General features: G+C 28.0%; 13 protein-coding genes across 15 annotated transcripts in view; 8 read left to right on the forward strand and 5 right to left on the reverse strand.

Moving 5' to 3' along the window:
- The first annotated feature begins 13,023 nt into the window (after positions 1–13,023).
- On the forward strand, positions 13,024–15,693 carry LOC123264761 (U11/U12 small nuclear ribonucleoprotein 48 kDa protein-like). The gene is made up of 5 exons (XM_044728216.1): positions 13,024–13,218; positions 13,286–13,454; positions 13,526–13,588; positions 13,885–14,029; positions 14,961–15,693. Exons 1-5 carry the CDS (start codon positions 13,096–13,098, stop codon positions 15,646–15,648), a joined length of 1,188 nt encoding a protein of 395 aa, XP_044584151.1. The 5' UTR covers positions 13,024–13,095; the 3' UTR covers positions 15,649–15,693.
- Positions 15,694–16,107: 414 nt separating this feature from the next.
- On the reverse strand, positions 16,108–17,315 carry LOC123264769 (BRISC and BRCA1-A complex member 1-like). Its single transcript, XM_044728227.1, has one exon. It carries the CDS (start codon positions 17,104–17,106, stop codon positions 16,186–16,188), a length of 921 nt encoding a protein of 306 aa, XP_044584162.1. The 5' UTR covers positions 17,107–17,315; the 3' UTR covers positions 16,108–16,185.
- Positions 17,316–18,951: 1,636 nt separating this feature from the next.
- LOC123266613 (T-cell immunomodulatory protein) lies at positions 18,952–21,712 on the forward strand. Its single transcript, XM_044731306.1, has 2 exons — positions 18,952–20,747; positions 21,371–21,712. The coding sequence occupies exons 1-2, from the start codon at positions 19,236–19,238 to the stop codon at positions 21,632–21,634; spliced, it is 1,776 nt and encodes a 591-aa protein (XP_044587241.1). The 5' UTR covers positions 18,952–19,235; the 3' UTR covers positions 21,635–21,712.
- Positions 21,713–21,748: 36 nt separating this feature from the next.
- On the reverse strand, positions 21,749–24,992 carry LOC123267410 (cyclin-dependent-like kinase 5). Its single transcript, XM_044732418.1, has 6 exons — positions 24,850–24,992; positions 24,533–24,621; positions 24,245–24,438; positions 23,189–23,448; positions 22,896–23,107; positions 21,749–22,124 (listed from the first exon to the last, which is right to left on the reverse strand). Exons 1-6 carry the CDS (start codon positions 24,884–24,886, stop codon positions 22,017–22,019), a joined length of 900 nt encoding a protein of 299 aa, XP_044588353.1. The 5' UTR covers positions 24,887–24,992; the 3' UTR covers positions 21,749–22,016.
- LOC123269412 lies at positions 24,617–31,221 on the forward strand. 2 transcript variants are annotated; one of them, XM_044735473.1, is made up of 6 exons: positions 25,082–25,217; positions 25,289–25,351; positions 26,275–26,337; positions 26,406–26,519; positions 26,612–26,897; positions 31,154–31,221. In XM_044735473.1, exons 1-5 carry the CDS (start codon positions 25,140–25,142, stop codon positions 26,768–26,770), a joined length of 477 nt encoding a protein of 158 aa, XP_044591408.1. In that variant the 5' UTR covers positions 25,082–25,139; the 3' UTR covers positions 26,771–26,897; positions 31,154–31,221. The 2 variants fall into 2 exon arrangements, with proteins under 2 accessions (XP_044592042.1, XP_044591408.1); XM_044736107.1 differs by lacking the exons at positions 25,082–25,217; positions 31,154–31,221 and adding an exon at positions 24,617–24,788 and having other exon boundaries at positions 26,612–26,777.
- LOC123274979 lies at positions 27,030–38,255 on the reverse strand. Its single transcript, XM_044742814.1, has 5 exons — positions 38,015–38,255; positions 35,507–35,597; positions 31,864–32,043; positions 31,548–31,644; positions 27,030–27,650 (listed from the first exon to the last, which is right to left on the reverse strand). The coding sequence occupies exons 1-5, from the start codon at positions 38,087–38,089 to the stop codon at positions 27,455–27,457; spliced, it is 639 nt and encodes a 212-aa protein (XP_044598749.1). The 5' UTR covers positions 38,090–38,255; the 3' UTR covers positions 27,030–27,454.
- A 155-nt stretch (positions 38,256–38,410) lies between these two features.
- Positions 38,411–47,302, forward strand: LOC123268185 (prothoracicotropic hormone-like). Of its 2 annotated transcripts, none has more exons than XM_044734321.1 (3): positions 38,411–38,482; positions 43,357–43,713; positions 46,600–47,302. In XM_044734321.1, the coding sequence occupies exons 1-3, from the start codon at positions 38,480–38,482 to the stop codon at positions 46,762–46,764; spliced, it is 525 nt and encodes a 174-aa protein (XP_044590256.1). In that variant the 5' UTR covers positions 38,411–38,479; the 3' UTR covers positions 46,765–47,302. The 2 variants fall into 2 exon arrangements, with proteins under 2 accessions (XP_044590256.1, XP_044589424.1); XM_044733489.1 differs by lacking the exon at positions 38,411–38,482 and adding an exon at positions 43,157–43,237 and having other exon boundaries at positions 46,600–47,059.
- Positions 47,303–60,949: 13,647 nt separating this feature from the next.
- Positions 60,950–95,394, forward strand: LOC123275511 (DNA ligase 3). Its single transcript, XM_044743673.1, has 18 exons — positions 60,950–61,084; positions 68,023–68,343; positions 69,478–69,759; positions 81,818–82,056; positions 83,135–83,214; positions 83,300–83,377; positions 83,446–83,614; positions 85,569–85,724; positions 86,309–86,440; positions 86,511–86,590; positions 86,681–86,768; positions 87,969–88,046; positions 88,160–88,501; positions 90,055–90,537; positions 90,666–90,782; positions 90,918–91,009; positions 92,299–92,395; positions 94,703–95,394. Exons 2-18 carry the CDS (start codon positions 68,034–68,036, stop codon positions 94,850–94,852), a joined length of 2,973 nt encoding a protein of 990 aa, XP_044599608.1. The 5' UTR covers positions 60,950–61,084; positions 68,023–68,033; the 3' UTR covers positions 94,853–95,394.
- LOC123275518 lies at positions 62,659–66,029 on the reverse strand. Its single transcript, XM_044743684.1, has 4 exons — positions 65,942–66,029; positions 64,928–65,094; positions 64,422–64,659; positions 62,659–62,879 (listed from the first exon to the last, which is right to left on the reverse strand). The coding sequence occupies exons 2-4, from the start codon at positions 65,072–65,074 to the stop codon at positions 62,812–62,814; spliced, it is 453 nt and encodes a 150-aa protein (XP_044599619.1). The 5' UTR covers positions 65,075–65,094; positions 65,942–66,029; the 3' UTR covers positions 62,659–62,811.
- Positions 95,395–95,467: 73 nt separating the features above from the next.
- LOC123275528 (prohormone-1-like) lies at positions 95,468–111,467 on the reverse strand. The gene is made up of 3 exons (XM_044743693.1): positions 111,240–111,467; positions 105,262–105,411; positions 95,468–96,180 (listed from the first exon to the last, which is right to left on the reverse strand). Exons 2-3 carry the CDS (start codon positions 105,364–105,366, stop codon positions 96,019–96,021), a joined length of 267 nt encoding a protein of 88 aa, XP_044599628.1. The 5' UTR covers positions 105,367–105,411; positions 111,240–111,467; the 3' UTR covers positions 95,468–96,018.
- A 15,508-nt stretch (positions 111,468–126,975) lies between these two features.
- Positions 126,976–130,708, forward strand: LOC123269794. Its single transcript, XM_044735642.1, has 3 exons — positions 126,976–127,465; positions 129,309–129,485; positions 130,352–130,708. The coding sequence occupies exons 1-3, from the start codon at positions 127,295–127,297 to the stop codon at positions 130,427–130,429; spliced, it is 426 nt and encodes a 141-aa protein (XP_044591577.1). The 5' UTR covers positions 126,976–127,294; the 3' UTR covers positions 130,430–130,708.
- An 11,399-nt stretch (positions 130,709–142,107) lies between these two features.
- LOC123269728 (40S ribosomal protein S16-like) lies at positions 142,108–143,555 on the forward strand. Its single transcript, XM_044735566.1, has 5 exons — positions 142,108–142,218; positions 142,299–142,340; positions 142,687–142,818; positions 143,005–143,119; positions 143,352–143,555. Exons 1-5 carry the CDS (start codon positions 142,198–142,200, stop codon positions 143,495–143,497), a joined length of 456 nt encoding a protein of 151 aa, XP_044591501.1. The 5' UTR covers positions 142,108–142,197; the 3' UTR covers positions 143,498–143,555.
- A 311-nt stretch (positions 143,556–143,866) lies between these two features.
- LOC123258459 (probable RNA-binding protein 19) overlaps positions 143,867–144,179 on the forward strand; it is a 6,305-nt gene continuing 5,992 nt past the window's right edge. The window contains exons 1-2 of the mRNA XM_044718464.1: positions 143,867–144,075; positions 144,154–144,179. The exon at positions 144,154–144,179 is cut by the window's right edge and continues 179 nt beyond it. Coding sequence (XP_044574399.1) covers positions 144,040–144,075; positions 144,154–144,179 — 62 coding nt within the window. The 5' untranslated portion in view covers positions 143,867–144,039. The remainder of the gene's footprint in view (positions 144,076–144,153) is intronic.

Consider the following 144,179-nt stretch of genomic DNA (forward strand, 5'->3'; position numbering starts at 1 on the left):
TTAACGTATCAATTCATAACAGAAAGTTTATGAGAAAAACAACGATCTGCTTTGCTTTTTTATCATTTGTATCATTTGTAAAAAAAATAAGTTAAGAGCCATGTCCGAAAAATTAATGAGAAACTTTTTGTTAGAGCATTCAATTTTTTAATACACTGATAGAAGAATTTCTTAGTATTTAAGAAATATTTCTTAAATACTAAGAAATATTATAAATACTAAGAAATATTTTTTAAATACTAAGAAATGATTTCTTAAGTACAAAGAAATCTTCTTAATTGCTAAGAAATCCTTCTATCAGTGTACAAAAAATGTATTCAATAATTTTTTCATCTATTAATCCTTAACGAAAAATTTTTATTTGAATCTCTTATAAATTATTAAAATTTAAATAAAAAATCTTCAACTTTAAAAATTAAATTCTGTTAAAAAAATAAAAAAAACAAAAATAATTGATGAAAAATTTCCTGGCAGAGAATTAGATTTTCTATACACGGAAAAAAGTAAACTGTAATATTCACTCAGATTCCGGTTAATTTTTATAGTTTCAAACAGTAAAGCGGACATCGGGGTGGCAAAAATATACACTGTAAAAAATCCGGAGTGAAGTAATTAATCACTCCGCGTAAGGAGTGAATCCGGAGTTTTTATTTGCGGAGTGATTTCAGAGTGATTTCGAATTTTACTCCGAAAAACATCCGCGTTCGGAGTTTTTAAAATAAAGAAAATAAGGATGAATTTTCGTTCTACAAAAAAAATCTCAAAATTTATTCACTATAAGGGTCATTCCACGTCAAATCGACCAATAGTTGGATTCGACCCCTTTCGATTTGGACAAATTTTGGTCAGAAGTTTTCTTTTATCTTATAACGAAGTTTTGCCGAAGGGAAAAAATTAAAAAAATTTTTTTCAAAAGTTATGCAAAATCCAAAATTTCACTATTTTCCATATTTTTTAAACTTATGTTTTAAAAATCTCGAAAACTATTACAATTACAAAAATCGCATTGAGTAAGTTTCAAAGGGGATACTTGGGGCTATTAAAAAAAAAAATTTCCGAAAAAAAATTTTGAAAAATCTCCAATTTGTGAAATTTTGAATTTTTGAAAATTGTCAAAATTGACCGTCGACAATAAATTTTTGGCTCAAATTTTTTTGTGTAGTACCTTGTACCAATCTTAAAAGATCCTGAAATTTTTGGAACTGTTTTTTGTTTTTTCAAAAATATGAATTTTTGAAATTTGTTAAAAAAAAATTTTTTCTTAAATTTTTTTTTTTTAATTTTTATCTTCATTGAGTTTGGCAAATTGCGTAATTTTGATATTCTGAACAGTTGAAATTTCATTTAATGGCATAATGATGAGAAAAAAAACATTAATTGTATTTGTTTATTATTGGTTATTCGAAACCCAAGTAGCCCCAAGTATCCCCTTTGAAAATTACTCAATGCGATTTTTTTAATTGCAATAGTTTTCAAGATTTTTAAAACATAAGTTTAAAAAATATGGAAAATAGTGAAATTTTGGATTTTGCATAACTTTTGAAAAAAATTTTTTTTTCCCCTCCGGGCGTAAAGCGTCAACTTTAGCCCCGCTGCGCTAAACGAAGTTACCGCTTTACGCCTCCGTCGAGGAAAAAAATAGTATACACTCCTCGGGAAGTAAATAAGAAAGCCTCAGATCACATGTTTGTTGACCTCGGCTTCGCCTCGGCCAACAATTACATGTGATCTGAGACATTTCTTACTTTACTTCCCTAGGGGTGTAATGTACTATTTAATTTTTTTCTTTTAGCAGAACTTCGTTATAAGATAAAAGAAAACTTCTGACCAAAATTTGTCCAAATCAAAAGGGGTCGAGTCCAACTATTGGTCGATTTGACGTAGAATGACCCAAATAAAAACATTATAATAATAATTAAAATGAAATACTATTAAAAATAATAAATTAAATTTTTAATAATTAAATATAAAAAGGGTTTATAAAAATATTTTCTTTACAAAAATTTATTTATTTCTAAATTCATTTATTTTGGGAGTGAATGCGGAGTAAATTTTATTATTAATAAAAATTAACTCCTTCTCGGAGTAAATATCACTCCCGCTGGGAGTGAATCAATTAAAAATCATTCACTCTTCATTCACTCCGTAAATTTTTTACAGTGTAAATATTACAGAACTTAATGTAGAAAGTATAAAAGCCACAATTTATAATTCAATATCCAAAATAAGTGATTAGTAGCTGTCACTATAGTAAATAACGACTCTTTCATCTTAAAAAATTACAGTTTCAAACAGTAAAAATTGCCATTTCAATATATAGTTCAGATTATGAGGAGAAGGGGAACTCAGATGAAACAGAAGGGGGTCTCACTCTGGGAGAATTTAACATTTGAAACAGTAAAAATTATACTTTTAAAATATACATTTTACCAGTCCAAGCAAGTCAATAATTACAGTTTGATTTTTAGCGTTGCGTTTAAAATTTACCATTTTACTTTGTAAATATTGACGTTGCTTGTATTAGAAATTTACTAACTTTATTTTATACTTTTTATATAATCATAAGATCATTTTTTAAGTACGAAATGATAAATATCAAAGTCTGAATTGTTAATTATTATACTTTAACTTTTTAGACATTTACATAGCGAATATTACTGTTTGAAATAGTATTTTCTTCCATGTAAAGAGTAAATTGTAACGTCTAAATGATAAATATTATAAAGTGAATAGTAAAATCACGATTTTACTGTTTGAAATAGTAATTTTTAGCAGTTGATCATTACTTATTATATAAATCGACTGTTATTTATTACAGTTTACTTTTTTCCGTGTAAAAATCATCCTACATAATTTCTTGATGATATTAATACCTAAAAAAATTTTAATTTCAAATTTTTACATTAATATAATTTCAAATTTTCGATTCGCAAAGAATAGTTTTTAAATTAATTAAAGATAAATAGAGAAGAATACTTGAAGATAAATACTATGAGATCAAAGCTGTCTTTGGAAAATTAAAAAGATGTATAGAAATGTCAAAAAAGAATGTCTCTTTGTTCGAAAGATATGATATAATGTGTAATACATAATATATGAATAATATATTTATGATAAAAATTCGAGACAAACAAACAGATTAGAATTGGATTAAAGTTGTTTGGCATGTTGATTGGACTCTGAAACTGGCTGGTTATAATATAGAGTCCACCTTCAGAGAACTCGGGGGAGGAGTAGAAGTAGGAGGATGCAGTCGTGGCAAAATAAAGGTAAAGGGATCTTATCGTAGTGGTATCGTAAAGAGAAAACCGACATTACTTGCCCGCGGATGATTTGCCTTGTTAACGACCTCGAAGATCAGAGAGAGGAGAGAGGAGAGTCAACCCAATCTCGACAACGACAAAGAGCCTTTTGCTAAGAACCGTCCGCAAACGCAAGCCCCCAAGGCATCTAGAGCTCTCAGGAGTTGCTGACGTCACGTCGACAAAGGTTTGAGACGTCAATTAATTAGCTGTACTTTCACTACCTCTAGCCGAGAAAATCGAGTTAAGTTTACAAACTTCCCTTCCATCCCTAATCTTTCTTTAAACAAAACAGAAAACCTCACAAATAAAATTATACCACTCACGCATTCCAGTTTGTGTGTGATTGTTTATAATTTCAAGCTTAATGAGTAGAATATATAAAATATCTTTCAGTTCTTAACGAGAAAAAAATCTAAAATAATCATTAAAAAATGGAACAATTAAATTAACTAAATTATTTTCTTTGTGTTTATGACATGACTTTAAAAAACTTATTTAATTCGTCACAGCTTTTCAATGAGGTGTCAAAACTACAATTTGTTACACGTAAACACGAACGAAAGATTTTTTTGAGCTAAAATTAACAATCTCTTCATATAAACACTGGATATTTATTTTGTATAATAATAAAAAAACTGCTTTATTTAGGTAGTGTTTATTTTTGAAGACCTGTTTTGTCATTAAGAATACAAAATTATTTTCTGTTAATTTAATTTTAATTTTTTTTATTTCTTGAAAAACAATTGTATAATTTTTTGGAGTAAATTGAATTTTTTGACACTCTCACGGCATCTGTAACGTGAATGTATGCAAAAAATTTTTTTTAATTATTAATGGTGTTAAATAACGTAAGAAATCATCTTCAATCATCTTATAAATATTTTAGTTAAAAAAAATTTTTTTTTATTTTTTGAAATAATGAAAAATTTTTTTTTCTTCTTTCAAACAGTAAAAAAAAACATTAAAATATTTTTTGACAATTTTAGGAGCTTATAAGAAAAAAGTGTTTTTTACGAATTTTTTTTTGATACCCTTTTTACCCATCCCTCCCCTATATCATTAATCTACGAACAAAAAAAATTTATCTGTGAGTATTAATGAGCGTGGACAAAACCAATAAACAAATATTTTCCATTTGTCAGTTATTATTATTTAAAAACAAGGCAAAACACAGAGAGGCGAGGACGAACATACAGATACAGACAGAGAACACATCCGGTAATTTTGCAAAAAGCTCGGTATCCTGCCCACGGGAAAATAACTCACATGTAGGACACAGTGACTGTTCTGACTGTTCACGAGTGTCTGTGGCGAAATGAACGTTTTAATTCCCCTCCATAAAAGCCAACGACAAATCAAACTACTTTGACATGATTAACTGGCAAGCATAAATATCGGTATCAATGCACGTGCGCACGCAATGACGCGTCATGCCCCGCAACCAGCGACTCGTCTGCTTTTTTTATTCAATGCAGTCATTTTCTTTTTATCCTCCCCTAACTCTTGCCCCTGTTCTTTCGCGGACTCCCGATGCTCTTTTTCACGCCGTGAATTGTCCCAACGGCGGATAAAAGCTCGCGACATGTGATCTAATGAATAACATCCGCCATTGACTAGTATAAGCATGACTCGGTTATACATTTTATTTAAGCCGTGCTTGTCTTCTATCCACTCATATTTTTCATGATATACTTTGATTATCATTCTTTTGCTTTTATAATTTTTTTACTAGCCGCGTCTCACGATTTTACACATGTGATGAATTAGACAGGCAAACATTTAAATATATAATATCCATTGTGGTTGTATAAAATGACCACGTCATTCACGTCGATTGTATGCTAATTTTTCATGCACTTCTCTGTACTCTTACCACCAGGTAGTCAAATCTATTCATGAACTATTTTTTCGGTTTTTTATCAAGATGTTATTGAATAAGATCACGAGGTTCTCATTAATTATATTGTACCCCAGCAGTTAATATTAACAAGTATTTTAAAAATAATAATACTCAGAAGTCACATACCCGACTATAAATTATATTGGGAATACCCAAGGTATACATCTGGGCCCCATTGGGTTTCAATGGAGCATGCCCAATAGGGAAATCCCAATTGAAAATGAAATAAATTATTCTCAATTTCTCTAGTTGGGATTCATATGGGATCTAGATGGGAATACCCAACGTGAAAATAAAAAATTTTTGGCACTTTTTTCCAGTTGGGATTCATGTGAGACCAAAGTGGGAATGCCCAATGTGAAGTTAAAAAATTTTTAGAAGTTTTTTTCTAATTAGGATTTATGTGGAATCTAAATGGGAATACCCAACGTGAAAATAAAAAATTTTTTGCACTTTTCTCTAGTTGGGATTCATGTGGAACCAAAGTGGGAATGCCCAATGTGAAATTAAAAATTTTTTATAAGTTTTTCTCTAGTTGGAATTCATGTGGAATCTAAATGGGAATACCCAACATGAAAATAAAAAATTTTTTGCACATTTTTTCTAGTTGGGATTCATGAAGGGCCAAAGTGGGAATGCCCAATGTAAAATAACAAAATTTTTAGGAGTTTCTTTCTAGTTGGGATTCATATGAGACCAAAGTGGGAATACCTAGTGTAAAAATGAAAAACTATCAGAAAAATTGAAAAAAATTTTTATTATCAATATGTAAAAATTCAATTAAACAATTGTTTTTTAAATTGTTCGTTTTTTTATGTACTTAAAAAAAATTCAAAAACATCGAAAAAAGATAAAATAGAAATTTTATCCAAAAACATGAAAGCCAAAATTTTTTCTAAATTTTAAAGGCAAAAAAGTTATCGAAACCTTTTTTTTTTCTTTCACGACATTTTTTTATCATAAATGCGCCGTAAAAACAAGCTGAATAAAAAAAAATCGAACATGTAATTTTTCGCCTAGTTATGGCCCAATATGAGGTTGACCCTACTTGTAAATAATTACCGAAAATTTAAAAAAAATTTTGCATTTCAAAAAAATTTTAATTTTCTAGAAAAAATTTTTTTGCTAGTATAAGGAGGATTCCAAATCAATCGGATAGTTTTTGGTTTTTTATTTTTGATTCTTTCAATTTTTTTATATTTTTCAGTAAAGTTTTTTTTTTAATGTTTCAATTTTCTATTTAATTTCTACAAAAATTGTATTTTTAAGTCAGTAAAGTGAATAAATAAAAAAAAATAATTTCTTTAATTTTCAGTATAACATAAATAATATCTCAGTAAACCGCTTAAGTTGATGTATACGAAAAAAAAAGTATACTTTTATAGCAAAGTAAAAATGATTTATGCATTTAGACCTTGTATTTTTTAGCAAAAAGTTCGAAATTTTTCGATATTTCTGATGAAATCCACCCATTTTTTTAACTACAAGCAGTCAAGGATCAAACTATCTATGCTTTGAATTATTTTGAATCCTCAAAACTTAAAGTTGTAATGTTGATAGTGCAAATGCCTAATGACAAATAAAAAGTCTCGTTTAATTTATATAGTAGATTTAGTTGTGTACAATTTTTTTTGTATTACGAATTTAATTGTTAAAGAAAACTAAAAAATTTTCAGATGTCTGCTGATTTTTTATTAACATATAATTAAGGATATTTGTATAAATATAATTTTTTTTGAATATTTTTTATGACAAAAATTTTTGAAGAAAATTTTTAAGTTAAATATTGGAAATAGGATAAGGCGGGGCTAGTTGATCATTTTTTGGTTCGACCTTCTATAACTTTAAGACGATGTATCGGATTTAATCAAGTCATATACTGTTAGGTTCGTAATTTAGTCTTCTTCAAAAGGTCTAGCGACACAAAAACGATCCGAGTCCAGATTTTCAAGTTATTCCCGGAAATACGCGAGCGCTCCAAATTGCTCAACGTGCCCCACTAGTGAGGCTACTTGAGCATGGGTATGAGGCTAGTTGTGCAATGGATAAAATAGACGAAATGACTGTATAGAATGATATGAAAACAAAATAAATTTGTAATTAACAAGCAAATATTTAATTTATTATAATTCTACATACGTATAATAGTGATTATAATAATAATTATAAACATAACAATATTAATTATAATTATGTTATATATTTATTAATATAATATCAATATGAGTTATTTTAATTTTTACACATTGTATTAAATCATCACATGTAAGGAACGCGTTATTCGGTTAAGAGACGTTTATTAACAATAATGAGATTATACAGATGACTATGACTCAAGGGTTACAATAATATACGGAACAATAGAATGACGATAACCGAAGTGTACGAATTGGGGATCCTTTCGGAAGTGTCACCATCCTCCCTCGTTGCTGGGGTCCTAGAGTTACCTCAAGGGTGGGGGTAAGTACAAGACCCGCCTGTACTCTCATCCCTCACTATCGGTCCTTGAGACTAGAGGGTGGACCTCCAATGTGGTGGAAGGGGGATGACGTCACTTTCACACATGTACAAATCAATTGATAATTATTAATTTAGTGAAAAAAAATTTCATTTTTCAATATTGAAAATCTAGTAGGGCTGGTTTAACACGCAGTCAGCGCCTTGCTCAACTAGTCCCAATTGAAACAACAAAATAAAAGTTAGGTTATAAAAGAATGATAAGAATTAAAAATAAACAATCATACATAATCGAAAGGGCAAACATTAAGTTATCTTTGAATACTTTCGTGATCACGAAATAGCATTTTTAAGCGAGTGTAGGAGAAAAATTCTAAAGACCTGTTTTTTTTTTGACGCAAAAAAAAAAAACGTTTTGTCAGTTAGTCTAAACATCGGACGGCAGTTGACTTTTGCGCGATGTGTTCTCCTCTCGTAACTCTTTCTTTTCACCATTTACATTTTTGTTGTAAGTTGCTTAGTTTTCGAGATATTTCGATTGCACAACTTGCCCCTACGATCAACTAGCCCCGCCCTACCCTACGAAAAAGTTTTAAGAGGTATTTTTTGTGAGAATTTAAATCCATAAACAAGAAAATGTTTTTGGGAATCAAAAAATTTATTTCAAAAGATTAAGGTTTATTTTTTGATTAAAAATCGAGGATGAAAAAATTATAAGAGATCCTTCGTTTAGGCAATTGGGCTTCTGCAAAAATTATTTTTTACTAATTCGATCTTTTTATCTTTAGGATGAATGTAAGTAATAAAAACAATAAAATTTAATCATTGTATTAAAAAAAAAATTTGTTCATCAGAGGACTGATTTTCTTGACTCAAGAAAATATTCAAAACAAAGAAAATTCTTTTGACTGAAGTGAAGTTTTATTAAGTCGAGCAAATTTTTTTGTCTCAGTAAAATTTCTTCGAGCTCGAAAAAAATTTTCACGGTTCAAGTAAACCTTTCTTTCTGTGAAGTTTAATTCAGAAACGACACAGAAAATTCATTTTCTCATAACAGACAATAATTAAAAAACAACTTATTAATTCATAAAGCAGTGGATGACTACTTGACAAAGAATTTACCGCATGGAGTAGAAGAATCGCGAGTATCAGCGGCGTGGGGATTCCTCGAAAAAGTTTAAGAGTTTACGGTAGGTGAGCGTAAGAAACTAGGTTACTGCAACAGGTGGGCATTAAAGTAAATATACGCACATTACGCGGTTATTTATCGTCTCTGCAACACCGTCTTGACACCTCATTTAGTTGGAATACGTCTGAATTAATTAATCAAAGACACGTCTCTGATCAATACACAGAAAGAAAAATTTCTTGACTGGAGAACAAAATTCTTGGCTCAAGAAAATTTTCGGGTGCCTGAAGGAAGATCAAAGTTGTGTTGGCCGAAGTAAAAATTTTTCTTTCAATTTTATTCTTGGTGGAAGTAATTTTTTCTTAATTCAAATTATCATAAATACTTGATACAATAAATTTTTATAATTGACCAAGATTTTTGGATACTTTAGGGAAGCAGCGCCACCTACTTCAGCTGAGAAAAAAAATTTTTTTTTCGCTCAAGAAAATAATTCGGAAGAAAAATATTTTCTTGGCTCAAGTGAACCTTTTTTTCTGTGTAATCAGAATCAAGATCAATTCTGATGCGACACAACACACTATGTTCTCATCTGCCGAACCGGGAAGTTCTAAATAAAGAGGTACACATAAAATTAATATTTCATTGGTCAATGTGTTGAAAGTAAGTGGAAAATTTTATAATAAGCTGTCATTAACTGATACTTGGAAGTCGTTTTACCGAGCAATAAGCTATAAGTGTGTAAAGTGAGGCAAGCGACGAAACATCCGCACCTGTGTACATCATTAAAACGCATCGTTTAATATTAATATTAATAACGCAGTGTCTTTAACGAGAGACAGTAACACCCTGAGCAACTTGTAAACTCACTTTGTTACGACTTGTTGAAAAGAGTTACGGCTAAATATATAGAGACCTCATAATAAATTTTTATTGCCTCTCAAAAGTAATTTTTATCGTCACTTCACTCTCCCCAGCCTTTTTGTCCGCTGCCCTGCTTTAGCGTTATTATATTTAAATATTTATATTTATATGACACTGAATAAAATTTTATTATTCAATAAACAATAATTTAATTACTTATATTCGAAATAAAGAGATTACTGATGATTTTGTTTTACATTTCACACTGCCCACGTTTTTCCTACTTCATATTTTATATTTTGTATGCGATAAAAATAATTCAACGCAATTTACTTTTATATTTAATTAACTCGTGGACTTTGGTTGACTTTTTTTGTTACAGTGGAAAATTTTTCGTAGAAAATGGAGCCAAAAAATTGTACACGGTCAATATAGTGAAAAATTTTGATAGTAATTATTGTGATTTAAGAGTGTATAATTTTCACTAGAGTTGAAATGACAAATCACTTCTCAAAAAATTTCAACCCTGTTGACAAAATTTTTTTCATCGATAAAATTAATCGACAAATTGGGTATTGATTTTTTGTAATTTGAAAAAATAATATTCCGAGTGCCCCTAGTTATTATATTTCATCCACCGATAAATCACAAGTGTACGAGATTAAAAAAAGGTAGTGAAAATAGCATACCCAGAGTTTGGCGTTTCCCTCATCCTCAACCAGCAAATCAAAAGGGTAAAGTGAGCGGACGTATGTAGGAGTGTAGAGTGCGTAATATGTGGTCCGGGTGAGGAAAGGGGTGAGGGAATAAGAGTATGAAACCCCTTTTGAAGAGCTCGAGCTCTAACGTTCGATAAGCCGGGTACCCTTTCCCCAGCGGATTCGCACAAAGGCCTAATTACCCATAAATTGTCTGATTTACGACGGTCTAGAAATGTAAATATGAAATATGAAAATGAGGATAGCTGTAATAAAAGTGATGTACGAGACTCTGTAGGGTCGTTGGTGGAAGCGTCCATCATGCCTGTTTGTGATGGGGGTGTCTTTGTTTTGCACCCGAAACCCGTTTTCCGTTTCTCTTCTCAAAACTACTCTAAATATACTCCATATGGATATGAACTACTCTACCTACCTACTCTTCTAAATGGCGGTTTGTCATTATTATTAGCGTTTTTATTATCATCATAATATTAAATCATAATTAAAAAAAAAAAGGTAAATGATGTCACTTAATTAATTATTTAAACAGCCTCAAATGACGTTCATTTAAAAACCAAAAAATTATTTTTATTGTTTAATATTTAAAAAAAAAATTTTTTCTATCCACTAAAGAACATTTATTATCATTAAAAATATTTATTCTTTTGTGATATCTAAAAAAATAACAGGATTGTTAATTACCTAAGCGAAATCAATATTATAAAGCAAAACTAGCGTTTGTATTTAAATTACGCGCGCTTTTTAATGTGCCATCGATGTACATCATTTTTCAGATTGCCAATTTTTAAATCAAATCATTTTATTTCTGCCTTAAATATCTGACTCGTAATTTTTGGAAATTAATTTTATAATTAAAAATGCATTATTAAAATTAAAATTTCATATATTATGGTTTCCAGAGGAAAAGTCCGAATCTTTTGAATTGTTACTCGATTAAATGTATTCATTCGGTTCGAAGAAAAATGAAATATAATAAAAACTTTTCAAGAAATAACCAGTCAAATAAATACCATGCAGCCGAAAATAATGATCAAACTAATTGCAGAAAATTAGTATAAAATAAAGAGCAAAATAAAAAAGTTTAGTCGGTATATATAGTATTTTTTTTATATTTTTCTCGTCATTTTATTATATCATTTATCTTGAGTCATATTAATGTCAACCTATAAGGGCTGTTTATAGTATTTTCCAAGATCGAATTTAAAATCTAAAAGCACTACAATGCCAGTAAATTCACGTCCACGCTATAGCATAATCGTAGAATGTTATGTTCCTGCCAGTACAGTACAAGGTATAGATATATATATATAGAAACATATATTTATAAATAGTCGGGCGCATTGAGAACGGACTGAAATCTTGACGGTAAACGGAAGAAAACTAGTAAATCGTACCGAAAGTCAAGCCATTTAAAGCAATAAACGGCAAGCACATTGCTCTAAACCTACTGGCATTTGCCATGATCGTGTTATTTAACGACAACTAGTTTATCCTGATATTAGCTTCTCATAGCGTTCAAACTTGCATATATTTTTACTGTACTTAACACTTTAATTAGTAATTATCGTAAGTTACACCGTGAAAATTTTATGCTGTTACTTTTTATTTACATTATTTCGCTAAGAGAAATATATGCGAACTTTATTTACTTTTAATAAGAAGTATTTTTTCCATGATCAGTAAATTATTAAATAGTCAATAATTTTTTACAAGCTAACTAATTATTTTCTTGTTTATAATTTACTTTTACAATGAAAGACAAATTCTTTTAAGGTTCGCTTCAAAATAGGAAATTGATTTTTGTGATGGTATCAATAGAACTTGACGTGAAGTTGAATTTGTAAAAAATTATAAAAGTTTATATTTCTTCAACTAATTTTAATAGGGTTAAAGTATAAGTGAAATAATTTTATTTATTGTCGTTCACATATGTGAAAAAAAAACACTAACAAAAAAATTTTAAAAAGACAAAATTGCTCTAAAGAAATTAAAAATCGTGAAAATAAAATTATTTATCTTCAAATTTTGAATACTCTTTTTAGTTCTTCAATTATTTTTTCTAATTATAAGCAATAATTTATTCAAAATCAATTTATTTTTTATATTTGTAAGTAATTAGCTTAATTTAATTTCTCTATCAAAAAACAAGGGTAATTATATTTAAATGGTAAAAATATATTCCCAATAAATTCAATTTCAATAAAATCTTATTTCTAATTAAATTGTTTAGCTTTTATTTCAATAACTTATCATACAAAAAGTCAAAGACCTCTAAAAAATTAATTAATCAATAGAAAAACGAAATCAAGTAATAAAAAAATTTAATTTCTTAATTGATAAAAAGTTCTAGGTATAAAACAATTTTTACAATTTTCATTGTTTTTCCGTACTTTATACAAGCTTCTGTATCAAAACTATTCAATTGTCAAAGTGCAAATTCAACCTATCGAAAGCTGGTAGTTCAACCCTAAATTAAAGGGTGCAACTAGAATTCAAAGCGACCAGTCTTCGGTCTCTTTTCATCCACCCCTAATAACATTCCATATTTACTTATTGACATTACCGACAATCGGACAATTACTTTCATGTACCTTCCATAGAGGGCGGCCTTAACTTAAAAATCAAACTCTCCTGATAATAAAACACGAGTTTGTTTTTGTTTACTAATAAATTAGTGTTGATTTCAAATAAAAGCTGCTAATTAGATAAATTTAATTAAATATGGATGGTCTACCTGATCGTAACAAACAATTAGAAGATTTAAAATTATTCGCCGAAGATGTAGACAAAAAATTAAACGAGGTCACATCTTTTTTGGGATGGAGCGTGGACAGTTTAAGCAATGTAAGACTATTTATTAAGAACTATCTTATAAATAATTAATTAATTAATTTATTTATTTATTTTATAGTTTACGCCGCCAATTACTTGTCCTTTCGACAACGCGCATCATCTATCGGAGAAGACGTTAAAAAATCACTTGGAAAAATGTCAATGGAAAGCAGAAGGTTATGCAGAGACAGATTTGCCTTTATCTTGGCCAACTCTACCAGAAAATTCTCCTTTTTGCATACAAATAAGTAATTAATTATTAAAAATTTTTAATTACATTAAAAATGTGTAAAATTATAATTTTACTTAATTTTTTCAGCCGAAAACTTGCAGGATGAAATTCTTAAGTCAGCGAAACTGAATAATCCTTCGTTAGCAGTAGGTCAGCAAAAAATCAATATTTTTATTTAAATTACACCGCAATATATAGTTAAACTATACGTTAATTGTTTTCAGAGTTTTCTATGAATTTTTTAACTTGAACTGGACTCGCAATATCCTTTTTCATATCCTTTTTAAGAAAGTATCTTTTTGATACTTGATAAATCTAGTTTTGTTTGTTAATTAATAACTGAATTGTTGGATCATTAATTATTAATTCATGCATAGTTTGATAGCTAATAATTTTTATTTTTAATTAATTAATTAGTAATTATTATTTCTTAACACTTACAACAGGTGCGGGAGATCGATTAATACCCCGCACTTCTGACAGGATTATCGCTGATTTCACTCCTGATGAACGAAGAGTGCTTTATGAATATTATCTGGCGAATACTGTCCAACCAGACATTGGAGAAGATATTGCTGACCTGAATAAACCGTAAGAATATTTTTTATTTATTATTAGTTTTTAATTATTATTTATTGTCAAATGAAAGTAGCTAACAAAAAATAATTTTGGAGATTAAAAAAAAAAAAGTTTTTTAAAATATAATTATGAAAATTTTTAATCTCGAAATCAGTATACTTAGATAATAATTATTTGATAAAATATTTTAATTTATTTTAAATTCGGTAAACTTCAAAACTATTTTAATTATAATTTCATAAAAGTTTTATATTTTGAATTGGAAAAATATGAATATTTAAATTATATCAGCCCGCAAAAAATTATAATTTAAACATAAAATTATTTTGAATAATCTAATTTGCAAATTTTTTAAGTAATTTATCACTGTTAATGATTTATAAAATTTAATAATCCAAATTATTGTCAATCGTTTACTATTAGTAGTATTTTTTTTTTTTTCAAAAAATTTTTTGATGTAAAATAGAATTATTAAAAATCCAGGAAAGTAATATTATTTTTTTGCGTATCAGGGTCAGATAAAAACAAATAATTTTTCTGTGTCTTCAACCCTAAACTATAAACCGTTGCTAATAAAAAAAAAAAATACTTATTAGAATTATTTGTAAAATATTAAAATATTTTTATTGAAAAAATTATTTGAAATTCAAATAAAAAATTTATAATCTATTTTAAAGAGTCGTAAAACATTAGAAATAAATCAATTATTTTTTTCTAATATTTAGTTTTTTTCCAACTCATTACAACTTATTCTTTATAATTAAAGAAAAATTGTTTCAATGAACTAAAACATGTAAAAATTTTTAATTAAACAAAATTTAAAGTATAACAATACAAATGAATAAAAATCAAAATTTTTTCAATTCAAACAGTATAAATTAAAAATATTTTTAAATGATCTAATTTGAACCATTATAGTATTAATAATAAATTAATTTTACAGGAAAAAAACTGAAGAAAAAAGAATATCGTACTTGGAGCTACTTGCCCATGAAAGAGATTTGAAACGACGTCGAGCTAAACACCGAGGAGTTCATACGAATAAAAAATCCCAGACAGAAATATTAAGAGAAGTTATCAACCAGCAGATGGAAATGCTGACAGAGTACATCGCTGAGAAGAATCACAATGGAGCGGCTGAAGTTAAAGCGAAAGATGTTAAAGTAGAGCGAGTAGACACCGATAAACTTAGGATAAAAGAGAGTCACAGAGAACGGAGACGAGATGATTTTGATAGACATAGATCCCATCGTTCTGACTCCAGCAGGGAAACTTCCAGATATCGGGATGATGGTCGTCACAAGTACTCCAACTCCAGGCGCGACATAAAGACAGACACAGATAATGGAAGAAGTGGATCGCGTCACATAGATTATGACTCTCATTCGAAGTATCACAAGAGAGAGGATAGACATCGACACCGGCACCATTCAGATGAACTTAACCATCCACATAGAAGTGATAAATATTCCAAGCATGAGAAGCGCGAAAGACACAGGTCGCGTGACCGAGATTCGGATCATAAATCTTATAAAAAATATAAATATGATGATGAAAAACATAAAAATTATTATGATGGTGATGATGATGATAAATATAAATATGATGAAAAATCACACAGAAGACATTGATGAAGTTACAAATAAATAAATGCCATTTGTATATATTTAAAATTAGTTATTGATTTATTTTAAATAAATTTATCGATTTTTTGTTTATAATTAATTATAAATGCTTATTATTTGTTAACTCTATTTATATGCTTAATAACTGATAATAATACTTATAACAATAATAATATTGAAATTAGCAGATATCTGATGATTTTTCAATTTTTTTTTTAATCAACAAATTATAAGAAAAAATTGCATTTGTTGTTTTTTATATTTCTGTGCAAATAAACATTTTTTATAATCGTTGATAAAAATCAAAAAAATTTTCTTTTATTTTTAACATCATAATTAGCAAATTTATTTTTTGATAAATTATGTCAAAAATAAGTAAAAAATTTTTTTCCACTGTCAGTTAACCAACGTAAGAAAATAAATGATAAAAAACTGCACAAAATTTCCACAGGTGAAAATTTATACAACTTATTTACAAAAAAAAAAAAAAAAAAAAAAAATCACCAGGTCTTCTATTTTCAACATGATAAATCATAAATTAGCCTAAACATCAGTAGAATTATCTGATAGAGTAATCGTATAATTAGTTGCATTTTGGTTAGGTCTCTGAAGCGAGTGAGCAACTAACATAGCCATAGAACTAAACAATTCAGCGGCTTTGCGTCCAACTTCCAGGATGAAAGAGTTATTCTTGGTATCCAGCCTCTGAAGTTCACCGTAAACTTTCTCGGACTCATTGTCTTCAGTGGGGGACTCGTGAACGTAAAGCGCGTCCAGAAAAACGTAAGGATGGCGAACCAGCAAGTCAAAGTAAGTACTGTCCGATATGCTGGTGACAGTTTGGGACCTGCCGTAGATGAGGATCACGCGGTTGACAAACTTGGGGATGGTCAGGTACTCTTCAAGCTCGAGGTTGTCCATGACCATCTTGAAGCAGGCCGACAAGTCGCAGATATTCTGGTCCTCGTCCAAAGTTTGAGTCTGCATGACACTCCCCAGGCTGTTTATCACCTGCTTGATGTTGTTCGTGAAGCTACAGATCCACTTCGGGACGTCACCGTTCAAGGACATCACCGCGTACTCGTGGCTGCGACTTATCGTCGACTTTGTGTGGACAAACATCTCGACGGCTTTCCTTATCAACGGCAAGGGCAACAATTTTTTGCCCGACTCTAACTCAAAGGGTGTTATCTTGCTCTCCTGGGTGGCATCGATGATGAAAAGAATTTTCTCTGGCACGTTGATAATCAGCATTTTCGTCTCTAGCAGGTACTTTTTTTTCTCGTTCGATACGTCTGCTTTGAGCTTCTCTTCTGAATGATGATCCATTGGACTCATTGGACTCATCGACATGGTGCTTCTCGAGCGATTTTCTAGGGGACTGTCGTTAGAGTTTGTTGAAAATGATTCTAACTTCTGGGCGATAACCGTCACTTCGTCACCAAATTCATTCTTAACTGACATTATATTATTCAATTGTTTATTGATTGATGTGATTATGAAACTGGGAATTTCTTTATTATTTACACTGTTGACTGCTTGCTTTTGTTTTCACTTCCACCTGCTCTCACTGAGGCGAGATTTGAATTTAAAGGTTATGAAAAGGTTCCAGAGGCCGCTTACATTCTGCTTACGGAAAGTAGAGGACCTATACCCTCCATAATTCTACTGATTACGCTTTTTCATTACGGTTGATAAAAATGACACTGAAATCACCAGACATTTGAAAATTTTTTTTATTTTTATAAAAAATAATTATTTTTCAAAAGTTTGCACTTGTAATTTTTTTTTTTTTTCAATTTCTAGATCTGGAATTTTTTTTTTCTAATTATTTAATTGTTATAAAATTTAAAAAAAATAACAGATGTCTGTTAACTTTGGGATCATTAATAAAAATATTATTTTATTACGGATTTGAAATTGAAAAATTTATACTTACTAGGAATAAAATTATTTTTTTCGATCAATACAATGATAACTGGTTATTTGAAATGATATTAAAATCAATGACAATAAAGTTAGCCGACATCTAAAAATTTTTAGAATTTTTTTTATTAAAAAAATTAATCGAAAAAATTTCACTTGTAGAAAGTTTTAAGAATTGTGCATGCAATTTTGTAAAAATATTTTTTTTTGTTTTAATTTAATTGATAAAAAAAAATCTAAAATTGTTTAACGTCGGCTAATATTAATGTCATCTAAAATCAGCAGATATATGAATAATAAAATTTTCAGAATTAGAATAACAGTGACAGTAAAAATTTTAATTTTTATACAAATTGATTAATTTAAAAAAAAAAAAAAATTAAACTTACTAATTAATTAGCTTAAGCTAACGAATAAAAAATGGCTTATGTAATGGTGAACCCGGGGGTATTTCATAAGAATATACGCAGCAGTTTTAATTGATGAAAATTAAGCTATTAAATTGTTATTAACGAAAATATTGACTCCTTGAACATTAAATTCAACATTAAACTATAAATTTTGTAAAAAGTTAAAGAAATAAATGGACTTGTGACTTCATCAACCCGCGCATTTTACCGAAGAGACGAGTGGCGGCTACCGGCTAAGAAGAAACTGCCTAGATTCCGCTCGCGCCGCCATCTTGTTCACCTCGCGCATGAGTGGAGATTAATGACGTAGTTGAGAATTTTCAAAGTTTTTATTTTAACGAATAAAACTTTAAGAATTCATGACTTTTTAAATCTTATAAAATAAAATTTATAATTGAACTGAAGTAAATTTAGTCACTAAATTATTGACATATATCAAGTTGTTGAAAAATAAGAAAATGGTGCTCCGAATTTTCTATTGGTTAAAATTGAAGCGCGCGCACAGTGTACAATTTAAATTATGATACTGAAGTTAGCGAACAGCTGTCAATTTTTTTAATTTTTACAAGTCAATTACAACAAAAAATGCTTTAAAAACTTTCTACTAATAATTTTTTTAATTTTCACAAGTGGAATTTTTTTATTAAATTTTTTATTTATAATAATTTAATTACTCTAAAATTAAAAAAAAATTTTCTAATGTCTTATTTAAATTTTCAGTTGATTGATATATTTAGTAAAATTTATTATATTGATATTAAAATCCTAAATTTGTTTATTTTCTAATAATTTTCCACGACTTTTTAGACCAAGCAAGATGATGTCAGTAAACACTTTCAATTTTTTCGTATTGATTCAATTAATTTTTTTCTTTTCTATTTGAATATTGAAGTCTGTCAAAAATCCACCGGCGGATCAACGACGCGGTAAGTAATTTCCTACTTTCATCCCATGAATTGCTCTACATATTATCATATCAATAGTAAGTACAGCAAGCAAAAAAAGTAATCAGCTGTCATTGACAATAATAAATTTATAAATAGAAAAAACAAAGTATAAATTACTCATAACTCGTAATTTAATCATCTCATATCACTTAAATGTGTGACGTTCCTAAAAACCTAGATGTTGGCTATTTTCAAGCGAGAAACAACAATTACAGCACCTATTCTTAATACTTAAAAATAATTCCACCATGTAAAAGTGTTTTTATCAACCTATTAAATTGAACTTTATCTGTGTAGATTTCACAAAGAAATGGAGGGCAAGAGAATATTATTGCTGCTGATAGCAATATCTTTCGTAAGTACCAGTGACATAACCTCGTCAATATTCGGAAACTTTCTCGAGTTTGTGCCAGCAGCCTTCGGAGATTTCAACTCTGACGAGCTGACAGACGTATTCGTGCTGACAAAAGACTCAAAGACTTTAGAAATCCTGCTGGCGAATGACATTGAGCCAATTCTTCGACCATCAAACTTGACATGTTCCTTCAAGAACAGCATCACCAGCATAGTTCCCGGCGATTACGACGGTGACGTCTTCATGGATGTCCTGGTAACTACTCACGATCCTAGTTCAGACTTCACCCATGTCCACATTATCTGGGGCGGGATTGGAACGATCACTTGCTCCAACGAAACTGAGCCGTTGATCAGCATGCGAGGCCAGCCTTTGGCTATCGACTACAACCAGGACATGATCATTGACCTTTTTGGGACAAACATAGAAGACAAGCGGGTGTTTTGGGTAAATCGTAACAGGACTAAACCCGAAGTCGTTCGGATGGAAAAATTCAACGACCTTCCACTGGTACCAATTAAATCTCCACATTCAAATTCATTTTTAGATTTAAACGATGATTACTTGCCAGACTTGATGATCACCACGGAGGAAGCCTTCGAAATCTGGCACGGGATTCCCGAAGGGTTCAAGTACTCTAAAAGAGTGGAGTGGCCTTTTGGAGTCGTAAGCGCCGGTGGTCATGTTGGTCAGTCTCTGTACCTAGATGTCGAACTGAAAGGTTCGTTGGACTTGGTGGTACCATTGTGCTTCGACTACCAGTGCCGGAACTCGACCATCGCGTTGTACCGCGATGGCTGGCACGACCTGCAGATCAACTTCGCAGATCCAAAAAAAGAACTCTGGGGTTTCGTCCCGCCAGACAAATGGAAGAACGTCATGTACACTGATGCGATAACTCTACACACTGGAGACTTCAACATGGACGGGTACCCCGATCTGCTGGCGACGTTTCAGACCAACAAGGGTAAACAGACCAGAACGTTTCTGTTGGAAAATGTTGAATGCAAAATTTGCGAGGGAGTCAATCGCACTTTTGAAATCCACTGGGACGCGCTTAACCCTTTCAAGAACGAGTCGGTGATGGGAGTGTTCTACGACTTTTATCAAGATGGAATCCTGGATGTTATCTTGGTGGAATATGACAAGGCTACTGAGCAGTACCACACTCGGGCTTTTAAAAACAGCCTGGACTATGATGCAAACTTTGTTAAGGTGATGGTTCTTACAGGACTCACCAATAGTAAATATCCGATTTCTCCTGGGTCTGTCGGGAAGAAGAAGAGGACTTATGGTACTAATTTACCTGGACCGTCGATTGCTTATAAGACTACCACTCAAGAAGGTTATCCTCGGGGAGCTATTGCTGCGCAGTTACCTCAAAGCGCTCACTTTTCTTTGAATTTACCTTATACTACTTTTGGACTTGGTCGTATGCCGAATTATATTGAAAAGTTGACTGTTGGGGTAATTTTTTAAAATTATTGTTATTATTATGATTTATTTATTTTATGTTAATAATGCTAAAAAAGGGTATAAAAATTGTTTTCCTCCAATGATCTTAATAATGTTAGGACTGTAAAAATTTACTAAGTTAATGAAAAATAAATTTTTTTATTACGCTCTTTTGGCTTTAGGAAAAAAATAAATTTAAAAATCAAAAGAGCGTGTATCAAAAAAAAATTTATTTTTTAACTTCCTGATTATGAAATCGAAAATTTTGAAATTCTGGCTATGAGAATTGAAAATTTTCGAACTCTTGGGATACCAAAACGTCGAAATTTAATCAAAGCTTCTTTTTTTTTAATTTAAATAAAGTTAATCAGTTCTCGAATTTTTAATTTTCATAGCCCGAAATTTGAAAATTATGTAATTTTTAAAGCGAAAAGTTAGAAAGTAAAAATTTTTTTTCTCAAAGCCAAAAAGACGTACGTGAAAAAAAATTTTATTTTTTTGATATTTTAGTAAGTTTTTATATTTATGAGGCCATTGAAAATTGCAAGAGAAATTTTTAATACGTCCTTTTGGAATTAGCAACTCGATTTATTTTTAATATTGATGATTAATCTATTGACATTGTTTTGATCTAGGTCGCAGGAAAGTACCGCGAGTGGCAGCAAATAATCCCAAATTCGCAAATAGTGGTAATCCCGAACCCAATAACTGAAGCAAGCAAATGGAAAGTCCAATTATTCGTAACACCTAGTAAATTAATATTGCTAAGTGCCGCAGCACTAACAGGTACTTGCGGTTTGATATCGGCGATAATAATAGCACTCTACTGGAAGGAAAGACGAGAGGACAAAATAGAAAGACTGCAGGAAGCTCACAGATTCCATTTTGATGCTATGTAGAGTGAGATGCTGTTTTTTTTACCTTTAACTGTTGTAATTATTTTATAATTTATAATTTATTATTACTATGATAACTTTAAAATATTATATTGTAAAATAAATAATTATGTTTGATTACGTGGTAAAATCGATAATTTATTGAATAGTTTTGGACAATTGCATACAAAATAAGACTCGCGAATATATTTCATAATTTTACGGACGCACTTGAGCGTAAGTATTTGTTTAGTTGATTAATTCATTAATTTATTTTTATTTTTATTTTTAGTTTTAGTTTTAATATTATTATCATTATTATTAATATAATAAATAATCTTTCCTGGAGTGTATTTTGGTCTTGGTCGCTGTAAGTCGAAGCTGATGGTAACTAAACGATGACCTGCTACTGACATCGGTCATTTTTAATGGCAGGGTTTAAGTCGTTGAAGTAAGGATGTGCCATCGCTTCGTCTGCTGATAATCTCAGCGCTGGATTACATACTAATAATCTCTGTAATTAACAAATTTTATTATTATTAATAGACGTAAAACGACTCAATATTTAATAATGGTAAAAAAAATTTGTCATAAATCAAAAAATTAATTAAAATTTAGGATTTAATTTTTATTATTAAGTAGAAAATTTTCTTAAAAAAATAAATAAGTATCTAAAATAAATAATATTTTTATACAAAAATTTTTTTTATCTATAATATTAAAAGAATAAGAAAAATTTTGTGTACAGGATGGTCATATGATAAAATCGGTTTTTTTAGTGAAATTTAGAGTCATTGCAAAGGTCTTGATTTGAATTTGTGCCTTTTTAAGATTTCATATCATTCTCACCGATAGTCAATATATGATGATAAATATTTAGGCTGCATTCGAAAATTAGAGAGAGAATTATGTATCTAGAGATAGATACATAATTAAGAAATGACCTTGTATCTTGAAAACTATTGACATTTTTAGAGATATAAGTTCACCCCGACATTACACTTATCAAGACCTTTCCTTTGAGTACCCATATCAATTTTTCATATATTTTATATATTTATATAAATATCAGAAATATCATATATATGAAATATACAAAAAATAGCATATGGGTACTCAAATGAAAGCTCTTGATGAGTGTAACATCGGGATGAGCTTATATCTTTAAAAACGTTAATAGTTAAGAAAGTACAGTGCAATTTAAATATAAATAATTGGTTGCTAGTTAAATATAAATAAAATATATCAATATTAACTGCTTATAAAATAATTTTTAAAAAATTACCTGAAGTAAGTCTTTGCCTCTGGTTGGGAGTTTTGGAGTAACTTGGGCTAACCCTTGCGTAAGATGGTACTGGGGGAAAGCTTTATAATCTGGAAGAGTAGTGAGGTCTGGCCACGTTTCCTCAGTAGGTGTACCCAACATTTTGAATATTCTTTTCAGCTGATCGTCGACGTCCGATCCGGGGAACAAGGGTCGTCCTGCGTTCGCTAATTCTATAAATTAATTTAATTAAAGTTATAATGATAAATGACATAGATGTTGACCCAGATTTTGAAAGCAAGTTGGTCAAGTACCAGCGAATATGCATCCCGCGCTCCACATGTCTATTGACGTCGTGTAAAGTTTAGCTCCAAATAATACGTCGGGTGGACGGTACCATAACGTCACAACTTCTGCAGAGTAACACTTAACTGGAATGCCGAATGCCCTTGCCAATCCGAAATCCGCAAGTTTCAGCTCACCATTCTTATTGATGAGCAAATTTTGTGGCTTGAGGTCTCTATGTAATACATTTTTACTATGACAGAATGCTAGTCCACGTAATAATTGATATCTGTGGAAAATAGTTATTAATTAGTGATAGTAATAATTAATTATAACTTAAGTTGGCCTTAAATTAAAAAATTCAACAGCCGATATTTGGAATAATTCTAGAATAAAATGAATTAATGGTCATCAAATTATTTAGTCAAGGTGACTAATTTGTTAGAATAAAATTCCTTATGTAAAAAAAAAAAAAATTATTATGATTTGAAAAATTTAGATTTGTAAAAAAAATCAATCAATTTTTATATAGTAAAAATAACTCTTATATAATAAATTTTTATATAAAAAAAAAATTTATTTATAAAATATCAAAATCTTCAATTTAATTCCTTCGAACATTTTATTTGCATACAAAAAAATATTTTTTTTTTTTTTCAAAAAACAAATGACATTTTAATAATTATACTTATATTTGTAATATTTTATGGATGCATATTATTAATTATCTTTTTAAATTAATTTATATGTAGAATAAAAAAAAAAATACTGTCCGCTCACTTTAATGATATTGAAATTGAGACATCTCATAATTTTTCGAAATTTTTTAACTAATAAATTGTAGTTCAAAAAATCCCATTTTTTGGAGCTCTAAAAAATTTTTAATGAAATTTTTAGAAATTATTTTTTGAACATGGTTTATTTTTCAAAAAATTGTCAAATGTCTATTAAATTCAGTGTCATTTGCTTTGCGATAATTGATTTTTTTTTTTCAATATAAAAATTTTTTTCCACTTCAAAAAATCTAATTAGCTGTTTATTTTTTTTTTTTATAATAATTGAAAAAAAAAAGGTAAAATACTTACAAGAATGATTTGACAACATCTAAATCAATTTCACCATTTAGGCTATCAAAATATTTTTTAAGGTCCTGATCACAATGTTCAAATACTAGAGTTAATTTTTTATCACTGTGAAGTACATCGTAAAGTCGTACTATATTTTTATGTTTAAGCTCTTTGAGCAAACAAATTTCACGTAATGCCGACGACGGTACACCCTGTCAATAAATTACAACAGTAGTAAAAAACGTCAATAAATCATTATAAATAAAGTTATAAATAACAATCTAAAAAATAGTAAACACTAATTACCTCGTCATCATCGTCCAAGCGTACACGTTTCAAGGCAACAATCTCATGAGTCTCCCGGTTTTTAGCTTTGAAAACAGTCCCGTAAGTGCCTGAAACAAATAACTTTATTAATCACAGAAACTAAACAAACAAATAAGCCAATAAAATTGCTGTACATCATACTGATGATACTGAATAACTACCGAGCAAACATCAAGGACACCTGAGGGATCCGGGGTAGTAAACAATAGGAAAAAGGACGACACTTGATGGATTCGTATGCACACTGACAGTATTTGGGTGCCAAAAAGAGTTATTGCTTGTTTAATTGGACTTACCTTCTCCTATTTTCTCAAGTTTTTCATATTTTTGCATATTTCAAAGCGTTCCACGGGTGCGGAACACACGCACAGTGGTTAGCGCTGCTCTGCTGTGGCAGAGGTTAAAACTATAACTCGAAACTCGAATCATCTGACATTGGCTGTACACTGCAACTGCGACTTTTCAAGCAGCGGGAATGCGTCAAAATTTTATAACGTTTTTATTTATAACCTAATTAATTTTTTATTAATCACTTTTTGTGTTTTTTGTAGATTTTTTTTTTAATGCATGATAAATTATAAACGTCATGTATACAAGCTTATTTTTTAACAGTGTCGTACTGATGCTCATTAATTTTGGTATTGCATGTTATTTTGGTCGTAAAGTAAGTTTATGGTACAATTTATGAGTAATTATTATCATTAAGCCTTTTTAATTAATTTATTTTTGTTTCAGTTTTTTCGGGTCATGAAAAATCATTATCAGCTGGTATCTGAAATTGCTGAATTTAATTCAATAGTAAGTTTTAGATTTTTTTTAGCATCAGTTATGTTGATAGAAAATTTTTGATATGTCAAGTTTTATGTGATCAAAATTAAAAAAGAAAATTTTTTTTTAATTTTCACAATTTTTTTAAAATGTTTTTTTAATTACAATTTATTTGTTAAAAAAATCCCAAAAATGATGAGATGTTATTACTTACATTACAATATAATCCGTAAATTAGGTGTAAATTTGCTACTTGCTACTTAATATTAAAAATACATTAGAAATAAACTCTCTTTGTTGCTGTAAGATGGACAGCGGGGTTGTAGGTCTACCTCAGTATACCCCTCCCGTGCGGTGTGTTTTCATGCAGGGATAGGTATACGGTCAGTAGCAAAAAAGTAGTAATTAGGTGTAACTTAGGTGTAAATTAGGAGTAAATTTGCTACTTGCTACTTGTTACTTGCTACTTAATATTAAAAATACATTAGAAATAAACTCTTTTTTTTGTGAAATAAACTCTTTTTAATGTCTGCTAATTTCAGTGTAGTAAAATTCTTTAATTATTACTTTGCTGTAAAAAGTTGATGAAGAATTTTTAATCACATAGTTTTTGAAATTCATAAATGCTTAAAGCTTGAATTTTTAATTAAAAACTTATTTTTAATTAAAAACTTATTTTTAATTAAAAAAAATCTAATAAAATTGATAAAAACTATTCTTATAGACAATCAAACTTTATACTTTCATAAAAAAATTCTTTCATAATTTTATCGCATTATTATTTTACTACAAATTTCAATCTTAAAAAAAATTGATTACTTTTACTCTACGTCAGACAAATTTATAAAAGTCATAAATATAATTTTTTTAAATATCTTTATTGATTTTTAATTTATGTTAAAAAAAAAAATTCTGGTGTAAAATATTCAAATATTATGAAAAATTTTTTTCAGGTACGCGAATCAAGGCTGAATTTAGATTTCACGACAAAAAAAGTATCGGAAGCAATAAGAGAAGTAAAAACCCTTGACTTACTTGTCATAAGTAATTAATAAGATTTTTAATTTAAATTCATTGTTGAAAGATTGAGAATGACATCAACGAGGAGCTGGAACTCACCCACGATCTAACGGAGCTGAATGAAAAAATGTCTGGACTTTTGAAACATTTTTCCGCTGTCGAAGAAAAAGTTATCGAAGTAATTACAATAGATATCCATTGCCAATTGAATGTCATATTTTATCATCGTTAATTATTAATAATTATAATTATAATTACTTATACAAATAGCTGGTGAGAACGAATTACAATATGGAAAGCGTGACGATTTCGACGCCCGTCGACATAAATCACGAAGTGAAGAGAGTGCTGAGGAAAATAAAGAAGCTCGAGATGGGAAAAATCGAGGAGCACAAAAGTCTTGGCAATTTAGACTGCGTGACTGGATAGTTACATTTGAGATAACATTTTTTAATTGACATTTTATTTTTCATCCATTTCTACAATAACTTACAATTAACAATAATAAACATCAGAGATATTAAAACATCACGTAAGACATCAACATAAAATTCATGTAAGCGAGTATTTATATTTTTTTTTTATCTGCAAATAATTTGGCATGCCTACATCAGAACATGAAACAGCGACATTTTTTTATTTTTCATTTCTATTTTAATTTTAAACTTTCTCCAAAAATTCAATTTTATTTTTACATTACACATTTAGTCAGTACAGACAAATATCATTGAAAACTTAAACAATTTTTGAGTTATTTTTTTATAATAAGTTACATACGTATTTTTTTTTTTTTTTTTTTTTTTTTTAATTTAGACTTTTCTTCGCTTAGATATTTTTGAAAATAGATATTCTTAATAATAAACCTTAAAACTATACATTATTATTTATCAATAGATCCAACAATGATATAGTTCAGTCATAAAAATAAATACTTTGAGAATTATTAGACTACAATCGTAGTCAAGTAAAAAATAAATATCAAACTTTTACAATAATAAGTCATAAGTCATAAGCGATTATAACTTTTAAGTTTGTCAGTGATGTAGGTAGAGCGTAGTGAGTAGAAGTGTATATTGATTTAAGTACAGTAGAGTGTTTAGTTCTTTTGAGAGCTTAATGTTGTCTGCCAGAAAAATAAGCGTTTGCGATGCGTCTTTTCACGAAACTGTCCCATCCAGAGCGATCTATTTCATCAAAATTGCGCTTCACAAAGTTGTCAAATCCTGTGCGATCAATCTCGTCGATGTTGCGTTTCAATGTTCCCTCATATATTTCCACCCCGTTAACGGTGTTTGGCCATCCAGATTTTCTGAGTTGATAAAAATAATTATTTTATATCGTGTATAAGTATTGATCTTTTTACATTAAAAAATTTGTTAATTATGTTCCTTAAAATTTAAGTTTTTTTAATGGAAACTGGTTCTAATTTTTTAACTTTTTTTATTAATCTAGCTCGATTTATGAACAATTCAAACCAATAATTTAACAAGAAAATCACTGCAAGAATTAATTCGGTGATAAATATTTCTGTGGAAAATATCCCCTACAAAAGCAACCCCAATAGAAATATCACGAATCATGCAAGATTGATATGATCACATTTCAAGTAAATAATAGACTTGTGATCTTATAATTTCTCAAATATAATAACTCAATAAGAAAATTTTTCATGCAATGACTTGATTTATTCGATACTTAAATTACTCAAAGTGAAGAATTACCGGAAAAGAACAAGTTATTGCTCATCAATATCAAGGCCAATAAAAAAATAATACAGTGGATTCTCGATAACTCAAACCTTGTTAAGTCGAAATCCTCAATAACTCGAAAAAAATTTGTATTCCCTTCCGCTGAACTCTTAATTAAAATTCGCGATATCTCGAATTATTTAGACTCTGTAGCTCGAACTTAGTATTGTTTCCCATCCAGTATCGACAAAGGATATTTGTACTCTATAACTCGAATTTTAATAAGGAAACTCTATAAGTCGAAGTTAGTAAAATATAAGGACGTTTTTCTCCAAACTGTCCAAGCTTATATCAATCAAATCTACATTCCTATAACAATGCTTCTTATATTCTTGTTTGCAATGTATATTTTCTCTCTAAGTTATTTTCTTGCAAGTAAAGTGTTTTCTTAATTTTTTTGGTCTATTTGCAAATTTTGAACATCTTGTTAAGTCGAAAACTCTTTAACTCGAAGTTTTTATCACTTCCCTTGAAGTTTGAGTTATCGAGAGTCCACTGTAATAATATTGTAGGAACAAAGAAGAAATCAAAAAGACCCGGAAAATTTTTGCTTGAATTTTTTCACAGGGATATTATTAACTGATCGTTATTTTTCCGTCAAATTATTCATTTCAAAGCGATTGATCAAAAGAAGAAAAAATTCGTATGATATAAATTTTTTAGACTTCTACTGTAAGCCTATTTGTATAGACTTACACCTTTTTGGAATTAGACCCGGCATTATAATATATAATAGAGAATATCTATCAAAGGTCTCAAAGCAAACTACCAGGTAACATATCATTCGGACGCGATACTGTCAGTTTTCAAATATACAATCATATCACCGTCATATCACATTCACGTATTTCGATATATTTCAACAAAACAGTATATCCGTGTTTTGTGACGGTTCGCAACGTACAAATACACATCCAATATGATGCGGTTCTCTTTGACAGATATCAACATCGTACATGCCCTATTACACCTAACCGTAATACAATAATATTCTCGTAAAATGCGTCATATGCAGCTAACGATACGTCTTTTTTTGGTTCATATTGTATCATATTCACGCGTTATTTAGTTTTCAAACAAATTATTATTTATAATATATCACGTTCATTATAAGCGACATTAAACTCATAAAAAAATCTCTTTGTCCGAGGATTAAAAACGGGTGAAAATACACAACGGAACTTTATAAGAAAAACAGTAATGCTACTTCTTTTACCGTAAGTAGCAATCTTTTTCAAACTTATACCAAACACGCTACCTAATAATTAATATATATATATTCATATAATACACGTATATTATAATACTTTTTTTCCAAGAGCATTAATTAACTTAAATATTAAATCAATAACTTTTTTTTACAGACAATGCCTATAGAATAAAGAAATTAATGTTCAATTATTCAGTAAAATGAAAAATTTTATTTTTAAAAAGAAACTTTTTAAGAACATTCGCATTTATTTCTTCTGTGGATTATAGATATGAGTATTTAACAACAGAAAGAGAATTATCGATAAATCTGGCTTCGATTTACCAACTTTAGCATTTTATAAAACGGTAATAATGAAGATTAATAAAAGAAGTATCGTGCTGTAATCCCCAATAACTTTTTTTCTTTGTTTTAGCGATGTATTTATAGCCGAAACCACTTTTGTCCGCGATAAAATAAAAATAATATCGCAGTAACTTCTACGACGCTTGTTACGACCATCATTATTGTTGTTATCATTACTATTATTATATTAATTATTATTATTGTTTTTATGGCATTAAGTAGCGAAGGCTCCTTAGTATTTTCTCAGTTACCTTGAACACGTGGCAAAGTCAATAGTGTGTCGGTTCATCGATTATGTAGGTACTATAATTAGAAGAAATGTAGCTTATGCCTGATATGTGTCCCCGATGTTACAATTATTAACAATACTAAGTGAGATATTAAGTTTGCATACGATACGAATATTTTTACGATCAACTTATGCCTGCCCACGCGTTATCGCAGTATTTAATAATAAATAAATAAATAAATTAACAGACTCGTGAGTCTATTGATATAATCGAGGAAATGTTGTCGCTATTATCATCACTATGTGTACTCATATCTCTGTTATTTAGCGATTGTCTAGTTGATTATTACGTGCAAGCATACTATTTATTCATGCGTTAAAACAATTATAATTAACGAGCTTTTACTGGAGTAATTGTCAAGCGAAATTATTTATTTTTCAGAGTTTTTACAGCTTTTATTTTAGAGTGGGATAAAAATTTTATTGCAGTCATTTAAGTATTTTATTTGAATAACAAATTGAATTTGCTTGTTAAATTTCATTATTGTCAGAGGTATTTAATTTAAAAAAATCTAATTAATTTCAATTGAACCGTAGATGCATTTTCTTTTTTTTTTTTAGTAATTAGCGTATATTGTGTTGGAAAAAAATTTTAAAGTTAGGCGTTAGATAATTTCAGTATCATAATGAAAAAACGTCACGATTCTCTGATAAAACAATTTACTTTCATTTAATAGAAATTCTTAAATCAAGTTAAATACGCTTAAAACTAAGAGCAATTCCTTAGTCTACACGGAAAAAAGAAAACTCGAAAAATTAAAATATATAATGCAACGTGGCGCTTCGTGATGAAAACTGGAAAAATTACAGTTCCAGATTGTAATTATAACAGGTTTTATAAGAATTGCATTGTAGAATGTAATATTTACATTGAAAGCTCTGAAAATTAAATTAAAAAATTGAATTTAGAAAAATGTTATTTCAAATTGTAATTTTTCTAGTTTTGATTACGACGGGACCGATTTTACATTTTATACTGTAATTATTCCTGTTTTCTTTTTTCCGTGTAAAATGTTTTCTCAAGAATTGAATTAATTTTTTTATCACTGCAAAAAAAAAATTAAAAAAAAAAAAAAAAAAACGTGATTTAGTAGAAGTAGAAATTTGACAACTAGAAATTTTTTAAAGATGAATAATATATTTACATTAGAATCTATGAAATATAAAAAAATTTTATATTTTAAGTTTAAATTATGTCAACTTTATTTTTTATTTTTTAGATGAAGCTGAGAATGAATGTGCCAAGTTGTCATATTTCGGTATTTTTCTATTCATTTCGACACATTTTAATAAAAAATAATCAAGTAATCAAGAAAATTTCTTCGTTTTCGTATCATAAAATTGAAGAATATTAATGAAAATTTTTCGTTATTTTAAAAAACTTTTTGAAGATCATTAATAAAAACCGATATTTCAACTCTACTTAGTTTTCATTTGCTAATAAAAAAACATTCCATAATGAAATTTTCATTAATTATCCAGAAGGTAGCTTTTAAATTATAACAGCCGTAAAATATTTAATAATTCATAAAATCTTAAATATTGAGTAACATTTTTCCTCTTGAAACATTTTTCTTTATATAAAACTTATTTATTTCAGTACTTGGCATTTACCTGCGAAGATCAGAATCTCGTTCAAATACCAAGCGAGAGGGCTGTCTCAGATGACCTGCGTGTGAATCATCTCGAGGGTTCTGAAGTCTGCTGGTACCTGTTCGAAGATCAACAGAGAAAGTTCAGAATATAATTAAGAATCTCAATGTGAGTTAATTATTATTGTTATTTTAAGGAAAATGAAAAATCAGTTATTGATTTTGAAATGCATGTTTATTAAAGCCGCTTAGGGTTAAAATGTTAGATTAAGACTACATAAGTGGTAGATTATGTAGTAAATTATATAATTGGTGGTAGTCAGCCAAGAGGAAATGCTACTCCTGATTTTGTTGCTGGTAAGAGCGAAGAAGATAATTGTTGATTGGATCCAAACTCCGCACACGTTGAGGTACATTTGGTCCATGCAGTGATCGTAGCAAATTGCCTCCTCCGATCTGATCTAAATTGCGCTTTTGAATGGCCGCATCAATTGAATTTCCATTGCTATGCTCCCATTCTGTAAAAATTAGCCGTGTTTAATATTAGTATTACTCCATTATTTTCAATACTTTTCTTTTATAAAGCCAAGCATTTCTATTAGAAAAAATTTTTTTAAGAAATGTTTTAACGTGCATTTGAAATAAACAAAATTTAATCAACTAGCTAAGATCTACTACTAATCTGTAAGGGAAAGTTCAAAAATTTAATTATTAAAAATAAACTAAAAAAATTACATAGATTGTAATTTTTTTAATTTTAAAAATAAAATGAAAAAAGTCTTAATTATTTAAAAGTGACTGTTTTTCAAATTTTTTATAGCGCAAACTCAAATGGAGAATTTCTCTTGAAACAAAAATACTTATAATTTTATAATTAAAGTTTGAGTAATTATAAGTTTTATAAAATTTTAGTTAATTAACTTTTCACATAACAATTTAATACAAGACAAAAGCACCAATTATTGACGCTATGAAACATAATTTAAATTAAAACTTTTTTAAACACATTTAAGACTAATATTATTGAATTTTTTTTCAATGCCACAATTCATTTTAAACTCATAAAATTTAATTATAAATGAAAAAAAATCTCGCAGTATTAATCTGGGCAACTAAATACATTTAAAATAAAAAAAAAATTAAATAAAAATGTTTAGTAGTTATTATTGATCATTTAAAACACATTAAGTGTAATTTTATTAAGTGTTTATGAATTTAAATTGGATGATCTAATAAATAATGAGAGTTTTTATCATTACTATCAGTAGACTGAAAAATCATCAATCAAAAAAATGTATAATAAAAAAAACACTATAGTTAATCTTAAAACGATTTATCAAAAATGAACTCAACAACAAACAGGCATCATTACAAATAATCAAGTAATACGTACCTATTTTTATCTTGATGAAATCATGCTGTAAAAGCTATTAATAATATTAGAATAGAATTAGTTAACAAGTCACAGGGTGAAACGGATAATTAATAACAGTAACTTTTGACCAATACAACACTTAATGTAAATATGAACCCACGAAAACAGGATAATTATTTATAAAAAGACAAATGGTTTATGATAAATGATAAATTTATTATGAATGATTCATGAAGTTTTAATGCTGCATTAATTTAAATACCTCAAAAGTATAAAAGTTATTAAAGTTATAGTCACAATAGGTGCAGTTGTAGGTAAATGCAGCTGAAAATCATAATTAGCCTTGTACCGGAGAATTCACGGGGGATGAAATTCAAAAAAAGTAATAACTTCGAGTTAACCGCTAGACTGGTATTTACGGCGTGTTTAACCACGGAACGAGGACAGTGAAAATTATTATTGAAAATGTTAACAAGAGATAACATCTTGGCTTTCTGGAAAGGCGCGATGACTAGTCCTCAGAGATCTATATAATGTTTTTATGTTGTCATTATGTTTTTCATAATATCACGCAATTGCGGCTGTATATTTTCATAATCGCTACTATTTATCGTTTTTTCAATAACTTTTACATTGTATTTGACCAACTGCCCTTTTATTTGAAAGTTTTCACAAAAGCTAAATACCTCCTTTGATTTCTAGCGAAAATATCAAAGAGTGTTATTAATTTTTTTTTTTTTTTTTTTTTTTTTTACAGCAAAATTTCTCCCGTAAATGAACAAACATGTGCAACATCTTACTGGTTTATGTACACAATGTTCAGTTGGGCATGCGAGGGCGCAACTAACATTATAGGTCAGTCACGCGACGGACTCACGGCTCTCACGGAAATGATGCACTACATAAACACTCTAAGTACATATATATATGATGCGAAGTTCAGGGAGGATTTTGCTCTCTTTATATCTACATCCTCAGCTTTCCGGAAAAGCATCTTCACCGGATGGAGAGACTGTAAGTACAGTAAATCCGGCAAACAAAGTGAAATAAGCTGAGATGTCTTAAGCTCGGGTTATTCTTCAAGGGTTACACGTACAATATGTTTATGTACTGTTAACGATATGTTCAATTTTATATGATGGAAAATTTTATTTGATTAAAAATTTATCTTTACACAGGAAGAAAATTTCTTGAATATAAAATAAATTTTCTTGGCTTAAGAATATATTTAAGAAGGAAAAATTTATCTTGAATGAAATAAAACTTTTATGTATCAAGTAAACTTTTATTTCTGTGTAGATTTATATAAAAAGAGTTTGAAAATTCACTTAGTTAAAAAAAAAAAAATGGACATTAAAATATAAACATTTTTTGAAACCACATTTTAATTCTTTATGTGATAATTAGTTGCTAAGATATTGATGTTCAAGTATTTTATTACGTTACCATTGAAATGCATTAAACATTTTTTTCAAATTTGATGAAACAGGTTGAATTTTAAAGACATTTTTTTATGTTTATCCCTAGAACTTGTTAAAATGATACTTAATGGTCTTTGACAATTTCTGAAGTGAAAAGAAACTAATCTGTCATATAGGTGGACTTAATTTGTTGCCGCTGGGATTCGAACCCGCACCCGGCGTTTTCAATCTCATACCTTGTCATCTATAATTGATTCTTTATTAGTAACAAATATTATTTGGAATTTGTGTAATATTTTAGAATTTTACAAAAAATTTTTTAAATTAATATTTTATTTTAATTCATGACAAGTATTTGAAAAATTAAGACGTAGAAGTATCAAAATTTTATTATTTTTACTGAAACAATTAATTAAGTGCAAAGTAAAAAATTTAAAAAAATGCGCGGGAAGAATTATATAAATTTAAATGAAAATTGAAAACTAAGTTTTTATCAGTATATTTTACTAAGCAAATTAAATTCAGTCTTGCGAAAATTTTAAATTTATTTTACATTATATTTATATTTTTGGTGCCAATTTATCTTAAACCCGACGTCGAAGTCGAAAGTGAAGACAATAGTGGGCTAAAATGAATAATTCATATTATGTTATTGAGAAATATGGTAAAATAAAATTACCCTGGTTTTTGTGACAAGAGGTTTTGATTCTTAAGAATTTGGATTGCCATTATGTTCTTTTGTTCGTCTGTTTTAGATAAAATGAAAGTATTATGTTAAGCGAAGGCAATGAGAAAGACTTCAGAGAATTAAAGTAGAAAGGGAGTAAAATGTCGAAGGACGAAGTTACGACGAAAGCTTTCAAAGTGTCAGCTGTTGGATTTTCGTAAATTAACAGGGAAATATTGAATTTCTGAACTGAAAGAATGAGGAGACAAGTGCAGCTGGGATTCAGATTGTGTTATCGGTATGTTCGTCCATTTATTCCACAAGAAAGCCTGACAGATTGCCCTTTAGGTAAGCATCGCTCCCATTATTTGAAAGCTTAATCCGATATAAACATCAATCGAACTTTTTTATTCTGTCTCTCACAGAAGCTAAGCTCGATCTTCAGTATTTACACCGTTTGCTACCCGTTTTGTTAATATAAGCGGTTATTATTTTCTCTAATACAATAATTAACTCACCCAGTGCGGCGTAAGACCTTGCCAATGCCTCTGCGAGTTCCGGCGACGCATACATTCCCTCGTTTAATCCCATTGTCTCGTCATGAAGCTGCTGATAAAATGATAATTAAATTTTAATGTTATTTAGGTTGAAAATTTTTAGAGCGTTGGTACTAAATTTATACTGTGGCATTTTATAATTAGAGACATTAATACGGTTCACTTAAAATAATTATGAATTGAAAAAAAAATTTTTTTTGTGAAGTAATCGAGATTTTTTTTGCTAAGTTAAAAATCAAAATTCTAGGCAAAATATTGAAGATACAAACAAATTATAAGAGACATTTTTTTGGGAGAAATTAAATTCCCTACAAAAAACGTTTCCATCAATTTTATCGTATCTCTCATCGTTCACACAGAATTTTGATGAACGCTTTCAGATAAGAAATATTCAGAATTTTTGCGAACTGATAGAAAAAATGTATTCTTAAAAAAAAAAAAAAAAAATTAATTTTGAACGAACAAAATTATTTTTATAAAAATTGGTTGTCTTGCTTCAATAATTAATTTTGTTCTTGGATTAAAAATTATTGATTTAAAGGTACACTGAAAAAAAATGAACTTCACTGATAGAAGGATTTATTTGTATTAAAAAATATTTGTTAATAGTTAACAAATCATTTATTAGAGACCACTTTTTAGTCTTTAACAAATATTTCTTAGTATTTAAAATGATTTGTTTGTATTTAATAAATCTGATATTCATTTATTAAATATTAATAAATCTTTTTAAATACTAAGAAATATTTGTTAAGGACTAAAAAGTGGTCTCTAATAAATGATTTGTTAAATATTAACAAATATTTTTAACTATAAACAAATCCTTCTATTAGTGTTGATTCGAGAGAAAAATTCTTGAACTTAGAAAATAATTTTGAAGAGGGTAATTTTTTTTTAATCAAGACGAAAAATTCTTGAATCAAGTAAAATTTTCTTAAATCAAGAAATATTTATTAGTTCAAGAATTTTTCTACTCAAATCAAAAAGATTAAGTTCTTCAAAATTATATACTTGATTCAAGAACATTTTTTTTCTGTGTATGTTATCTTCAAATAATGTTCAATATTTAGAAAGAAGAATTTAATTTTAAAGAAAACATTTTTCTTAAATCAAGTAATTTATTTTTTAGTGTCCGTGTAATTATTTTTTTTTCTTCTTTATTATTGAACTAAGACTGTGTAAATACAATGAAGTTCGCTGGGCATGAATGTCAATAATTTATCGTTGTAACTTGGTGCGATAATGTTCGAACTTGTTGCAGGAAAGTTTGTGTTTACTTTTAAATTACAAAATGTGGATAAATAAATAGAAAATATATAAGACTTGGCGGGTGTATGATTGCGGAGCGCAGAAATTCACGCTGTAAACTTGATCCTCTGTTACATATCAGTATGCATGGGAAAAGTTGTGTCCGTGCGGGTAAACTTGACGTGAAACACACGACATGGAAGTTAATATTTAATGTGCATATATCTAACGCGTTATTAAATTTTCAAGGATGTCAGGACAAGGTAATTTATTGCAACATTTTCACCTTTCGGTACTACCCTCGATATTACTTTTATAGACCACACTATTTACTAATTAACTTCTCCCTGTGAGCATAATAACCATGAATACGTTACTTAATAGATAATACTTAATGAAGAAAAAATATAATAAACATTTAATAACAAAGTTAAGATTTTTAATGCAAGCAACAAGTTGAGACGCCTACACTGTAATCTTAACTATAAACTTATTAAATTTTTCTAGAAGTTATTAAAAAAATTTAATTAAGATTCAATTTTTAATGAAATTTTATTTGCTTTTAAGTGGGATAATTTATTATTTACTAGATTCAATTTTGAAATTTTTTAATTTATAATTATTTGATAAAATTCTACAAGATTTAATTTTTGGTAGTCGAAAATTAAGGAATTGTTGGGTAAAATTTATTTTCTCATTAAAAGAGAAAAATAAAATTTTAAAAATATTTAACTTTTTATCTTTTTCATAAAAAAAAATAATTCTATAATTTTTTATTTAAAGTGAAATTAAAAAGTAATTTGAATTTTTGTGAAATGAAAATTGGAAAAATGTTTTTAGTAAAATGTACAATAATTAAATTTTTATAACGTTTCAATGAAAAAAATGAAAAATAGAGTGAAAATTAAAAAAAATTGAATTTAAAAATCAATAACAATTTTCATTTGAATTTTCATAAGTTAAAAGAAGAAAATGTAAATTATTAAGTTCAAATTTTAAAAAATTATACCTGAAAAAATTTTTTTAATTTTTAAGAATACTTTTCCAAAAAATTTTTTTTAAAATATTGAAATTAGTTTTTAGCCCAAAAATTGTTAATAAAATATTAAATTTATAATAAAATATTAAAATTTAAAAATAATGAGTTTGTTGGAAAAAAAACATTCATAAAATAAAAATGATTTTTGAAACAATAAAAAATTAGATAAAATAAAAACTTACTTGAATCGGTACGGCAAAAATGCAGGTGACTGCAGCAAGAATAAACGCTGATCCGATAAATCGTGAGTTGACCATCTTCGAGATCGGAAACGAGAACTTGGGGGTGTACTTTTCTCGAGCGAGCTTGAACTTCACCTTTTAAATCGGTTAGGAGAGCGGGTGGTAGATCGAGAAACGCGTGAGAAATACAATGACTAGGGTGCGTGCTACCGTGAAATATATAGAGAGCTGAGAGCTTTCCGCGGCTTCAAGGGGGAGCGTGAAACAACCAATTGCGCGCGCACAGGTTAACTCGGTAAAAAACCTCATAAGATATACTTGTGTTTATTATCTACATCGTACCGAGCAGAGAAGCCAAAAGAAGAGAGAATACGCATTGTAGCCACGCGAGAACTTTGCACCTGACTTTTTTCCCGACATTTCAACCATTAAGCTCCGAGAGTTACATTTTACTTTATTTGTTTTATGGTAATCGCAAATCTTGCTCGGTTTTTTATTGGATATTCAAATTAATTCACAGATCGGTTGCGTTTTTTTTTAAGCTGAGTTATTTCGTCTCTAATAGCTTTACATCATTAATATTATTTATAATTTTATTACTTCTTATTACAAGTTATTTTAATTGGTAATTTCTGGTAATAAAATAGCTATTAATATTTTATAGATATACTTTGATAACTTTCCGCTAAGAAAATCGGGAAGTTATTCATCGAGTTTTTGTCAGATCTCGACGTTTTAAGGTCATAGGAAACTTCCCTGACTACCCCCGCGATGTTGTCACTATGTCTGTGCGTGTGTGTGTGTGTGAGTGTGTGTGTGTGACTATGTGACTCGCTTATAACTTTTGAACGACTAAACCGATCGGAATCTACTAAACGGCGTTCTAAAGAGTTCCCTCAAACTTAGATTTCCTGTGAATTTGAACCGATTCGGATCGATAGATTTTGAGAAATTTTGAAAAATCTCAAAAAAAAATAAGAAAAAAATCATTTTTGAAAGTGGTTTTTTTGGAATAACTTTTAAACGGCTTTATCGATCAACTTCAAAAACTAATCCGCCTTTAAGGGTAGACCCATTAAGCTTGAAAAACCACGTCGATCGCCACCAAGCTGATCGAAATCGGTTGATTCGTTCGAGAGATATCGTGAACGAAAGAAAACCGAAAAAAGTATTTTTTCGGGATTACTCCGAAATTTTTGGTTTGATCAATTAAAACCTGAAAATAACTTATGATAAAACTGCGTCGAATGCCGCCAACCGCGTGAAAATTGGTTGATACATTCAAAAGTAATTGCGGTTTGAAAATTCCAAAAATAGTGTTCTATGAAACTTCTATCAGACTTTTGAGCTGGGAGAGCTCAAATGCATAGAAATATTATTTCTTTGAACTCAGCGAGCTCAAAATATCACATAAATTATATTTTGAGCTCAAAAATCTCAAAAATGTCATAAGTACAATTTTAAGCGCCCAGGAATGAAATTAGCGGGAAGTTGCAGGGATGGCCTTTCGGGTGAACCGTTTTTCTAATTTTTTTATTTTAGAGTATGAATTAATAGTTTTATTACCTAACTTACCAAAGTTGTAATGAAAAATTATTTAATATCTAATGCTTGTTTGATACAATTAGAAGGAGATAATTTTGCACCAACAAAGTTATTTTAGAAAAAATCGTTTGTTTTGCTTTAATAATTTTTTCTGTTCTTGGTTTTCAAATTCTTGGATTAAGATTTTCAATTTTCATATTTTTAATCGATAATTATTGACATTTGATTCAAAAATAAATTTATTTCCAATTAATACAATCAAATTCTTTAAACAATAAAAATTGTTTTAAAACTAAAAATTTTAGTTTTTTTTTCTAACTTTATATTTTTGGTTCAAGTGTTATTTTCTTCCTTCAAAATATGATCAGCTTAACCCAAAAAAAATAAAACCTGCACTAGAAAACAAGAATACTATTATCGAGAAAAATTTATTGACAAAACATAAATTTTGGATAATTATCAAGACTATTTTTCCCTGTTTGAAAAATTTATCTAATTGCTTAAAATGATATTTATTTAATTCAAATGAAGCTATTCGTCGTATGTTAGTTTATTATAATAAAAACCAATATTGATATTCTTTTGTAAAGAAATTAATTAATTCAAATCTTTTTTCTTCTATCAGTGTACATTTAAAAAAATTATTCAAGACTTACTTCTGATATAGAAAATATCAAAAATTTTAGCGGAAAATTTTTAATAAGTAAGCATTATTAGGAGAGATACACATGTCTATTTCGATCAGTAACTACTCCGTAAGAATAAAATTTTCCTGATAATTTTTCCGATCTAAAAGTTATAATTTCTCAATCCAAGAAATAATTTTTTGAACTAAAAAATATTTTCATATTTTCAAGTAAAAGTTCAATATGAAAAAATTTTTCTTGAATCAGATAATTTTTTTTTATAATGATAGATCAAATTTTTTATAAAAAATTCTCTTATTAATTTTTTCTATTGTAGATATCATGCTCAGAATTTGACCTTTAACTTCTCGAAAGAGAATAATTGAATTAATAATTTAAAGAAAAAATTTTGTTATGATGTTTAATTTAATTTTTATCTATAAAATAGATAAAAATTAATTGATACAGAATACGTTCAATACATTTACATTTTCAGAAATTATGTTTTCCTTCGAGTTACCCTCCTATTCTATCATTTTTGATAGAGTAGGAGGAAAGTTCACTGTTCTCATTGGTTCTTATGATTCGCTTTTAGAAGTTACACTACCCCCGAGACCAAAGCTTCATTGAACGTTCACTGTAATTATAAGCGGTATTTCACAATTCTTTTAATTAATAATTACGTCACATAAAATGATAAACTATTAATGAATAAATAAACTGGGATAATTAATTTTTTAGAATGAATGCAGACTCTACTAAAGCGTGGATTTTTAATAACACGCAATACTCAAGAGCGACGGTAAAAAATCAAAGGGAGTTTGATTTTAAGAAGATTTACGCGTGAAAGGACATTAACCAGAGCTTTTTTTAACGTCCCTCTTATAATTTCATACCCTTTATTGAGTAACTAATTATCATACAAGGGTAATTTATCTAAAAAAGTGAATAGTTATTACAAGAATTATAAGATAAGATCGGTTTTTAAAATTCACTTAACCGTTCTGTGCTGATAACATCTCGAATATTTCATTTTTATTTTATTTTCAATGGTAGTTTGATATTAAGACTGAAATACTGTTTAAGGTAACGCAATGCGTAAACTTGCACCGTTTTTACGGTGGAAACTTATTATATTATACTACATTACTCTGACAGTCTGTATGAATTTAAAGCAAGTAATAGAGCCTCGCGATGTCACCGATTTAAATCGCGAGTTAGACCACGGATCTACAAATAAAGCGAGAAATTATATCGAACTGAATTATAAATTTACTTGAATTCAACGGTATGTTGTTTCGAGAATATCTTTTGAAAATAATTTTAAACCACGGAAATTACTATGAGAAGGAAAATAAAGTACGGTATTGTACTTATCGTATCTTTGTTTCTACGGATGCATCCGAGACAAGGTTTTGAAGACAATCACCGAATTCTTGAAATTTTTCATTGAATCACTAATTTTTAATTTGATAAAATAGTTTTACCGTCGATAGGTCATGTTCCCAAAGCAAAAAGACCGTATAAAAATATTTTTTTATTCCAATCTACTCAGAAATGTTAGAAATGTGATAATTGACTGAAAAAATGAAAATTAAACATTTTTTTAAAATACTCCCTTTTGCTTTAAGAAAAAAAATCTCTAAGAAAAAAAGGCGTATATAAAAAAAAATGTTATTTTTATTTTCTAACTTTCCGCAGTGATAATTAAACGTTTTGAATTTCTGACGATGAAAATTGAAAAAATTTTTTTATTCGAAAAATTATTAAATTTTCAAAAGTAAAGCTTTTATCAAATACTGACGTTTTACCATCTCAAAAATCTACTTCAGAAAATTTTCAACTTTCATAGCAGCAGATATTTTTTCATTAAGACAAAACAGAGTGTATTTTAAAAAAGAAAATTATTTTTCATTTTTTCAGTAAGTTTTTCCATTTATATAATATTCCTGAATTTAATTATAGCATAAATAAAATTTTTTATGTATCCTTTTTGCTTTAAGAATGCGAAGTATTTTAAACATTACGTCGAAAATGTTATGAAGTCTCTCCTCAATCCACTGGTGGGCATACTATAAATTTTTTTTTGATATCGTGAAATTCCTCCTTAACCCTCGGAGTACACTGGGGGTCATTTTGAACCCAGAATTTTTTTTTATCCTAAAATATTTCTCGAAAATAGATTCGATTTTAGTTAATTTTTTTAACATTAAAAACTATTTAATTCAGAATAATAATAATTTTATTCAAAAGAGCATTGTTTTACCTATCAAAAAGATATAATTCTTCGAAAGTCAAGTGGAGTCAATTTGACCCGTGTGTACTCTAAAGTTCTGTTCGGAGTTATGTACTCCGAGGGTTAATCTTCTGATGGACATATTGAGAAATTTTTCAGAGATACCTTGCAATTTTTCTTTAGTCTACTAATAAGCAATCTGTTTTTTAGGACACAAAAATCGCAGTTTGGACATTTCTTCTCAACATCTGTATTAGTAGATAAAAATTTGATTTTTTTTTTTAAATCACTTACAGCTGCTTTAAAAAATCCATCATTGAAATCAAGAAATTATCCTTTAAAACGGCTATCAGCTCATCAAGAATCGAATCGCTGATCTCTAAGATTTTTATTTAATATTCATATGCTGATGAGAATTTCAAGGATCGAATCACCGGTTTCTTGAACTATTTCTCAAATCTGCTCGTTTTTTTGACTAGGTTAGCTAACCATCCGTTTTCTTTCACCTCGGGTAATGAATAGCGTATATTATTAAGTATTCTCAGCAAAAGATGAGACAATAAAGGGATGTTTCAATGACGGTCACCTGAAACCGATCGGAGTATCGACTAAAACTCTTAAGGTGTCTCGCCTATCAAATAACATTAATGGATTCTTTGTCACTAGTAGTATTCAGAAATAAAATTATATTTTTCACTATCAGGTCGTTCTTTCATTAAATTTAGTATATAAGCCCCGGTCCTTTTTCTTCAGAAGCACATCTTCCCAGACGGTCCAGTGATACGAGTCTTGCTCAAGATGAAGATTATCATCTTAGTAAGAGTGAATTGTGTAGAACTTGTTTATCATATTCTTATTATATTAAGAGATTTTAGTCACTAAAATCACTACTATAATATTCATTGAATTTAAAATTTTATCGAACATCTTTTCAGGCAATCTTGGTGATCGTGACAGAAAACGTTATCGGACGGACATATAATTCTGGACGTTGGACAAATATCATTCTGGATCCCGATTCAAGCAACGATTCGAGTGAATTGATTAGTAATCGTGACATTTCATACCCGGGGAAACGTAACGGAGCTCTGAGATCTCTAGAAAAAATGCACATTTCGCCGAGGGACTTGTGTGCGCTGAGCAACCCTTGGCAGTGGTTTTGTCCTTGTGAGACTCAGTATGGAATTGTTGATCTTGGGATCGGTCATTACCCTCAATACTTTACCAGTGCTCAATGTATTCAAAAACCTTGTCATGGAAAATTCAACCCCTGTAAATTAATTCATTATAAGGTAAAAATTATTATTACTATTATTATTTATTTTTATTATTTATTTATTCAAACACCAATTGACTTTATACATTAATTTTACATCAAGTAAATTAAGTTTTAGGCGAAAAAAGGAAAAAAAAAGCATTAACATTTTGTTAGAATTTAATCAGAATTAAATTAAATCAATTTCATTTACTTTATAACTTTAAATTAGTAAAAGTATAGAATTATTATTGCCCTAAATAAAAAAAAGTATTGAGACAAAGAAAAAAGTATTGGATTGAATAGAAAACCAATACTTTTCAATACTTTTTTCTTTGTCTCAATACTTTTTTTTTTTTTTATCAGAGTGCACATTTTAAGCGTGGATATGGCACGCCGTTTTACTATTTAATCAGGTAATATTTTTGCAGAACATAAAAAAAAGAAATTTATTTTTAATTCGAAAAAGAATTTTTTCAGTGAATTCTTTTTATGTACTGACATAATAAAAATATAATTATTTTATGCCCCGACATAAAATTAAATGCTTATGCATAGGAAGAGGTACTAAAAAACACGAATTATAATTATGTAGCGACATAATTATAATGATTAGAAATTATTCTTAAGAAAAAATAAAAACATTTTTATTATCTTGTGACATAATTATAATGAATACAATTCAATTATGATTAACGATAAAATATATTTTTTTCATTATAAATAGCATAATAAAAAATGTTAAAATGATGTATCTGCATAAAAAAAATGGATTAATTTTATTTAAAACAGTTTAAAAATTTTTGCAAAATTTTTATTATGGTTGATCATAGTAAAAATTCACAGAATTTAGTAAAAAGTGAAATCATAATGAATACTTCAAAAAAATTTATGACACTACATAACTAAAATTCAAACAATTTTTATTATGTCCCACCATAATTAATTATACCGATAACGAATTTAAATTATCTAGTAACATAAATTTAATTTAAAGTTTTTATCTTAAAAATAAATAAAATAATAATAATACATAAAAATGATCTTGTAACATAATGATATTAAGCAATTAATATTATCTCAATACATAATGTTAATTCAAACATTTCCATTATGTACATAATTTTAATTCAAACATTTTTATTATGTACATAATTTTAATTTAAACATTTCCATTATGTACATAATTTTAATTCTGAATTACTATTATGTACATAATTTTAATTGTAACATTTTTATTATGTACATAATTTTAATTCTGAATTATTATTATGTACATAATTTTAATTATAACATTTTTATTATGTACATAATTTTAATTCAGAATTTCTATTATGTGAATAATTTTAATTCTTATTTGTATTAAATTTTCGATTAAAAGAAATTACAATGTTATAAATAATTACTCCAAAAATATAAATCTACAGGAGCCAATTTAATTTATGTCACTACATAAAAAAAATTGTTAGTTAAAATTATGTCCTCACATAATTATTAAACTCTTATTTTTAATTATCATGACACATAATAAAAATATTCTTTTTGTCATCAGCTCAACTCAGAATTTTAATTCGTTGATATATTATTATGTCCCTACATAATAATTATTCCTTAAAAAATTTAAGTATGAACATAAAATTAATCTATTATATTTTGATTATGTTTTAACATAAAATATGCATTTTTCTTTTTAGTTATTAATTTTAAAATCATTTTTTTCCTTCTATTAAATAGTAAAACGGCGTGCCATACGTGGACGTAAAAATATGCTTTATTACCGCTTAAAAATCAAGATTAAAAAATTTTGTCATATTTAATCTTACCCCACAATCATAATGTACTTATACCTAAGTGAAACAAAAAGCACACTGTTATAAAGAAAAATGATCGCTGAACTTATCAAAATGTTTTTTTAAATCAATTAATTCCTTTGTTAACCAATATTATTAATGAATGCTCAAAACCTAATCAAGTAACAAAATTTTAATTAGAGCAATTAATTAGCAACAAATAAATTTTTTTATTTGAATAATGACCGAGATACTGATGGTCAATACTAGACGAGTCAATGCCAGCTTTACAGAAGCTTATAAAGGGGTTAGCACGATAACTTTTGAAAAAATAAATTTTTTAAATCCAGTTTGAAGATAGTTGATATTATACTATATTGTTTCACTGGTTGACTACCGATAATACAGCCTTTAATTGGTTCTTTTTTTTATGATTCGCACATCAGAACGAAAAAAAAATATACACTATCGGTGGAAAAATTTAATCAAATTTTAAAATTGGATTAAACATAAAATAAATTTTTTGTAGTTTATCTATACTAACATTATAAAGAGGAAAGATTTGATTGTTCGTTTGTTTGCATTGAATAGGCTCCGATTTTAAAAATTCACTGTTGGAAAGCGACAATATCCCCGAATGACATAGGCTATATTATATTATAATTTATTTTGAAAATTTTGTTAAATACCCTTGCGAAGCCGAGGCAGACTGCTAGTTTCTAATAAATTTATTATTAAAAGTATTTTTTTTTTTAATTGTTCTTGTAGTGTGGAGTAGATATTTTTTTTTCTATCGACGTTTGATAGAAAATTACACTGAAAAAAAAAATTAACTTGATTCAAAAGGATAATTCTTGGGCCAAGAAAATCATTTTAAAAAGCTTTACTATTTTTAATCAAGATAAAAAATTCTTGAATCAAGTAAAATTTATTTAAATAAAAAAATTTTTGTTCTAGAATTTTTCTACTAAAATCAACAATGAAACTCTTAAAAATTATTTTCTTGAGAGAAAATTTTTTTTTTTAATCTAGTTTTATCAAAATTTAAAAACTAATGTTTTTATTATTATTGTTATTTATTTATTTTTTGTTTTTTTTTCTCTAAATCAAGTGAAAGTTTTTGAATTTTATAGATGCACGTCCTGAGTCCAAGAGATATAAATGACATTAACATTGACGCCGAGGAGTCGTACATCCAGCAACCGATTCTCCCAGAATCTCTTCGCTCAAAATGGCAATTAAAACCCATAACGGTACCAGTTGCATGCATCGCTCCTAACGAGGGAAGAAATAATTAAACAAACGAATGTCGTATTGTGATTCATGGAATGGAATATCAAGTGAAATGATTCTAAACTGGCGAATAAAAATAACCGATAAAAAATGGTACTCCGATCTGATTACTATGCATACAAATGTTAAATTTGATATCCTTTTTTGTTCTGTTGAAATAAATTGCCGACGAAAAATAGCCACCGACGGACCAACTTAATGGGAAAAAAGTAATAAATAAAAAATAAATAAATCAATAAATATGAATGTATAGATGCAGATATATATATCGAAAAAAAATAAAATAATAGATAAAGATGCTTTTAGAAATGATTCGTATCGTGACTATTTTAACATTTAGGAGCTAAAGAGACGACCACGTTCTACGTGCTCGGAGTTTTATGCTCTCCGATCTTGATTTCCTCTTTTGTTTTTGTTTTTTATTGATGATCGCTATTGATTTATCAATGCCGCGATATTTCACCTGGAGTCACATTAGAAACTCATTTTTTTCTGAATGTAGACTGATAAAAAAACCTTTTTATATAAACATGATGAGCGTATACGTGGACTATTAAAAAATTGATAAGAATCTATTTTATGGAGAATTAAAATTTCTACAAAAAACTTTTCTTATCAATTTTTGTTATTTCTAATATTTAGCTAAAAATTTTCATTTTTCTAATTTTGCAAATAATTTCATTTTTTTTTTTATCAAAACAAAAAATTCTCACAATTTTTGTCTTAAACATAGAAAACTTTATTTATTTATTCAAACGCCAATCGGCTTTATACATTAGGCTGACATACAAATAAATTTTAGCTTTAGGTAAAAAAAGGAAAAAAAAAACATTAACATTTTGTTAGAATTTAATTAAAATTAAATTAATTTCATTTACTTTATAACTTTAACTTAGTAACAGTACAGAAACAATATTTCTGAGAGCAATTATTACAAAAAGAAAAATTTAAAAAATTAGCTCAATTTTTTAACAGAGACTTAAATTTATTGCAAAAAAAAATTTTTTTAATTCTTAAACTTAGTTTAATTAAAATTTTTTTTTCTTATAGTTTAAAACTAAAATTATATAAAAAATATAAAAGCTACAAAAAAATTAACAAGGATATTTTTCATAGAGAGTAAAATTCTCTAAACAAAATGTCTCTTGCAATTTTTTGTATCCTCAATCCTGAACCCGCAATTTTAGTTTCAAGCTTCCGCAAAAAATTTCTACCATCCTAAAATTTTTTCTCTTCTATCGCAATCGTCCTACACGACCAAGGTACTCGTTATAAATTTATCTCTGGACAAGTCGTACGTTACAATATTAAACGTGGGAGTTGTCCTGTATGTATGTACCTTCCATTAATACAGTGTAAGTAAATATTTGGACTGCGATAACGGTTTTTAAAAGCACTCGATAACGTTTTGAATTGATACACAACATATCATAAAGTAAGAGTGCTCTCGGTACTTAATAGACCACGAGAAAGCCACTTTAACTGGTTATTAGTTTAGTATTGTTAGTTTTTATGCTGCCTCAAGTGCGCTTTTACAACTTTTTAAAAGCCCTTACTATGCCACTCGTCCATCGATTGCCGTAAAAAATTTATATTAAAACAATTCCCGATTTTAAAAATTAAATATCAAAGAATTTAGTTCAAAATAGAATGCATGCACAGGTAAAATATATATATAAAAAAAAAAAGAACCAGTGAAGTAACGCAAATTGAATGTAAATAAATATAATGGTCGTAGGCGTAAGCAATTGAAGCTTCATAGACGATAAATTTCGCGCTCGTATGAAGTAATAAATATGACAACTGATTAAACAGAAGCTTTATATCAATTATCAGCCGGTTGACTTGTTCGTGAAACAGCGAGCCGAGATATTCAGAGAGATTTATCGAGTGAAAATTTATAATTGTTATTTTAGTGGATTAGTTTTATTTAAAAAGAGCCTTGGGTCTAGAATTTATTTTATTTATCAACAGAAAATTTTTCTTTATTTTTATAAAATTGTCTGTAATTTTAGGATTGTAGAAAATAAAGCATATTTTGAAGCTCTTATCTTAAGAAAAATTTTAAAGTGAAGAGAGGGTTGTTGATCTGACTCTAGCTTTAAAATACTCTATCTAAAGATCTTTTTCGAAATTTAAATATTTTTTAATACAATCACCCGTGCAAAATAAATCTTGATTCATTATGAATTTTAGATTATGAGATAAATAGGGGAAGGGGGGAGGGGCAAAGTGGGCCCCTTAAGGAAAAAATGGTCATATCCATACTTTTTTTTTACTCTTTGCACTACTTTTTAGCCCCTTGTTTGTAATTCAACATTGATAATGTGGGGCAAAGTGGGCCCCCTACAAAAATCTTCTCATAAACATTTTTTTCGCACATTTTGAAAGCTTTCAGTTGTGATTTTTTCAGACGAATAAAACTTTCACGTATGAGCAATAAGGTGCCTTTTTCGACTATTTTTTTCTTGATCTCATCACGAAAATTTGTTCGCAATATCCTAAAAAAAATTCTTTGAAAATTTGAGCCCTCCAATATTACTATGAAGAGCTCGATCAAGGTGTGAAAAGATTTCCCATTTAATTCAAATGGTTTAAATTCAAATTTAAGTCAAATGGTTAACGTTGATAAACTCCGTCCCACTCGGAGAGGTCATCAGTCCTTGGTTCGTCGTAAATGTCTATTTCAACTTGAGGTGGGTTTACTTGTGGAGGTGGGTCGTTTTTGTGGTGCTCCATCCATTCAACGACTTTCATCAAAGTGTGTCCATCAATAGAATGAAGAGGAATCACTTTGTTGTCATTATTCATATCAAATTCTTCCAGCATATCCTTGATGGTCTGCAACATCTTCGCGGCTTTCACGTCTACTTCTAAGAACCAGTCGTCGTTGCTCTTGAGCATCACTTTGGACGACATTTTGTTCACGAATTTTTGATGCAAAAAAACTTTTTCGGGCACGTCTGTTCGCTTAAAGATTTCAAACTTGACTAACGAATCTGGCAGCTGGCTGAAGAAATACGGACTTGGAGCGGAGAGTACAGAAACTGTTGTGTTGGTTGAAGAATTTTCTAGAATGGTCTTACCTGACTTAACTACGCACTGTTGTTTGCGGGCATTATGACTCTAGCTTTTCATCTTAATTACAGTATGCTCCCTGTTTAGAAAACAAGATTTAAAATGCGTCAAATAATTTGAAAAGATTGAAAAAAATTTGTTTTGAAAAATATATAGATATAAATTATGAAAATAAAGTTAGCCGACATCTAAAAATTTTTATGATTTTTTTTATTAAAGAGTTATCACAAAAAATTAAAAAAAAATTTTTTCATTCGTTAAAAATTTCAAAAATTATAAGTGCAATTTTTTAAAAATATTTTTTAGTTATAATTGAATAAATTAAGCAAAATAAAAAAATCAAAAATGTCGGCTAACTTTATTTTCATATATAAAATTTTGCATTTCGGTAATATTTTCAAATTCCTTTTTCTAATTAGGGTTATTCATTTTAAATGTAATGAAGTCTTTCATAGCAAATTAAAAATTTTTTAGAATCTATTTAACGTTGATAGATTTTGTAACAATACTTTTCCCCAAAATTTAACTAAATTCGACCGATGGCGGAGATATCGGCTGGGTAGGGTATTTTACGCTCGCCCTTTTAAATATATATAAATTAACCCGGAAACCCCTCAGGCTGGGTTAGTGCACATTTAGACGCCAGGTAATTTTTGTGAAAAATTACCAAAAATAATAAAAATTCCAGGGGCCGCGCCGGACAATCAATTAACGATTTAAACTAATGCGAATGAAAAGGTAAATCTCAAAGTAACTAAAGTCAAGGTCAAGATAGAATTTACAATTAGAAATAATAAATAATTAATTATAAAATAATATTTTATATTAAAGAATTGAACTAGGAAGATGAGTCATAGGAAAAGAATCCGGGAGTTAACTTACATAAAATAAATCATTGTTTAATTGGTAAATATTAATAAAAATAAATTATTTATTTATAAGCGGTATTACTTAAAACTAAATCTACTTTCCGAATAACAAATTAAATCCTTTATGGAACTTTATAATAGATTTCAAACAATTAAACCAATATAAACGATAATTTTAGATATTAGCCTTTCAATATTATTTACAAACGTAATGATAATTAATGTAAGTGTAATGCTTTAACTAGTAATTGCTGGCCATTTCAGGGACCCACACGAGGCTTTCGGGATAGGTACAAGTATTCCCTTAAAATAACCCTTACTCGCTACGGGATCGATCCGATAAATCGATAGTGAATTTAATTAAACGATAAAAGAATTAATTATTTAAGCCAGGAGACAGCGGTGTGCGGATATTAATCGATCTCAACTTGTGAGTACTCACCAAAAAGGAAACTCAACCCAAGGCACCAAATCCACACTCCTTACAATAGCGGAGGTCCCGCGTGTATACCTCACACCAAGCGGGCCACCGCGTGTCTGCTCAATTTTTGTCACCGTAAACCGTTCGAGGCCTCGTGTTCGACAACAAGGGCCTTTCTAGCCATTTTCCCTAATTCAATGAACTCTTTGCTCGCGATCGATATTGTAGGGCCTCACCCGTGCGAGTAAAGGCTATGATTTATCACTCATAGTAAAATTAGGTACTATATGACAATGATTTACGGCAATGCACACAAATAATAATAATAATAATAAATTATAAATAATTCATTATAAATGTCTGAAATAAAGATAAAATTAATTCTTAAATTAATAACCATAATATTAGAAATTTCAAATATAAATAATATTTTTTTTTTATTTTTTTTTTTTTTTATTTTAACCCCGCTTTTCAGACTTCTGTCTCGATGGGGGTCCGGCCGAGACCGGAAGGGGACTCCAGGCTGATCGGTACATTAAGTTTGGCAGAATAAGTTTGGCGGTATTACATACTTTTTCAGCCTGGAGAGTAATGCGGCGATGGGCCGACTTTGGGGAAACTGCACGCATTTGCCTGTGCCCCACCGGTAGCACAGGGCTTGGGGAAACCATCGAAAAACCCAAACCTGTACAGCCCGGCATGAGTTACGAGCACCGATGTTCACTGAAAATTAAATTTCAGCTCACACCGGGATTCGAACCCACGCCTCACCAGTCCCAAGCAAGCATGACAAGCATTATACCGCTTAGCCATGGGACTGGCTTTATAAATAATATTAATAATATTAAATTCAATAAATAAATTAATAAATAAATATAAAATAATAAATTCAGAGACACACCGAGTGTGGATCTGTTGCCAAATTTAGGCGCAGGGAGGGACGCACACAGGGAATAAAAACCCTGTGACAATTTTTATTATTTTTTTGAATTGTAATAGCAAAAAAATATGTGGAGGAAATAATTTGAAGATTTAAATAATTATTTATACTTAAATATAATTAAGGGGGTATTCTAGTGTAGAATTTAAAAAAAATCGATTTTTTTTTTACATTTTCAAAGTTTAACTATTTAAGAATATGTCTACGAGAGGATTTTTGAAAATTTAAATTATTTTCGGAGCTATAGACATTTTACTGACCCGGCCTCCAAACTGGTTCGGTTGGGTCTAGTCGAACAAAAGACATTAGGGATTTTCCGTCTACCTGAATCTATATTTCTCAGTTAAACCTTTTGTCCTTTATATATATGTATATAAAGGATATATATATATATGTGTGTGTGTATGTATTTAGTGTAATATAATAACCCAAGGTGACGTATCTTTTATATTATTCAGTGTTCACTAACATCCAGCTGCTGGCGGTCAAATCCCAACCTCGAAAACACGTGGACGTATGTGCAGTGATCGAAGGATATTTTGCGAGTAATAATTTTGATTCTTATAAATAAAATGGATAAAAAATCCACAACGAAAAAATATAAGCGTGCAGATCGACCAACAAAACGGAATTTTCACGGTAATCGGCACACTGTAGAAACAGACACCAGTTTTACTAGCTCATCAGCAGCAAAGTTGAGAAAATCAAACGATGCAGAGGTTACAACAGAAAATAATTATGGCTACTGTGTTTTAGAGTTTTTTACTGTGTTTTCGGCACTTTCTTCTCTAGTTTTGTGTGCAAATTGCAATAAAGAAATTAAATTTTCACGAACGAGTTACCGTGGAGTAGGTTTTAAAATTACATTACAATGTAGTTGCGAAAATGACCAATATATACCATCATGCCCATTTATTGAAAAATGTTTTGAAGTGAACCGAAAAATAATATTTGCTATGCGGGTTTTGGGAGTTGGCAGGGAAGGAATCAACATCTTTTGTAGTCTGATGGATATTTGTCAAGGAATATCAATCGGGGCTTACTACGCTTGTGTCGAAAATATCCATTTAGCTACATCTGCAGTTTATAATCTTGTCATTTCCAAAGCTGTCAACGAAGAAAAAGATTTAATTTCAGCTTGTGATCCAAATGCAAATCCAACGGAGTTTACAGTTTCTGGTGATGGGACTTGGAAAAAAAGAGGTTTTAATTCTCTATTTGGAGTAACTACACTAGTAGCAAAAAATTGCAAGAAAGTTGTTGATACTGTTGTCAAATCCAGTTTCTGTCAAGGTTGTAATATTTGGAAAAATAAAAAAAATTCAGATATTTCAGCGTATCATGATTGGTATGAGGATCATCAAGAAGTTTGTACCATAAATCATAAAGGAAGTGCCGGCAAAATGGAAGTAGATGCTGTTGTGGAGATGTTCTGTAGATCAGTTGAAAAACACGGAGTGAAATACGTAAAATATATTGGCGATGGTGATACAAAGACATTCAAAGGCATACTCGATATGGATCCTTATGATGGTGACCCATTGGTAGAAAAAAAAGAATGCGTAGGTCACGTACAGAAGAGAATGGGTGCAAGGCTACGGAAAGCGAAGAAAGACAATAAAGGGGTTGGTGGAAAAGGAGAAGGCAAATTAACTGATAAAATTATAAATAAATTGTCGTTGTATTATGACAGTTTATCATCAGAGGAATTATTAACTCGATGTTTAGGTTCTGAAACTCAAAACAATAATGAGTCTCTAAACTCGTTGATTTGGACTTTCGCGCCGAAACATATTCATTCTGGACCTAAGATAATTGAAATAGCAACATTTCTCGCTGTTTGCATTTTTAATGAAGGTTTCATTCCAATTTTAAAAATGATGACCCTTATGGGAATGAAAATTGGGCCGGAAGCTCATTCATTTGCTGTGAGACGAGACAACGCCCGGATTGAACGCTCCGAAATACGTACATAAGTAAAGCGCGCTTCGAAAAAAAAATGGAAAAATTGAAGTTTCAAAATATAATTTTTACAAACTGTAAAAAATACATATTTAAACCATAAAAATTAATACAGAATTACATTTCAAAATCTTACTCGAAATTGTAATTCCTACAGTTTTTAAATTTACCTCTTAGAATTTTGGAAAATTTTATTTTGAAACTAATTTTCATAAAATAATGTTTTTTTTTTTTTTTTTTTTTTTAATTCATTATCTTCTATAAAATCTAATTATTATTAAATCAAAAATTCGTGAACCAAATCATCGATATGTTCCGTTGACTCCAATATATGTTAATTTAATAATTTGTTGTCACAACTTATCTTACACTGTACAAACAAAAATTTTTGAGTGTGTACAGGGCAGCGATCGATTATGACATGCTGGAAATATTTATTGCAAGTATGATGCGACTAGATGAAGACATCTAGTTATCGGTTATAGGGTGTAGGGTATTGGGTGTAGATATGGATGTGGATGTGGATGTGGATGTCGAGTACTTGATACACCACCAATGCACATTATATATAGAACATGACATCAATGGGAGAGAAGGGAAGGGAAGGATCGGACACCCGTCCACAACTAACGAAATTATCCTGCGGAAAGGTGGTACATTAATGACCTCACCGAGCTAGATATTCCGATGGAGTAGAGTAGAGCTTCCTGCCTGCTCGGTTATAAGCTTTTATTGGTCATGGTGGATGGTAGTAGTTGTGCGCTCGTGAATCATCGACCAATATACAAAACAATATACTCACTAAAAACCAACCCCCGATCTATTCCTTCCAGAAATTTTAGGCCGACTTTTACAATCATTGGTCATTGCATTATTTGTTTAATGTTTGATATTTCACACTATATATTTTTTTTCAAGGTGTGAATTTTTTTGTATATACTAAAGTTAGCCGACGTTTCTGATTTCTTTTTTTTTTTTTCATTTATTAAATTAGAACTAAAAAATATTTTTTTTAAATTGTACTCATAGTTTTTAAAGTTTTTTACAAATGAAATTTTTTTTTTTAGTAATTTTTTCATTAAAAAAAATTCTAAAAATTTTTAGATGTCGGCTAATTTAATTTTCATATTTTTTGTTGACAAACTTGGGGGTCAATTTGAAAAAATTTTTACTATTAGATTTGTTGATTTTTAAAATTCATTCAAGTTTTAAATTAAAGTCATTTAATAAAAATTGTTCGATATGAAAAAAAATGAAAATATATTTAATTGAAAGCAATAATATTAATAGCAATATTAAAATTAAAAATAAAAGCAATAATAATAATCGCAGTCCAATAAATAAAAACATTAAAATGAAACCGTGGAAATAAAAATATATTAAAATTGACCGTTTCTTTTTTTCATCAGATTAATTAAAATTTTCGCTGATTGAGATATCTGAAGAAAAATAGGACACTGTTTTTGAAATGAAAATATTTTTTTTTAGTTTTGAAATATTTTTTGTTTTTGAAGAAAATATCAAAACTCATTACTTAGATAAATTTCAGTTGTTTTAAGTCTGTTAAAAATATGAAAGAACTAATAAGAGATATTTTTTTTTTTAGAGAATTTAGGTATAATTCAAGTCAAAAGTTATAAGAACAACTTTTAAAAAATTAGAAAAACGGTAGACCCTGAAGGCCATCCATGCAACTTCCCGCTAATTCCATACCTAGGTGCATAAAACTGCACTAACGACGTTTTTGAGCTCATCGAGCTCAAAAATACAATTTATGTGTTATTTTGAGCTCTTCGAGCTCAAAAGTCTGATAGAGGTATCATAGAACATTATTTTTTAAATTTTCAAGCCGCACTAACTTTTAAATGAATCAACCGATTTTCACGCGGTTGGCAGTATTTGATGCAATTTTTTTAGTTTCATGAAGAATCTTCAAGTTTGAATTGATAAAACTAGGAAATTTGGAGTAATACCAAAAAAACACTTTTTTTGGTTTGCTTTCGTTTATGATATTTCTTGAACGAATTGACCAATTTTGACCGGCTTGACGGCGATCAACGTAATTTTTTCATGCTAATAGCTGATTAGTTTTTGAAATCGATCAGTGCAGCCGTTTAAAAGTTATTCCAAAAAATATCGGAGTTAATTTAAAAAAACACTTGTTTCCAAATATTTTATCGAGGATATCTCTCAAACCAATCAACCGATTTTCACATTTTTGGTGGCGATCGACGCGGTTTTTTTAGCTCTGAAATTATTTTATATCATCAAAAACGATCCGAGAAGAAATGACGAAGTTATGTCAAAAAAACACTTTTTTCGGTTTTCTTTCGTTCACGATATCTCTCGAACAAATCAACCGATTTTGACCGGATTAGTGATGATCGGCGTGGTTTTTCAAGCTTAAGGGCGGATTAGTTTTTGAAGTTGATCGATAGAGCCGTTTAAAAGATATTCCATAAAAATCACTTTCAAAAATGATTTTTTTCTTATTTTTAACTTCCCGCTACGAAAATCGAAGATTTTCAAAAATCGGGAAGTTATTGTTTTCACCCCGTTTTGCAAAAACCGAGTTTTCATCAGATCTCGACGTTTGAAGGTCACAGGAAGCTTCCCTGACTATCCCCGCGACGTTGTCACGGCGTCTGTATGTATGTGTGTGTGTGTGTGTGTGTGTGTGTTTGTGAAAGTATGTGAACCGCTTATAACTTTTGAACGGCTTGACCGATTTCATCGCGGTTGGTGCCATTCGAAAGGGCTTGACCAAACTTAGATTTTGAAAAATATTTGGACCGATTCAGATCAATAGATTTTGAGAAATCTTCAAAAAACTGAAAAAAAAATTTTTTTCAAATGTGGTTTTTTTGGAATAACTTTTAAACGGCTTGATGGTTCAATTTCAAAAACTAATCAGCTCTTAACCTCAAAAAACCACGTCGATCGCCATCAGTCCGGTCAAAATCGGTTGATTCGTTTGAGAGATATCGTGAACGAAAGAAAACCGAAAAAAGTGTTTTTTCGGAATAACTCCGAAATTTCTAGCGCGATCAATTCAAAATTTAAGATTCTTTGTGAGGCTTAAAAAACTGCGTCGAATGCTACCAACTGCGTGAAAATCGATTTATTCATTCAAAAGTTATTGCGGTTTAAAAATTCAAAAAATAGTGTCATCAAATCCCTATCAGACTTTTGAGCTCGAAGAGCTCAAAAGCATAGGAAAACAATCTCTTTGAGCTTGGAGAGCCCAAAATAACCCATAAATTGTATTTTTGAGCTTGAAGAGCTCAAAAACGCCATTGGTGCAATTTTAAGCGCCTAAGTATGGAATTAGCGGGAAGTTGCAGGGATGGCCTTCAGGGTCAACCGTTTTCCTAATTTTTTTTTTGAGATTTTTCAAAATTTCTCAAAATCTATCGGTCCGAATCGGTTCAAATTCTCAGGAAATCTAAGTTTGAGGGAACTCTTTAGAACGCCGTTTGGTACGTTCCGATCGGTTCAGTCGTTCAAAAGTTATAAGCGAGTCACATAGTCACACAGACACACACACACATACAGACATAGTGACAACCTCGCGGGGATAGTCAGGGAAGCTTCCTGTGACCTTTAAACGTCGAGATCTGATAAAAACTCGATTTTTGTAAAACGGGGTGAAAACAATAACTTCCCGATTTTTGAAAATCTTCGATTTTCTTAGCGGGAAGTTAAAAATGAAATAATGAAATAAAGAAATTTCTTGTTAAAGTTAAAAAAACAAAACCTCCAGAATGTTGCAAAAATTCCAAAGAAAAGCTACAGCCAGTTTATAAAGTTATCCTTAATCCTATTTGGAATCGTGAGAAAGCCACCTCAATCGTGATTTATTTTTCGACTCAGCTCGTCAATCTCATTCAGAAAATACATGTCGTTCGAAAGTTTATATATGTATAAAATTTATACGAAAGAGCGTGGCTTGTCACGACGATAGCGTTTATAATTCTTGACGAATCTTAATCAAACTCAATATAGTTATTATTTAAATGATTGTCCAGATCAAGTTCGAAGATGAAAAAAAATTAGTTTAGAAATGATAACTTTTTAAAACTTTCAAAAATTGAAAAAAATGATATTTTTATAAGTTTGCCTTGAAAGAACTTTTCGATGCATCGAATTTTTGTATTATGTCATTTCATTCTTTCAGATGATACTGAAATCAGCAGACAATTGTCAATTTTTAAAAAATTTTTAAAACCAATTGATTATAAAAAAAAAAAAATATTTTTCAAAAACTCACACTTAAAATTCTTTTAAATTTCTAGATGTGGATTTTTTTATTAAATTTTTTTCATAATAATTTCGCGGTTATAAAAATCTAAGAAGTTGAAAGATATGGCTGTGAATTTCAGTATCACTTTTTTAGACCCTAAATTATGATACTGAAATTAGCAGACCTCTGACAATTATTCGAATTTTTATAACAATCAATTATTATAAAAAGAATATTTTTAGAAATTCACATTTGTAATTTTTTTAAATTTCCACGTGTGAAATTTTTTCGCTAAATTTTTAGTAGATTTCATATATATTTAACTATTGCAATGGTCCTCATGACGGAAATTTTGAAAAATTTTGCTATATTTCGACATAACTCGACGAGCTGAGTCAGAAAATACATATAGTTCAAAAGTTTATATACGTATGTATATATATATATATATATATATATATATATATACGATATAACGCGGCTTGTCACGACGATAGCGTCGCCAATTTACATCGGATCTTTACCAAACTCAACATATTTTTTTCTACAGATAAATACCGAAGTCAAGTTCGAAGATGAGCTTAATCGGTCAAGTAATTTAGAAATGCCAGGATTTTTCTTACTCGAATAACTTTTGAATGGGGTAACTTATTGAAACTCTGTAAATTACATCTGAAAGCTCTTTAAATAAGCTTTAATTTGAGTACCATATCATATGTGTAGTCTCAAAATTATCTCCTATTCCGCTATGCCAATTATGAAATTTGCTATTGCATTGGTTTTAGTATTTTTCCGTCGATATATATTTTTGTCGATGGCATAGAAGTTAAAAGCCCTAGTTTTGTATACAATCCTCTTTATATTTTTTTTTCTATTCAAGATGAAATCTACTTCCATTTCGGCTGCCGAATGTTCTTTTTATTTTCTTTACAATTAAATTGCTATAACAATCTAAAAAATTACTAGATGTCTATTAAGAGCGGTTTATAGTTGATTTTAAAACGTGTTTTTTTTATGTATGTGATAAAATTTCGAAAAAAAACGCTTCGCTCTTCGATAGATAATTAAATTATTTATCGAAGAGCAAAGCGCTTTTTTGGAAAATTTTCATTAATTTATGCATAAAATGCGTTTTAAGATTCCATTTGTTGTACAAGTATGACAGAGATACTTTCGTTTGTCCAATAGAGGGCGAGAGAGAGAAAAAAATGTAAACCCTTCTTAAATTCAGTATCATTCTAAATCACTTATTTTTCAGAGTATTTGATGAAAATTTACTGTATTAGATTCGCCTTAATACTGTTATATCCGGCGTTGCCTTATATAACACACAGGGTCTCTCCCCTGTCGACGAAAAGTGCAACGCTTGCACTTTATAAATTTCGACAATCACTCGAACAACACCTCGATTAAGAAATGAGCACACTGTCCACGTTCTATCAAATTTGCAACTTTAGACCAATAACAAAATTTAACTCCCTTCTGAAAATCACGATCCAGGTGTATAAAACCACCAAACACCACGGATCAAATGCTCAGTCTTTTATTAAAGAATACTAGGGAAGCTATCCTCGTAGAACCCGTGTGGGTCCTTATACCGCGTTACGTATAAGGCAGTATACAGCACTCGGTCGCGTATACAAAATCTAAATTCATTTCAATTCGATTTTTAATCTTTATCTTCTACGAACCACGACAGTGTGCTTTTCGAGCAGTATCGAGGGCCCCGTGGCCGTAGTGATATCTTTACCTAAATTATAACCTTTCGATCTATTACTTATTTAACGGCGGATCTTAGTGTCTGCTGGAGTCGTTACTCCGGTCACGAACTCATTTAATAAACATCCTAAACTGTTAAAAACATAATTATAAGTGTTTAGTTATAAGTGAAATAGTGTACATTGAGTGCGTCTCGCCCATAGGGCAAATAATTGAATAAATTATAAAAACCAGAACTTCGAGCTTTACTTCATTCTAAATTAAGATCCTGGACTTCTCCCACTACACCGATCTACACCACGAGAGAAGGAGGGGAAATCAACCCAGGACCTACCGATCAGACAATCCAAATTCAAATCAACTAGAAAAATCATAAAGGACGACTGTGAGTTCAGTATTTGTTATCGACTCCCCTTTAAATTCGCCGTTGGAACTCTTGGTTACCGGGAGGCGTTCGAAAAATCCACAATAAAAATAAAACTCTTGTAGCTTGTCTACAAGAGAAAATCTAGCTAAAAACGTGTCCGAGCCTCCTCAAGGCCCACTCTACCAATAATTATTTAATTATAATTAATCCGGACATAACAATACTATAATTTTTTTATAACTTTGAAAAAGCTACTTCCATTTTTGCTGTAGAATGGCTTTTCTATTCATATAGATAAAAAAAATCCTTTCAAAATCATAAAACTGATTGCTTTAACACTGTTTAAATTGACATGACCTTTCTCACAAAAAAATTCAAAGATTCTGCTCTTGAAGTTTGAGATGATGAAAAAGACAATTGTTTTACAAAGTCTTTGTCGTTTTTTGATAATAAATTATCTGAATTGGAATTAAACCGTCCTTCTAGCTAGATGTCTATATCATATAATATAATTCACCGAGAAAATCAATCAAGTGGCAGGAGAACTTGAAAATCCATAGCAGAAACCTGTTGGTAAGTCTTTAAATTAGAGGTGTAAACATTGTGCTAACGTGATCATAAATAGTGAAAAAATTACTACCTGCAAAATTTTAAAAGAATATAACTTAACCTTACAAAAAATCCATTAAATTTCCAAGCAAGTTTCTAAAAAATAAATAAAAAATTGTAAGTAAATTTTTTTATATTTTTTTTTAATTTTTTCAGCATTCGAAATTTCATCTCAAGTCTGAGGTTATGTTTTGTTTTTTTTTTCTACGTATTATCTTATCATTCTTTTACCAGGTACTGAAAAGTCCGACATCAGTCTCCATTTCTTACCATTGTACGGTATTTTAATGTAGTTCAGTTCTTTACCGTCCGTCAATCTGCGCGCGCGCTTGTCTTTCTCAGTCGAAATAAATTTATAAACAGCGCATCGGAAGAAGAACGAGCAGTAAAGTATGTAGTTTTAAAATTGTAATGCAAATGTAAAAAATAAAAAAAAAAAAAAAAGGACATTATTACATATTACACTACACGAGTTTCATAGTTACAAGTTACAAGTAACCTTTGACTTTATTTTGAATCGCAACCAAAGTCATTGATATCGCGAAGCAGCCTTGACGCGATTGTAATAAATTTGCGTACATCGTTTATCGATTCGCATCCATTATTTAAAACAATTTATTATTTAAATTGTATCCCGCAATGAATTCCCTTGGACTCAAAGTAAGTATTATTGAATAAAATATATAAAATTAAATATAATCTGGTTTGAGTTGTGGCTCTTACTTTTTAACAATTTTAAATAATTGATAATTGCTAATAATAATTAATAATAAATAAACCGGTGTCAGATTTCCAATAAGTGATTCTTTATTGCCACTTAATGTTTTACACACATTAAATTTATCAATTATCGAGTACGCTCCGATAGACCTCGACATGCCACCGAGTTAAATAAATATTTCAGGTACAATCATTTAATTTCAGTACATTTTTTTTTAATTATTCTTTAATTTTTAGCGTGAGTAAGGAAAAAATGGAATGTCAAAGATGCCAGTAGTTAAGTAATAAACAAAACATTGTTGCTGTTTTTTTAATAAATAAATGGTATACTAAATATTGTGTACAAATATAATAAATAATAATGGGGATATAGGCAGCCTTTTATTTTTTCTCGTTCATTCATAGCTTCATGCTTACACCCACTCGTAACATTCGCAGTAGATAAAATTTAATTAGTCACCGGACCACTCTTTATTTATTACTTTTATAAAATTAGCCCTTGACACTCAAATATTGTTTTTTAAATGTTTATTGAGCAGGATTAACTTTTTTCACGCATTTGTACGAATTTTTTTGTTGGTTTATTAAATATTATTAATAATTATTAAATATTAAATATATTAGTGTGCTCCGACACCGAATACGTTATTTAATATTTTAACTGTTGTTATTATTGATATTTTACATTGGATATTTTAATTATTTCTCTCGCATCCTTCCAGTCACTTAATAAATTAAACTTGTTATATAACTAAATATTCTCGGCTTATTATTATTCGTCTTATTATAATTCTTATATTATTATTATTATTATTATTATTATTATTATTATTATTATTATTATTATTATTATTATTATTATTATTATTATTATTACTATTATTGTTAATTATAACAATTTGCAGAAGACGGTTTGTAGCGAGTGGAGCTATACTGTAAAATACTAAAGAAACTGTTGTCGATATCTTATCTTACAGAGAAAAAATAATAATTATTAATTTTAATTTACAAGATAATACATATGAAAAAAAAAAATAAAACGCAGCGTTTGTTTAAAATGGTAATTAAGAGAGTTTCAAGGGCTGGACGCGATGTTTTAAGTAATCCTTTTCTTTGTCGTCAGCTCATTTCTTCTCGGGCAATTGTCGCTTGCGTCCCATGTTGCAGATCTTGAAATGACATAGAGCCATATCTAGAAATAATTAAGCAATTGTTATTTATTTATTTATTTTTTGATGATTTTAGCGAATTAATATAATTTTTTAGTACAAAAATAATTAGAGAGTAGTAGCGGAATTCTAAGACGAAAGACTACACTGATAAAAGGATTTGTTTATAGTTAAAAATATTTGTTAATATTTAACAAATCATTTATTAGAGACCACTTTTTAGTCTTTAACAAATATTTCTTAGTATTTAAAATGATTTGTTTGTATTTAATAAATCTGATATTCATTTATTAAATATTAATAAATCTTTTTAAATACTAACAAATATTTGTTAAGGAATAAAGAGTGGTCTTTAATAAATGATTTGTTAAATATTAACAAATATTTTTAACTATAAACAAATCTTTTTATCAGTGTAGGGTTTGAATACTAACGTCGGTAAAAATAACAAACATGATGTTTTTAATTTTTAATTAATGTTATTGCAATTATAACAAAAAATTACAAAATTATTATTGTAAATTAATTTTTAAATTTAAATTTAATAATGTAATAATTATTATCACTGCATTTATTTAAATTTCGAAAATTTTATTGTTAAAAAAATTCAATTTATTTAATCAATTTTGAGCAGTAGAATAAAATATAAAATTTTAATCGTGTCATTATATCGAGCATAATGTTGCGTGTTCGAATTCAGGATATGGCACCTTAATTTCAATCTTAAAAAAATAAGCTTATAAATATTCTATTGTAACAAAAAATCATTCGGTAATTAACATTTATGTAAAAAATTCAATAAATTAATTTTTTTTTATTTAAAAAAATTAATTGATACGATAAAAATTTAATTTTTTTATGATCAATAAAAATTTTCTATTATCATTATTATTGTGTTAAATTTAAAAAACATAAAAAAAATGAACTAGTGTCGTTGACAAAGACTGTAATGACAATTGATCCGGTTGGCGCCAATCTTAAATGAAACTGCACCATCGATTATCGAGAACGTTCCCGATAAAATGACTCGGACTTAATTATTAACATATGTATATATGTATTTATGTAAGGAGTAAAGTGGTTTTATAAATACGTGTGACGTCCAAGAGTCGCGTCCGTTTTAAAAGAGCTGGCTCGTAGAGTCAAGTGCCACAATTAATAACAATCTCAAGATCCTGTCACGATAAATATTACCCGTGGCAAGTGGTCCAATGCACAATATCATTACCATTATCATTACCATTATTGAATCCCACCCGGGAGACCAATTGCCACGTGCACTTTTATAATCCCCATTTAATTCCGATAAATATTTAATAATACGGGTAATTGCGCTCATTGAATATTAACCTAGCAATTAACTCCGCGAAAGTCCAAAATTAGATGAATATTTAACAATTATCGGACTAGATGTCAGAAATTAGGTATCATTAATTAACCAAGCCATCAAAAATTAATCGTCCGATAATTTTCCTTCCCTTTCTCCGGTGAATTATTTAGTTTTAACTTTGTTACAAGTTATAAATTATTATTTATAATTTTTAAATAATATAATTTCGACTTACAGCTGGTCCTTTTGCCCGAGTGCGTTGGTCCTGGGTTCACTCGCGGTTCGGGAACCGGCAGAGCTTCAGGATCTTCGCTCAAAAATTCCGGCGGTATCGGGTAATGCGGTACTCGCTGATTTCGGGCGTTGGCTTCCAGCATCGCCTGAATTTCCAGCTGAGCATCTGACAGTTCGCGTTCGTCTTCAGATATTTCGAGTTTTATGTCGTGGATTTGTTTCAACTTTTGTAGCCATATCTGGAATATTCAATCATAAATTTATAAATTAATAACCATTTTGCGATACTGAAGTCAGCATCTTTTTTGTCAGCAAATTTTTTTGCTTCAACATCTGGAATTAAAAAAAAAAATTTTTTTTCAAAGTAATTTATGCAAGAAAAAATTCAAAAATTGTAAGATATCAATTTCATTATAATATCCCTAAAATTAATTTTTTTTTTTCAATTTGAATTTTCGGTAAAAATAATTTAAACTAAATTATTTTTTATTTTTTATAAATACTTACATAATTTTCTGTATCGTCAGGAAAAGGATCGGAATAAACCATTCCAGGTTCAGGCACGGACGCTGCCCAGACTGTTTCGAGCGCCGCGATGCTAAATAACAAAATTCCCAAAAACCGCCAGTACGATTTCCCTCTACTCTGCTTCATTATATGGAAGATCACAAATTCTGCAACAAAAAAAAATTGTATTTATTTTTATTACCACTATATACTGAAAATAAAAAGCCGTATGAGGAATTAATTTTAAATTCGCGAGAAACAGCCCGTCGGTAGTTCAGGCATCGAACCCACTTGTTGCTTCGCTGACTTTAAAACAATTTACATTAGTCACTTTGGATTTCTTATTTTCGTGTTTTCGCCAAAATTTGCGCTCTTATTGTCGTTATTTTCTCAGAGAAGTGAAAATATTCCATTTTATCATCCCATAATCAGTTTGTTTTTATTGTTACTTCTAAAAAAAAAATTCTCTTAAAATTACTTAAAGTTTTTTTTTATTTTTTTAGAATTTCATCTTATTTTTTTAATTCATTTTAGATAAATAATTTCAATAGATGAATAATTAGTTAAAAAAAAAAAATGAAAATATATGCTGCTAGAGAATTCATAATAACATATGTGACAATTTTTTAAAAAGTTTTTTTTCTAATAATTTACTTGAAAGAAATCATTTTCTCACGTATTTTATGCATATTTGCCATATAATTATTTTTGGCTGATTTTTAATCATTATATTATGTTCAAAGAAATTATCAACAAGTAGACAAGTCGTACGTAAAAAAAAAAAACAATTTTAAAAAAAAATTCTTTCCAACATATTTTTACAATAGTTTACTAGAAAAATAAATTTTTTAAACTTATTGGGAACCTACTTCTCATTGAATAATTTTTGGCTAATTTTTAATCACAAAATTTTGATTATAAACAAAAGTTATTACCAAACACAGTTTAAAAATCAATACAAATAAATTATTAAAAAAAGTTTTTTTTTTATAACATAATTTGTTTGTAACTTACGCCTCTTAATTTCACTATTATTAACTAATATACATTTGAGAATTTTTCTAAATTCCTTTACCACAAATAAATTACTACAAAAAAATTCACATATAAAAAATTAAAAAATTTTCTCGAAGCAAATTTCCATATAATTTTCCCGTACAATAAAACCCGAAAAACTTATTGGATGTCGGTAATTTCAGTACGATATCTCACCTCTTTAAAATTGATATATGACCTTTATAGCTAATAATAATAATGATAATAATAAAAAAAAGTAAAAAATCGATAAAGAAAATGTATCACTGGCTGTGAAAATAACAGATTAGGATCAGCGATCGTCGGATTTTCAGCACTTATTTATTTATTGGGTACGCTTTGAAATGCGAGGATGAATTTTCGTAGAGTGAAGCGCTTGGGGCTTTTGCACCCTCTATTATACCTCTCAGATCCGACCACCACCACCACCACCAGCATCACCGTCGGCATTATCATCGCTGGGAGATTGGTGCCCCCCCCCCTGCCACCTGTGGAAGGACCAAACGCGGATGTAGGAAAAATGTAGACTGAGACAGAGATAGCGAGAGAGATATCAGCCCACGCGCATCCATTCTATTTTTCATTCATTCTATTGACATCTAGGATCACAACATAACATGACGAGTCTTACATTTTCGACATACATATGTTATCTATTAAACATTTTATTTTATTTCATTTCAATTAATCATCGCTGATCGCTCTTACGGTAGCATCGCTTTGAAAGATTTTTGATAAATCGACTGAGTGTGACGGAAATAAAAAGGAATTTAAAGCTCGGGTCGAGTTATACTACTTGCTCGAGTTATACTACTTTTACACGTGTCGATAAAAATTTAACATGCCGCAAAGTATAAGATATAAGTTTTCGGTGCGTCGGAGATCCGGTGACACATGTAAAAGGTTCATTCTCTGCAGAAATATTCGAGGAAATAGCTTAGAAAACACCATTTCATAAAGTGTTCCTAGAGGAAATTGCGCGGCGAGTAGTAGGCTCTAGATATGGTCAGACTGGGCTTTTATCGACTCTACGCTTAGAATTTACGTTCAACTCTTTCAACAAGTATGTTGACACGGAAAGGCATAGTATTTATTGAATAAATTTAAAAAAAAGAAATTGAACTTGCATCGAAGTTTATTGAAATTACAATAAGGTTGATTGCTTACTTTTAGTTAGAAAAAATATTTTAAATTAAGACATTTGACATCTCTTGAAATTTTTCTTAAAATACAAATTAGTTTAAAACAAAATTTTCATAAATGAAAATTCTAAAAAATTATAAATACATTTTTTTTTTAATAATTTTGAATTTTTTTTAGAAAAAATTATAAAAAAAAGTTTTCTATCTAGAAATTTTAAGAAACTATCAATACAATTTTTTGAAAATATTTTTTTTATATTCATTTCATTTTTTAAATCAGCAGACATCTGAATTTTTTTTCTTTAAAAAATTAGTGCTAAGATATTGTTAAAATAATTTTTAGTCAATTTTTATCAATAGATTTTTTTATTAATTTCTTTTATAATTAATTTATTATTCAAAAAAAATTTTTCAGATGTGTGCTAAGTTTAACTGACAATTTTTAATAATTTAACTAGATATTAATAATACTGAATATAACACTGGAGATGAAATGAGTCCAGTTCGAATCTTTGCTTAGGTTATCCCACATTTTTTTTTCTACAATCTTTGCTTTCATTTTGTAAAAACTAATTCATTTAATTTATTTAAATAATATTGATAAAAAATTATTTATAATAAAAAATGAAATGAAAAAATGAATAATAAAATTGTTACACATGTCAGCTTCAAATTGAATTTTGGTTTGTAATTAAAATTAAATTCGTAATTTATTCAATTGAATTCTTGATAAATTATTTAATTATTGAGCCTGAAAAAGTAATAAATTATTATAAAACGGTGCAAAATAATCTATCTCATTAATGTATTCACTTAAATATCAACCTGACACTAATTACATTCAGAAACTTTAATTCTAATAATTTATAACTCACCCGCAGCGCTATTTAATAATTTTGAAATTAAAATTTATTTAAGATTTTTCGGAGATGGACGAACAGGAGAGCGAAAAGCCTTTCGCCATAGAAAAGGCCAAGACCGGTCGCGCCAAGTGCAAAAAATGCAAGCTCCCAATCGACAAAGACACCGTGAGAATCGCGAAGCTGATGGCGAACCCTTTCGGAGAAGGAAAAATGAAGGCTTGGCACCACGTTACTTGTCTGTTCGAAGTATTTGCAAAGCAGCGGGCCACTACAAGAAGACTCGAAGATCCAGAAGAGGATGTCGACGGTTGGGACCATCTCGAAGAAGAAGATAAAAAAATAGTTATCGAACATTTGGAAGAGTTTGATAAAAATGGTAATTTTTTATTTCATTTAAAAAATATTTTTTTTTTCAACAATAATTTTGATCATCATAATAAATTCTTTTTTTTGTTGTAAGCTCTATTAGACTACATAGAAAAAAATTTTGCTTGAACCAAGAAGAAATTTATTTCACCCAAGAGAGTTTTCATTTTTTCGAAATATTTTATGAGTCAAGAAAATTAATTCTCTAACACAAACATTATTTTTTCTGTGTAAAAATGTGATTTTAGTCATTTTTGAGGATAGACATTGTTTATTTATTTGTTTTTTTTTTTTTTAATTCTGACATACATTTATGAAATACATGAAAAAATAATCAAAGTAGCTTCTAAGAGCCTCAAAACGTCCAGATTTAATGAAAAATTAATTTTTGAAAGTTAGATTGAATACACTAACAAATCCAAATTTTTTGAAGTTTTCTATTTTTTGGATTTTGTAGAAATTCATTGAAAAGTGTAAAAATAAAATTTTTAACTTCTCTTACAAAAAAATCGAAAACTTCAAAAAATTAGGTTGTGACAGTGTTTTCAGTTCAATTTTTGAGTTCCAAAAAAACATTAAAATAGATTATAATAATATATTAAATATATCAACATGCACTGAGTCCGCAAGGACAGGAATTGTAAAATTTGTTTTTGTAAATATTTTTGGATAGGTTCAAAGAATATATTTAAACTTACAAGTTGTTATTAAATGCTTTATTTCTTCTCAGTTCAACGTTTTGTTCTTTTCAAAGAAGGAAACGCAGTACAAAATAAAATAAATCATTAAATAATAACTTGGAAGTTTGAATATATCCTGTGAACTCATTAATAATTTTTAAAAAAATGGAAATGAACGATACAATGCATTGAATTAGCTAAAAGAATTTTTTTAATACGCTATGAAGTTGATAAAAATTTTTAAGTCTAAATCTATAAAAAAAAATGCGTAAAATTTACAAAAAAATTTTTTTCAAAATTAAATAAAAATCTTTGAGCTATATTAAAATAATTCCTCAAAAATTGCAGTTTTTAATAACCTTGAATCCACGAAAAAAATATCTTGAACCAAAAAAATATTTAGAACAACTGAAAGTTTTACAAATAAAAAATTTCTTAGTAAATATTTTTCCGACTAATTACAGCGCCTTTTAAAAAGAAAAGGTCTTCTAGTCCGCCAAAAAACCCACCAGCCAAGAAACGAAAATCTTCACCTCCACCAGCTGCAAAAGAAACACCAGAAAATTCGAGCCCAAAAAATCAAGACTCGATTAAAAACACTACGACTGAATATGATAAGAAAAGTGAAAATCGGGATAACGCTTTTCGCGAGTTCCGACGGGTTTGTGCGAACATAGCAAATGCAAGTGCGTACACCGAAAAAACAGCGATTGTTAAAAAAATGTTTTCTGATGGCGCCAAGGGCAGTAAGTCTTAAAAATTACAATATTTATATTTATAAAAAAAAAATAGTTAAGATAATTACCGTGATTTATGTTTCAATTAAAAGAAGTCCAAACAAACGTTTATCCGAAAAAAACCAGTTCTTGAATAATAATAATTTTATTTTATTGTTTTTCAATAACAGTCACTTGTTGATAAAAAGTATCAATAAAAACAATTAAAAAAATAACAGTCACCACTAAGTCATGTCCACAGTTATGTATTAAGTATTAAACGCCAATCAAAGCAAGAAGAAAAAGCGCGAACACCAAATTTAAAGATTTAAGATTTTTATTTGTAACTACTGATTATTGATTTAAATTTAAAGTAATTAATTATTATTTGTTATTGGAGTATAATTAGTGATAATAATTATTGAGACAATAGTTGTTGTAGGGTCACTGTATTTACTGTTTTGCGAGAATTGGCCCACCAAGTGGATCGCATTCACTTATAAGCATGTCATCCCCACTCGTTGGTTTATTTATCGGTCATAGAATGTGAGTAGTGTCGACGAGCCTCTTCATAATGTGTACAACGTTGATATTAGTTATATGTACAAACAATATTATAGACAGCCAGCTTGGCACCGCACTATCCCTCCTCTTTCACCTATATCGTTTCCCGCGCTTATCATCGAGTATTTCCTTTCATTTTTCCATTCAGATCGAGATTTAAGAGCTAATGAAAGTTTTCGCTGAGATATTCGAAATAGTTTTTAAGCTTTGCTCGGATTTACTTCGGGGGAAAAGGAGTAAAAGGAGATTATATTAAATTTATTATTTACTATATTAAATTAAATCATTTTGTTAATTACTAATCTGGAGTCGTTAATTTTATCGCGTCTGACGTAATAAAGAAAAAAAGAATATGGTTGTTGGCAGTTAACATGAGAGTCAGTGCCCAAAATTTACTCTTCAAAGATATTTTTAGGACTGCGTCAGTTTCTGGCGGGCTATTTTTAGACTTTTGTATCATAGTGATTAAATTTAATTGGAATATAATAGTAGTAATAATAATAATGACAATGACTGCTATGATTTTTAGATTGATTGTACGATTGGTGTTTGATTTTTTGCAGAAATATTCGACTTGGATTTTTTAACTTCCCGCTAAGATAATCGAAGATTTTCAAAAATCGGGAAGTTACTGGTTTTACCCCGTTTTTCGAAAATCGAGTTTTTATCAGATCTCGACGTTTTGAGGTCCTAGGAAGCTTCCCTGAATGTTTTCGCAATGATGTCCGTGTGTGTGTGTGTGTGTGTGTGTGTGTGTGTGTGTGTGTGTGTGTGTGTGTGTGTGTGTGTGTGTGTGTGTGTGTATGTAACCCTTTTATAACTTTTGAACGGCTTGACCGATTTCATCGCGGTTGGTGCCATTCGAAAGGGCTTGACCAAACTTAGATTTTGAATACACTTTGAACCGATTCGAACCGGTAAATTTTGAGAAATCTCAAAAAAACTATAAAAAAAAATTTTTTCAAATGTGGTTTTTTTGAAATTACTTTTAAATGGCTTCACCGATCAATTCCAAAATCTATTCAGCTCTTGAGATCAAAAAACCACGTCGGTTACCGCAAGCCCGGTCAAAATCGGTTGATTCGTTCGTGAGTTATCGTCGAAAGAAAACCGAAAAAAGTGTTTTTTCGGAATTACTTCGAAATTCCTGGCTCATTTATTCAAAAGTTATTGCCGTTTGAAAATTCAAAAAATTATGTTTTATTAAACTGCTATTAGAGTTTTGAGCTCGAAGAGCTCAAAAACGTAATGTGTAATTTTGAGCGCTTAAGTACAAAATGAGCGGGAAGTTGCAGGGATGGCCTTCAGGGTCAACCGTCGTCCTAATTTTTTTAACTTAAAATTAACCTCAGTATCAATTTTTAATTTTTGAACTTTTATAACATGAAAAAAAAACTTAAAATTGTTTGATAAAGAACTAATTTTGTGACGAAAAAATTTTTAGAAAATTGGAATTTTTGATTGAAGAAAAAGTTTATTAAGCCAAAAAAGTTTTTTGATCTCAAGCAAATTTTTTTTACTTAAAAAAATAATTAAATCTCTAGAATTTTTAGTTTTTCTGCAAGAAAAATTTTTTTATTACTTTTAAAAATCATTAAAATTGCGGCTCTACTTATTTTTGGCCATAAAAAATTGAACAATTAGGTAAATGATAAAAACATATTTTTTTTTAATTTTTTTGACCCATTTTAAAATGATAATTGATGAATTTCTGAAAATCATAATTTTTTACGGCCTAAAATCATTTTATTCATTTGATGACGTACTATTGAATATATTAAACTTTGTACCTTGTATTTATTTGTTCATTATTACTGATCACGTGTTTTCAATTTGTTTTTTATTTTTCACCATATTTGTAACTATCGGAATAAAACCAACGAAATCTTATACTAAATGAATAATAAATATAAAATTTATGTATTTTTATTCTGAGATTTCACTTATTAATAATTTTAGTTTTTAATTTAAAAAATGAACTTTTTGAAAAAATTTTGTTTTTTTAAACTATTTTATTTTTGATCAAGTTAAAAGAAAAAAGAATTTGATTGTTTAAAAAAATTTTATTACTAAAAAACTAAGAAAAACAATACCATTTTTTTAAATTCAATATTGACATTTTGAATTTTTATAGTAAAAAATAAACAGAGCCGCATTTTTTCAATCATTATTCAAATTTTCATCTCAGCTCTAAAAAATGAAAACTTCTCATATTTTCAAACTACAAAAGTAACTATTTAGAACTGATTTTAAAAATTTTATCTAAAACTGTAATTTATTTAGTTTTGCATTCTTTCATATCCAAACTATATACTTCTGTCAAATATTTAAAACTCAATTATAAAGCAAAAAAAATTTTCAAAAAATCGCAATTCTAAAGAAGTTCAAAAATCAATTTCTTCTTTTTCCAAAACAATTATCATAAATAACAGAAACAATAAAAACAAAAATATTATCAAATAAACATTGAGTGATGGTGAGTAAAAAATGTTAAATGAAGTAACGTCTAAAAAAAGAAAATGAACATTTGATATCATAGAGAAGACGTTACTCATAACCTCAGAAGTTGCCCTCGTGTAAGCCGTACTCTTATATACGAGTGTATGTTATATACTTTCCTTGGGAATTCAATATTTATCATTGACTTGCGTGCAGAGCCAGAGCAAAGGCAGAACCTTGACCTCATGGGCATCGCATCCGAATGTAACGTGAATGATGATGATGATGGTGACGATGAAGTCACCTCCTCTTTTGCAGTATCGCTCATATAATATATACATATATAATTATTCATATTTATTAACAGTACAACTAAAGCATCTTGTTTTAAATATTGATACTGAATTAATTCAACACAACATAAACAATGAGTACACTTGTTGAAAGTTTCAATCCATTCAGTGATACGGTTTAACTTACTGTTTTTTTGTGTCTGGGATTTCGTTATACTTTCATGTTTGTAATGTCGTAGTAATCAAGCTTGTAATTAATGCGTCATCGGCCATCAGCCATTAGAATTCAATAGAACGTAGAGTAGAGTAGTATTCATTTTATAGTTTTAATTTATATCAGTGAATATGCCATCGCTCTATCCGCTCGTTATCGACCTTTTCTTCCTCGAGCTCTCTTGCTCATTTCTATTCTAATTTTTTACTTCCTTTTATTTACACTTTTTACAATCACATTTTGTGTATTACACACGAATCGAGTGACCCCCAGAACCTTAAACTTGGAACAGTTAATATTCAGTAATTATTTCATTTCTTCGCTTTAATTCCAATTGCTATCAAATAAATTTTTTTCAATAAACTTCATTAATAATTTTAGTCTTTATCGGTTATCAAAAAGTGTTTGACCTGAGCTGATAGAAAATTTTTATTGTATGACAGCATATTTTTTATTGGAAAATCTTCGTTTTAATTAATTGAATCATTTTTTTTATAAGTGAAATTTTTAGGACACAAAAAAAAATTCGTTTTAAAAAAATTTTTAAGGTTCAAAATTTGAAATAAAATTTTTACTTGGAGCAAAAAATTCTTGATTAATACCAATATAATTTTTACCAGCATTGCAAACGCATTATGTTACAACAAAAAATAATTTAATTGAAAAAATCAAATTGTAAATTTTTAAATTACAAAAATTAATTTTTTTATTTTTTATCCAAACTTTTAAGTTAGAAATTCAACTTTTGATCTTTAATTCAAAATTTTTTAATTAATAAATTTGCAACTTCATTATCGATTGAAATAAGCTTTTGACAAAGATTTTTTGAGATTGGAAAATTTATTTTGCATCATTAAATTTTTTATTTTTATCTACTTTGACATAAAAAATTTTCTAGTTTGATTTTTTAAAAAATGATCAAGTATTACAAAAAATTTTAATCTTAATGAATTGATTTTATATAAAATTTCTTAATTAAAAATTAAAATTAAATAAAATTTTAGTTAAAGCTACAAATAAAATTTTTTTATCGTAAGACAAAAATTCAAAGCTTGATTCACGATTAATTAAAAAAGAGTTTGTTTGATTAATAGTTGCAGTGACCTTTCACAAGTAAGAACAATATTAATATGCGCTACATGAATTACAATTACAAGTAATGTAACATTATATCGAATGGGAGCGAACGCTGCCACGCAGTCTGTCGAGTTATCGTGACAATAAATATGCATCCAATATATCTCACGTACGCTTAATTTATTCGCGCTTCTGAATGTCATTACTAATAATAATAAATATAACATAACTATACATCTCAGTTATTTCGATTTATTTATTTTTTTTTTTTTTTCATATTTATCTGTCACGCAGAGATACCGAGTGTGTCTACATGCCAAAAATCACGTTTAACCAACCACCCGCGATATAGAGCTTAATAAATTTAAATTCTTAGATTATACATATATATATATATATATATATATATATATATATATATATATATATATATATATATATATATATATATAACTTTGACAGCATGACTAATGATTGATGGTTAGTGATTATAATGAGCAGTCAAAACTATTGCGCAATCTTCTTAATTTATTCCTTTAAAATTACTAAATAGATTGCATCAGAAAAAATCGCTCACGTGACAACATCGACAGTCCTATTTTTTCTTATTTTTTAAACACAAGAAAAGTAAAACGTTCTTAAAAATAAAATGATATTGATAGAAATTATTTATTATTTATTTATAAAAAAATTGAAGAAAATGGACACATCTCTGATATCACTAAGCGAAAAATGTATTTGACTCAAGAGAGAATTTAAGCTTTAAAGTATTTTTAATAATTTGATTGCTTTGATTTATGCGAAAAAAGTTGAACTTCAACGAAGAAAAATTCTTAGTTCAAAAACTTTTTTTATTTCGCAAAAAAAAATTTTTTTTTAATGAAAAAAAATACCCTCTAAAAATTAAGGGTGTATTTTATATAATAAAAAAATTTCAAATTTATAATTTAATTTATTCACTTCAAAGTAGGTCTTACTATACAGTATAATAAAAATTAATCAAATTGAATATTTTTATTATAATCGGTTTTTCCTTGGAGTTTATTTTACAAAAAGCGTCATTTAATCAGCCAATTATTAAATCCCAATTATCAATTTTTGGGCGGACGGAGTGTCGTCTGATTTACTTTGAGTAATAAATTGTAAGAAGAAATTTAAACGAAGAACGAATGGAAGCAAAAAAAAACAGTAATAAGGCTACTCGTTAATGTTTTTGTTATTCAACAACTTTTCACAACAATATTTATTCATTATTTTTTAGTGATTCACGCATGCGTGATGATCTTAAAAGACATTCGATGAATTAGTGACACGCTCCAATTCTCTTAAATACGTATCCAATAAAGTGTTTTGTTTTTGACTTTATTCGACTTTTCTCAATCTACGCAATTTTTTATTTCTTACACTAATTTAACCAATTTATTAAATGCGCAGTTTTATTGTCTCGTTATTTACGATTCAAATGCGAATTAACGGTTCGCTGGTGTGCAAAACTCAATCGTATAATTATAATTGTAAACTTTCGGAAATGCCCAATAAAAAAACTTATTTGTATTATCACTCGCTCAGATTTATTGCTTATTATCGTTACTCATTTTTTAAAAATAACATTTGGGACATCATCTAAAATGCGTCGCTTTTAGAAAAAAAAAAAAAATAAATAAATAAATGAATAAAATAAGAAGAAAGAAAGAAAAAAAAAAGGTTAATCACGGCAATCAATTAAAAACTTGAAGCGAGAATTAAGATAATCCGAAAAACTTCGACCCCTCTAATCACATTATGATATTGAAGAAAGATACCCGGCACTGCGGTTGGTACATCCGCTTCTCGGCAATGTCATTCGAGCATTATGGCGCTTAGTCGGGTCATTTATCCGAAAAATAATCTTCAAGATTTTTAATTTTTAGAGAAGGAGCTATCTCTTCGCAATTATTTGTAATAATTATATTGATATTGATATTTATGTTTCTGAGAAAAAATTATATCGATGGCAATGCTTGATGTTGACATTTAATCGCTATCAAACGATAATTGATTAGTGTTTATTTATTACGAGGATGGTATTTAAAGCGATGATACAATCGTGTGTAAAACATCCGGACGCTACTAGAATTTTCATTTCAATTATAAATTCGAGGCAACTTTGAATTATTTATTTTTATAATAGCGTGCATCGATAGATTGTTTACATATTTGATAAGGAAAAAAGACGTGAGAAATTAAAATTTCGTTAGTTAAAGAATGCAAGGATAAGTTGTCATTTTTATTGCACACTAATTAAAAAATTAATATGATTTAAGAGAAATAATTTTGAGCGAAGAAAATTATTTAAAAAAATTTTTACGTCTTGGAAAAAGCAGAAAATTTTTTTGTAATTACTAATAAAAACATATTAATCAATTAATGATTAATAAAAAATTAATTAATTTGACCAACACAAAAAAAATTTTCTTAATAGTTTTTTTTTCCAGTGTCGATTGTAAAAATTTTTACTTTTGAAGTCTAAAATATTGTAAAATTTAAATTGTTCAAAAATACAGAAATAAAATAAAAATTTTTTCCCACATTGAAAAAAAAGTATAAGTCCTACACTTATACTAGATGGCGTATTTAACATGGGTATAAGATATACGCTTAAACGTATTGCGATAGGACTTATACTTTTTTTTTCAGTTTATTTATCTCTTTTCACAATACATTTGACAATAAAAACGAACCTTTTCTTTATTTAGTTGAAAGAATTAATAAACTTTGAGATTTTCCAAATCAGAAAAAAGTGAAAAATTTTTATCTACCATATTTCTTCATTTTTTCTCTTGAAAAAAATTTTAAATTATTGTCGCCTGTAAATAAAAAAATTTTATGTTTCAAAACAAAAGAAATTGTTAACTTAAAAAGATTTTTTCAAGAACTGTTGGCCATCTGCTACTTTCAGTAATTAAAAAAAAAAAATAAAAGTAGTTATTACGAAAATAAATCTACTGTATGTGTTGAAGCCGTTTTAAAAATTCATGGCCAATTAACACTCGCTCAATGATTGTTTTTGTAATATCTATTTAATTCCTTGAAAGCTATTTGAATAAAATAAAAAAGAAAATTTTTAGCAATGTAAATGTTTATTGTCCCGCTTATCATCCGGTAATTTTCCGAGCGATGTGTGATGAGTGATATTACCCGCGACCTTTCACACCACGAGTGTACATGTACTTTGGCGCAACATATCATCTCACTCAGTCGTTAGCGACTCGGATAATCCAAGAAAACGCGTGCCAGGATATTACATATAGTACTACTTATATGCATGTATGCTTCACTTTTCATTCGCGCGAATAACTCGCGGGTAGGGGATCGATTACTGTGTCGCACAAATATTATTCCAATGCACTCTACTAACTTGACTTCTATAAAAACGCGATAAATCGGTGACAACATTTCCTATATCTACTACAAACACAATTAAATTAAATAGTTTAAGTATAAACAACGTCAATAATACCGAGAAATAAGTTCAAGTATTTTCCGTTCTCAATCAGTGCCATTTAATATAATAATAATAATAACAATAATAACAACAACAACAACAACAACAACAACAATAATAATAATAATAATAATAATAATAATAATAATAATAATTTCTTTATTTAGCTTTTAAGCTACAGCATACAAAAAAAAAATTTTTAAAAGATCTTAGATCTTTTATTACAGATCAGCACTTGATTTCTGTCTATAATTTTAAATTTTTCTTGCTCTTATTTCTTCTCTCAGTAATTTTTTAAATAATACTAAATTACTTGCATTTTTTGTCTCTATTTTTAACATATTAAATAATGAAAAACCATACATGTTTATTGTTTTTTGAGCACTCACAGTTCTTGTTCTTTGTACCACTAGTCTATTTTTGTATCTTGTATTATAATTATGTTCATTATCTACAACAATTCTATTTAAATAGTCTGGTAACAAATTATTTTTCATCTTATATACAAACACACACACATTAAATTTAATCCTTTCTTCAACAGACAGAAAACATAGTGCATCTAGCATACATCTAATTGGTGTATATCTATTTACTCTGAGTATTATTCTCATCGCTTTATTCTGACATTTTTGTAATTTATTCACACATTCCTCATTAATATTTATCAAAAGAGTTGAACAATAGTCAAAATACGGAGCAATCATCGACTTATAAATCAATACTTTCGTGTAATCACTTACATAACTACTCAGTCTGTACATTAAATTAATTCTAGTGTTGACTTTTTTAATAACATAGTAAGTATGCCTATCAAAACATAGGAATTCATCTAACATTACGCCTAAATATTTGGTTTCACTACATTGCATAATCTTTTCCCCTGCTAATAACAACTCTACACTTTTAACATTCCTTTTTCTTCTATCTCTAACTAGCATAAAGACAGTCTTCTTAACATTTGGTTTAAGTGAAATAACATTAAGCCACACTCCTAGATCATCCAGTGTCTTATTTAAAACATTTTTTATTTCTTTTTCATCCTTAGCACTGTAATATAACATCTTATCATCGGCAAATAATTTACATTGACAGCCATATTTTTTTGCAATATCTACAACATCATTTATATATAAAATGAAGAGCAAGGGCCCCAAAATAGATCCTTGCGGCACACCGTGATTGACAGAAATCCTATCTGAGATAGCCTCACCAAATTTCACTTGTTGAGTTCTATTATTTAAGTAACATTGGAACCACTCCAATGCACTACCACTCACACCATACATTTTTAACTTTCTTATTAGTCTATTTCTGTCAATCGTCTCAAATGCTCTTTTAAAATCTATAAAAACTACTCCTATCATATTACCTTGATCTATTTCATTTCTCCATTCACACATTGTATTTTGTAATGCTGTCTCACACGAATGATGTACTCTAAAGCCCGACTGTTCTTCCTTTAATATATTATTCCTATCAAGGTGTTCTGTTAATCTAATTTTAACAATTTCTTCCAAAATTTTTTCTAATTCAGGTAAGGTGTTAATCGGTCTGTACTCCTCCGCCTTATTAGTACCTTTAACTTTAGGTATAGGATGAATCAACGAGTTTTTCCATTCATTCGGAATTTTTGATGACTCTAAACTACAATTAATTAACTGTCTAACTACTACTTTATCGACATTCCATATTTTACTGATCATATCATAAGATATTCTATTTCCTTTACCCTTGTTCTTATCTATCTTTTTAATTATTTTATCTAGTTCTGCTTCATCTACTTCTATTAATTTATCAAAACTCGTTATTGATTCATCATACCCAAAGTCATTCTCGAGACAATCATTTTTATCAATGTCCTTGACAATATCTTCAACACTCTCTACAAAGTAATTATTAAATTTATTAGCAGTACACGCATTATCTCTGACTAATTCATTATTAAAACTAATTTCTAATTTTATTTCGTTTTGATTTTTATTGCCTAATATAGATTTCATATTTTTCCATAGCATTTTTGAGTTTCCTCTTTGAGAGTCAACCAATTTTTCATAAAACTCCTTTTTTGCTTTTCTTATTTCAGATACTACTACATTTCTCAATCTTTTATACTTTCCCCATAAAAATTTACAATTATTATTCTTAAATTCCTGATATGCTTTATCCCTATGACCTATCAGTTCATTTATTTGACTATTAAACCATTTACTTTGTTCCCATTTATTTTTATACGTAAATTTTTTAATTGGTGCTACGGCATCAATACTATTTACAATAACATCTGTCAAAAGACGTATTTTTTCATCTACAGTTCCACTCTTATATTCTATACTATCAGTCCATATATTTTTGAAGTAATTACAGATATTTTCTTGTAAACTAGCATAATTAAAATTACTATAATCTCTTTTGTACTTTATACATATATCATTAATATTGCTCTTACTTTTATTTTTAACTACTGGTAAAGAGACTTGTACAATAAAATGATCTGTAATCCTTGGTACCTCTAAAACCTTAGTGTGTATAATTTTATTCGCAAACACTAGATCAATTATAGTTTTAGAATTTGATGTCACTCGAGTATATTCTTGAACCCATTGATTCATACCCACACTTTTCATTTCTTTTATTAATTTTCTTGAGTATTGTGATTCTTTGCTTACATCAATATTAAAATCACCCACCAATATTACTTGTCCTTTTTCACTTAAATTTTCATACTCCTGCATTAATCTTTCGATAAATATACCATTACTCTGGTTAGGAGAATGATATACATTGCTGATTATAATATTTTCAAATATACCTTTGAGCTTGACACTACACATCCACATATTTAGTTCACCATCCACATTATCAACCATATTATGTATTATTTCATATTTAACGTCTTTTCTAATATATAAAATAACTCCTCCTGTTCTTTTATTACACGATAACATTTTAATATTATTGTAATTACTCATTTCATACTCATATTCACTCACATCAGCTGTCAAATGTGTTTCAGTTGCACATACTATATCAGGCCTTTTGTTTACTAACAAACTTTTCAGCTCATCCAGGTGCCATAGTAAACCCTGAATATTTATAACCAACATCTGACCTCCTAGTGAATGCTTTCTACTTGTTATTCTTTGCTATTCAGTACAGTATTTAATACTTTTCTGCGCTCTGTTTCTCATTCTTTTATAATACTCACAATTAGTGTCATTAGCACAATGATTAACCTCAATATCATCTACTTTAAATACTTCTTTCATTTTTATACAATTGACACACTTCTTATCCGTACTGCTACAATCCTCTTCCTTATGATCACCAGCACACTTTCTACATTTAGTTCCTGTTTTACAATCTTTCGCAAAATGATAATAACCCCAGCACTTGTAACATCTTAATACACTGACACAGTCTGAGACACGACATTTGTTCCATCCAAGTTTTATCCGATTTAAATCCAACAATTTTTTATGAATTTTCGGGTCAACTTCTAGAATAATAAATCCATCTTTTTTCTTTTCAACTGCCTTCTTTTTAATTTCTATTTCGCTTTTTTGATCCAATGTCAAATCATTTTGTTTTTGTACCATTTTTATAATTTCCTCTTCACTTTTCTCTGAAATTATATCCTCTTCTATATCAATTATCTTTAACTTTGGAAGCTTCTTATCATTCAATTTAATATTGTACTCATTCCCAATATTTTTCTTCTACTAATACATGTGAGTCTTGTTTTTGTTTACATCCAATTATAACCTTCCCACTTTTTGTTTCATTTATTTTGTATACACCCAGCCCAAGTTTGCCAACATCTACACTCTTCTTAAGTTTCTGTACAGTAACTGTTGTGTCCTGCTTCGCCTTTGGTTCCACAATAATACTTTCCATCTGTGATTTCTTTAGTCGCCAACAATTATTATTATTATTATTATTATTATTATTATTATTATTATTATTATTATTATTATTATTATTATTATTATTGCACTATCAAAATTACTGTTGAAGATGGCTTCAAAGGTGACGTCGTTCTATGGTGCAAAATGCTCCTTCCTATGGCGAACAAGAAAATCTACAACCTCCAGAGCAAAGCGCTGATAAAACTCTTCGCCAGGATCTTACAAGAAGATGAGCAAGATATGTTGGAAGATTTGGAACAGGGTGACGTCGCGGAAACTATCCAAAAATTCTTTGATAAAAATGACGTCGTAAAAGCCAATGCTAAAAGTCTTCTCAGTTTACAGGAGGTAAAAAAAAATTATACATCCTACATCCGGCTTTTGTTATTACTGAATAAAAATTGAGCAATATAGCAATTGACGTTTTTCTGAAATTTTTTTACTTTCAAAAATTTTTGGTTAATTACACTGCTAAAAATATAAACTTGATTCAAGAGAATAAATTTGGAACCAAGAATATTTTGGAGAATTTTCTTGATTTTAGAAAAGTTTATTCAAACCATGAACAATCTTTTAGTTAAAAAAATTGTTTACGGGATTCAAGACAATCAGACTCTTAAAAATGATCTTGGTTCAAGAATTTTTTATTTTTAATCAATTTTATTTTTCTATGGGTGTATTGTTTATGACAGGGGTTTCATTCATTTCACAGAATTCATTCTATTCTTGGTTTTTATGTTCTTGGATCAAAATTTTTGTATCTCTTATCGATAACTCTTGCCACTCTATTCAAAAGTTACCTTCAATCGTTAAGATCAAATTTTTTAACTAAGAAAAAAATTTTTTTAACTAACAATAATTTTATTTCTATTTTTAAGAACTATAAATTTAAATTTTAAGCAGTTTTTTTTTTTATTTAAACAATTTTTCCTCTCAGTGTAATACGTACAGATAATAATCATCTTTTTAATTACTTATCCAAAGGTCAAATTTAAATTGAAAGTTGTTGATTAACCGGTTGCATAAATTGAAGGTAAATAGAGCTTATGAGAAAAAAATGAAAGCTATCGAAGCGGCGGGAAAAATCTTCAGTGTTTGATATCCGAGGAATGAAGGTCGATGCTAATGTTTTACTTGCGAATGAGAAAATCTCACCAACTGTTTGCAGATACCTTTTTCGTTCTAGTTCAATCAATCCGACTCATGTGCAATCAATTCTTTAGTAGTAATTTATACGCCCATATATATATAATGTATATTGATAAGCCATACATACAATCAAAGATAAATATTGAACGCCCAAATTTTTTTTAAGAAAACTGGGGTCAGAAAAATAAATCTTTTTAAAATTCATGTGGACATTTTCGTAATTAAATTATTTAATTAATTAATTTAGTGTCCCCTAGTAATTAAATCGTTTGCGTAGGTCGAGGAGTTCCTAAGCCACCTTTCTGATTTGACAAAAGAAGATGACCAAATATCACACTTTAAATCCATCTTGCCAAAGTAAAATTTTTATTTTTTTGACATTCGCTATCTCAATCTTGAATATAAAGAAGAAGAGTTGATTTAAATTGTGTAATATTTTTAGATGCACTCCTAATGACTTGAAAATGATAATAAGGCTTATCAAGCGCGATTTGCGAATCAATTGTGGACCCAAACATATGTAAGTTATCTGCTGGCACACGATAAATTCAGATTACTTAATCATTTATGATTATTATTTTTTTTCAGTTTGGAAGCGGTCGGCTCGGAAGCCTATAAAGCTTATCAAGTTTCTAATGATTTAGAAGCTGTAGTCAGGAGATTCGTAGACAAAACAGGGAGCAAAAATTTAACAGAGTCCAGTTCTGTGAAGAGTAAAGTTTCGTTAGCTTTGATGACTCCTGTTTTGCCGATGTTGGTGAGTTATGAAATTATGTTTACATTCAGAAGAGAAAATTTCGGCTGTTTTATTTCAAAATACAGTAATTGCAACATTTTTAGACCTAAATTTTTTTTTGTATATCGGTGCAATTTTCAGTACTTTAAATAAAGAATTTGATGTTTTTTTTCTTATAAATATTGGTATTAATATATCTTCTTTGTTAAAATCAATTTTTATCATGATTTTGAAATGGGGCGAAAAAAATTATTCCAGTTGTTTGAGTTGAATAACTTTTATTTAAAAATCTTTTACAGATATTTATAGGGTGTTGTTGAAATAAATATTTTTAATTCTTGAAAAATTACAAATAGAATAATAATCAAGGATACTAAAAAAATTGCGCTCATGAAAAGATATATCGATACATTTTAAAAAGTTATTTCTTCATTGAAGAAATAGAAATTTCGTTTGCAAAAATCAGCTAATTAAAATACCAAAATTTTAAATTTAAATTAAAAGATAATTATTATTTACAGTAGATTTTTCTAATTTTGAATCATATGATTACTTAATAAAGTTGCAAAGTAGAATTTTAAATTAAGAAAAAATGTATTTTTAAATTGCTAGAAAAGTGATGTAGGTTTCTTCAATTGAAAAATTTTGATATCAAATGGTAATAATTTTTTTTCTTCGTTCATGAATATATTTTTTTTATAAGAAGAAAATTATAAATCAGTGAAGAAAAAGAAAAAAAAAATTAGGAAAACGGTTGACACTAAAGGCCATCCCTGCAACTTCCCGCTACCTCCATACCTAAGTGCTCAACAATTCACTTATTTTTTTAGCTCTTAGAGCTCAAAACTATAATTTTTGTGTAATTTTGAGCTCTCTGAGCTCAAAAGGCTAATGGAGGTTTTATAGAACACTATTTTTTGAATTTTCAAACCACAATAACTTTTGAATGAATCAACCGATTTTCTCGCGATTCACGGCATTCAACGCAGTTTTTTGAGTTCTTTGAAAAAGCTTCAAGCGTAAACTGGTCAGACTAAAAATTTCATAGAAATTCTGAAAAAAACATTTTTTCTAATTTTTTTCGACAACGATATCTCACGAACAAATCAACCGATTTTGACCGGGCTGGTAGAAATCGACGTGGTTTTTTGAGGTTAAGAGCTGATTAGTTTTTGGAATTGATCGGTTCAGCCGTTTAAAAGATATTTCAAAAAAACGAATTTTTGGAAATTTTATTTTTGAGATTTCTCAAAATTGATTGACTCAAATTCTGTAAATTAGTATCAGAATTCTAGGGGCAAAAGAACTCTTCAGAACGCCGCTTATTTCGATCAAATCGGATGATCTGTTCAAAAGTTATGAGAGATTTACATACACACACACACACATACACACATACATACAGACACGGTGACATCACCGCGGAAATAGTCAGGAAAGCTTCCTAGGACCTCAAAACGTCGAGATCTGATGAAAACTCGATTTTCGAAAAACGGGGTGAAAACAATAACTTCCCGATTTTTGAAAATTTTCAATTTTCTTAGCGGGAAGTTAAAAATATTTTCTATTACGCACGGAAAAAAATTTTCTTTGAATACAAAAAGTTAAAAAGTATATGAATAGAAATTTTCAATAAAAATTACCGTGAAATTTCAAAGGAAAGTCCGATAAAATTTATTAAAAGAATTTTACAAATTTTTTCAGTTACCAACAAATGGTAAGACTGTTCTAAATGTCCGACAATTACAGTGATTAAAATGATAATTTTTATTTAAAAAATTATATTTTCGAGATAAATTTGATCTTTCTAAATGAAGAATTTTAATAATCGGGGTTTTACTTTATTTTCTTGATTAAATAATATTTATATGAAATCACAGATGACTTTGTTCTTAGGTCACAAAATTATCAGAATTTATAAAAATATAAGAGATAATTTACTGGTGAGAGTTAATAATTTAAATTTTTTTTCCAGGCAGAAGCTTGTACCTCAGTAGAAATGGCGATGAAAAAATGTCCAAACGGAATGCTGTCTGAAATAAAGTACGACGGAGAAAGAGTTCAAGTCCACAAACGTGGAACCGAATTCCGTTATTTCAGTAGATCACTAAAACCAGTTTTACCTCACAAGGTTAGATGCATATAAAACCCGTTTGATAATAAAAACAATTAATAATTGCAAATAGCCAGCCAGTTATCAAGAATAAAATAAAAAGTTAATGCTTAGACTTTGTTTCATTGACAAAGAGAAAATGGGGAAAAGTTTGTTTCTTTTTGCTCGTGCGTGACTAATTAATTTTTTATTTACCCCATATGTAAACGAAACTTCATCAAGATTAATATAATACCTCCGGGCATTGCAAGATCCCCTTACGCCCACTAGAGCAAATTCAACTTACATAATCACACACGAGATAATTCTTGAATTAATAACTTGAATTCTTTATTTTTACTTAAAGATAAAAAAAAAAAAAAATCACAAGTAAATTGAAAATAATTTTAAAAGATAAAATTTTATTCGATCAGCGTTTAATGAACGTAATAATAATAAAAATAATAATAAACAGACAGCCGAGTGCGAGTTTAATTGTGATATGGAAAACTTTTAAGCCGACAATTGTTTTGACTTTGAACTCATAAAACCAATAACAATTTTAGTATCTTATATCTAGTGCATTACGATGCATCATTAATAATAAGTATGCGCATTTTCAGGTCAATCACTTCAAAGAGTACATACCCAAGGCCTTTCCGGACGGCGATGACTTAATTTTGGACTGCGAAATACTGATGATAGACACAAAAACGGGGCAGCCATTACCGTTTGGTACGTTGGGAGTCCACAAGGTATCTATTGATTAAATAATTATTAATTATTAATTTAATTAATTATTATATAACATATAATTACTTTTAGAAAGCTGAGTTTAAGGATGCAAATGTTTGCATATTCATCTTCGATTGCATTTATTACAACGGTGAAGTGCTGATGAATAAGTAAGTGGATTATAAAATAAAATTTTTATGTAAACGTCTGCCAAATATTTAATGGATGCTAATTAATTGTGAATATTTTAATGCTGCAAGGACAATGAAGGAGAGACGGAAAATTTTGACGCTGAGAATGACAACAATACCGAACCGAGTTATGCTTTCAGAAGTTCAACAAGTTCATGTAACGTAAAATATTTTTTTTTATTTATTATAAATGCTATTTTTTTGTTTCTATACAGAAATGTTATGTTATAACCGTATTAGAATAATTAAATCGAAAAACAAAGGGATCAATAGAATTTTTATGAATTTACTAGAATTGAATTTGCGCGCGCAAGCGCGCGCCTCATATTTATTGTCATGATATATTTATGTGTCGTTTATGTATATTATATTCACTTTCAACCAATCAGAATGAGAATAAATATTTTCAACCAATCACACCACGAATAGATTGGTTTCACATACATTTCATCTCAATTTTATTATGGGACTAGAATTTGAATTTGCGCGCGCAAGCGCGCGCCTGACTATAGCATTTGCATATATTTTCATGCTTATGATATATTCGACCAATCACGTTACGAATAGTTTGATGCCACATACATTTCATCTCAATTTTATATTAGGATTTAAAAGTTAGGTTAAGTTTGAGCCACTTGTCTTCCATTTTGAATTATCCTCTTTATCTCAAGTTTTTTTCAATCTAATTTAATTCTATTTCTAATCAATCTGAGCTGTAATTAATTTATTTATAATCTGTAAATTGGCAAAACTTTAAAGGTATTTTATTTTTATTCAATAATTTCAGTTATTTATGGAATTTTAATGCGTTTATAATATAAACTGAAGCTGTCTCTGAATTGTTACTGAACTAGCCACCAGAGCTGCGCACAATCTTAAGAACAAATGTCAAAAAATCGAAACACAATTCATAACCCTTGAAGAGTAATAGTAATAATTGTCATGGTAGAAATTTGTTTTACTATGATTAATAAAATTTTTTTAATATGATTACTTCAATTAATAAAATTTGAAGGGTACGAAATTTTGGTTGATTTGTAAAAAACATTTATCCATTAAAATAAATTTCTAATGACTTATTTTTTTTTTAAACTCCATTATAAAAACTAACAATTGTTTGCAATAGGATCAATTGTAAACAATATATAGCAAATTTTATTTTATTTTTTTACAGCAAATATGGCTTTTGTTGTCTATTTCACTTACATTATATTCTTCTCTTAGCTTTTTCTACAAATTGTAATTTTTTTAATGCAATTAATGAAAATGAATATATAAAAATTTAATTATAGATAATTCAATAATAAAAAATATAAAACTATTATATATTTTATTTATTTATTGGTAATTATTGCAGGATCCGAAAGACTTGGCAGAAATGATTGCAAAGGTCCTAAAAATGGGATTAGAAGGATTGGTTCTCAAGGATATAAATGTAATGATAACGATCAATAATTAATAATTAATAAGGATTAACGATTTTCACGAAGAAGAAGCAATATTCAATAAATTGATTGTAATAATATAATAAAATAAAATTTTGTTTAGAGTTTGTACGAACCAGCGAAGCGACATTGGCTGAAGATAAAAAAGGACTATTTGCTGGGAGGAGCAATGGCCGATAGCGCAGATCTCGTCGTTCTTGGTGCTTGGTACGGAACAGGGAATAAGGGCGGAATGAAATCTATTTTTCTCATGGGTTGCTATGATGAGGACCGCGATAAGTGGCTGACAGTAACCAAAGTCCATTCGGGACACGATGATGATACTTTAGCCAAACTGCAGGATCAGTTGGAAATGGATAAGATTGGAAAAGACCCTAATTTGGTTCCCGGTTGGTTACTAGCTAACAAGCCCATGATTCCTGATTTTGTTGCCAAGGATCCTAAGGTAGTAACTTTTTTCTTCATCATGAAAGAAAAAAGATCATTTTGCTTCCGGAACTAAAGTAGATTTTTTAATGCTACATTTTAAAATTATCGGTACAGTCAGCTACAAACTGTCATTAAAAGTATAAAAATTAATTTAAAATAAGGAAAAAATGTAACTTTAAGCTTACCAAGCTAGCCATAGATATAAAAAAATAACATGAAGTACCGGCTGGAATAAGACGTCAAGTTGACGACAACTTAGTAGCTTGATGCAAACTTACAGAGTTAATTCAAGTCATATTGTTGCAAATTTTAATGTTGACACGAAGTTTACGTAAACCCGACAAAAACGATTGAACAACTACTAGTTGATCGTCAATTTGTGCTAACTGGAATTATTTTATCAAAATTTTTGTCAGTTACACAGAAGCTTGTTAACTTTTGATATTGAAAAGTTATGCGATGAAAAAACCACCGAAATAGAGTTTTATTGTATGTTATATGACTATCAAAATCCATAAAATCATCATAATTTACTGTAAGAAAAAAATTTTTAGAAATAAGGTATTTCTTTTCAGTCAAATTTGTTTAACAATCAAGTCACAAAAAAATCGCGATTGTTGCGGTTTTGTTCATCTTTGAACTTGTTGAAGACTATAGTTCAAGATATATGGTCTATATACAAAGTATGCTAAGTTTCAATAAGATTTCTAAAGAATTGCACGTAAAATCGGATGGTTTGAGGTATTTTGATTTTTTCAACTTTTTGACATTTTTTAGTCCTCGTCGAAAAATTCTTCCTCGTAAATTTTGAGATTGTTTTTTGATTAACTGTTCAAAAGATTTCGAGTTTTAAAAAAAATCACTTTTTTCGGTTTCTTGCTCATTAAATCTTTAATAATGTTCCAAATTTAACTTTTTTTCGAAACTTTTATTTTTTTGCATATTAAAAAGAAAAAATAGGCACGCAGTAGCCTATCGCATCCGGCCCTTGCTTACCAAAATATTGGACCGGGGTTGAGTCCGGCGTACACCAATGAATATTTTCAATGTTTAAGTGTATTATTCTGCTCAGTCCAAAAAAAAATAAAACAAGTTCCAACCTGAAAAAGTTTACTCCCTACCGTAGTCGCTCATGACCTTAGTCGTTTATTCGACTTTAAACAAATCAAGAAAAAAAAAAATATTCAATATGTTTCCATATGCGATTTCTAAGTTATAAGCTTGAAATATTTTTTTTTTATTTAATTGCGTATTTTGATTTTTTTGAAAATTTTTTCTTACAAGCTACTATCTTCTTAATAATGTTTAAGATCGGCTCGGTCGTAAAACTTCTATAATTGCTATTTTCTTTTTGATTTTTGAAAATTAAAAAAAATGTTATTTTCTGAATCTACTCGAAAACTTTCTAATATTTTCGGAGACTTCCGTTATAAAACTAAATAAAATATTTAGATTTCTAAAAAAATTTTCTTAGAATTTTATACTGAAAAAATCTGACACCAAGATGATGTTGAATTTCTTGAAAAATTATTTTGTAACTATAATTTTATTAGTAAATTAAATTTTTAGAAACAACCTGTTTGGGAAATAACAGGAGCGGAATTTACAAACCAAGGTGTCCATACTGCTGACGGTATAAGTATCAGATTTCCTCGAGTAACTCGAATACGTGACGACAAGGACTGGAAAACGGCGACTTCTCTGAAGGAATTGAAGAAACTTTTCGAAAAAAGCTCGGATTCGATCGATGTCTCTTTGTTGTTGGGTAAACCTTCGACCAGTGGGCGAGGGACTGGCGACAAAGGAGGAAACGAAGATGTAGACGATAATAACAAAGTTGATGAGGATAATGTGACAATAAAAGAACAGGACTCGACAAATAGCGATGATGGTGATAACGATAATGATAATGATGATGAAGAAAAAAGTAACATCGCTATAAAATTGAAAGCTACTGGTCAAGACCGAAAACAAGATAATAAAACTAATAAGAGAAAACGCCCAGCTGATGTTGAGGAGGGACAAGATAGTGATAAGGAGTCTGATAATTATGTAATACCATCAATTTTAATAATTTTATTATTCATTTTTATTTTCATTTTTATTTATTGTCATTATACAATGACATTTTATCATAAATTTTATATACGAATTATATGAAAATTTATTTTTATTCACAGACGAGTGGATGCAGCTCTACTGGAAGCTCTTCAAAGGCCGGGATAAAGGAATCCAAATCTAAAAAAAAATACCCTGAGGATGCCAAAGAACGATTGTCCGAGGAGTGTCACTCACCGGTGAGTTTTCAATTTTTACTTTTATGCTTTTTTACTTACTTATGCTTTTGATACATAGAACATTTCATTTATTATTTATTTTTTTAGATCATATTTTAAATTCCATATTTATTTTGATTAATGGTTTGTTTTCAGACACCAAACGGAATTTTAAAAGATACTTATATTGTCCTGAGCAATGACCTCAGTGATGATAGGCAAAAGGTCTTGTCACGAAGCTTGATTACGTATCCTTTGTTTGTAAAAAATGTTTTCTCGTCACTTAAAAACAATACACTGAAATTCTCTATCGCTAGCTTTAATATCTTTTTTAAAGAAGAAATTAACAAATTTTTTTCTAACAATTAAGTCTTGAATAATATAAAATTAAGGGATTTGAAAATGGTTAAAAATTTATTTTTAATTTAGAAATTAGTTTTTTTATTTTTCATTTATCGAACGTATTTTGACTATCAAATAGTAACGAAGAGATGATAGGTTGACGAAAAAAAATTTTTTTTTTATTATTCAGGGAATTTTGTAGTCAATTTTTCATTAATTTAAATAATTTTTGAATAAACAAATAAAATTAATTTTCAATTATTCGCATCATTTGAACTAGCTATACTGAAGATATTTAAAGACATGCGTAAGCAATTGAACTTATGAAGAAATGAAAGTTACTTAAAATCAATAATCTTTTTTTTATGTATTATTATTTTAGTAAACTATGCTGTAATGACAGTTGATATTATTTAACTTCTCTAATTTTCATTTTTTCAAACTTGTGATTTATGATAATTAAAAATTACTATAGATATAATTAATAATCAAGGTTAATCTTGGCTTTAATATTTTTTCTTGTACTTTAAAGAGTTAAAGATACTTTATTCGATTGCATCCAATTTTTTAACTAAACAAAAATCTGTAAAAAGATTGACTCAGTAAATCATTTTCACAAAAAGTTCATGCGGTTTTGCATAGTAATTTAAAATTATTATGAAAGTTTTATTTGGAGAGATAATTTAAAAATTTAGTATCTATTTAATGTTTATTTTTTCAGTAGGTCCTTGAATTTTATTTAAAGTCAGGAAATTTTAAAGTAAACTTTCAATTGTTTCCTTGTTAAAGCTTAAAAATTTTTACTAAGTGTCTTCCAATGACCTATTAATTTTTTAGATTCATAATAACTATTGATTTTTGGCCCATTTATCCGCTGTCTTTTTTTTCACGTACTTTTTGAAACTAAAAAAAAGTTTAATTTAAATTTCTAAATGACAAAAAAATCATTTATACTACTTTATATTATAGTTTTTCAAATGCTATTAGTAAAGTTAAATTCTTCTCATCGGCAAATTTTTTAGTTATAGCTTGCAACAAAGTAATTTGCGCGTAAAAATGACTCTCTAGAGATTACCTAAGAAGCCAAGTGAAGCTTAATGATCATTTCTGTAAAAAGCACAACTATAGTTCTTCATTTCAAACGTTTTATCACTTTGATAACAAGTATTTTTCTTGACTTAACCTTTTGTAACAGCTTGGGCGCAACAGTTCGCAAGGAAAGTAGTTTTGACGCAAAACAAGCAACTCACATTATTCACAGAAAAACCGAAATATCTGAAGAAGAACTGCGGGTAAGTAATCTTTCATTTAAAATTTACCCAACTGTAGTTTAAATTATAATATAACATATAAAAAATAATCAACTTTTTAATAAAAAAAAAAAAATACAGATGGAACAATTGACATGAAGAGCTAAGCATTACTGATGCAAAGAGACCATAACTACACAGAGAGAAAAAATTAATTTTGAAAAATTTGGGCATTTTGTGACAAGAAATTAAAAGTTTTATTGAAAAGTTTCATCAATTTTATTTCTTAGCTAAAGAAATCAAAATTTTTCTCATAGTTTTCTTGATTTGGCAAAAAAAAACAATTTTGGATGAAAATTCTCAAGTTGTCTATCTAAAATTGTTTTTTTCCAAATCTAGAAAACTTTTTTTCAACAAGTAAGTTACTGTGAGAAAAATTTTGATTTCTTCCGGCTAAGAAATAAAATTGTAAAAAATTTCCAACAAATTAATTTTTTATCATAAAAATGCCCATATTTCTCAAAAGAAATTTTTTCTCGATTACTGTACTAATGCGATGACAAAGCTCGCGTTGAAACTATTTTAAAATAACCGCAAAATTGGTTCTATTGAGCGGTAATTGATAGATATTTAATCGTCAATGTAAATTACTGTGTGATTGAGGAATTTATTGGAATTTATCGAGATACCAATAATTGAATAACATCTTTATGAACATTGACGGATGCAAGTGGGTGATCGATAACGTAATCGCAAAAAGAGGAGTCCGAGCACCGAGTGTTTGACACGTGTATGTATATAATATGCAAGCAATGTTGGCTCTAGAGCTCTGCATCGACCTCATAATCGGATTTAATCCATTTGGGCAAGTTTAATCGCATTTGTCGTAAATGTGTTCGCTATCAAATTTCATCCTTATTACATACGATCGTTACTCTGCAAATTCATCTCTCCTTAGTACAGTTTAATTTTAGGGGTATTTAATCGATATTAGTTAAAAATAATTTATTTGATCAGTGTTAACAAATTGACTCCTACAACTTCAGATCCAATTTTGATTAAACTTTTAATTGTGTTTTCATAAACTCTATGTTGTTATTACTTTTTCTTTTTTTTTTTAATTATTTTTTATTGACTCTTAACTGACGGCGATGTCTAGTTCGATTTTAATCCTCGTAATTTTTATCTTTTGTTATGTATTTATTGCGTGATCAGATAATTTGAAAGTTTGTCAATGTTATATATATATATATATATATATTTTTAATGAAATTTATTATTTTTATTTTTATACTTTTTAAAGAAAAATATTTTTTTTTTTTTTTTTTTAATTTGTTTAAAGTCGAATAAACTACTAAGGTCATGAGCGACTACGGTAGGGGGTAAACTTTTGAGATTGGAACTCGTTTTATTTTTTGGGCTGAGCAAAATAATACACTTAAATACTGAAAATATTCATTGGTGTACGGCGGACTCGAACCCGGTCCAATGCTTAGGTAAGCAAGGGCCGGATCTGATAGGGCTACTGCGCGCCTTTTTGAAAAATATCTATTTTAACATTTACATCATATATCAAATAATTTACTTTTAAAATTATATTTATATTATTAATACGTTGTAAATTATAATATTAATTTTAATTCAGTAAGAAAATTATTTTAAGTTGAAAAAATAATTTATTTGATCGATTTTTATACTCAAAATAACTTTTAAAAATTTTTAAATTCTCATAAAAATTCACAATTATTTTTTTTATTCAAATTATTATACTACTAATTGATAAATTATAATTTTACATATTTTTACTTACTAATTAATGAAATTGAAAAAATCCTAATAATTCAATGTTTATATTCAATAATAATGATTCATTTTATGATAATTAATTATAATAATTAATGAAAGCTGTAATATTATCTGATTACACTTTATGTAAGTGAATTGGTCAATTAATGAGCAATTTAATGATTGTTTCAACCGTAGGTGTTAATAAATCAATAATAACATAAAAATATAAATCATTTATGACAAGCGTACCGGAGTTTCTTCTCTGGTAAAAATAAATTCTAGTTTTTTCGAGGCGTGCAAAATTACTAACAATCGAATTGCCGTCAGTTAATATTCAATAAAAATTACTTTAAAAATAAAGTTTACAATATTTGAAATTTTTTATACAAATAAATAATAATAATAAAAGAATTTAGTTTTTAAATTTTCTGCAGAAAATTGAAAAAAATAATTTGTTTGTTGAAAAAAATGATCTAATATCTGCTAATTTTTTTTCAAAAAAAAAAAAGTATTTTCAAGTATAAAAAATCGATCATTAAAAATAATTTTTCTCATCAACAGAGATTCAAAACAGTATCTGCGCGACATATTACCGAGTCCTGGGTAGAATCAACGGCGGCAACCTCAGTAAGGCAAGAAGAAATTAAGCACGCTGTTAATCTACGTGGAAGTTATTGTCAGTGTAAATGCCCGCACCGTAAAGAAGATTAAATTTATTGCCAGTAACTATAACTATAACATTATTTATTATGCAATAAATAATAAATAATAATAAGTAATGTTTTAAAAATAATTACCAAGTAACTTTATACGGCAATTAAATAACAGGCGTCAATTATTAAGCGTTATCAACGCGCCTGACTTTTGTAACTTTGTTTTATCTGTATTGATTTTGTTCGAGCGCAATAAGTACGAATTTTAAATATTTATTTATTATTGTATTGCGAAATCATGTTCTCGAGTTTTGAACGGTAATTCAGTAAGTGTATCATGTATCAATCTTAAATTTTATATAGACTAATGAATTTATACAAAATAAATAACAATTTAATCGAATAAAAACATACGTGTCGATGTACCATGTTTTCTTGTATGACAGCGGAAAAAGCTGCCGGTACCCGTAGAGTTAAAATAACTCAATCATTTTTTCCGATACAAAAGATAATTAATTGTACACTTCTCGATTTATACTTTTATTTTTTTTTTTCCTGATAATTATAAACGTGAACTATTATATAAACAATAATTTATAACTTTACCCCCTCGGGTATTATCAGTGGTAGTAGTTAGTATTACTTAATCCTAATTACCAGATCACTCAGTTAGTTTTATAGATATATATGTGTATATTTTATTTTAAAATCAACGTTACATAAATTCAGACCAACTTTTATCTTATACAATGTTTAAAATAAAGCTTTTGAATTATAAATACTTAAATTTTGTTTTATATAATAATTATAATAAGAATAAGAATAATAATAATAATAATAAATATAGTATAATATCCTCCTACGTCAATTAAAATAATTTTGAAGCCGGTCTAAGTTAAACTCAGTTAGAGATTGTTTATAAATAAATTACTCAAAACCAAGAAGATAACATTATACTCATATATTATTATATTTATATTAATATATATTCACATTTATATAGGAAACATCAATATAATATATATAACATATATATATTTGATTTAATTTGATAATTAAATTTGTGCCGGAAATTTAAATTTTAGCGAGGTTTAAATTTTCTAAGTCCGCCGATTAATTTTCGACGGATTACAGAACTACATCTAGGAGGTAGAGTGAATAAGACAAATATATTAATCAAGTTATGATTATTATATGTGTGTATATATTATGCTAATTGGTGTCTTAACCGAAGCATGATACTGCGTTGAAGGCGCACTGTTTCCAATATGTGCGCTTACGCTGTAAATCACCGATGTCCATCTGATTGCGAAGACGCTTTACGATCTGCTTTGTGAAGAGGTAATTTATCAAAGCTGTGTCCATGGTTCCGTCGTCATCGACCAGCTGGAAATTTTATATTTTTGTTAGAGAAATTTTTTTTAGTGAAGGAAAATTTTGATTTTACCAAAAAGTTGCAAGAAATTTAAACTTCACACAATAAAAATAAGAAATATAATTATATGGCTGGATTTTCTTTGAAAAGTTTTAATACACAATTTTGATTCGAATTCAATCAACCGAATTAATTGAGTAATTACTAAAATTGTTCAGAATTTTGTACTTGTATTATATAATATATAATTATCAAATTATAAGTTTGAATTAATTAATTATTACTTGGAAATTGCTGTTTTCCATGCTGTCAAAGGCTGTCGAAGGACTGGCGCCTAAAATCAACGAACCCAGCCTGAGGAGCTAAGTGACTTTGAGTGCCAATCTCCGGGATTAAGTACCGATCAGTATAGTTTTAATTATAATTTAATATTTTCTTTGTTTATTTTAAATTATTTAAAAATACAGTTCATAATTTTGTTACCGTATTTTGTATTTTTAAGGAGGGTTTAGTGGCAGAATATTATAGTATGTGGAATCTTGTTCCTTGAAAAATTAAGTTCAGCAAAGTAGAATTTTTATTGATTTTAAAATATTCAATTGCTTATATCTTTAAAACTGAGTATTTTAACGATATGAATTCAAGAATCAATTTTATAAGAAATAAAAGTTCTTACACAGTAAAAAATTTTGCGTCATTGCGTTAAAAAAATTTTGTTTAATATATTTAACACTTTTTTGTGTTATTTGAAAAAAAAATTAACATAAAAAGTGTTAAATATTTAACACAAAAATTCTTAATATAATTCTCTCGATAACTTCAAAAGTATAAGATACACGGAGAAAAATTAATAATAGTATTTACTATACGAAAATATTAACTCCTACTATCTGAAATGGTAATGAAATTAATTAGTCACAAAATAATAGGTGTTATCATTGACAATTGTACTAGTTACTATTAATAATGGTAACGATTACTATCGAAAATGATAACTGTAATTTTTAAAAATTATAACTGCTATAATCGAAGATGGTAACTGTAACCGACTCAAATTGTAAAAATTCTAAAAGAAAAAATAATATAAATTTATTTAATTCAATTCTTTATTTGCATCCATATTTTAGTTATGAACATTTTTTCCTTTAAAATATTAAAATAAATAATAACACAATCGTTTAAATCCATATATGATGAAAATTTCCAAATATTAGAGTTGTTATTGATTATTTTGAATGATTGACTATGATTATCAAAATAGCAATCATCCAAGATTTGGGTTACTAAAAAAGTCTTATTATTATCAATTATTAATATTTTTCACAAAATAAAATAATGAAACATCATTTCATGGTTCCATTATAATTGAATTAATTGTAATCCTATCATCTATATTATTAAGAGAATATCATTAAGAGAAAATACTCTATCTCTAGATTCATAATTAATAAATGAGCTTATATCTTGTAAATTATTGACATTTTTAAAGATATAAGCTCATTCCGATGTTACACTTATCAAGAGCTTTTATTTGAGTACCCACATCAATTTTTCATATATTTTCATAAAATTTATATATATTATATATATGTATATATGAAAAATATATAAAAATGCATGTGGGTACTCAAATAAAAGCTCTTGATAAGTCTAACATTGGAATGAGCTTATATCTTTAAATATGTCAATAGTTAAGAAATGACATTGTTTCTTGTAAACCATTAACATTTTTAAAGTTATAAGCTCACCCCGACATTACACTCATCGAGACCTTTCATTTGAGTACCCACATGAATTTTTTATATATTTATATATATATATTATATATATGTATATATGAAAAATATATCAAAAATGCAAGTGAGTACTCAAATGAAAGCTCGTTATGATTGTAATATCGGGATGAGCTTATATCTTTATAAATGTCAATAGTTAAGAAAGTAAAGTACACTTTAACGGAAATCATTATACAATTAAGCAAAATTTTATTTATTATAGTTCGCAATTCTTGGCAGTCACATAGGGACTGCAGGTTGCTAGTTTTGATAATTTGTGCATTGAATTTCGTCAACAGAATGCATAACTTGAACAGGTCAATGAGTTTATTTCATCTGCTAGCTTTAAGAATATCATTTAATTCAATGCAGAAGAAAAATGACATGTAGTCAAGCTAATTCGATGCATTTCAAAATACGATACCATCAACTGGAGCAAAGAGTATGCTCTCTTTAATTGAAATTGTTAAAGGGAAAATTTTAATTTAAATAATTAGATAATTATGATTAATAATTAGTTTAAAACTTCATTGTATTCAAAATTTTTTTTTGAAAATCTTAGATTTTTTGAAAATTATGATTTTTAAAAATTTTTTGTAAGATTAAAATTTTTTTTTGGAAATTTTAATTTTTTTTAAATTTGAATTTTATTGAAAATTTTGATTTCTTTGGAAATTTCAATTTTTTTTGAAAAATTTGGCGTTGAAACTTGTTTTAGGTAAATAAAAATTTAAATATACATTCAATCTGAATTTAGTCCCGACTTTTTGTGTACTACACTACGCTACAACTGCTTTTAGTTCATTCAGAAATGCATCCACGCTAACGCAAATTTTTAATTTTTTAAATATTTTTTACTAGCTTCGATAGTAGCTATTATTATTACTGATGGTAACTGTAACCATCAGGTTATATTAGGAATTACGATTTTGATAATAGTAATTAGTTAAAATAATAATAGCTATTATTACTGATTACCATCATAATAGTAGTAGTTACCATCAGGATGGTAACTACTACAATTCAGATGGTTTACATAATTATTTAATTAATATTTACTACTATCGAATTCAGTTAATAGATTTTACCATAACTAGATAGTAAACTCTATTATAAAATTTTCTCCGTGTATGAGTCAAGAAATTAATTTTGAAAAATAATATAATTCATGTGAAATAAGTTGGAGTAAAATTGATGAAGCTTCTTTGAAAGAACCTTGAATGTGCTCTAAATAAAAGTTTCCATCAATATGATCGAAGTTGTGAAAATAAAAAAAAAAGTGACTTGAAATGTTTATTTTTTATTTATTTATCAAAAAGTTATGCCAAGGCCTCATGAGCTGAATGGCAAGTTAACAAAATACTTAAACATTATATATTCACATTTATTATAGTATTGTTTAACCTGTTGAGGACACATGGGGTCCAGTGGACCACAGGCGAACTTTGAGGCAGTTTTAAATTTAGAAGGAGATTTATAAATGAGTCTCAGTGTGCAATCTGTTATCGGTTGAAATCTACGCAATAATTCGTAACTTCAAACTTCAGAATAAATATATTTCTTTCAAACTTCATTAAATTTTGATTTTTTTATTTAAAATATATTGTTTTCCGAATAAAATGGCGTCGGTTTTTTTTCGATATCGTAAAAATCAAAATTTCTGCAACTTTGTTTATAAAAAAAGTTTAGTTTTTTTTTCTAAACGATTTTTTAGTATTTTTAAATTATTAGAAATTAAAAATAGCTAATTGATATTTAGAGGCAATGTTATATTAAAGTTTGGTGCCAATTATAAGTCAATACATCACATAGGAAATTAATTAGAACTGTTTTGCTGAGTGGGGTCTACTGGACCCCGTGTGTCCTCAACGTAATTTTTTCGACGTGTGTCCTCAAAGGGTTAATAAATAAATTCACATTTATAGAATTTAGAATTTAAGGAGCAAATTTTTATTTTTTAATCAGAATAGTATCCAAGAAAAGCACAGAAATGAAAAGAAATAAGGGTAGTCCCAAGAAAAAAATCATAAAACAAAATCAAAATCAAATTACTGTTTTCCTTCAATCTCACGTAAAATAAAAAAATCGAATACTTTACTTTTAAAAATTCTTAAACTCTGGGAATTTATAATATCATGTTTTTTAAATACATACTTTTTAAATTGAAAAAATTCCTATGTGAAAGAAGAAGTAAGGTAAAAGCCTCAATATATGACCATGTACCAGTATATAATCACTTCATGTATTTGTATATCTATATTCACAAATATAGGTATATAAATACATGGAGTGATCATATACTGGTACATGATCATATATTGGGGCTTTTACCTTACTTAAAATTAAAAATGAAGGCTCAATTTTTAAAACAATTTATTTTTCGATGTTTAGGTTAATATTTTACGGTGTCAGCGAGAAAAACAATAGTCATTTCAAATGAAGTATTTTAGAATAGTTATTACTGAGTAGAAATTTCCGGTGATTTTTTCGGAGTTGTTTTTAAGAAATATCAGTTGATTATCATTTACCATAAATCCATTATTATTTATCATAGTTTAGTTTTTCCGTGTATTTTTTCGACTGATTAAATTTTTACATTAACAAAAACTTCACCAAGATCTCTTTAAGATACAATAAAAATTCAACATCAATAGAAAAATTTTTAATTACGAATTATCGAAATTATAAAAAGAACATTTTATAATTAAAAATAATGAAAGATTTAAATATAAGAAGGCAAATAATATAAAATATATTCATTCATTGAATATAAAAAAGCTTTGATGATTATCTTTCCAGTGACCTAACGAAAGATAATAACAATCTTGAATAGAATCTCTGATTATTTTGTTTCAATCAGTGACATGCTTTTAACGAGTGATGTCCCAAAAATAAAATAAATAATCCACAAAGTCCATCAAAGATCTTACTTAGATATCCCTCGGTCACTGTCATTTGTTTTCCTTCAGTGGAGCGGCTGTTTCAGATGTTTGTTATAATAATACACGACTGCCGATCAACCGATAGGAATAAAAAAAAAAGTATATTTTTATACGGAAAAATAACATTAAAAAGTAAAAGGGTAGAAGTCAGAACTAGTGATGACTCAGATCTGAATAAATGTATAAGCTTCAGTTGGTTTATATTTTGATATTTTTTTTTGTAACGTAGCGGAAGCCGAACGAATGAAGAAAATATAGACAGGGGTTAGTATAGGGGGAAATTGATGGAAAAGTCATTACTTTGAGAAATCAGGGCAGCAGGGTCATAGGCAATTATGGAAGGATCAACAATCATATATTCTTTGAAGGAGCATCAAACATTTTTACGTGATTTGTAATCAATTTTTAGGAATTCAAATTCAAATTGTGTTTCGGGTAATTAAATTTTGTTGGTAAGATCGATAATTTTGTTTTTTCTTGAAAACAATCGAACTTTTAAAAAGTGTAATTGTAACAATGGTTGACAAATTGTGCGCCAGTGTGTGGAACCACGTACTCCGGACAATACTGGGTTTTGCTTACGGAGGGTTTATTCAATTAACGAACTGTCATATGCAGTATCGTAAAGCCACCGTATACTTTTCCGATAATTGTGTTAAAAATTAAACTCACTGATACTTTAAAACTAATTTTGTTAAGGTAAATTAATTAATGTTGTATGGAAGAAAATAATATGTAAATTAATGAATACGAAAAAATTGAACTTTTTTAGGACAGAAAATATTTATTATTTGTTTTATTTATTTGGTAAAAAAATTACTGGTATTTTTTCAAGGATCAGTGGATTATTGTAAGGATTGACGTCTACATTTTTGTATCGGTATTTTTAGTACGGGCTTAGTTTGAAGCAGTGGACTGACTAGCTGTAATGCTGTTTCCTGATAGAAAACTGAATGGAGTGAGAAAAAACACATAAACTGGTAAGATCGATAAATTACTCGTGACATTACGAATTTTGCAGATAATATGATTGTTAATCAACATTTCAATTTTGAAGGTAATTTAGTTTTTTGACATTTTGATGTAATGTCGACGATAAAAGTGAGTGGATGAAATTTAATGACCCAGAAGTTAATTGAAATTTTATAACTTTTTAATTTTTTTCTAACGAAAAATTTTGCAGAAAAACTTTTGAATAATAAATCTTATAGCTTTTTTATATTTAAATATTTTATTATTTTCAATTATAAAAAGTTCTTTTATCAATTTTTTATAAATTCATTAGTAAGAATTTTCTATTGACGTTAAATTTCTATTTCATCTTAAAAATATCCTGGTAAAGTTGCTGTAAATGTATACTGGTAGAAAAATTTGCTCGACTCAATACAAAAAGTCTTGAAAAAGATTAGTACAAGGAAAACAATAAATTTCTTAGGATAAGAGAAAAATTCTTGAGCTAAGAAATTTTTTTTTTTAAGCAAGAATTTTTTCCCTTGACTCAAGAAATATAATTGTCTTTTTTATTAAAGATTTTTTGTTCTTGAGTCGTGAATCCTTCTATCTATGTAACAATTAAAAAAGTCGAAAAAATAAACGGTAAAACTAAACTATGATAAATTTGTAATAAATAGTAATCAATTGATAATAACTACTATTTTAAACAGTAAAATCGTGATTTTAACAGCTAATTTATTATAATTGTTATTTAAATGTTACAATTTAATATAATTATATAGAAAAAAATAGCATATCAAACAGTGATAAAAGCTATGTAAATGTCGAAAAAATTTAATAATTAATATTTCCAACTTTAATTTTTATCATTTTGTACGAAAAAAATGATCGTATAATATGTTAAAAATATCAATGGATGTTTTGAAATTTTTTTAGTAAGAATTTAATATTTTAATGTAGCCAACGTCAACATTTTGTAGTTTGAAACGATAATTTTTAAAGAGTAAGGGTCGTTATTTACTATACTAACCGCTATAATTCACTTTTTCCAAAATTAAATTATAAATGTTGGCTTTTATACTTTCTTGTATTATGTTTCGTAATATATAATGTTATGCCACCCCGGAGTCCAATGTATCATTTGAAACATTAAAAAGGACCAGAATCTTATTATTTATTTTTTTTGCGTGGGCTTTGATTATTTAACATAAATTCAATAGCAATTTCAAAATTTAATTTTTACCATAGATTTTCAGCTAGAAACTTAAATAACTTAAATTAAAGTATATTGTAGAAAGGAAACATCCATGAATTTTTTTAATATTTTAGAATTATAAATTTATATAATTCTAGAAAATTAAATTCTAAAATGTAGTTATATAAAGAAAAAATACAATTATGTGGAATTTCAATAATAAAATTTGATAAAAAATTTTCACCGATTGTATCACTACTTAATAACTAAAAGTTTAATTAAACGATAAATTATCCAATTATAACCCTGGAAATGATAATAATTATCTCAATAAATTAATTCAATAGCTCCGAGTGTAGCGATGAAAAAAGTCAGTTTTATTTGAAAAAAAAAATTTCATTTGATGTCAATTTAATTGAGACCGAAAAAAAGTTCGTTTTATTCATTTTCTAGTGCTGTTTCAGTCCATAAAAAATTGCCACCCGGCTTAACCAAATGGTTTTTTAAAACAAAACAGCTTACGTTCCAAGTACTAAACAAAACTCTACACGCAAATCCTCGAGAAATGAATTATGTAAATCCGTATAAAATTAAGGAAATTATATAATATAAAAGCCTGCATAAATATTATAATTCAAAAAGTTGATTTTTTTGCTGTAGTTATAAAACAAGAGGAAAGTATTTTTAACCAGCTTTTTTTTTGGGTTATAATGCAAAAAAGTATGCCGCGTGGTTCATATACCATAGAGCTTTTTTAAATGCAAATGTAACGCAACCACCTGTCGCCCGAGTTTCAGAATTTTAAAATATCAAGCGGTTTTTCATATAAATTTATAGCGGTAAATTATAACTTTTACAGGTGCAATAGCAATAATAAAATTGATTTATTAAGGGTGTAGTGTAGTTGATCGATTTCGAAAATTCGATTTTTTTTTTACATTTTTCGAATGTATATGTATCTAAGAATTCCCGGCGGTATGTTAACTGTTTTGGGCGAAAGGCTCGGTGCAAGTAAATTTTAGTAAGATTTTTTATTTAAAGAAACTTAAAACGCGTTTTTTTCAAAACTACGTTTTTACGGACAGCCAATACGATTTCTCCGGAACCCGTGGGCCGATCCTTCTGAAATTTTAATTATACATTCTACACATAAATATTCACAATATAGACTACCATCATTAAAATATTGATTTTTGCTATTTTTTTTTTTTTTTTTTTTTTTTTCAAACAACAGCAAAAAAATCAATTTTTTCTGTATTTGTTACTTAAAATTAACAACAACTCTTCAAAATTAATGTCAATAGCTTATTTTGTAGCCATTGTCATGCCGAATCTAAAATACTTCGGTTTCTTTGTTTTACATGAGCCGTTGCCGAGATATCTTGTAGCCGACCTACCTCTAGATTATTGGCATTCTATTTGAGTACAAATTTTTTGTAATAAAACTAAAAAAAAATTAATACAAATAGTACATTTCTCACCTAGAGCAGGAAAGTACGAAATGTCTTAAATCACATGTAATTGTTGACCGAGGCGAAGCCGAGGTCGACAAACATGTAATCTGAGGCTTTCTTATTTCCTGCCCGTGGTGAGAATACTATTTTTCTCCTCGACGGAAGCGGAAAGCGGCATTTTAGTTTAGCGCAATATAATAATTTAATAATAATATAATAATAATTTAAGACTTTATTTATCATCTTTTACAACTTTTATAAACATATCTTTCATAGCAAGCTCATGAGAAATTTTCAAAATTAGCCTATTTTTTTTAGCCGAAAAACTAGATTAAACTCTTAAAGGTATTAATTTTCAGACTGGTTTGTTCTGATTAGATGATTGATGAAAATTAGATTTGACAAGCGTGATATGATTGTGTTGCTTGCGTAAAACCGAAAATTGTTAATATAATTTCACCCCACATTTTTCAAGTATCAACATTTGGGCGAATCTAGACCGATTTATCATGGCGCTCATGGATTATTGTTCGTAATGATTTTCAGGCTGTCAAGGTTAGGTGAGACTCGGGAATTATTGTGTCACCTCGGAATAACCGATGGAAATAAATAACAACTATATCAACAGTAGGTCGAACTAAAAAATTAATCGGTAAAAATTTCGGAAGCGACGTTCGTATTGAACAAATAATATCTGAGTGAGAGAGAGATGAAATAAAAAATAATTGATAATAAATAATGGATAGAGCTTAATAGAGGCGTGTTTACTCACGTCAAGCTCATTCAGATATCGTTCCTTGTTTGCCGGAAGAGCTGCACTCCACCCCACCAGGATTATCACCGCGATCACAGCCAAAAATGTTATTCTGGACATCATTTTCGTGTGCCGGAATTATAAGTGAGTCTTCAGTGGATCAATTATCTGGAATTATAATTGTGAGAAGTTTTAGGTCATTATTTATTTCTGATGGAAATTAAAAATAGAAAAATCAGTTGGGGTGAAAGTCATTTAAAAAAATATTTATTAATAGTGGCTTCGGTTAGGTTTGAGATGATAAATATAACGATTTTTGAAAAATCAGGTTTGATGTTATTTTGACGGAGAATAATTATTTTCTAAATATTTTACTTCTCTATGCATTTAAAAATATGAACTGATGAACTCACGAAAATTTTTAGAGTAATTTTATTGATAAATTTAAAACATTTTCAAAATTTTTCATTTTTACTTGAAATTCTTATGGTTAAAATTTTTACTGACTACTTTTTTTATTTTTTAAATTTTTTTTTTCAAATTACTAAAATTCATACAGATATTTTATTATTATGATCATATCTCGTAATAAAATAAACAATTGAAAGACGAAATTTCAATTTTTGTAATTTGGAAGCTCCAAAATTTTTCTTATGCAAATTTTTTTTTTAATAATGAATCAAATTTTGACTCTATCGATATTGGAAGAACTTTCAAATATTTTTTTTAATTTATAATTAATGGTAATTTATAGTTAAATGTTATGTAAATAAAATTATTATTATATTATCTCAATAATCTCTTCACCAAAAAATTTTTCTTAATTCTTTACTTTTATAATTACAAAAATGTAAACATAAATTTTATCGATATTAGGATTACAATTAAAAAAAATTCGATCAAAAATGCTAAAAACTGACACGTTGAGACTTCGACGCCCATGCAAAAAAAATCTTCGATTCATTGTCAATTTTATGCAAAATTCAAATAAAAAAAAAAAATTGACTTCAAAATAAAATTGACATTAAATCGTTCTAATTTCTTTACAAAAATGTAAAAAAAAAATTCATTTTATAAAATTTTTTGTATACGTTAAAGACGGATTGCAGATTATATAAGAGTTTTATACACTAAGAAAAAAAAATACTTTTGCTCAACTAACAATTTCTTGACTCAAGAAACTCGCTGACGATCAAATATTTTACTATAATTAATTATTAATTTCTGAAGAGAAGAACATCAATATTTATTTTTAGATAATAGATAAACAAACGAATAGTTTTATTTAAATTAAGTGAAAATTATTTCAATCAATTTAAAAATTTCTTGAGCTAAGAATATATATCCTTGAAAATTTTCAAGAACATAAATTCTTGTATCAAGAAAATTTTCTTAATAAAAGTTTTTTTTTTCTCAGTGTAGCGTTACTTATTATTATTTGAATACATGAGGAAAAAATTGGAAGGAAAATTACAATGGTAACATCGTAGTCCAAGATTAGACTTGCAATACGCTTTGATAATTTTACATTTTAAAACTTACGATGTCCCATCATAAAAATGCTTAGAAAAATAGTAAATATCAGAATTTTTACGATGATACATCGTAAATTTAAAAATGTAAAACGATCAAAGTCACCGTATTGCAAGTCTCATTCTGGATTACGATGTTACCGTTGTAATTTTTTCTACAATTTTTTTCCAGACTTGATTTAGCAATATCATTTTTCTGCGTGTTTATTCCAAATTTTACTTACAAAATGATCTATTTTAGCCTTAAAATTTCATTACATATTTGCCTCATTAGTTTGACATACAAAAAAACTTCCTTATAATCGCAACCCACGCTTGAAGTATGAAAAAAAATTCATTAAATCCGACTTACTGTTTTTTTTTCTTCCAATATATAAGAAAATTAAATTGATTTCATGCCAAATTAATAACAAAGTAATATTTGTTTAAAAATCTTGATTTTATACAAAGTTCATGATGAATAAAAAATTTTTTTTACACATTATCATGGTAATGATTACTATCGCTTATTTTTAATGACCACTATCTGGTGATAATAATAGTTGTCACCTTTATATATTTTACTTAGAGTGCTAACTACACTGTAAAAAGTTTGCGGAGTGAACGCGGAGTGAATGAAGAATGAATGATTTTTAATTGATTCACTCTCAGCGGGAGTGATATTCACTCCGAGAAGGAGTTAATTTTTATTAATAATAAAATTTACTCCGCATTCACTCCCAAAATAAATGAATTTAGAAATAAATAAATTTTTGTAAAGAAAATATTTTTATAAACCCTTTTTATATTTAATTATTAAAAATTTAATTTATTATTTTTAATAATATCTCATTTTAATTATTATTATAATGTTTTTATTTATTTTTTTTTTTTATAAATTAATTATAATTAAAAATTGTCAAAAAAAAATATGTAGATATATATATACTAGCGGACCGGACAGACGTTGTCATGTACACACGTCTTAAATTTCGAAATTTTAGGAATGAGCTTGTATAGTTAAAAACATCATTAGTTAACAATATGCAATGGGCATTCTTCAATAATTAACATTTTCGTAAATGTAAGCCCATTCTGATTTTATACTCATCAAGAGCTTTCATTTGAGTACCCACATGCATTTTTGATATATTTTATATATTTATATATTTCACAAATACCATATATATAAAATATATAAAAAATGTTATGTGGGTACTCAAATGAAAGAACTCGATCAGTGTAACATCGGGATGAGCTTATATCCTTCAAAACTTCAATAATTAAGAAATGACATTGTATCTTGTCAACTAATGATATTTTTAAAGATATAAGCTCATCCCGATGTTACACTCATCAAGACCTTTCATTTGAGTACCCACATCAATTTTTCATAAATTTTATATATTTATATATATTATATATATGTATATATGAAAAATATATCAAAAATGCATGTGGGTACTCAAATGAAAGCTCTTGATGAGTGTAACATCGGAATGAGCTTATATCGTTAAAAACATCATTAGTTAAGAAAATACATTATCATTCGTTAATTATCAACATTTTCATAAATATAAGTCCATTATGATTTTATACTCATCAAGACCTTTCATTTGAGTACCCACATGAATTTTTTCATATAACTTATATATATGATATTTATAAAATATATGAAAAGTGCATGTGGGCAGTCAAGGTCAACAACAATTTATAAATAAAAAATCTATTAAATAAACATTTTCTCGCGGACTGAATTGTGAATCTAAACCATTTTGGAATCCAACGGAAGACACACAAAAAATTTTATTAAAATCGGTCCAGCCGTTTAGGAAGAGTTCAGTGACAAACACACGCACAGAAGTAATATATATATATAAAGATTAATTTTGAGATTTTTTTGTAGAACGAAAATTCATCCTTATTTTATTTATTTTAAAAACTCCGAACGCGGATGTTTTTCGGAGTGAAATTCGAAATCACTCTGAAATCACTCCGCAAATAAAAACTCCGGATTCACTCCCTACGCGGAGTGATTAATTACTTCACTCCAGAACTCCGAGTGATGGGAGTGAAATTCACTCCCGATTCACTCCGGATTTTTTACAGTGTATTACTATTTTTCCTGACATTTACAAATATATTTTTTCCACTAATATCATTATTTAAAAAGACCGAAATAAGAAATTAATAATATTGATAATAATAATATGTGACCTTTAAAATAAACGGAAGACATGAATATAAAAAGGGAAGTAAATCCCGATCTAGAGGAAATTTTGGTTCGATTATGACATATCCTGGTGTTATTTGATAAACATGGGAGCTTCCTAGGCTTCCTTCGATGTGACAGCGGAAATTATTACACTGATAGAAGGATTTATTTGTATTAAATAATATTTTTTAATATGTAACAAATCATTTATTAGAGACCATTTTTTAATATTAAATAAATATTTCTTAGTATTTAAAATGATTTGTTTGTATTTAATAAATCTGATATTCATTTATTAAATATTAATAAATCTTTTTAAATACTAAGAAATATTTGTTAAGGCCTAACAAATGGCTTCTAATAAATGATTTGTTAAATATTAACAAATCTTTTTAACTATAAACAAATCCTTCTATCAGTGTAATATAAAAGCATAAATATAAAGGCAATAACAGAGAGTTTAATTAAATCGTGCGTTGTATGTAAAGCTCTGCGTAAATTCATTAATTAACGTTTTTGCGAATAAGTGAATTGAATTTAAAGCGGCATGGCTATAGTATGCATGTGCTATAAAGAGCACGACGGAACAGATGAATTCATCGAGACATGGAACAATGAATAGTGTTACTCGGGTATTGTCTGATATTGTAAGTCGATTCTCGTTTCGTCCGGTTAATGTCCCATATAACGTTAATAGTGCGTGTACACAAAACACTAACTCCTATCCGATTCTGTTCCATGATACTATGCCTCAGGATGCTTCGACGTTTTATGTCATGACCTGACACACATGTTTGTTATTAACTTCTGAGGATATTTAGATAAAATACACATTATATGGTAAATTTTATAAGTATACATTTTTGTCACCGGTGTAAAAGATATATGCAGTTGTAGATATAGCACAAATACTTTTGTTTTAAATGTTGCAATATTTACTCGTGCCTACGCAAACAATTAATCCAGATTATCTGTCAGTTGGTAATAATGATACGTTATATTTGTGCTACGAAATAATCGGTCGGCTCTTATGAGATATATTGTTAGTAGGTCAGAGTTTATGCACAGAATAAATTTTTTTTTTTATATAATAAATTCAGGATTTGTCATATTTAAAACAGCTGATTTTTTTACTTGTAAAAAAATTTAAGTATTGCAAAAATTTTGGGTACAAAAATTTCTAACTCTTATAAAAATTGTTTGTATGAAATTATTTATTAAATTATATTTTTAATAATGAGAAAAAATTTTTAAAGGTAAAAGAAAAATAAATTAAAAAATTGACATTAAAATCAACAGATTTTGTGTTTTAAAAAAATATGAAAGTTACTAAAGTTTAAAAAAAAAAATAAAAATTTAAAGATTAAAATTTTTTTCTGTTATTTTACGAATAATTAAAAGTAAAAAAAAAAAAATAAATAAATATGCAGTAAATGTTGAATAGTGATATTAAAATTTTTTGTATGAATTTGAATGTTATTTTAAATAATTAATTTGTATAAAAAGAGTGCGAAATGTTTACTAAGTGTCGCTTTAATATCATTCAGACAATCTGATAATTTTCATTTAATTTATTTGTACTTTAAAAATAACTAGTTTTTTTTTATCATGAAAAATGAAGTATTTTTTAGTACTCAAAAAATTTTTGATGATTCCTCAAAGTATTGTTAAAGTTATATTATTCAAAAAATATGAGAAATATATTTTTTTTCTTATGACACAAAATATGCAACGTTAAAAAAGGAAAAATATCAACTTGCAGATTTAAAAAACAAAATTTGTAAATTTATTTATTAAAAATTTTCTGAAGTACTTACTTTATTGAGAAAAGATTTTGACCTTCAAGAATTTGACTGTCATGAAATTTCAAGAAGAAATCACAATTTTTTTTCTATAGAAAATTATCAGAGATAATTTATAACATTTATAATTTATAAAAAGGTTATTCGAGTTATAAAAAATTTAGTTTAAAAATTTTGGATATTTTTAAAGGGAAATAAAAAATTATTGAGCAAAAAAAAATAAATTGACAAAATACATGACACCAAAAATACCAGACAGAAAAAAAAATTTGCTACTCAAATTTTGACAATTAAATTTATAATTAATAACGTAAAAAGTTGAATAATTTAAAATTAGTAATAAAAAAAAGGGATAATCATGCTTGAAGTTTAAGGTAGTAAACATTGATAGCTTTACAAGACTGAAGGTGTACTGAAAAGAAATAATTAATATAAGGTTAATTGAAAGAGCTTAATGAAATATCTTACCGGAAGTAAATGTTGGCGGTTATTGGAGGTGTTGGCTGTCGCGAACAGGTGGTAGATTGCGGAAGTCGGTGATAAATAAATATTGTTAGTGTGGAGGGAAGCAAATAAGCTGGCGTGTGATTATTGCCGTGGTAGAGTCGAGGGTGATGTGACTGAGCTTGCAAGCACGCGATCACTTTATATCCGAGCAGAAGCTACCGGCGCGTCCCGCGGGACGATCTCGGGCTGGGGGTTCGGGGTTGGTGGTAGCTGTGACGGAGATGCTGCCACAGCCACGGCGTTCGGTCGGTTGCTTGGTGGTGGGAAAAACAAAATCTCATCAGTGACACATACTGTTTCATCCCTTGCTTCTACTACTTGCTGACAGATCAAAGTTGCTCGCGACAGCAATAACCATAAGTATCTTGTCTTACATTCACTTCTATTTATTTAAAAATTTTTTTTTGTTTTTACCATTTTTAGATACTTTTTTTAGAGTAAATTTTCATTAAATGATCATTTTTCATTCTGACATAATCAAAATTTCTAATGTATTGAAATTTTGATTAAAATGTTATTCAACTATTAGTTTTTTAGATAGAAGTGGGACTCCATGTAAGGTTTCACCCACGAAAATCGATAAATTAAGTGACTATTGAAAGTTTCTTCTACTTTTCGGTGGATTGAAGAGAAAAACTGGGTTAATTTTTTAAAATTTCTAGATTTAAAACTTCTGATCAACAATTTTAAGGTGATTCATACATTTTTCATCATCGATGATTTTTTTCCACTATGCACATTGCAATTCGAAACAAAGTTTGAAAGAAAAAATTTTTTGTAGATTCGTCATTTTTTCAAATTTTCACGATTTTTGGGTAAATATATTGAATAGTCACAATTTCATTTAATTGATTGAAAAAATCAAAAACCGAAAAATTTCGTAAAAAAATAATTTTCTCTTTAAAACTTCTGAAATATTCAAAAATACATTATAAGTTACTTTGCTCTACTTGGGAAAAGAAAATAAATTTTTCGTTAGTTCAGAAAATTAAAGAAAAAATTTTTTTCTCTAAAATGTTCCTAACATTTTACATCATTAGGAATTAAAAATAAATGTTCAAAATCCTTAAAATTGTTTATTAAAAGTTGATGTTTTATTTGAGACTTTTCAAATTTTAAAATCTCTATAGAATTCAATATTCCAGAAATACAATTTATTTCTATTATTAATTTGCTGAAAAGTAGATCATGTGAAAAAAAATAGTTTTATGGATAAGTCAATTTTTCGATTTTTTATGGCTGAAAATAAGTGGCGCTTCATCTTTATATGCTAAAAAAAAATTAACTTGAATCAAGATGAATAATTTTTGAATAAAGTTAGATTTACTTAACTCCAGAAAAATTTCTCACTTTAAGAATTTTTCTACTTAAATCAAAACTATGAAATGATTTTCTTGGTCTGAGAATTTTTCTCTTCAATCATAAATTAAATTTTTTTTTTCAGTATAAAATTAACAATTACTATAAGTGATAACAAATATTTTATTATAAACATTCAGGCGTTTGATAAATGATAGTCAATAAATTTTTGAGGGTTAAAGATTAAAATTATGCATTGAAAAAAATTAAAGTTTCAACTATTGACGGATGACAGGTATTTTTATTTTATATTCGCAACGTAGAAAACTCTTAAACTGTCATCCTCTTAGAATAAAAGCGAAAAATAGAAAACAGAATATCAATCACATTAAAAACTGTAAAAATATTTACATTCTTGCTTTCGCATTCCTCTTTCGTCTGACCATCCTCAGTATTTTACGCAACGAAAACGTCAAATTTATACCCGATATTCTATCGAAATTTTTCCCCGACGAATGTCTACTGTATATAAAGAACTTACGCTATAACAAGTAACAAGCTTTTCGATTAACTCGCGCAACCCTAATATAATTTTTATCTTTCATTAACTTTCTGTCTTCAAAATCAACAACTTTGAAGTATTGAATTACTTAATTTATTCACGAAGATAGATAAAATATAGATAATATACATATAATTTATTGATGAAATTCAATATCTCGGTCATTTTTGAAGCAACAAAATTTATTTGAGCTGTTAAATTTGTTCCTAATCTATTGCTCTAATTAGAACTTTTTTACTTGATTAGATTCCGAGCAATCATTAGTAGCTAGTCAATGCTGGATTGTAGTGATGTTAAATTTACAGTCGTGAGATTATAATTAAAATTAAAATTTCAATTGTACCAAAATTTACGTGAAATAAAAAACATTTAATAGTCGAGAAGTTTTTCTGCTTGATTCAAAATAATCAAACTTTTCTTGAATCAAATTAATTTTTTTCTAAGTGCGCGAAAAAAGTCTTTAATCAAAGAAAAATAATTATTTAATAATTAAAAAAATTTTTTAAGAATTTCTAAACTATTTTCCATTTCTTTTTCTTAAATGAAAAAAAAGTCAACTGACAAAGAAAATTTACTACAACGGAAATAAAAAAGTAAGTATTAGTTTTTATTACAAAAATGATCATCAGGAGACAAGGTAATGCGAAGCTACAAACTATAAACTTTAGAGACTTCAAAGAAGAAGAAAATATTGTAAAAAAAGGGTGTTTTTCTTCAGAAGTAACAGACTACTGACCGAGTTTTGTTACGATCAAAATACGTATTCTGTTTACGACAATACGTATTGTAACGATTATATAAATACCCGCTTATATAACGTGTATTCAGTGTAGCATGGTATTCTCAGTGCATCAATACAAGTTTTGCTGTCGAAACAAAAAATACTGTGGCTTATTTTTAGTATTGTTTTATCATTTTGATCAACATAAAGATTAATCTTTTACTATTCAAAGGGATTAAGGGGGCCTACCCACTTACACAGAGAAAAAGGTTTACTTGATTCAAAGAAAATTAAGGAGTTATATACAGTTAGAGTTTTCAAAAAATCGTTTTTTTTTTATTTTATTTTCTTAATGTACATATATTTAAGAATACACACAGAAAATTTTATATCGTTCCGGTGAATATTTTCGAAGTTACACGCAAATAAAAAAAAAAATTTTAATCCTGTGTAAAGTGCTTTTCAAACTTTAAACGCGTTTTTCTCAAAATGGTGTTTACAAAGTCGGTGACTAACATTACTCGAAAACGGCTAAACCGATTAGTCTCAAATTTTAACACGAGCTTCTTAAATATATTTTTTAGTAATTAATCGAAGATTTTTTCTCACCGATAAATATTTTTTTTTTTATAAACAATTTAAGGCCGAAATTTTGGTCAAAAATTAGTTTTTTTTTTTTTTTTTGAGAAACCGCCATTTTGTCAAAAAAATTTATTTTGCTTATTCCTTCGATTAATTACTAGATTTAATATTACTTTAACGAAATCTGTTCGGTTTTTAAATTTCAGAGGATTCAGTTCAGAGATATCCCGCATGAAAAAGCTATATATCCTTCATCATATACAAAAAATTATATTTTACATATATAAAAATATATGTGATTATATAAGGACCCATATGCAAAATTTTGCCGTTTCATATATACAATAATGATATATGTAGTATTATGTATTGACGTTATACTCATAACATATATTTCAATTATATTTTCAGCTATATATGATTCAATATATCGTACATATTATAATCAACACTATATTATAAATAGTATAAGAACAATGTATTTTTCAGTATAATTAAATAATAAAATAATAAAATATACTTTAAATTATATGTTCAATATAATTTTAATATTGGCATTGGTACCGAAATTACAATAGAATGCTGAGGCCAAATAATTCTCTGAAAAAAAGTTATAAAAAAAAAGAAAATATTTCGTGATGTGTTACTAATTTACTGAAATTCAGATTTGCTTCGACCGTAAACTCGATTGATCAAGTTGCTCGTGAAACTTGAGATATACAACAAACTATTAATTTTTTTTTTTTTTATTAATCTTTCCGTTTTGACCTATTTCGACATATCATAAATATCTGGTATTATGTATGGTAATTTATAATAAAATAATATATATTGCCATATAATTGAAATTTTATAAATGAAAGTATACAGTAATAATCTATCTCAACATATATTTTACGAAAAATATATTTATCTATTATATAGTTTTTTATATAAGTAATTTTTATATAATAAAAGTATATTTTATAACATATACTAAGTAATATACGGCACTAAAATATTTGAACTTATATTGAATCAAATATATCTTCATTATATTAACAAAACATTTATTATTTCATATATATAATTTTGCCGCTATATATGATCACATATTCCCCATACAACTTTCCATATATGTTCAGCCATATATAGTTTTTTCATGCGGGATAGTAGTCACCGCAAAACGTCTTTTTTAAGAGGTGCTCTCAGAGATCAGCTGTAGCTCCTTTCCAAATAAATATTTTTACTAATACTAAGTCTTAAAATACAGTTAAAAGATACCATAATATGTGTACAAATTTTTAGATCAATAAATTTAAAAGTTTTCTCAGAAAAAATTCTGGAAAATTCGCTTTTTTTCGGCCTTCTAACTGTATATAACCCCTTAATGAGAAAGATCAAACTGGTCTCGGCTCAAGTAAAATTTTTACTGGAGGAAAAAAATTTTCTTCGCTTCCGAAAATTTGATTTCGCCCACGATAATCGTTGTCTTAGTGTTGCATAAATATTATCTGGAGACAAAAAAGTTTTTTCTTTAGTTAAGAATTGATTTTTTTTTATCAAGCAGTCGAAAAAAAACCGATTTTTCAAAATTTTTTTCTAAATAGGCCCTTTTATTTGTTATTATTGTAAGGGTGTACATCAAGTAGTGACTTGGAATTCTAATAAGAAGTTCTTGATATTTATAAATAATAATCTGTCGAGATCTCGTAGACGTTTTCCGAGAGGTCCTGCAAAAAAGGTGCCTTGCAGCAATGGCAATGCTTTGCAGTAATCACAAGCGGAAGGAATAATAAAAAATAATATATTTTTAACAAAATGACAGTTTCACAAAACATTTTTAATTTTTGATCAAAATTTTAGCCTTGAATTAATTATAAAAATATTAAATATTTATTAGGATCATTAATGTTTCTATCAATTACTGATAAATATAATCAAGAAAATTGTATCAAAATTAGAGATTGAAAAAAATAATTTGTTTTAACTCTAAGTTTGTATGAACCTTAAGATAACAATTCACTCTTTGAAGTAAAAGATTCAAAATGACAAAGCTGAAAATTGACCTTTGAAATTTCTTTTATTATATCAGTAGATTTCAACTATTGAATTCTCGAGATTTACATTGAGCAAAAAACGAAAGTTCGCTTCATGTTCTCCCAAGAAGACAGGACAATGCGAGTCAAAATCACTCAAGGGAGCTTACATTTCTTATTGACCCCGATAATCATGCAATGTCTGACGAAACAATAATTTTCCGTTTTCTTGATTAAATACTATTTTAGAAAATTGATTCTTTATTTTATAACAAAAAACGATCATTGTAATCAAATTAAAAAAAATAATAATAGCAATAATAATAATAATAATAATAATAAACAATTAGTAAATGAGTAGACATGGATAAAAACTTGGATGATTTGATTGGATATCCGGGTTCTTGATAAAACAGTAGCATTAAATTAAAAAATAATTAAATCACATTATTTTTATCCTCCATAAAAAATATCGTTCCCGGACACACATCCTAGAATTTTAAATTATAAACTATGAGCTAGAGTCTTTATGAGTATATTATGCAGCTATTAAATTAACAAGTTATTTTGAATATATTTGTCTTTAGAATAAATATTATTAACCGTAATTCTATTACCTCACATAAAATTCAATTTAACGTGGATTTTAAGGGGTTGCATGCAGTCAGAGGCGTGAAAAAACCGGCGCTAAACTATTTTTAACTTGTTTAATGTTTTTAATTTTTCGATGAAATTTATTTAGTTAGAATTTTTTATGTTATCTAACAGGAAAATTTATAATTGAAATTTAACAAAGATTAGAAAATATGCTGTCGCGAAATTTATGTATAGATTTATTAATCTTGTATAGCATTTTCTTGAAAGTGACGGGTTAATTCTGATCGTTAAATGCCTCTAACAAAAATTCTAAAAATTACAGTTTCAAAATCTTTATAAAAAATCAATTTAAAAATTATAAAAATTGCAGTTTTAAATAAAATTTTTATAAAATAAAATTTTAAGTATTAATTTTTTAATTTCAAAATGTACTTCTCACACAGTAAAAAATTTTGCATCGTTGCGTCAAAAAATTTTGTGTTAAAAATTTGTATATGATAAATATATAACACCTTTATATGTAAATTGAACACTTATTCTCTGAAATCAACACGAAAAAATATTAAATATTTAACACATTTTTTTATGCAATGACGCAAATTTTTTTACTGTGTACAGAGTTTGTAAAAATTATATTTAAAAACTGTAATTTTTCCATTTCTTTCGAGGAGCACTTAACTTATTTAAATTTATAAACTGTAAAGAGTCAACTGTTCTTCTTAGAGAAAGAAACTAAACCTCGGCTGATTTTTTTTTTCGAAAAAATGAACTACAATGAACTTATTACATCAATTTTTATTTAAAAAAATAGATTTAATCTAATCTTGGTCTTAATTTTGTTGAAAATAATTATGTATTGATAAAAAAAGTTAACTTAATTCAAAAGAAAAACATATGGACTAAAAAACTAATTTTTAAGTGTTTAATCATTTTTAATCGAGCTGAAAAGTTCTTGAACTAAGAAATTTTTCTTAATTCGAGTAAATATCACCTGATTTAAAATAGAACTCTTCGAAATGATATTTATTAAATCGAATAAACTTCAAATTAAATTTTTAATCAGTGCAAGCTTGATTTTGTACGAGATAGGATAACCAAAACTAGATCCAATCTTACCCATGATTATAATACTGACTATTGCGCAATAAAACAATTTCGCAAAAATGAAACGGTAAATTCAATTTAACAAAAATTAGCATTGAATTCCGTTCTCAAATTTTCGCCCAGTTCATTTCTAAAAGATCTTAAATACTTGAATAAATACGTATGAATGATGTGTTTCATAATGAGTTCGCCTAAATATACCTTTTGCATTTATAAACCTCCGTTTAATCATGATAAGAACTGATTAAATAATAATACCGATGGACAAGTGCAATATTCGGTATAATGAATCGAAATGAAAGAATTAGATAACCAGTAGCTCTAATTAATGATAAAAGTGTGTACTTGACTCTGAAAAACCCAGTTTTATCGGTTACGTCAAACGGTCTGACAAATTTAAAGTTTTCTCACGGTATATTTATTGACAACAATATATATTCTAGAAACCGTATTTATATTCGATTCCACCGAGCGTTTGAGTATAATATATTCACCATCAGATGGAATATTTCAATTGTGGTACCAGCATCGTATTGTGTAAGATCTACCGTGTAGTAAGTATTCAATCGAAAGCTGAAACAAAGAGAAAGATCCTCACGATACCTTGTTATGTAAGTAAATGCCTTTCAGACCCTCGCTCGTACATTTTTATCTGTAATGTCTATCACCATTTTTCGCATCAACATTGGTTCTTGTCACATAACATCCTCACATTTGATAGCGGGAAATAATTTGAAGGTCAGACACGTGAACTATTTCCCCTCCCCTTGTGTAATTGCTATAAATTACACAAGAAAGTAATTAGTAAGCCGAATGGACCGCAGCGCTGAGTGTCAATTAAGAATCGAATTTCATCGAGTTTATCCTGAAATCAACTCGCAGAAAATCCAAAGAATCACATTTCACGGCTTAGACGCGTTTCAATCGCAAATGTTCTCATTTACTTTTATTTATATTTTAATTATTATATTAACCCACGTCATAAGTCGGGGGGGGGGGGGGTTATTACTTTTTTTTTCCAAGAAAAGTGTAGACTTTGTTCTTTACGCAGTCGGTATTTAATCTTATGAGGTAAACATCGTATCAAATATTATATTTTACCAGTCAACGTCAATCGATAGGAAAACTCGGGATTCATGATGGTGGATATTGTAGAAAGCTTTTAAGAATTTTCTTACAATACTTATATCATTGCTTTTTTTTTATTTTTTGTAACAAGATTGTCTAAACTTTTTTTTAAGCTGTGATTAATTTTCGAAGCCAATCAACTTTTAATTGCTTCGGTAAATAAACTTTCTAGGAGATTCATTTTTAATTAAAATTCAATATTCTATCTTTTTTTTTAATCATGCTTTGGAAATGTTTTAAGTTAATATTTTGGTAAAATATTAAACAAAAAGAAAATTTTTAAAGAACAATATTTTATAATCTACTTGAAAAAAAAATTATTTAGGGGAGGGGGGGGCAAAATGGGGTACCCCCAAAATTTCGTAAGAAAATTTTTTTTTTCCAAAAAGCTCTTTCAGCTTCCTAAAATATATTTTAACGTCATTTCCTACAATTTAAAAGAAAAAAAAAATTTTTAATTAAAAAAACAAAAAAAAAATTTTTTTTTCTAACTTTTCTTACAGTAATTTTTATCGTCATTGTGCATCGTAATAAATTTTTTTTCACATCGATGATTACTTTTTCTAAATTTTTAAGTTCTCGCTTTACAAATGAATGATTAAAAAAAAAAAAAAATCGGGGAGTCATTGGTTCCATGCCAGTTTTCGAAAATCAAGTTCTAATCTGATCTTCACATTTTTAAGGTCCTAGGAACTAGTTCTTAATATTCCTACGAGGATATCTGTCGGCGTGTGTGTATGTGAGTGTAAACCTCTAATGTGTCAAAGAAAAATCTTACACAGAAAGAAAAATTTCCAGAAGACTGGAGAACAAAATTCTTGGCTCAAGAAAATTTTCAAGTGCCTGAAGGAAGACTGAAGTTGTATTGCCCGAAATAAAAATTTTTCTTGAAATTCTATTCTTGGTGGAAGTAATTTTTTCTTAATTCAAATTATCATAAATACTTGATGCAATAAATTTTTACATTTGATCAAGATTTTTAGATACTTTAGGGAAGCAGTGCCACCTACTTCAGCTGAGTATCCTTTTGAATATTTGATACCCATTTTATATTATTTTAGCGTGCAATTATACATATTGAATGAAAAAGAATGATTCAACATTATTTGATCTTCCCATTTGATATGTTAATCAATAAAAATATTAATGAAAATTTACTTCTATCTTTATATTTAATTTTTTGGAGCAAGAGGCTGAATTTTCTCAAAACAAGAAGATTTTCTTGACTTAAATAAATTTTTTTGGATCAAGATACATATTTCTTAAAACAAGAGAGTTAATTTTGTTGGAATAAGTGAAATTTCTTGTGTCAAAAAGAAAATTTTTTTTTCGCTCAAGGAAATAATTAGGAAGAAAAATATTTTCTTGGCTCAAGTGAACCTTTTTTTCTGTGTAAACTAACCATTCTAAAAGAATGTCTTTTTCAAATAACTTCGAAATTTATTCTCGGATAATTTTTGATGTCATAATTTAACTATCAATGCTCAGAAAACTGTCAGAGGCCGCCAATTTCTTCAAAATTATTTGGTGGGCTTGTGAGATATTTAATTTAAAAAGTAAGATCTTCAAGCCTGCAAGATCATTCAACTTGAAAAAATTTTCCTGAATCCCTAAACCAAGAAAGAGAGTGCAAAAAAATTACGAATGTTTTTTTTTCGTGCTATTGCTTGGAATAGCGTGAGAACTATGTCTAAAAAATTTTTCACCAGGAGATCCAAAAATTAGAATCTTCTCAAGGGAACTCTTTTTTTTATCTTGATATTATTTTTACTCAAGCGAAACCCGTCAAAAATTACTACAAAATTAAAAAATTTTTTTTGCTACCTCAATTTTTGTTAGGAGTATATTGCGTCAACTATAACAATGTTTCTTTTTTGGGTGATTTGTTCATCTCTCTGGGTTCTTTCGTAGACTTATCGATAAGAAAATGTTATTTTTTTAACGACATTTCATTTTCGGATAATGAATTTTTTTTTCACTTTTTCAGGGGGTACCCCATTTTACCCGCAAAAAAAAAAAATTTTTTTTTACGGCAACTTGAAATTTGATTATTTTCCTTCAATTACGACTGAAAACGAGAAAAATCAACATATTTAAGTCCTTAAAATCATAACGGTTTCTTAAGAACCCCATTTTGCCCCCCCCCCCTCCCCTACATCTATCATGTATGTATAATGTAAATATTAAAAAAGAAAATTTATAAAAAATATAAACTTTTAAGTTTGTTTCTCTTAAGAAAATTATTGAAATTATTGATGTTAAATATGTTCAATTGTAAGAAGATATCAATGACATCAATGCAAGTATATGCTTGGTTGAGATACACGATAGTGTCTCGCTCCCTTTCCACTGAAACACGTGCATATATGAATGATTATTAAGAGCCATATAGACAATTTATGAATTATGAAGCGTTGTACAATTTTATTTTCACGAAAGAAAATATTTAATCAAATTAAGATCATTTTTGAGATAATCTTGAATATTTTTAATAAAGTGAAAATTTGCTTGAGGTCGTACTTATATTACGATTCTCTGCAAATGTCATATAGTAAATACAGTTACGTATATGAATTATCACGTTGGAAAAAGAGAGACACAGAAAAGTTTTGATAGTTTTTTTATTAATTAAAACAATCACATGCTCTGAATCTATGTATTCGATTAGTAAAAAAAATTAATGTTACTTTTTCTCATTGTCTCAATTTTTTATTGAAATCTGGACGGTACTTTTCGTAAAATAAAATAAAAATTGATTTTCCATGAGCTTTAATATCATGTTAAACGCAAAAAATTTACCAGTATCTTTTTGTTGATAATTCGAAGTCCGAGAGTATTACTTAAAAAAAAAAAAAAAAAAAAAAAAGATATTTCATCTAAAATAATTACAGCCTTCGCAAATATTTTCTTGAGTAAAAAAAAATTATTTTTTTATACAGTGAGAAAAAATAAAAATTATGTTAATATAATAATAGAATTTTTTTTCACTTGAATTAAATAAAAATTGTTGTAATCAATTCGACAAATTTTCCAGACAACAAAAAATTCTCCAGGCAAAAATGTACGTAATTGGAAATTTTAAAAAATTTACGTTCTTGTGCGAAAAATATAAATTCTTAAAACAATTATTTTTTTTTCTCTCAGTGATACAGAATCAATTTTTACTGCGTATTAAACAGAAAATTTCTTACTTGATTTAAAGAGTCGACTTTTGTGAATTATTAATCATCTCAACACCTATATTTCCCAATTATTTTTATAGTTTGTCAAGATTATAATCTTGATGTAGTCATTTCAACCAATTTTTGAAAGTAAAAGTTAATATAATTACATAAATAAATACTAAATAATTCATTAAATAAATAAATAATTATATCCTTATATTTATTCTTAACTAAAAGGTATACATTATTCAAAAAACTAAAAATAAAACCAAATTTATTTGAAATTAATAATTTACTCTTTTTATAAACAACCCGAAAAAAAAAAGTTTTTTTTATCATCTTAAATATTTTATATAAACTCCTTCATTTAGAAGCGAATTTTTCCTGGCTAAACAAAATAATTTGACATAATTCATTTTTTAATCCTGTCTAATCATTATAATTTTATATAATCATTTTATTTATTAAGGGTTTATTATAAATAAGAAGCATCATATCGACACCAAAAAATCTAATAAAGAAAAAGAGCTAGCAGGGGGTTGAATGGAACGTATAAAAAGCATTTCTCACCTCTTGCTTCTGATTGAGTTCCAATGTTTTAGAATATGTCATAGGGCACCCCGCGTGAGACCACCAGTCGTACTTAATTCTTCGATATTGTTGATTTCTTTGAAACCCTGAGTTGTGACTTATTTACCTCTCGATAAATAAAATAAAAATAGACCTTATATAGCCAATAAAATTTTTTTTGTCCACTACCAATCGACTCAAATAAACAAATCATAAAAAATCCATCCCAGAAGAAATAAAAAAATTTAATTTTTCATTGACTAATATTGGTTTGTTGCCGTTATTGTTATCAATATATAAATATAAGTAAATACAAACAGAGCTGGCAGTTGAATAAGAAGTAAAAGTTTCATAAATTTCTCTACCCACACGATCACAACCGAACTGTTATATTTTTCTTCTTTTATTCATTGGAAAACTTGTGATATTATTTTTTAATTTATTTTTTTCGCACGCATACGTCATTATCATTAATACTTATTAGTATTGTTCGGATGACAGGGTTAATTACGGCGAGAACTTGTGACAGGAATCCTCATTACAAAGTTGTGTTTTCTCCAAATGAAAAAAAAACTTAATACCGCCTACTTACAGATAGAGTATCTGTCTTATTTTCCGAATAAAAAAACTAAAACTCGTTTTTCTTTAAGACAAACCTAATATTGCCGATGGTAACTACGATGTTAGTCGCTAATCAATGTCAAAAAAAAAACGTGCTCCTTCAACTTGAACATAAAAAATTTATTTAATTAAATCGGATATCAGCAAATCTTTAATATCGGCATTTGCGTCACCCTCCGCCTTCCCCTTTTTATATTTTATTTTAACTTGTAACGAGCGCAACTTTTTACGGATTCTTTCTCTTTTTATTGATAAATGTTAATCATTAAATTCGCTTTAGCTGTTTTTACTAAGTATCTTATTCTGCATAATTATTAATAATTATTAAAGATTATTCAAGGAATTTGAACTAAATTGACTTTTGAAAGGTTATTTAAAGCTGCTTTGGGATATTTAAATAATTACAAGCTACATCAAAAAGATCAAAAAAAGTTCAAGGAAAATTTTAATCAACAATTTGTTATAAACCCACGCCATACTATTCATCATTTACGTGCATTCACTTTTAAAAATAATATATGCTTTTGTTAGTTTTATTTTCTCTGCTATTATCGTTCGCTATGCAAATTAAGAAAAATATGTAAACAATTTTTAATTGCTTTTTCTGAGTTATGTGAAGCAGTAAAATATATGTAGGTTAAAATTAATAGATCGATTTTAATTTCAAAATGTTACTGAAATTATCTAACTTCATTTATCCAGGGAAATTATTTATTATTGAATAATAACAACAAATTACTCGATATTTTGTTCACATCAAAATCGAGACGTATTAGAAATTTATTGAAGGTAATTAGACTGGAAACAGGCTATCATGTAATTTGTATTTTACGACGTTTCAACTATTTTAGATATTCTTTACCAGATACGGGCATCGTATATTGATTAATTAATTAATTGACAAATCAATTAATGTAACGTCACATTTTCTATGAGTACGCAGAAAAAAAAAAATTTACTTGAATCAAGTAAATAATTTGAAGAACTTTATTTTCTTGATTTGAGTAAAAAAATTTTTTAGCTAAGAAATTTTTCTTGCTCTAAGTAAATTTTACTTGATTTAATAATTTTTCTCTTGATTCAAGTTAATTTTTTCTTGAGTGTAGTGTTTCGAATCTTAATATAAACAATTTTGATGACAATCATGGATTTATATTAGCCTAATTCAGAAGAAAAATTTTCTTGATTGAAAAATTCTTAAATTAAGTAAAATTTACTTATTTGAAGTATTTTTCTACTCAAATAAAGAAGATGAAGTTGTTCAAAATTAACTACTTGATTCAAGTTAATTTTTTTTCTATGTAGTGATATTTCATTGAAGTAAATGCAAAGAGAAATTTTCATGTTACTAAAAATTGACAGTTCATCTGTGTATAACGCGTTCCTAAAACAAAGGGTGGATCGCAATAAATTATATATTATAACATTTAAAATATATATTTGCAGAGCAAAAAAGGTGTAAAATAATTTTTTTTTGCTTCAATTAACTCAGGAATGTTAGAAATGTGAATATTGACTGAAAAAATGAAAAATAAAATTTGTTTTTGAAATACGCTCTTTTTACTCAAAGAAAAAAAAATCCTTGAAGCAAAAAGAACATACATCGAAAGAATTTTATTTTTGACTTTCAACTTTCCAAGTTAGAAATTGAATGTTTTCAACCTATCTGGCTAAAAAAATTAAAAATTTTTAAAAATTCGATAAATTATTGAATTTAGTTATGTTACACAAAATTATGTACTCAAAGTCATACAACAATTATAAATATAAAAAAATACCTTGAGTTAAAATTTCAATTATTAACAGTCTCAATTATTTATCAGATAATAACAATAGCTATTAGAAAGATAAATTTTATATGAAATGTAAACTTATTTTGAATAAGATAATCTTTTAATTTTATTTATATATATTTTATAGCCAAACAAATTTTAACTCTACATCAAAGTCTTTGCCCTTAATTTTGTTCTTAAAAATTTTTTAAATTTTTTATTTGTCAGAATAAATGGTATAAAAATTATCAAAATGTTTCAGTAATTGATCTTGAAAGAAAAAAATTTTTAATTTTATAAATTGACATTTTTACAATGGTAATCATTATGAATTTAAATTTGACATATATCAAATACTTGGATCACTTGGTGAAAAAAATTTATCATTCCTTCAACCAAAAAATTCATTGAAAAATTATGTATTTTATGACATTAATTTGATATCTAATGACTTGATAGCTTGTTACGGTTAGGCATGTCTAAAAAAACGTCTCTTAATTTATTAGTGTAAATTTAAACCCTGTATTCAATGACGTACATTGAGTTTCAACGATTAGTGTTTGACTATCAAGTTATATAATTTCTAACCTAGGTTATTCACTTTTATTGTATTCCGAATGGGTTTACTATAATCTTCTAATTAAATCCACGCAGTTCATGTAATGTACTATTTCCTTGTGTTATCATTAATCATTATAATATTTTCGTACTAATTAATGAATTGCCTAACTCTGTACTTGCAAATTTTACAATCGCCAAGCGGTGAAATATATGCTGCTTTAATATTAAACAATTAATTAAATATTTATAATCAATAATCAATAATTATCATGAGATATTCATTAAATGTTGAATTTTCTTGGCTAGCATATTCTAAAAATATATTTTTGGATTTAACTCAATATATATCTTGACATGATTAAAGATGGACGAAATGAAGTGTAATTTTTTTTTATACATGTTTACATACTAATAAAAAAATTAACTTTGTTCAAAAGAAAAAATTTTGAACTAAAAAAAATTATTTTCAAAAAATTTTTTTACTTGACACAAAACAAACAAATTCTTTTAAACTATTTTTTTGATTCAAGATTTCTGCTCTTGAATCAAGTCAAATTTTTTTTATTAATCTCTATATGATCAAACATGAATTTTTTTCAACGTAAGTCGTTTTTTCTCTGAGTCTGCACCACGCAGTATTAATTACTTAATTATAATTTTTATTACACATTGACACAACTAAAAAAATGTACATATTAATAGACTTCAGTATATTTGATCAAAAATGTAATAAATTTGAATACATTCCCGAAACTCGTTTTCTCTGTGCATGGTTCAATTAATTCGGAAAAAAATCATTCACCTATGCTTCAAATAGAGTTCTTATATTAATGTTGATAATAAAAATGAAATTTAAAAAAAAAAACGAACAATAATGTTAATAAATAATAAAATAAGAAAAAAAATGTTGTAGTAACTAATGAAAAATGAAGCGCTTGCGCGAGCTTTCACAGAGAGTGTATAGGAGTGCGAAGTATATAACTTGGCGGTTTTCTACCTCACGCGTCATTTTAAATCTCAACGACGCTGATAGTGGTCAAAATACGATCAACTATTAAATCGATAAATAAATTATTGGTGACGTGATAAAAATAGAGATAGATTTTAAAAATTTTAGCGAAATATTGAATAGTGAAATTTAAATTTTTTGCAATTCAAGTACTTGCGTATATGAGCTAAAAAAATTCTGATACTGAATACCGAATATTGAAATACGTAAGTGCTGTTATCAGAAGTGACATCGCAAATTATTATCAACTGTCAGTGGGCAGGATATTTATAGCGTATTTATAAAGTGATTTTATCGGATATTCAGGCATGGGGATGATTAAGTTTTGTTCAATTGCACTGCTAATGACTACTGTTATGACAACCGGCACCGCGAGATATATTCCGGCGAGTAATTATATATTACTGGAGAAATTGATTAATCAGTACGATCCGAGTGGTGTTAATTATGATTACGGTGAAGATGATCAAGACAACCAGGTAAAATTTCTGATAATTGATAAATTCATGCATTTTATTGATTATTTATATATATATTACAACATTTATTTCTTGTTTATTTGGGAGATTTTTTTTATGACAAAAATGTATATTTTATCAATTAATAATGACCTTTAATATTCATATTTGACTGTACAATTTATTGGAAGATTATTTTAATTTCATTTAGTAATTTTTTAAAACCGAATCAACAGAACAATACACACAGAAAAAAAATTGAATTCAAGAGAAAAATCCTTGAATCAAGAAAATCATTTTGACAAGTTTCATTATCTTGGATCAAGACGAAAAATTCTTGAATCATAAATTTACTCCAATCAAGAAAAATTTTTCAGATAATGAATTTTTTTACTAAAATTGGGACGATTAAGCAAAATGATTTTTTGGTTCAAGAATTTTTCTCTTAAATCAAGAAAATCATTTTTAAGAGTTTCATTGTCTTGCATCGAATAAAGAAATTCTTGAATCAAGGAATATTTACTTAAACCAAGGAAAATTTCTCAGATCAAAAATTTTTTTATTTAGTTATAAGATTGTTAACTTTTGAATCAAGTTAACTTTTTAAGTTCCCGCTAAGAAAATTGATAATTTTTTTCAGTGCATAATAGTTAAAAATTACTCAACAGTTTGTATAACTCTTTATCTAAAGGTTATGGGTCCGATAGACAGAGGATTGAACTTTGTGCGAAAAATCCGGGTTCGAATCTCTGCCAAATCGAGTCATTCTTAAGACACGCTGAAATAGTTTTCATGGGATTTTACGACTTATAACGCCATTTTTAAAGCAATAGAAGCAATAAAATAATTATATAATGGCTAAAAAATGTACAACCAAAAGTTACTTAAATTTTTTAAAAAGGTCACAACCCTGTTTTGCAAAGTTCAATCACTTTCATCAATATTAACTTATCAGATTTTTACGAGTTATTATTGTTATCATTTTTTGTTAATTAATTTATAATAAATTGATATTAAACTGATAAAATAAACAATTTTAAAGCTTCAACAATTATTAACTAATTTAACGGTCTATTGTGTACAATTAAAAAGTTCGAAATGAACTCAGTTATATATCGACGTTACAGCACTTATTAACGTACTCAGTAATTTGGGTAATAAAAGTTGGATTACCTGAGGTCAATAAATATTTGAATGAAAAAGGTCATTAAAACCCACTGTTTAAACCGATCATCGATATATTATTGCATGCTTTAATTTTAATTAAAAACCCGGTATTATGTGATAATTGCCGAAGTTAAGAGCTACTAAATGAAAGCCCCCGTAAAACAGTCCCAATGATTATTAGCAGAAAAAAATATTGAAGCTCTAATTGCCTCGAATCGAAAACTAAAATTAAAAGTAATGTAGTAATGATTATAAATCGTAATAAAATATGAAAGTAAGTGTACTCTACATATATTACTTAAGTAAATACTTGGTATTTGTACAATGCGCAGGTTGATTTCTGCTTGAGAAATCAGGGGAGCAATTGAACTCAATAAGTTGACGGGAAATCTCAAGCCAGTTGAATTGAATCTATTTTTATTTGTCTAAGGTCATAAATTTTTATAAAGTTACAAGTGCTTGCAAGTTTGATATTACTTCAAAAATGTTTACAATTCAATGCAAACACATTTTTATTTTCTTCTTTAATTATTTTATTTCTCAGTCACTCCTAAGTAAATACAATTTATAGTTTGAATTAATTTTGATCGATTTAAAGTAATTGAAGTTACCGCGCTATTTTATATGAATTTTCTGTAATATAATATACCTATATCCATATAATAATGGTATGATTTATGACTGGCTTTGTTTGCAGGTGGCTCTAAAGAAAGATGCGCTGCTTTTGGAAAAATTAATGCTGACGTTACAAAAGAATGCGGAAGATGACTCTAATGCGATCGAGTTACAAGACAGAAAAGAGCTAGCACTCAACGACCCACGGCTACAAAAGTTTATGATTAGAAGGAATAGGTCTGAAAATCGAAAAACTGGGGTATGTAATTTTACCCTGCGGCTCTACACTGAAAGAAATTATTATTGAGAAAAAAAGCACTATTTTTACAACAATTTAAATTATTGGAAATTTTCAACGTTTTTCTTAATCAGCTGAAGAAATCACATTTTTCACAAAAAAAAAAAAAAAAACAATTTAAAAAAAATTGACATTTATTTCATTCAAGACTTCAAATTTTTGATAATAAAAAATTATTTTTGTTTTAATATTTTTAAAAATACTTTGTATTAAAGTCTTTCATGAAATACTTGTTTACTTTCTTTCAAATTATTTCTTTCTGTATGAAATAAACTGGATTTTATTTAAAAAAAATACTACGAGAAAAATGTGATTTCTTCAGCTAAAAAAAAAAAAGAAAATTTCCAACAATTTAAATTCTTTTACGAAAAATGCTCTTTTTTCTCAAAAGTAATAATTTTTCTGAGTTTAGTGTGAAATTTATATTTTTGAAATTAAAATTGAAAAAATTTTTTGCACTGATAAAAAAATTAACTTGACTCAAGAGCCAAAATCTTGAACCAAGAATACCATTTTGAAGAAAATGATTTCTTGAGTCAAAAGAATAAATTCTTGAGTCAAGAAAATTTTACTTGAATAAAGAATAATTTCTTGATTCAATAATTTATTCTCTTGACTCATGAAAATCATTTTCTTCAAAATGGTATTCTTGGTTCAAGATTTTGGCTCTTGAGTCAAATTAATTTTTTTATCAGTGCATGAAAATAATTCGAACGATTTAAAATTTTTGATGATGAACAAAAAAATTATTGACTATCTCTAAAACAAAAAAAAATGTATGAATGATGACAATAATAAATAAATAACAAAAAATATTTTTGTTTTAGATGGATCTACAACGACGAGGGCGGATCAATGGAAGCGTTTACTGGAAATGTTATTTCAATGCAGTAACATGCTTCTAATGAAACAAAAACTGAAAACTGACAAATCTGCGACAATGTATCTAATTATATGCGTATATATATAAACATTCTTTTATTGTCCATCTTTTGAACAAAGTCTGCACATTTTCGACGCTCTCATTTCTCAATCTTCGAAATTTGCACTTTTTAAAAATCACACTTAAATTAATAAGTTCTCAACTGTACAAAAACTTTGTGACTGTTAATTAGTTTGTTTAAGTTGTTTATAAAATTTGTACATGTCTGTCTCAAAATTAAAGTTAGAATATTTTATAGTAATTTTGTTTGTATAAAAATTAATTAGAAAAATGAAAGTATATATTTAATCAATTAATTTATTTGTTTGATATTGAAAAATATACTGGATGGATGCGATGGAGATGAAATTATTTTTGTTAGTGATTATTTTTAGAAAAAACACTGAACTAAATAAAATAGCATTTAAAAGTAAATTTTTAACATCACTACTTTGAAATTCCTGTACGAGTTTGTTTTTATGTGATTATTAATATGACAGTACCTGTATTATGTTTTATTCATAATAATAATCAGTTGAAGCATTCAATATACTTATATTTTACTATAAAAATACATATGTTTTTTTTTTTATTTTTTCACATCACCCGAAAAAATCTATAAACTTTTTTTGATATGAAAATTAAAATATCTATAATATTGAAGAAAGTATTTACTAATAAATAATTTATCTATACAATTAATGTAGATATTTTACTTTATGATCGATTAAAAGAATTTTATGAGATATGAATTTTTGCGGACCAATTGTGTTGCCCGTCTTACCGGTGAATACAAAGAAAAGTTTGAAAAATCCAAAAGAGAACGATTCATGATCCTCATTTGATTGTAAAAACAAATAAAATAAATAAATTTTCGGTCTTGAACACTTAATTATTCTTGGCATAAGGATCATCTTCAAATAGAGCTTTTGAGCATTTCTTTACGAATTTTTTTGTAAATTTTTGTTTTGAGGGGTAGTCGAGTAAGCTGAGCCAGATAGAGGTGTTTCAAAGAGTCAGAACAGGAAAATTCGATTACTTTTGGAACTCCTATAAATTTTATTAACTTTATCTTAGGATAGTTTTACGCTCAGAATAGTTTCAGAAACGTGATAAGTTCATCAATATGAACCCCTTCATAAACAGACAATTTTACCGAGTATATAATTAAGGAAAACTTTTAAGCTGACCTCAGTTGCGGCTTCTAACAAACCTGAGTATGTTTAAAAAATAGGTATTACGAAAAAATTGTTTACCAGATTTGAGTAAAATATAAAAAATCCATAGAAAAGGCAAAAAATTGCGAAAAACTGCAATCACAGTGATGAAAAAATTTTTGTGGGCCCAGATCAAGTACAATTTTCAGGTATCTCAATTCACTGAATCTGAATCTAAACATTAATTAGCCCGTTGAGCCGTTAAAATTTTTAAAAATTGCGTGAAACATTGCTACTGTCACGACACACACGGTGCTATCTAAAGGAGAGTTAGGTTACGAAAACTTTATACTAACGGTAGCAATAGTATCGTGAATGGCACCCGAATGAACCGTGACGGTCGCTATGCAGGCTGCTACTCGTAGCTATACGGATTGTACCCGTATATAACGATACACTCGTTGCAATACAGTAGATGGAGCCGAGCAGAAAACTTTTTTTTCAGTACGACTACAAATTTTTGGCAGTCTTTCTTCATGGTCCGCGCAAGTTGATATCCCTACTCAAAATTTTGCTAATTTCAATTTTTCGGTTTCTATCAACACATACTACGCCACCACAAATCAAGAATGACGTCAGCTGCAGTAAGAAAATACCTGGTGAAACGGGACAACCAAGCTCTAAAAGACGATCTTACGTTGAAAGATCTCAAGAAAATAGTATCGCTATTGTCACCTGCGGAACTTGCGATCATCCAAGACGCCCTCTCAAAGTTGATAACGGATCAAATGGAGTCTTCGGAAGAGTGAACCAGTGGTTCTAATTTAATATATAATCCGAACAAAAACATTTTCACTGTAAAAAAATCGCACCAAGTCCACGTTCATAAGACTATTAAGAAAAAAAAATTTGTTTTTTTCTTTACAAAAATATATAAAATTAAAAAATTAAAAAATCCAAGTAACCGATATGATTGTTTATGATTTTCGGAAATTAAAAAAAATTTTGTTATAAATTTAAAAATTAAGAAAAAAATTTTGGAACGTACTTGGTGTGCGTCATTGTGTATTTCAATTTTTTTAAATTTTGTAACCGCGCACACTAAATACGTTCCAAACTTTTTTTTAATTTTTAAATTTGTAACAAAATTTTTTTTAATTTCCGAAAATCATAAACAATCATATCGGTTACTTGGATTTTTTAATTTTTTAATTTTAGCAAAATTAGCTAGCAAAATTACCAGCGAGACTGGCAGCAATACCATTAGCACAACTTCTAGCGAAACGACCTCCAGCGAGACCATCAGCGTGATCTCCAGCGAGACCTCCAGAAAGACCGTCAGCGTGATCTCGAGCGAAACCGTCACTGTGATCGCTAGCAAAATTACTAGCGAGACTGGCAACCATACCATTAGCACAACTCCCAGCAAAACGACCTTCAGTGATACCGACAGCGAGACCTATAGAAAAACTATCAGCGTGATCTCCAGCGAGACCGTCGGCAAGATTTCTAGCGTGACCTCCAGCGAGACCTTTAAAAAGACCGTCAGTGCGATCTCCAGCAAAATTACCAGTGAAACCGGGAGCAATTCCTTTACGCGATCTCCAGCGAAATCGCCAGCTTGTCACTGTTCACTTTTATTCATTTCATTAAACATTTTAGTTACAACACGGTGTTTCAAATTCTCTTCTTTATTTATCTGAGCAGCACAGACTTGTATTTGTTTACAAGCACCTTCACATCTGCAAACTAACCTGTTTTTTTTTTGACATATTTTTTATATTTTCCTGTTGGATTAGCAATCTAAATTTTATTTTTTATTCAAGCTGCTGTCTTAACTTAATAGCGATAATCAAAAAACAATTTATTTATTACGACCAATCAGAACGCTTGGCTACGCCTATCTTCTGTCTCTCTCTTTTAAAAAAACTAAATTCTCAGCCCTAGTAATCACTAATAGATCATATACTAAAATTTTCTCCGAAACACGCTGCATCTTATGGTATTAGTATTATTCCGATCGGTTCAGTAGTTTTCGCAGTATAACCGGACAAAAAAACCGGCGCTCCATTTATTAGTATAGATAAAAATATACTTACATTTTTTAAGTTACCAAGTGAGCATGGAATTGTAATTCAATAACTTCTGCTTGTTATAGTGTTGCAGTACACTACTAGGTGATTTGAGCAATCGTTATTGAAATTATATTTTTAGGTCATAAATTTTTAATATTTTTTAGACATGAAAAGAATATTTTTCTGCAATCCGTAATCATAAGAAGAGAATCATAGTAGATTAAAATTAATGCATTTTAAAATCACATTCATGACAATGTAGATTAATTTTTATTGAATACATTTATTTAAATTTATTAATTGGAAAAGTAATTTTTTTAGGAATGTATTGTATTTATTTTCTTATTCTTTTAAAAAATTAGAAATTCCTTCAACGATTGACACTTCATTTTTATTCAGATTCTGTAGTTTTTTTGTTTTTAATTACAAGATTTCTTTAATATTCTAAAAATTTTTCAGAGTGGCATTATGAAAAATACGCTAAAATAAAGAAAAATTTTTATGTTCAAGCTATCAGTCAGTTATAGAGTATTAGATAACTCAGGGGGAATTTATTAACTTTGTTTATAACTTCCATGCTCACAAAAAGTTGTAAAATTTTTCACCAAGCTTAACTAAAAAAAAATGATTCATTTTTTTATTACTATCGATAAATATTAATCGAAAAATAAAGAGACTTTTCTCTTTTTTTTTTTTTCGTAAAAGGCTAAATTTTTTTTAAGTAATATATTAGATGGTATATTCTTGATAAGCTTTTTATAATAAAAAGAAATTAATTATGCAGTATATTTGATCAAAAATGTAATAAATTTGAATACATTCCCGAAACTCGTTTTCTCTGTGCATGGTTCAATTAATTCGGAAAAAAATCATTCGCCTATGCTTCAAATAGAGTTCTTATATTAATGTTGATAATAAAAATGAAATTTAAAAAAAACGAACAATAATGTTAATAAATAATAAAATAAGAAAAAAAATGTTGTAGTAACTAATGAAAAATGAAGCGCTTGCGCGAGCTTTCACAGAGAGTGTATAGGAGTGCGAAGTATATAACTTGGCGGTTTTTTACCTCACGCGTCATTTTAAATCTCAACGACGCTGATAGTGGTCAAAATACGATCAACTATTAAATCGATAAATAAATTATTGGTGACGTGATAAAAATAGAGATAGATTTTAAAAATTTTAGCGAAATATTGAATAGTGAAATTTAAATTTTTTGCATTTCAAGTACTTGCGTATATGAGCTAAAAAAATTCTGATACTGAATACCGAATATTGAAATACGTAAGTGCTGTTATCAGAAGTGACATCGCAAATTATTATCAACTGTCAGTGGGCAGGATATTTATAGCGTATTTATAAAGTGATTTTATCGGATATTCAGGCATGGGGATGATTAAGTTTTGTTCAATTGCACTGCTAATGACTACTGTTATGACAACCGGTACCGCGAAATATATTCCGGCGAGTAATAATGAATTACTGGAGAAATTGAGTAATCAGTACGATCCGAGTGGTGTTAATTATGATTACGGTGAAGATGATCAAGACAACCAGGTAAAATTTCTGATAATTGATAAATTCATACATTTTGAGAGAAAATCATTTTGACAAGTTTCATTATCTTGGATCAAGACGAAAAATTCTTGAATCGTAAATTTACTCCAATCAAGAAAAATTTTTCAGATAATGAATTTTTTTACTAAAATTGGGACGATTAAGCTCTTCAAAATGATTTTTTGGTTCAAGAATTTTTCTCTTAAATCAAGAAAATCATTTTTAAGAGTTTCATTGTCTTGCATCGAATGAAGAAATTCTTGAATCAAGGAATATTTACTTAAAACAAGGAAAATTTCTCAGATCAAAAATTTTTTTATTCAGTTATAAGATTGTTAACTTTTGAATCAAGTTAACTTTTTAACTTCCCGCTAAGAAAATTTAAAATTTTTTTCAGTGCATAATAGTTAAAAATTACTCAACAGTTTGTATAACTCTTTATCTAAAGGTTATGGGTCCGATAGACAGAGGATTGAACTTTGTGCAAAAAATCCGGGTTCGAATCTCGGCCAAATCGAGTCATTCTTAAGACACGCTGAAATAGTTTTCACGGGATTTTACGACTTATAACGCCATTTTTAAAGCAATAGAAGCAATAAAATAATTATATAATGGCTAAAAAATGTACAACCAAAAGTTACTTAAATTTTTTAAAAAGGTCACAACCCTGTTTTGCAAAGTTCAATCACTTTCATCAATATTAACTTATCAGATTTTTACGAGTTATTATTGTTATCATTTTTTGTTAATTAATTTATAATAAATTGATATTAAACTGATAAAATAAACAATTTTAAAGTTTCAACAATTATTAACTAATTTAACGGTCTATTGCATACAATTAAAAAGTTCGAAATGAACTCAGTTATATATCGACGTTACAGCACTTATTAACGTACTCAGTAATTTGGGTAATAAAAGTTGGATAACCTGAGATCAATAAATATTTGAATGAAAAAGATCATTAAAACCCACTGTTTAAACCGATCATCGATATATTATTGCAGGCTTTAATTTTAATTAAAAACCCGGTATTATGTGATAATTGCCGAAGTTAAGAGCTACTAAATAAAAGCCCCCGTAAAACAGTCCCAATGATTATTAGCAGAAAAAAATATTGAAGCTCTAATTGCCTCGAATCGAAAACTAAAATTAAAAGTAATGTAGTAATGATTATAAATCGTAATAAAATATGAAAGTAAGTTTACTCTACATATATTACTTAAGTAAATACTTGGTATTTGTACAATGCGCAGGTTGATTTCTGCTTGAGAAATCAGGGGAGCAATTGAACTCAATAAGTTGACGGGAAATCTCAAGCGAGTTGAATTGAATCTATTTTTATTTGTCTAAGGTCATAAATTTTTATAAAGTTACAAGTGCTTGCAAGTTTGATATTACTACAAAAATGTTTACAATTCAATGCAAACACATTTTTATTTTCTTCAGAATAGGTCTGAAAATCGAAAAACTGAGGTATGTAATTTTACCCTGCGGCTCTACACTGAAAGAAATTATTATTGAGAAAAAAAGCACTATTGTTACAACAATTTAAATTATTGGAAATTTTCAACGTTTTTCTTAATCAGCTGAAGAAATCACATTTTTCACAAAAAAAAAAAAAAAAAAACAATTTAAAAAAAATTGACATTTATTTCATTCAAGACTTCAAATTTTTGATAATAAAAAATTATTTTTGTTTTAATATTTTTAAAAATACTTTGTATTGAAGTCTTTCATGAAATACTTGTTTACTTTCTTTCAAATTATTTCTTTCTGTATGAAATAAACTGGATTTTATTTAAAAAAAATACTACGAGAAAAATGTGATTTCTTCAGCTAAAAAAAAAAATATTGAAAATTTCCACCAATTTAAATTCTTTTACCAAAAATGCTCTTTTTTTTCAAAAGTAATAATTTTTCTGAGTTTAGTGTGAAATTTATATTTATGAAATTAAAATTGAAAAAATTTTTTGCACTGATAAAAAAATTAACTTGACTCAAGAGCCAAAATCTTGAACCAAGAATACAATTTTGAAGAAAATGATTTCTTGAGTCAAAAGAATAAATTCTTGAGTCAAGAAAATTTTACTTGAATAAAGAATAATTTCTTGAGTCAAGAAAATTTTACTTGAATAAAGAATAATTTCTTGATTCAATAATTTATTCTCGTGACTCATGAAAATCATTTTCTTCAAAATGGTATTCTTGGTTCAAGATTTTGGCTCTTGAGTCAAATTAATTTTTTTATCAGTGCATGAAAATAATTCGAACGATTTAAAATTTTTGATGATGAACAAAAAAATTATTGACTATCTCTAAAACAAAAAAAAATGTATGAATGATGACAATAATAAATAAATAACAAAAAATATTTTTGTTTTAGATGGATCTACAACGACGAGGGCGGATCAATGGAATCGTTTACTGGAAATGTTATTTCAATGCAGTAACATGCTTCTAATGAAACAAAAACTGAAAACTGACAAATCTGCGACAATGTATCTAATTATATGCGTATATATATAAACATTCTTTTATTGACCATCTTTTGAAAAAGTCTGCACATTTTCGACGCTCTCATTTCTCAATCTTTGAAATTTGCACTTTTTAAAAATCACACTTAAATTAATAAGTTCTCCACTGTACAAAAACTTTGTGACCGTTGATTAGTTTGTTTAAGTTGTTTATAAAATTTGTACATGTCTGTCTCAAAATTAAAGTTAGAATATTTTATAGTAATTTTGTTTGTATAAAAATTAATTAGAAAAATGAAAGTATATATTTAATCAATTAATTTATTTGTTTGATATTGAAAAATATACTGGATGGATGCGATGGAGATGAAATTATTTTTGTTAGTGATTATTTTTAGAAAAAACACTGAACTAAATAAAATAGCATTTAAAAGTAAATTTTTAACATCACTACTTTGAAATTCCTGTATGAGTTTGTTTTTATGTGATTATTAATATGACAATACCTGTATTATGTTTTATTCGTAATAATAATCAGTTGAAGCATTCAATATAATTATATTTTACTATAAAAATACATATGTTTTTTTTTTTATTTTTTCACATCACCCGAAAAAATCTATAAACTTTTTTTGATATGAAAATTAAAATATCTATAATATTGAAGAAAGTATTTACTAATAAATAATTTATCTATACAATTAATGTAGATATTTTACTTTATGATAGATTAAAAGAATTTTATGAGATATGAATTTTTGCGGACCAATTGTGTTGCCCGTCTTACCGGTGAATACAAAGAAAAGTTTGAAAAATCCAAAAGAGAACGATTCATGATCCTCATTTGATTGTAAAAACAAATAAAATAAATAAATTTTCGGTCTTGAACACTTAATTATTCTTGGCATAAGGATCATCTTCAAATAGAGCTTTTGAGCATTTCTTTACGAATTTTTTTGTAAATTTTTGTTTTGAGGGGTAGTCGAGTAAGCTGAGCCAGATAGAGGTGTTTCAAAGAGTCAGAACAGGAAAATTCGATTACTTTTGGAACTCCTATAGATTTTATTAACTTTATCTTAGGATAGTTTTACGCTCAGAATAGTTTCAGAAACGTGATAAGTTCATCAATATGAACCCCTTCATAAACAGACAATTTTACCGAGTATATAATTAAGGAAAACTTTTAAGCTGAGCTCAGTTGCGGCTTCTAACAAACCTGAGTATGTTTAAAAAATATGTATTATGAAAAAATTGTTTACCAGATTTGAATAAAATATAAAAAATCCATAGAAAAGGCAAAAAATTGCGAAAAACTGCAATCACAGTGATGAAAAAATTTTTGTGGGCCCAGATCAAGTACAATTTTCAGGTATCTCAATTCACTGAATCTGAATCTAAACATTAATTAGCCCGTTGAGCCGTTAAAATTTTTAAAAATTGCGTGAAACATTGCTACTGTCACGACACACACGGTGCTATCTAAAGGAGAGTTAGGTTACGAAAACTTTATACTAACGGTAGCAATAGTATCGTGAATGGCACCCGAATGAACCGTGACGGTCGCTATGCAGTCTGCTACTCGTAGCTATACGGATTGTACCCGTATATAACGATACACTCGTTGCAATACAGTAGATGGAGCCGAGCAGAAAACTTTTTTTTCAGTACGACTACAAATTTTTGGCAGTCTTTCTTCATGGTCCGCGCAAGTTGATATCCCTACTCAAAATTTTGCTAATTTCAATTTTTCGGTTTCTATCAACACATACTACGCCACCACAAATCAAGAATGACGTCAGCTGCAGTAAGAAAATACCTGGTGAAACGGAACAACCCAGCTCTAAAAGACGATCTTACGTTGAAAGATCTCAAGAAAATAGTATTGCTATTGTCACCTGCGGAACTTGCGATCATCCAAGACGCCCTCTCAAAGTTGATAACGGATCAAATGGAGTCCTCGGAAGAGTGAACCAGTGGTTCTAATTTAATATATAATATAATTCAAATGGCCTTTTTCAAGGCCGCAAATTTTTTAAAACGGAAGGTTTATTCAAGTTTATACATAACTTTAAGTACTACGCACCATCTAGTCATGAACGCTGACGAGTTCGTAAGGATTTTTGGTCTCCTACCGACACCGCCATCCGAGGATGCTGAAGTAGCCATGGATTTAGAGAAAGACCTTCTAAATCGAAGCGAGGGCATCGGAAATCGTGTGAATTTGGGTGTTGCACTAAGGTTTTCTACGACCAATTTTCATGTCAAGAACATAAGAAGAGACATATTCGAAGAATATTAAAATTCTGACTTTGTTTCAGAAGACCATTCGTTTATAATCCAGTTCACTGTACTCACCTGGAGACGAGACTTCCTCGTCTGTGGGTGAGATAAATTTATTTTGAAATATACAAAATTGCCCTTTTCAGGGCCGCCAAATATTTTGCCACGTGAGAAATCTTTTTAAGTTTAGATTTTCAAAGCAGAACAAGAAATTTCTAGAAAAATAAATTCCTTTAAAAATAAATAAACAAAACATAAGAAATTTTTTCACTGATGATTATTTTTTATAATAATCAATAGGGGAGACTGGGGCACGCAGCTACCCTCTTTTTGAGCCCCTTTCAAAAATTAGGTAAAAATTTTTTAACTTCCCGCTAAGAAAATCGGGAAGTTATTGGTTTTACCCCGTTTTGTAAAAATCGAGGACTTGATAAAAATATAGGAAAAAAAATGTGATTCAATATATTACGTGTTTTAAAAGCTCAATCTGAAGATTCTACGTGTGATTTCAACTAATATGTAACCAATAAATTGCTAAATAACCTCTCTGTATTTTGCATCCAGATAATTTAATGTCGACAGTCTCATTAGCAATTATTAAATTGTTTTTTAAAGAGATAATAAATGTAGAACTGATTATTTTTTCGTACAAATCGAAGATTCTTTAAAATGGAGTTAGACAATTTGCTAATTAGAACGTCGATATACGATTGTTCGCAATGATCACAGACATATTCGTCGGAATAATCTTCGTTAATATACCTGCGCAAGAGTCATTATGAGATCATTTATTGCAATTTTCTCATTGAATCCATGATTCTGTGGATTCTGAGTAATAAACTCCATTACAATAAAAACAATGGTAATCATCATTTTTATATTTTAAACATTTTTTTTTCAATTTTTTGGTTTTGATATTATTATTATTATTTTTTTTTTTTTTTTAAGGTAGTGCTACCGTTACCACAAGAGTCAAATCCCAAAACCTAACCTTATTTGATTAACGTAGTCGATTTCCCTATACTGAATCACGTTGGAGAAAGAGAGACAGAGATAAATTTTGAATGTTTTTTATTAATAAATATTCTCATATTCTTGGAAACCATACTGATTGTTATTAAATATGTTCTAGATGTTATTTTCTCTCGTTGTCTTGATTTTTATAAGAATCTGAACATCCAGTTTTGTGAAATAAAATAAAGTCTGTGATTCTCCATAAGGATCAATGGTAAAAAAGAAAAAATATGTAGATATTAATATCTTTTTTTCAGGACTTGCTAGACTTTCAAAAATTTTACTGCTTAATTATGATATTATAAAGTACCAATATGCCAAATTTCATTAAATTCTGAACGTCAATTCTAAAACCGGTAGTACTACCTTAACTGAAGTCCTTTTTTTGCTTCAGTTTAATCTTTTTTTTCTTTGAGTTCTTGGCGATACCCAAGACTCGTAAGAATCGTGGTTTTTCCTCAACGACGTTTTCTGGGAGGAGAATCTCTAGATTTTGATGGTAATGGCTTCAATAAAAAAAAATTTTTTTATATGCTTTTTTGGGATGGGGTCGTCATGCCCCAGAAAAAAAAATTTTTTTTCGTTTTTTTGCAAAATTTCGACTGATTTATTCGAAATAGAAAGAAAATAAACGAATTTGATGGTTAAAAGCCTCAAAAAGAAATAACCAGCTTAAGAGCGGTTTATAGTTGATTTTCAAACGTGTTTTTCTCATGTATGTGATAAAATTTCGAAAAAAAACGCTTCGCTCTTCGATAGATAATTAAATTATCTATCGAAGAGCGAAGCGCTTTTTTGGAAAATTTTCATTAATTTATGCATAAAATGCGTTTTAAGATTCCATTTGTTGTACAAGTATGACAGAGATACTTTCGTTTGTCCAATAGAGGGCGAGAGAGAGAAAAAATGTAAACCCTTCTTAAGGGGGTCATCGTGCCCTACCCACCCTTATTTACTAACAATTTATCTTATATTAATAAATCTTAAACCATCGGTTGATGATTAATAAATAATTATCTGTAAATTATTTAAAGTTTAAAAGACTATCAGAGTCCAAAAATTACGTAACAACCATTTTGCCTCGTTTCCATCAGCCATTTTAATTTCAACTTGATAGTTAAGAGAGCAGCACCAGCAGGAGTTTAATGGGACCACGCTGTCTTTGATTTTCAACCTTTTCTTTTCATCATGGCAACAAAAATGCAGAAGGTTAAACTAAATTTTATATTGTTTTTAAACGATATATATTGATTAATTTATTAAATAATAATAAATATTTATTTTTACAGCCCAAGATAGTAATCCCATCGGTTCAAGTTTTTGGTCGCAAGGTAATTTTTATTTTTTTATTAAAATTTTTGTCATAATTTGAAAACTACAGACATCTGTCAATTTTTTTATTTCTCTTAATAAATTATTTTTATTATTATGCTAAAAAACTTTTATTATTTAAATATAGACTTTGAAAAAATTCACTGGTAAATTTCTATATTTATTTTTCGATAATCAAAATCATATGTTTAACATAACCTACAATTTTATTTTTCATTTCAATAAATATAAATTTTAAGTTTAATAATTTACATAACTTTATTGTAAAATTATTAATTATTAATCATTGTTTTTTTTTTTTTTTTTTTAAATTTAGTTTTACTAATTTATTATTTTTTCTTTCAGAAAACTGCAACGGCCGTAGCCTACTGCAAACGTGGTAAAGGTCTTATCCGCGTTAATGGCAGACCGTTGGAGAATGTTGAGCCAGCTGCACTTCAATATAAATTGCAAGAACCAATCCTCATTCTTGGCAAGGTATTGTTTGTCAATATCACCTTTTAAATTTTTTATAAAACAAAAATCATTTGTTTCCATTTTCATTTTTTACCATTTAAAAAAATTATTATTTTCAATAATTGAAAAAATATGATATATTTTTCTACCAATTATATTATTGATAAATGAATAAGGAAATAAACTAATGAATCGATTTTTTAATAGGAAAAGTTCGCAGGCGTTGACATGCGTGTACGTGTAAACGGTGGTGGTCACATTGCACAGATTTATGCCATCAGACAAGCTATCGCTAAAGCACTTGTTGCTTACTACCAAAAATGTAAGTTTCATTATCAATCAATTAATGTCTCTGTTGCAGTTAAACTTTCTAATAAAATATATTTACTTTACAATCTTATTAAAAATTATGATAAATCAGAATTATAAAAATTTAATTTTATGACAGATAATTAAGTATTAAAAAAAAATTAATATTTTAAAAAGATTGAACTTTTCATAATTTAATTTTTTTTATGTTAATTATTAATTTAATGAATTATTTGTTTGTTTAGATGTCGACGAAGCAAGTAAAAAGGAGATAAAGGAGATGCTTATCCAGTACGACCGTACATTACTTGTTGCTGACCCCAGACGCTGCGAGCCCAAGAAATTCGGTGGTCCAGGTGCCAGAGCACGTTACCAAAAGTCTTACCGTTAAGCTTTATTATTATACAATATACTTATATGTAAAAATAAAATAACGGAGAGATAAACTATTTTTTTTTTTTTTAATTTAATTATTTTATTAAGAATTTTAATATTTCATGGTAGTATTTATCAATTAAAAGTAGAAATAGTTTTATTTTTAAAATGTCCTTTTAAGGAACGAAATTTTACTTATTTTTTTTTTATTTCTAAACTTTAACTTTTCCTAATTATTATAAGACTTTTGATTGAGAAGATTTAAATTATTAATTTTATTAAATTTTTCATTAAATGATCTATTATAGAATTCAATCTTACCGACATATATACCAGTATCGCCATCTCACAAAAGTCAGAGTAATTTTATTGATATCTTAGCTAGTAAGCCTGACATAAATATTGAGCGCACGTGGTGTGGGTATTTAAACTTAACCTTACTTAAACAGTTAACTTTTAACTATGTAAAATAGTTATTTATTGATATTTTACAAATTATTTATATTGTACTATAAGTGTCATTAAATATTCTGACATTTATTTTAATAAAAAAGTATCATGTCGCGCTTGATAGTTAAAAATTTACCCACAACTGTAAGTACTTAGTTATTTATTTATTTATTATCATTCAATATTCTTTGTTGCTGTAATGGTTTATTTATTAAATTCTAGATCACACAAAAAAGATTCCAAGAAGT

The sequence above is a fragment of the Cotesia glomerata genome, linkage group LG1 (genome assembly GCF_020080835.1).
Source record: "Cotesia glomerata isolate CgM1 linkage group LG1, MPM_Cglom_v2.3, whole genome shotgun sequence".
In the NCBI taxonomy this organism is placed as follows: Eukaryota; Metazoa; Arthropoda; class Insecta; order Hymenoptera; family Braconidae; genus Cotesia; species Cotesia glomerata.

Bases quoted from the DNA above. Each gene is read 5' to 3' on its own strand.
- LOC123264761 (XM_044728216.1), top strand. From the start codon at position 13,096: ATGGATGGTCTACCTGATCGTAACAAACAATTAGAAGATTTAAAATTA. The intron at 13,219-13,285 runs GTAAGACTATTT...TTTATTTTATAG, and splicing joins GCGTGGACAGTTTAAGCAAT to TTTACGCCGCCAATTACTTG. The intron at 14,030-14,960 runs GTAAGAATATTT...TTAATTTTACAG, and splicing joins ATTGCTGACCTGAATAAACC to GAAAAAAACTGAAGAAAAAA.
- LOC123264769 (XM_044728227.1), bottom strand. From the start codon at position 17,106: ATGTCAGTTAAGAATGAATTTGGTGACGAAGTGACGGTTATCGCCCAG.
- LOC123266613 (XM_044731306.1), top strand. From the start codon at position 19,236: ATGGAGGGCAAGAGAATATTATTGCTGCTGATAGCAATATCTTTCGTA. The intron at 20,748-21,370 runs GTAATTTTTTAA...GTTTTGATCTAG, and splicing joins TTGAAAAGTTGACTGTTGGG to GTCGCAGGAAAGTACCGCGA.
- LOC123267410 (XM_044732418.1), bottom strand. From the start codon at position 24,886: ATGCAAAAATATGAAAAACTTGAGAAAATAGGAGAAG. The intron at 24,439-24,532 runs GTAATTAGTGTT...ATTTATTGACAG, and splicing joins GCTTGGACGATGATGACGAG to GGTGTACCGTCGTCGGCATT. The intron at 23,449-24,244 runs GTAAGTATTTTA...TATTTTCCACAG, and splicing joins GATGTTGTCAAATCATTCTT to ATATCAATTATTACGTGGAC.
- LOC123269412 (XM_044735473.1), top strand. From the start codon at position 25,140: ATGTATACAAGCTTATTTTTTAACAGTGTCGTACTGATGCTCATTAAT. The intron at 25,352-26,274 runs GTAAGTTTTAGA...AATTTTTTTCAG, and splicing joins TTGCTGAATTTAATTCAATA to GTACGCGAATCAAGGCTGAA. The intron at 26,520-26,611 runs GTAATTACAATA...TTATACAAATAG, and splicing joins TCGAAGAAAAAGTTATCGAA to CTGGTGAGAACGAATTACAA.
- LOC123274979 (XM_044742814.1), bottom strand. From the start codon at position 38,089: ATGGTCAACTCACGATTTATCGGATCAGCGTTTATTCTTGCTGCAGTC. The intron at 35,598-38,014 runs GTAAGTTTTTAT...TCATTTTATCAG, and splicing joins TTTTTGCCGTACCGATTCAA to CAGCTTCATGACGAGACAAT. The intron at 27,651-31,547 runs GTAAATGCCAAG...TTATCAACTCAG, and splicing joins CGAGATTCTGATCTTCGCAG to AAAATCTGGATGGCCAAACA.
- LOC123268185 (XM_044733489.1), top strand. The intron at 43,714-46,599 runs GTAAAAATTATT...TGAATTTTATAG, and splicing joins GTAAATTAATTCATTATAAG to ATGCACGTCCTGAGTCCAAG.
- LOC123275518 (XM_044743684.1), bottom strand. From the start codon at position 65,074: ATGAAGCAGAGTAGAGGGAAATCGTACTGGCGGTTTTTGGGAATTTTG. The intron at 64,660-64,927 runs GTAAGTATTTAT...TGAATATTCCAG, and splicing joins CTGACGATACAGAAAATTAT to ATATGGCTACAAAAGTTGAA. The intron at 62,880-64,421 runs GTAAGTCGAAAT...AATTATTTCTAG, and splicing joins CTCGGGCAAAAGGACCAGCT to ATATGGCTCTATGTCATTTC.
- LOC123275511 (XM_044743673.1), top strand. From the start codon at position 68,034: ATGGACGAACAGGAGAGCGAAAAGCCTTTCGCCATAGAAAAGGCCAAG. The intron at 85,725-86,308 runs GTTAGATGCATA...GCGCATTTTCAG, and splicing joins AACCAGTTTTACCTCACAAG to GTCAATCACTTCAAAGAGTA. The intron at 91,010-92,298 runs GTATCCTTTGTT...CTTTTGTAACAG, and splicing joins TTGTCACGAAGCTTGATTAC to CTTGGGCGCAACAGTTCGCA.
- LOC123275528 (XM_044743693.1), bottom strand. From the start codon at position 105,366: ATGATGTCCAGAATAACATTTTTGGCTGTGATCGCGGTGATAATCCTG. The intron at 96,181-105,261 runs GTGAGTAAACAC...TAAAATTTCCAG, and splicing joins GATATCTGAATGAGCTTGAC to CTGGTCGATGACGACGGAAC.
- LOC123269794 (XM_044735642.1), top strand. From the start codon at position 127,295: ATGGGGATGATTAAGTTTTGTTCAATTGCACTGCTAATGACTACTGTT. The intron at 127,466-129,308 runs GTAAAATTTCTG...CTTTGTTTGCAG, and splicing joins AAGATGATCAAGACAACCAG to GTGGCTCTAAAGAAAGATGC. The intron at 129,486-130,351 runs GTATGTAATTTT...TTTTTGTTTTAG, and splicing joins CTGAAAATCGAAAAACTGGG to ATGGATCTACAACGACGAGG.
- LOC123269728 (XM_044735566.1), top strand. From the start codon at position 142,198: ATGGCAACAAAAATGCAGAAG. The intron at 142,219-142,298 runs GTTAAACTAAAT...TTATTTTTACAG, and splicing joins TGGCAACAAAAATGCAGAAG to CCCAAGATAGTAATCCCATC. The intron at 142,341-142,686 runs GTAATTTTTATT...TTTTTCTTTCAG, and splicing joins TTCAAGTTTTTGGTCGCAAG to AAAACTGCAACGGCCGTAGC.